The 144,179-nt window shown below is 42.1% G+C and overlaps 5 protein-coding genes across 17 annotated transcripts in view; 3 read left to right on the top strand and 2 right to left on the bottom strand.

The window, feature by feature from the left end:
* inpp4b (inositol polyphosphate-4-phosphatase type II B) overlaps nucleotides 1–13,189 on the top strand; it is a 181,704-nt gene extending 168,515 nt beyond the window's left edge. For all 9 annotated transcript variants that reach the window (XM_076294963.1, XM_076294962.1, XM_076294964.1 and 6 more), the window contains 4 exons: nucleotides 1,382–1,479; nucleotides 5,297–5,409; nucleotides 6,714–6,868; nucleotides 12,710–13,189. In XM_076294963.1, the coding sequence (XP_076151078.1) occupies nucleotides 1,382–1,479; nucleotides 5,297–5,409; nucleotides 6,714–6,868; nucleotides 12,710–12,842 (499 nt within the window). In that variant the 3' untranslated portion in view covers nucleotides 12,843–13,189. The remainder of the gene's footprint in view (nucleotides 1–1,381; nucleotides 1,480–5,296; nucleotides 5,410–6,713; nucleotides 6,869–12,709) is intronic.
* A 13,331-nt stretch (nucleotides 13,190–26,520) lies between these two features.
* Nucleotides 26,521–79,892, bottom strand: il15 (interleukin 15). 5 transcript variants are annotated; one of them, XR_012988677.1, is made up of 6 exons: nucleotides 79,414–79,892; nucleotides 52,241–52,306; nucleotides 37,191–37,278; nucleotides 36,510–36,560; nucleotides 29,321–29,458; nucleotides 26,521–29,015 (listed from the first exon to the last, which is right to left on the bottom strand). XR_012988677.1 is itself a non-coding variant. In XM_076294958.1 (6 exons), exons 1-6 carry the CDS (start codon nucleotides 79,528–79,530, stop codon nucleotides 28,893–28,895), a joined length of 609 nt encoding a protein of 202 aa, XP_076151073.1. In that variant the 5' UTR covers nucleotides 79,531–79,892; the 3' UTR covers nucleotides 26,521–28,892. The 5 variants fall into 5 exon arrangements, 3 of the variants coding, with proteins under 3 accessions (XP_076151073.1, XP_076151075.1, XP_076151074.1); XR_012988678.1 differs by having other exon boundaries at nucleotides 52,215–52,302; XM_076294958.1 differs by having other exon boundaries at nucleotides 52,215–52,306.
* Nucleotides 79,893–90,896: 11,004 nt separating this feature from the next.
* znf330 (zinc finger protein 330) lies at nucleotides 90,897–98,781 on the bottom strand. The gene is made up of 10 exons (XM_076294956.1): nucleotides 98,673–98,781; nucleotides 98,153–98,324; nucleotides 97,183–97,202; nucleotides 96,959–97,029; nucleotides 95,404–95,480; nucleotides 94,874–95,000; nucleotides 93,789–93,893; nucleotides 92,529–92,575; nucleotides 92,291–92,408; nucleotides 90,897–91,349 (listed from the first exon to the last, which is right to left on the bottom strand). Exons 2-10 carry the CDS (start codon nucleotides 98,270–98,272, stop codon nucleotides 91,096–91,098), a joined length of 939 nt encoding a protein of 312 aa, XP_076151071.1. The 5' UTR covers nucleotides 98,273–98,324; nucleotides 98,673–98,781; the 3' UTR covers nucleotides 90,897–91,095.
* A 7,728-nt stretch (nucleotides 98,782–106,509) lies between these two features.
* Nucleotides 106,510–132,917, top strand: rnf150a (ring finger protein 150a). Its single transcript, XM_076294955.1, has 7 exons — nucleotides 106,510–107,312; nucleotides 118,758–119,008; nucleotides 121,962–122,033; nucleotides 122,663–122,745; nucleotides 122,877–122,973; nucleotides 123,305–123,515; nucleotides 128,324–132,917. The coding sequence occupies exons 1-7, from the start codon at nucleotides 106,859–106,861 to the stop codon at nucleotides 128,440–128,442; spliced, it is 1,287 nt and encodes a 428-aa protein (XP_076151070.1). The 5' UTR covers nucleotides 106,510–106,858; the 3' UTR covers nucleotides 128,443–132,917.
* A 6,370-nt stretch (nucleotides 132,918–139,287) lies between these two features.
* The window catches only part of tbc1d9 (TBC1 domain family, member 9 (with GRAM domain)), a 37,470-nt gene continuing 32,578 nt past the window's right edge, over nucleotides 139,288–144,179 (top strand). The window contains exon 1 of the mRNA XM_076294954.1: nucleotides 139,288–140,093. Coding sequence (XP_076151069.1) covers nucleotides 139,973–140,093 — 121 coding nt within the window. The 5' untranslated portion in view covers nucleotides 139,288–139,972. The remainder of the gene's footprint in view (nucleotides 140,094–144,179) is intronic.

Below are 144,179 nucleotides of genomic sequence, written 5' to 3'. Positions count from 1 at the left end.
GACTAAACATGCTGACTCCATTGCTTAGAATCTGATAGGGCCATTACCGGTACATGGAAGTGGGCCTTCGTGGCTGGGTATGATGTGTGCATGATGTCATATCAGTGGAAACTTAGTGAGAACTCAAGTATCGTAATTTCCCAACTATTAGCCGCGGCTTATACATTGATTTTGCAAAAATTCTTCAGCTATGAGGTTAATACACTGGGCAGGTAATATGGTATTAACATGGTTTTGTTTCTTTTAATTTGCATGAAACACTGTCCTGCAGCTTATACACAATGCGGCTTATACACAGGAAATTACTGTAGCTGATGATGTGTAGCGCCTAATGGCCAGTGATTTTCCACTAGCTGACTTTTTTTATCGGTGGTGTTGGCAGATCTGGCCACATTGTCCAGGACTCAAACAGACTATGAAGCACGACTGGACTGAACCTTCAGGTGGCAGGGCAGGTGTGCTTTTTTGAACCAGTAGTCAGTGGTGTCCCTAACCATCTGAGCTGGGTTCTTGTGTACGTGGATTACTTGTTTAGCTGGATTTCACTATGGCTGATTTTAAACTCTTCTTGCACTCTTCATTCTTTGAATCTGATATTGGAAAAGCTGTCAGTGCAAATGAAGAACAGATGTGCAAACCCTCACAGGGCCAGACTTGTTGACGTAGACAGGATTAAATCATTAAATCAAGTTGTAACCCATCATGGGGTGACAGAGGTCAAGTAGGAAGTCTTAACCACCCTTGCCAGTGTCTCATATGTGTTATGTAAGGGATAATGTATAGAACGCTGGTCATTACTGGGAAAATAAGTCCCGACAGGGCGAACCGGACCCCGACGCGCAGCGGAGGGGTCTTGTTCCGCCATGAAGGGACTTATTGTCACAGTAATGACCGGTGTTCTATACATTATCCCGCTTATTATACGGCTACTTGCCAAAACGAAATAATAAACTCCCCACGATATGACTTTAGCCTACTGTACATAACCTAGCCTATTTGTTACCGTTCATCGTGGCATTTGCTGAGAAACAAATAGTTCGCAACAACACACGCTGCTGAACTTGAATCAAACATTCTTTAGAACACAGCTGATCAACCGTCTGCTTTCACATTTGAATGAAGTTCCAGTCCGTGCGTAGTGATATGAAAGACGTATCGTAAGCACGAAACCCGTTGCCATTGACAGCGGTAATTATATGTTTGCAGCGGTAATTACATGATATATCTTACCGCTAGAACTTTGGGAAATCCCAAAAAGTCAATGGAGCGTTCTACTAGCATTGTGAAGAGCCGTATAATAAGTGCTATGTATGAAGAAAAGGCTTCAACCCTACTGTCAGATCTGTATTAATTTGTCTTCCATGATGCCATTCTTGCACAGGTTTGGTGACATATCTTTACAAGAAAGGATAAACCAGAGAAATTTTGAAATTTTAGATGGTTACTTCAAGACACTGAGTGACAAAGTGCCATCAGAATGTGAGTCCATCAGTTACAACTTTTCTGTTTCAAACATGCATGCATGTTCAATCCCTCTGTCTGTGTAGCTTTGTCTTGGCAACTCAACATTTTTCTGGAAGCAAACAGTTCACTCTGGAATATAATTTGATATATTTTACACTTTAATTGATTTAGAATACAATGTGATACAATACTGATATGCACTGCTCCAACTACACGGCCCTATAAAGCAAGTAAAAGTTGCGGCCTGTATTTTTGTCTTTGTAACATAAGATATATCCATACACATATACAGCAGGGGGAAATAAGCATTGAACGTGTCAAATATTTTTAGTATTAACTCATGTAATCCACACTTACAAACAAACAATCCAAACATTAAACTCCATAAGTAGAGTTATGTGTAATAAAGTGGAATGGAAAGTGTTGAACACACGAAAAAAGCAGTACACCAAGGAGAGGCAATAATACATATTAATGGGCTATAAAACGTTTTTTGTTACCAATATGTCACACAAGAAACATTTCATGATGGGTAAAAGCAAAGAGCTCTCCCAAGACCTTCACAACCTTATTGTTGCAAAACATATCAATGGAACTGGCTACAGATGCATTTCTTAACTTCAGAATCTTCCAATAATCAGCATTGGGGCCATTATCTGCAAGTGAAAAGAACATCACTGCATCATCAACCGGCCATGCACAAGATTTTTTCACAAGATTTCTGACCAGGAAGTCAGAGGGATAGGAAGAGGTACAATTGTTACAGAGTAAATCGTAGGAAATGCACTTCAACGCCATGCCCTCTATTCAACGTCCGTTGGAGTGAGGAGTCTTGGCTGGACTTGCATTGGACCGTGAACTGTGTGCACTGTCTCTGTCTCTGCCTTCCTGAAGTCTGACTGCCCCTTCAGTGTCTGGTCAGAGAAATCGCTCGGGACTTGAAAACACTGGTGGTGTCTTGCCTTTATGGGATCTAACTGGTTAGGCCTTTGGGCTTGTAATCGAAGGGTTGCCGGTTCGATCCCCAACCCAGTAGGAAAAATGTGGGTGGGGGAAGTGGTTGAGCACTGCTCTCCCATGTCCACATCCACGTGAAAATTGTGATTAGAGGGAGCTCTACAGTTGCCAAAAATACCTAAACTTGCATAGTGTAGGCCTACCTTTAAGAAACTTCAAATTTCAGGCACGTTCAATTTATTTTTATAGCCCATTAATATGTACTAACCCAGTTTATATTACTTTGCACAGACTGGAGGGATAATTACTCTCTAACTACTTGCCTTTACTTGCCTTGGTGTACTGCTTTTACTTTTGTTCAATAAATTTTTCCTGTGTCATTCCACTTTATTACACATAACTCTACTTATGGACTTTAATGTTTGGTTTGTTCTATAAGGGTGAATTACCTGAATTAATACTAATGTCTGGTGAAAATTTCATGCAAATAGCCTCACTGGATGTATACTTACTGAAGAAAATGTTGAGGTGTTCAATACTTATTTCTCTCATCTCCCTCTCTCCCTTGTCTACAGCTCTGCCAAGATTATACTCCCTGCATACAGATTCATTTTTACGACCTAGGTCACATAACACACATGAGGATTTCATAGCAACATAGGGCCCTATTTTGGCGATCTAGACGCATGGTCACTGGCGAATAGCTTAAATACATTTAGGGGTTTGTCCAGTCCACATTCGGGGTGGTTTTGTTATCAAACGTCGGGCAGCTCAACTTCAAACAGCGCATTGGTATTTTGATAGTCAGCGGTGCATTTGAAGGAATCTGCTTACATGCGAGACCGTGTGGAACAGGTATTCCACTAAACCATGCTTTACTAAAACCTAGCAGAGTATAGCCTACACACATCTGCACTCGTTTATTATTTGAACTGATGGTGTTGAAAAAACACTTACCCAAATAATGTTTGAATGACTGAATAAAAAACCTAAGGACATTTATCCTGCAGAGGAGTTGCTGCTTACATCTCGTGACAGTATGTCTTCAGCTGTGCTTCATATGCGCTTTCGCTATAGACCAGTATTTTCTTTGTCAGCAGCGTAATGCTTTTTAGATGGTGTAAGATAGCGATTTTTAGATAATGCGCAAGACCACACCTTAGGTCATTAATTGCCTCACCCCTGGGCGCATTGTTTAATAAAAGAGAAGTGCATGGCAAAAAATTTGAGTGTAAGATATGAATAAACTTAGCGTACGCTATGGTCTGCGTTTCTGATCGTCAAAATAGGCCCCAGAGAATCACTGCATGTTTATTTAGGCCACATTCAAATGCCTTACAGGACTGAACTGACCAGATAGAGAGACCTTGACCTGTGACATTGGCGGAGCTAGGGGGTGGCTTCGGGGGCTCAAGCCCCGAATCTTTTTTTTTGTATGTTTTCAATTTCCAACGATTCTAATGTCTAATTTAACTTCCCCTTGGTTTCTCTATAAATGTTACAACATGTAGGCTAGGCTACTGAGCAAATAGGATATCCCTTATTTTCAAATCCCAATATTGACAGATAATCTGATTTCCCACACAATGACTTTAGACAATGCCACAGCCGAGATGTAGCGGTTTACGTCATAAACCTGGCAGGAAAGTCCAGAGCGGCGCAGTCAGTTTAAACAGCAAGCGGTAAGAAAAAACTATTGTCAAGACATTAGGCAATTAGGCTACTCTACCCCGGAATACAAAAATAAACTTCAAAGACAGAAAGTTTGTTGTACTGTATTCATAGAGTCTCAATGACCGAATCAGTAGATTTACCTGTTGTCAGTTGAGTTCGTTCAATTAATTTATTGTAGGCTAGTAGCCTAGGCTGAAACGGAGATGTAACGTGGCTACCGGCGGGATTTTGAATTTGCATGTTTCATGCATTTTAGGGCAAACAATACCATGAGATTGATGTGTTCTCCATTTGAGGATAGTAAACAATTGCGGACGTGCACAGACCGCTCAGACACAGAGCGTAGGCCTAGGTTAGGCTACTTTCACTTTCTAGAGTGCACATTAATTACTCAAAAGATGCTTCATAGTACCAAAACAACGATCAAACATTATCAAATGTATCATGATGTGTTGTCACAAAGACTTACTCCAATTAGAAAATCGAAACCAAAATCATGTAAGTGTAAGTGTTCTCTCATTGACGCCTGTAGGCCTATAAGGAAAATGCGATTTCAGTTTGTAAAATGTATCCCCCCCCCCCTCCCCAACTGAATTAATCCCCCTATGTGAAGCACTGAAGGGAAGAATTCCCCCCATTTTGAAAAATTAGCTTTAAGCCCTGAATTAAACTTAGCTTCATGTGTTCCATTGAACATTTTAACAAGTGGGTTCACAATGTGTGGGGCTGTGCTAAACCTGACCATAAGGCTACTTTTGCCAGAGTTCAAAATAAAAAAAATATTGAGACAAGGTAGCATCCCATTAGGGTTATCTCAGCATAGTATACTAGCCTATAATATACAAACCATAACTCATAAAAAACGCTTAATTAACTAAGTGCCTGCTGATCAGATAGGCTCTGCCTATAGACCCCTCTTGAAAGACCCAAAGTGCCAGTCAGATATACCTTGAGTCTCACATTTTTAAAGTCTCCATGTGTCCATTAGTTTACACAGAATTCACTAGAAGTCATTATTTAAGGGGTTATTGCCCCCAGACTCCCCTAGCCTTCCTGTGTGTGGCACTGGGCTAAGCCCCCAATGTTTCAAATGTCTGGCTCCACCCCTGACCTGTGACTGTAACTGCACTTATCAAGCAAAGAAACAAATGATGCACTGGAATGTGGCGGACAGGTGATGATGGATATATTTGTGCCACAGGTCTGCCCTGCTTTCAGACACAGATGGATGTGAAGGAATTACTTGAAACCCTTGGCCAGAACGTTGTTACGAAGAAGAGGAAGAATGTGGAAATTCTCTGGCTTGCTGGAACGGTAAGATTTATATTTGTGTGTGTGTGTGTGTGTGTGTGTGTGTGTGTGTACTGGGACTATAGTTGTCCTGGCTGGGACCTGACGGAGCAGTAGTCGCTCTCAACGACAGTATAATCACCGATCCACTGGTTTCCACCCTGGTAATCCTCAATACAGACAATACATATCACCAGCTTCAGATTAAACATTCAAGAGCCTCAATTCTTCACCTTAGACAGACCCAAAACGGACAGGACTGGACGGGCCTCAGGCTGCAAGGAAAACTTGCATTACTCCAATTTGCCGACCATTCTGACAAACCCTTCAATCTCAGATGACATCCTAATATTCATGATTAAAGCAAGACTACAATGTCTCCCAACTAGGTACAATCTGGCAACATGGTACTCATCAAAGCACAAACCCTACTGTATATTACACCCAACTCAGCAAGAAAATGAAACCGTTGCTCACATACTAAACGGATGCTACAACTACAAAGAACTGTATGTGACCAGACACGACCGTCTGGTCGATCTGGTTGCAAAGGATTTGCAAAAGATAAACTATGGACATGACAGCAAAATATACAAGCACAGCACTGTAAAACTTAACTGGTTCCATCATAACACTTCTGACAGTGACTATTTTAAAAATATTCCAAACACTCCTGACATTGCAATTGTAAATGAGGCTATGAAATCTGTATTTATCTTTTATCTTTTTTTAATCTTTTATCTATTTTTTATCTTTTTATCTTTTTATTTTGAGGTAGGCTGCTGTTTTGATTGTATATGGACACTTGCTTCTATTCCAAACTATTGAAATATCAACCATTGGTACAGTAGATGTCATCACCAACTTGGATACAGTTGTAAACTAGTAACCCTGGTATTTTGAAGTTTAGGCCATGTCCATACAAATGTGGTTAGGGGGATGCAGTTAGGGGGGCTGCAAAAAAGGAGGCAAAAATACTTGCAAAATTCTGCTCTGTTTCAGCACTCATGTGCTGAGTATTATAAATGGAATGACCTGTAAAAGTATTGTGTGTCTCTCTGTGTGTGTGTGTGTGTGTGTGTGTGGGGGGGGGGGGGGGGGGGGGGGGGTTCTTCTGCTGTATTTGCTTAACACACACACACACACACACACACACACACGGCATTGCTAGAGGTGAACTCATCTGAACTCCGTGTGTGCAGTGTGAACTCATCTGAAAATGTTAAATGCATTAACCAGCAAACAAACTCTCTTCCTCTTTTTTCCTCTCTTCCCTTTTCCTCGCGCATTCGTCCTTACACATCGGTTTGTTGACCTTATCACCCCAGATCTGCCGACGCCTGAACGGCATTCGCTTCACCAGCTGCAAAAGTGCCAAAGACCGGACATCCATGTCTGTTACGCTGGAGCAGTGTGCCCTGCTAAGGGACGAACACCAGCTCAATAAGGACTACTTCATCCGGGCCCTGGACTGCATGCGAAGGTAAGCACTCCCACCCAGCATCAGCTCAGTGTCCCCCATCCATACCAGCACCACCCTGTCCACCTCCCCCCTGGCTGCACTGCCTCCTACATCTTGTCCAGCTCGTGGTTCCTGCTCATCCACCTCGTCTCCATATCGTCCTCACGTCATGCCTGGCTTTGTGTCTTCAACTCCCAACAGTCAAGTATGCCGTCTACAGCACACACACACGCACACACACACACACACACACACACACACACACACACACACACACACACACAATAGGGATGTCCATTTCGCTACCCGATACTCCTTAATCGACCATTCACCGTTAACCCATAAGAAAATGTATTTTTATACTCAGGCCTATTATCAGCAAGTAGCCAAGGCAGGCACACTTTCTAATATAAAAGCATGTTAGAGTGCTGGAACAAAAAGCAGTTCCACTATTGGGTAACAACCAACGGAAATGGAAAGTTGTGCCATTTTCATAGCCTATCTAAAAATATTAAGGCTATAGTATATTCCAACCCTGAGTATAGCAGACAACTTCAATGATTTCTATTTAGAAATAGCAAGTCAGCTGTAGTCATGTGCACAGTCTATTGACTGTAAGACGCGCTGCAGAAAGCAGCCGCTCATATGGCACTAATGTCCCCGGTCTGCATAGATGACGCCTAGTGGCCAGCCTCGGGAAACGTGTCTGATTAGCTCTCCACCAGTTGAGAGGATTTATATGCAATAGGGGGAATTGTCTCTCATAGGCGTCCACATTCTGTGCGTTGACCACGCTTGTTCTTTTAGCTGTTTAACTGATTATTTAACTGATTAATTATTATTAATCGCTTAAAACTCTTTTTATCGGTTATCGGTCAAACGGTGAATTGTGAACACCCCTAACACACAGAGAGAGAAAACGTAGTAAAGCCTATTGTGACGGCTGCACAATGGTGAAAGCTCTTGCTTACTCTCAATACGCCTTTCTTGTCATGCGATCTGAATGGGGGAGGTACAGCGGGGAAAATAAGTATTGAACACGTCAACATTTTTTTCAGTTAGTATACTTCCAGTGAGGCTATTTGCATGAAATTTTCACCAGACATTAGTATTAACTTAGGTAATCCACACATATAGAAAATCCAAACATGAATGTCCATAAGTAGAGTTATGATCAAAAAAGTGGAATGGCAAAGTATTGAACACGCTAAGAAAAAGCAGTGCACAAAGGAAAGGAATGGCCAGGAACGAGCTGGAATCTATACACAGTTAGATAGTAATTATCCCTCATATCTGTGCAAATTAATATAAGATGTATCAGTACATATTATGAGCTATAAAAAGGTTTTTCATTACCAAGGTGTCACACAATAAACATTTCATAATGGGTAAAAGCAAAGAGCTCTTCCAAGACCTTTGCAACATTACTGTTGCAAAACATATCAGTGGAACTGGTTACAGATGCATCTCAAAACTTACTGTAAGAATCATCCAGTAAGCAGTATTGGAGCCATTATCTGCAAGTGGAAGGAACATCACTGCATCATCAATCGGCCATGCACAGGATCTCCTCACAAGATTTCTGACCAGAAAGTCAGAAGGATAGTCAGAAGTGTAGCCTAAGAGCCAAGGACCACTTGGAGAAAGCTCCAGAAAGACTTGGAGGCAGCAGGTAATGCACTCCACCGCCATGGCCTCTATGCACACTCACCCCGCATGACTCTATTACTGAAGAAAAACATGTCGAAACTCGTTGAAAGTTTGCTACACAACATTTGGACAAGCCTATTAAATACTGAGAGAATGTATTGTGGTCAGGCGAAAGAAAATGTTAACTTTTTGGATGTCATACTACACACCATATTTGGAGGAGAAATGACACTGTGCATCACCCTAAAAATACCATACTAACAGTGAGGTTTGGAGGTGGAGGCATCAAGGTGTGGGGCTGTTTTTTATCTCATAGTACTGGCAGACTTCACACAGTTTCACAGAGCGATTTTTCCTAGGAGAATCTTGCCATCCACCAGGACGATGAGTATGAGACGTGGCTAGACCTTCCAACAGGACAATGATCCAAAGCATTCAGCAAAGGAAACTCTCAATTGGTTTCAGAGAAAGGAAATCAAGGCCCTGACTTTAATCCAATTGATCAATTTTGGAAGTTACCTAAAGATCAGGATTTACAAGTGGGACCCCTGGAATCTTCAATATCAAAAGACTATCTGTTTAAAAGAATGGGCCAAAATCACACCTGAATACTGCAACTGATTAGTTTAGTCATACAGGAAATGCGTTGAAGCTCTCATTACAAATAATGGCTTTTTCACAAAGTATTTAAGACATTTCAGTAGGCGTGTTCAATACTTTTTATTTACCTGTGGCATTCCACTTTTTTACTCATAACTCTACTTATGGACATTAATGTTTGGATTTTTTAACATGTGTGGATTATCTAAGTATACTAGTAATACTAATGTCTGGAGAAAATTTCATGTGAATAGCCACACTGGAAGTATACTTACTGAAAAAAATGTTGACGTGTTCAATACTTATTTTCCCCGCTGTATGTCTCAACCTATTATCAGAGAATGTCTAATAAGGGGAGAACTGCCACTCTCGGAAAACTTCCAGTTTCTGAACTGGTTGCAGTTCCTTCTGTGGTTCCACATGAGGACGCTCGTCCACGAGTGCAGAATGCATGGAGGTCTATGGAGCTGTACCCCTCAAAATCCACTTTTCTCGGGATATTTTTTTTTTTCAAGTAATTTGAATATTGTATTCGAAATGGGAGGCAAAGAAAATACACTTGGTTGAGTAATATATTTTGTAAAGTCACTTAATTGTTCTAAAAAGCCTTTCAAACGTGTTAATGACGTCATTCATTAGCACAATGCTAGCGTTTTAACACTGACCCAACCTGTAAGAAATCAAAAGGACATAAGTACTCGTTCATTCAATTTTTGACCTATAACCCTGAGACTTGTCAACGACAATCAGGTGAAAGAGACAAATTTAGCCGTTTAGCTCCATTGACTCCCATTCATTCTGCACTCATGGCGATCGCCCCCAGTGGAACTCTGGTGGAACTGCAACCAAAATTCGGTACAATGGGACTTAATACGGAGTGGCCAGGCTCTCCGTAGACGGGCTCTGCTATTATGTTCTTTAATAGCCGTTGTAAAATGCTAAAGTGATATTAAGTGACATCCATTGTCAACCTTTCAACCAGTTAAGTTTTATGGACAGCATGTCCCTGGTCCTGGTCCACACGTGAGGAGGCCTCTGGTCATCCACACACCCACACCGCCTCTGCTTTTGGCTCTCTGCCAGCCAAGCCTCCAGACCCAATGGCACGTCATCCATGGGAGTGGGAGGCAGCTGATCTTTCCCTGAGTTAAGAAAGAAAGAAAGAGAGATTAAGAGAACAGTCCACAATGACAGCGTTTTTTCTCGTCCCAGTTCTGTAGCATCATTTAGGTTGTCGCTCATATAAGGTCATATGAGTGAACACGGTCCACTAACTTCCTGAGCCAGGCCCACTTAAGTGCCTTTCATCAATCAAAGTTTCAGCAATATAGGGCCGCTCACTCAAACACTTTATAAAGTATTTTGGGTGCGAGTTAAAAATGTCAGTCTTGAAGTGGAGGAAACGGCACGCTCTTGTGTATTATACTTTTAAATGGATTTATTGCACCATGCCCTTGACTACAAACTCAGTGTCACTGAAGACGGCTTGACGCCGAAACGAGTTTGTAGTTAAGGGCATGGTGCAATAAATCCATTTAAAAGTATAATACACAAAAGCGTGCCGTTTCATCAATCAAAGACATCTAACACTGACATTCTTTTTAGGCAGCTAGCTCAGTCCTGTACCTGGAACTGTACTATTTGTGCACCATCCATACACCACCCATATGTTAGACTTCCATAAAGTGATATAAAAGGTTTGTTGGAAATTTGTGCTTCAAAGTGCTCACCGAGTTCACTTATTCCCAACGTTTGAACTTTCTAATAATTTAAGCCAGTGATCCTCTTGTGAAATTGTTAGATGCCTATCCTCAAGGGTGTGGCTGTGAACACTGAACTGTAATGGACACAAATAAATATATCTCTTAGACTAGTCAATTTAAGCATTGTGAAGATGTTGCAATGAACCCATTTTGCCCGAGGCAAAATAAACTGCATTGTACACTCATTACTCACTCATTGTCTGTTGATTGAGCATGTGTTTGACACGCCTGTGCCCAGAGCCAGCTCTCTGCTGATCGAAGCAAAAGCAAAGTTTTGCGACAGCATGTTGGTGCAGCCATGATTGGAGCAAAGTCTTGCGACAGCATGTTGGTGCAGCCATGGTTGGTTGCTGCCATGATTGCAGTATTCTCCTGCACAACCCAGAGGTGCCCTCATGTTTGCTTTCCACTTTTGCCCCTGTCTGCCACACACGCTCATACTGTCTGTGATTGGTCATTCTTCAAATTTGTTTCTGCCACACGTATGTCATTCCAGCCAGCTTCCTGTTTGAGGGCAATTCCATGGAAAATTACGTTTTTTGTAACATCCATAACGCCAATAAAATGTGATGGTATGGTATGATGTGAATGATTACATGAAATTTGAGCATTTGCTATTTTTGGTTGAAGAATGTACATACAGAAAAAATGCACAAACAATGAATGTTATCATTCACATCATACAAATGCCAAGGCATTTCACTGGCGTTATGGATGTGACAAAAAGTTCATTTTCCGTGGAATTGCCCACAGACTGTCTGTCTGTGTGTGTGTGATTGTGTACTTGTGTGTGTGTGTGTGTGTGTGTGTGTGTGTGTGTGTGTGTGTGTGTGTGTGTGTGAGCTTGACTGAAAATGCACTGTAGTACTAACACTGTGTGTGTGTGTGTGTGTGTGTGTGTGTCCGTTGATGTGAATGTATGAATGGTTGCGTAATGTGTGGGTGTCTTTGTATGCGTTCTTGTGTGCACGCGTGCGTGTGTGTATGTATGTGTTTCTTCTTGGCTCGCTTAGCAGTCGGCTGACGCAGGGAGAAGCAGCTCAGTGGGATGACCCAGAGGCCGGCTCAGTAGCCAATCACAAGCCGGCCTCTCGCCACTTCTACCCAATCGCCCTCCTGCTCGTCAGCTCTCACCTGCTGGTGGTGTGGCTGATTTTAAGTCTTGTTTTTCTGCTTGCAAAATATCAATAAACTGCTGATAATGCCATCACGACTGACTCCTTTTGTCTTTTCTCGCCGGACCAGCGGCAGATCTGCCGCTCTCCTTTGGCAACTCTCATAGCAGTGAGTGTCCACTAGGGTTTGGTGCAGGACACTTCAGCAGAGACTCTGAGCTCCATTCTCCCGCTGTCACCAAACCTCTTTCCACGCAGTGCTTAATGTAGTTGTCATAGTTTCCAGCCACAGGGCAAAGTCTCCCCTTTTTGATAGATGTGAACAGCAAACATATATCACCAATTCACTGTGGTCAACCAGATTAAGGAGATTCTTTATCAGTGATTAATGCTGTGCACATCAAAGCGTACATATAACTATGTGGTGCTGTTGCAACACACTCACACATACACACACACACACACACACACACACACACACACACACACACACACACACACACACACACACACACACACGCACCAGTCAAGGGACCTCTTATACAAGTGACAAAGTTGAGCTGCAGTTACAGTTATGGTTAGGGATTGGGCATCCATTCATGTTAACATACTGCCACTGGGTCAGGAAACTGGCATGGAGCTTTTATGTTTTACATCAGACATGACAAAAACATTTTATTATTTTTTCTCATTCTTGTTCTCTTCCCCAACCCCCATCCCCACCCCCACACTAGAGAGGGATGCCGTATTGAAAATGTCCAAAAGAATATTAAGTGCCGCAAGTATGCTTTCAACATCCTGCAGCTGATGGCTTTCCCCAAGTGCTATCGGCCTCCTGAGGGGACTTATGGGAAGGTGGACTCTTGAGCTCTGGGGCCAGGGGGCCATCCCTGTGCCACTGATCCCAGCCTGTTAAGAGCCATGTCGATGGGTGTGGTGGATGTGAATGTTCTTATTACTTATTGCACCTGATCAGCATCACCAACCGCTACTTCTGTTTCACTTTGCTTTAAATCATTTCTGTATATATAATTTCTTGTTTTTCCTAAAGAGATAACTGTTTTTTAAGTTGTTTATGTTGTCAGTGTTGGTCTGTTTTATTGTGTTTTTGTACAGTCTGGGTTTATATTTCATACATGTGTGTTTTCTCTTGACAGTGTTCTCAAACCAATACATTTTTTATTTTACAGTAAAGTCACATGTCATCAAAAAGATCATGTCTTGGTTTTCACTTTATTGCATCAGACATCACAAACCATTTCTTTTTCTAGTTGCACGTTGGTAACTCCATGTTTCATCACATTTTATGTCACTGTCATTTTTAGAGCTTATGTTGTATTTCTTTACTGTATTATCAACACCAGATGGATTGTCAAAAACGTAATTATCAAAAGTCAGAACGTTGGTACATTGAATTTAACTACCTTGTTAGAAATACAGCAAGCAGTGTAACCATATAGATTTTCAGGTTCCAACTAGCTAAATGACCTAAAAAGGCAGCAACATTTAGTTTTATGTTCAAATGCTGGATACTTCAAATATTGACACAACATTAGTAAAGTATTGCATTAGTAGACAAATACCAGGGTTGGGTAGTAACGGATTACATGTAATCTGGATTACGTAATCAGATTACAAAAAATAAAAAAATTGTGTAATCAGATTACAGTTACATTGTTGGGGATTACCTGATTACATTTTATCATGCAAACAATGAAACAATGAAACTTTTTTATGACAGCCTAGCTATCTTTTAATTTGACAAGCAGTTCATTCGGATGTTCACATTTTTTAGACTTTTTTAAGATATAGTTAAGAACAAAATTATTCATACCCCTGGCAAATATTGATTTTCTACTTACCAATATGTTTTTTCTTACTTAAAATGACACTTGCACATGCCAAAATGTTGCAAGACAATGTGGTAAAAACATGGAATAAAAAAAGTGTTATCATCTATTTTAACATTTTTATGAAAAATTGCATTTTCAAAATTATTCATACCCTTTTTAAACAATCACTGGAAACATCTTTATTTACCACCACAGCTCTCAAAATGGTTTATATAATACCCACCAAGCCTCTTCATGTCTCCACAATGATTGTAGACTGCACCTTTTTAGCAGCAATCTTGAGTTTGAGGCAGGAACGATAATTTGCCATCACTTTGGCCTTGTGCTCACTTTTTTGACGGATTGAGGTCCGCTCTAAAATGTTGATATTGTTCTCTGTTAACCATTTCTTGCCTTGTTTGGCTGTATGTTTTGGATCATTGTGTGGTTTAATGTTCAAATGCTGCCTTTTGGGGCAGCCATGGCCTACTGGTTAGGGCTTCGGCCTTTGGGCTTGCTGGTTCGACTTCACTAATTCACGGATTGGGATAAATGCAGAGACTAAATGTCCCTCACGGGATCAAAAGATATACTAACTTACTAACTTACATACTATTGGGGCAGGTCTCTCGGCACACTGCCTGATCTTTTCCTCCTAATCTTAATGTAGCCTCTTGTTTTAGTGTTACCGTTTACTTTGAGAAAGTTACCAGGTCCCCCTGGTTGAAAAACATCCCAAAATAATACATTTCTCAACCACACAATTGAAATGGACATGGTGTCATATGGGTTTAATGCTTCCCTTTTTTATGCCAAACTCAGGCCATGTCCCTGGGTCACAAAAATCCAGTAAAAGCTAAATTCTTTGTCCAGGTGTGCCCTTATAAAGGTTAAGCTGAGTTATGCATGTCTGGAGAAGAGTGGAGAAAAATAGAATGAGAATTCTTTCATCAATTCTGTGGTGGTGTCTTTTACTTAATGGGCATATTTATTGAAGTAATCCTAAAGTAATCAGATTACGTTACATGTTTTTGGTAATCCAACTGATTACGTTACTGATTACAAAAATTGCCATGTAATTTGTAGTCAGTAATGGATTACATTTCAAAGTAATCTGACCCAACCCTGACAAATACTGATTGATGTGGGTAAAAAATAGATTGTTATTATAATCCTCATTTCAGTTTATAATATCCTAGTATCAGTCTTTTTTGCAGTTTGTTCCCGAATCTAGGGACTTATCAATCAATAGGCAAAATTGTAGCCTACAAACATTTAATGGTCCATCCCTACAAAATTTGGGCAGGCTAGGAATAACACCTTTTGCTAATGATTTTTTTCGTGTGTGTGTGTGTGTGTGTATTATGTGAATCATTTTTTTTACTATTATTATTATTTGTTATAGGCCTAGTCTAATTATTTAAAATAAGCGTGCTGGGTTACGGGTACGCTGGTGAGTCACGCCGCTCCGTCCAGTACCTGGATGTTCATTTTTTCCTGCTTTTACTGTTTATTAGGCATTTTTTTTTATTTGTTCGACTGTCTGTGCTAGGTTCAGGTATTCTGAGTCACGCTGCTCCATTCAGCACTTAATTGTTTTGTTTGATTCTGTTTGTAAACGGCGTTGCTGTAAAAGATCATTGCTCAGTCAGTTTCCCCTGAATAAACAATGGTTGATTTTAATATAGCCTACTAATGTCCAAACATGACTCTTTTCAGAGCCTTTTCAGAGTTTCCAAGGGCAAAGAAAATACTATACACAAAATTACACAAACTTTGAGCAAAATCTGAAACATTCCAGCAGCCATTTTCCTTGATTCTGTTTGAATTGACCACAATGACTGAAAGCTGGGAAGTTGGAGGGGAATCACATGCTACAGTTTGTAGGGTGCGACTCACATTATTATGACCGCCGCGCAGCGAAGCGGCGGTCATATAGGTTTAATCAGATTATTTTTATTTTTATTTTTTTTTCGCATGCCCAAATTTCCGTCAATGATTCCCGGGACACTGAGGGTAGGGCAGACACAGTTTTCTGTGAATATCTCGAGAACCGTAGGGTTTAGGAGGGCCATTTTTTTTGTATGTTGATCTCAGGGGGCCATGTCAACCCATTCCATAACCACTCATTTCATGTATAGCGCCACCTAGTTAAACACAAAAAAGTAAAAATGAGGTGTTGTAATCGCAGGTATCTGTGACCTAACATAGTCAAAACTGCACAAAATTGGAAGTGTAGGATCATTATGACACCCTCTGTATGCACGCCAAGTTTCGTGGAATTCCGTTCATGGGGGGCCACACAATAAATTAATTTGTTACTATACACCAACTGGCCTGTAGGTGGCCGGAGACAGTTTTCTGTGAATATCTCGAGAACCGTAAGGCCTAGGAGGTCTACCTTTTTTATGTATGTTGGTCTTAAGGGGGCATGTCAACCCATCCCATTACCACTTATTTCATGTATAGCGCCACCTAGTTAAAAATTAAAAAGCAAAAAATTAGGTGTTTTCATCTCAATATCTCTGGCTGACAAGGTCAAAACTGCACGAAATTAAAAGTGTAGGATCATTATGACACCCTCCGAATGCATGCCAAGTTTTGTGTAATTTCGTTCATGGGGGGCCTTACAATAAAATAATGTATGTGTACATTTAGTGACGTACACCAACAAGGATTCCCGGGACACTGAAAGACCGTCGTTTTGATCTGTAGCCCCCCCCCCTCTGGACTGGACCCCCCGAAAGGAGGGTAGGGCAGACACAGTTCTCTGTGAATATCTTGATAACCGTAGGGACTAGGATGACCATTTTTTTCCCTACGTTTGCCTCCAGCAGTGGTGGAGGAAGTACTGAATCTCAGTACTTAAGTAAAAGTACAAATACACTGAGAAATATTTACTTTAGTAAAAGTAAAAGTACCACAATGACAACACTACTTAAGTAAAAGTAAAAAGTACCTGCTTTTAAATGTACTTTAAGTATTAAAAGTAAAAGTATTTGCATAATGATTTATTCTCTTAATATCTATATTCTAAAAGAAAAAATAGTATGGGCTGTGGCATTTTAATTAAGCTAGTTTTAGGTTAGGCTATATTCGACTAGATAGTTTTAAGCTAATGCAATTGTGCTTACCATCTGTGGCCCAGTTTACATTCTGACCTACAATTCTAGAGACTGTAATTCTGGTTATCTACTAGGGTGATCTGCTGAGTATATCATTCAGCAAAACACGAGAGTCTGAAGTTTAATGGGGTAGACCAGGGAAACGTAATGCCAATTCTGCTGATTGATCAGAAAAGTTGCTGAGAAAGGTGTCTTTATGATTAGGTTCAGTTTCACTTGCGCAGACGCACATAGACATTGAATGAGCGCTCACATTTCTACCCCCAATTGTAGGCTATGCCTCTTTATTTGATCACACACAATTAAGAAATATTTCCTAATCTGGAAAATGCTAAGTTTTTTTCGGCCAGCGGTTCTATAATAGTCTACCATTCATTTGTGCCGCAAATGATCAGACGTGTGACAGAAGCATGGGCATAGCGTGTAACTTCGCTGATTCGCGGATAGCAATCTCATCGGAGAGGAGGCCCTAACGCTGCAGATAACAGACAGAGAAAGGCACAGAACACAGTTGCATGTCTAGTGTAGCCATGGGTCCGGTGAATATAGCCTACCGAATGCAGATGGCTACAAGCTCAGGCTTTGCCTGGTCTAGACTAGAAGCTTAGAAGCTGGGCACGTAGCGCTCCAGAATAGCAACCCCGCCCCCTGGTAAAACAAACGTGTTTGTCAGAGAGAAAAAAAATCTGATCATAAAATGTATCGTAAAAAGGAACGATGGTGTTGTAGAAATGTAGCGGAGTAAAGGTACAGATAATTGCTGTAAAATGTTAACGAAGTACAAATACTTCGTTACTGTACTTAAGTAAATATTCCACGTATTTGTACTTTACTTAAGTAGAATTTATAGTGCATACTTTTGACTGTACTTCGTTACATTCCACCACTGGCCTCCAGGGGTCATGTTAACCCATTTCATGTGCACCCATGTGCACAAACAGATACACACACACACACATACATTCACAGTAATCATACGTATGACACATACTCACACAGTAGACATATGTACGCTTGCATGCACAGGCACATACGCAGGCACACACACAAGCACGCACACACACACACACATACATAACATAAACATGTACATGCACACAATTCAAGAATTTCTCAGAATTATGAACAGGCAAGATGGAGGTGGGGTTGTATAAAATGAATTTTACATGTGAAATCTATGAACTAATCATGTTTTGGTACTTGTTGTCTAGCAGATATCAGTGAGAATTGAGTGTGGATAATGCAATTTAGTGATACAGTTAGAATCATATAGGCCTTTCAGCGTGATTTATTTTTGTGGAAAAAATGTGCTGTACTGGGCGGCGGTCATATTTTGTACCGCTCTGCGGTACATCTAGTTTTTCTATTATCTTGCAGTAGTCACTCTAGTAGTCATCTAGCTTTTAATAGCCTCCAGTTCCTACATCTTGTATTTACAGCATACAGTATATCTGACTCCACCATTTAACTAGCAGTTACTTACTACTACTTTATCTTCATTATATTTCTCCAGGGAAATACACAGCGGAAATATGATCCATCGAGACAGCTCTTTTTTTTTTTAGGAGACAAATACTCCATTTTATATTTTAACTTGACATCCAGTTGTTACACATCAATCACAAAGTCCAGTATAACACATAGCTTTTTGCCTTTATTCAGATAGCTGAGTGAAGAATGGCAGGAAGTGAGAGGGAAAGAGAGAGAGATGGGGCGGGGTTGGGAAATGGCAGTGGTCAGATTCAAACCTCCCAGTGGGCACTTGAAGGCTGAATGTGATGCAGACGCTGCAACCACTTGAGCCACAGTACAAATTCCTGTAAACAAAAATTGGAGATTTGTTTGGAAGCACTTTGTATGGATTAGAAAACTTCTGGAAATGTTTAAAGAGTGTAAACTGTGTGGAACTGAATTATGAAGTTAGACCATCGAACAGCACATTTATCATTTTCAGTGTTCCATTTTTTTTGTTGGTCCTATCAACCCCAAATCCCATAAAATTGGGATTCTTTATCATCATTCATTAATGCTGTGCACATCAAAGCGTACATATAACTATGCGGTGCTGTTGTCACACACTCACTCACACACAAACACACACCTGTCAACTGACCTCTACAAGTGATAAAGTTGAGCTGCAGTTCCAGTTATGGTTAGGGATTGGGCATCCATTCTCCTGCTGTCACCAAACTTTTCTTTCCAAGCAGTGCTTAATCCAGTTAAGTTCCCAGCCACAGGGTAAAGTCTCCTCTTTGATAGATGGGAACAGCAAGCATATGTCACCAATTCCCGCTGTGGTCTACCAGATTAAGGAGATTCTTTATCAGTGATTAATCTTATTCTTTATAAATGATTAATCTTATGCTGTTACACAGCAATCACAAAGTCCACACATACACACATAATAGATTTGTGCCTTTATTCAGATAGCTGAGTGAAGAATGGCAGGAAGTGAGAGGGAAAGAGAGAGAGATGGGGCGGGGTTGGGAGATGGCAGTGGTCATGTGTTCTCTCTTCTTGGTCTTAGTTAAAAGTCTAGCCGCAGAGTTCTGTATGAGTGCCAATTTCTTTAGATGTTTTTAGGTAAGACCAGTGAAAAGTGCATTGCAGTAGTCTAACCTGCTAGTGATAAAGGCATGAATTAGTTTTTCTGCATCTTGTTGAGTTAAAAAGGGCCGCACTTTGGCAATGTTTCTCAGGTGGAAATAGGCTGTCTGAGTAACTTTACTGATATGGGGCTTAAAACTCTGCATCTAAGATGACACCGAGGATTGTTACTTTTGGTTTGACCTGGTGCGCCAAGTTCCCCGGATTACTAAGAACAATGTTTCGCTTTAGTTTTGGTCCAACTAAAAGTACCTCTGTTTTGTTATCATTTAGTTTCAAAAAATGTTTGCTCATCCACTGATTAATGGAGGTTAGGCATGCAGTGAGGGAGCAAGGGCCATCTGGGTTAGTTGGCTCCACAGAAATATACAATTGGGTATCATCTGCGTAGCTATGGAAGTTTACATCATGCTGATTTATGACATTTCCCAACGGAAGCATATATAGGGAAAATAGCAGGGCACCAAGGCAGCTCCCCTGGGCCACACCAAAAGGCAAGTCATGTTTTTCAGACACATGATCTCCTAGACTGATATAAAAATCTCTGCCAGTAATGTAGGTTTGAAACCAGTTTAGAGCATTATCAGAGAGACCCACCCACTTCGCAAGGCGGTGAATTAGGATGCTATGATCAATGGTGTCAAATGCCGCACTCAAATCCAGAAGAATAAGGATTGAGACTTTGTTTGAGTCAGTAGCCAGTCTAAGATGGTCAAGATTCGACTTTTTAAGTAAAGGTTTCATAACAGCGGTTTTAAAAGCAGTTGGAAATATACCTGTTTCTAATGAGGTATTTATTACCTTGAGAATAAAGGGAGCTAAGCTATCATATACATTTTTGAGGAATCTAGTAGGGATTGGATCCAAAACACATGTTGAGGAGCCGGTTTGAGTTATACTGTAATTTTACCAAGCTCAGATTGAGTAATAGTGCTAAAGAACCTTAATTTTGGGGGGCTGTTTTTGGGTGTACTATCAAACATATTACTTGTGTTACCAATAGCCTCCCTTATAGAAATGACTTTGTTTTTGAAGAAGTCTGCAAATTCTTCGCATCTTAGAGAGGATGCCTGACTGAGTGTATCAAAAGGTGTTTGATGCAATAGCCTATCAATGGTGGAGAACAACACCCTAGTTTCCACTGTTTTCAGCAATTACCTTAGAGAAGTGGTTCCTTCTCTCATTCCTAATAGCTCTATTATAATTTGCTATTATTTCTTTTAGAATGGCACGGTGAACCTGTAACCTAGTTTTTCTCCATGTTCTCAGCTTTTCTACATGATCTTTTTAGATCATGGATATTTTTGTTCATCCAAGGCGTCAGTTTGCTACAGGGCCTTTGTAGGTAAAGAGGGAGTAGAGGAGAGGGCTCAGCACACATCCCTGTGGTACGCCGGTGTTCAGGGTGATGGTTGAGGAAAACAATCTAAATTGGTCCAGTATTGAGTTAAGACACTTGAACAAGCCATTGTAAAGGCTAATAGCTATACAATAGAATCCTATGAGGCAGGCGTGCACATAGGGTGGCCATCCGGATTTTGTCCGGACAGTCCGGTTTTTGAGCCCTCTGTCCGGACAGAGAGTGTGTCTCCTTTTTGGACATTTGTACGGATTTTTGCCATGAGTGGCCATCTGTCCGCATTTCAAGAGCACATAGGCAACGCCTCATTCCAAGGCCTCCGTACTCACCGCTGTTACATGTCATCATTTCCACCACCGTAGCATGAGACATCACAAAATTCCACCGATTTCCTTTTCGCGAAGTAGTCGATGCGACTCACCTCGTGATTGAATGAATGAATGCCGTTGGTGCACTAGGCTAAGTTGCATATGCCGAAATGAAATACATCTTTCAACTGTGTGGTATTCTGAACACCACTTTGCTACCAAAAGGAGGACATATGGATACCATGCATCTTGTAAACTGTGAAACAGACATTGATGTCAGCACCAGGGGTAGGCCTACGAGTGCCTTAGAAAGGCACCCTCACAGATAAGCACAACAGAAAGCCAGATCTGCCAGGAAATCCTCTGTGGCATTGTTTTTTTCTCCAGCAGCAACCACAGCTGAAGAGTTAATTAAGTGACTAAAAAGTAATTGGGTCATAAAGGTGGGTTTGTTGAGTAATGTGGAAAAAAAAACACACACAAAGCTAATGTTACTATATGTTATTATAATAAATAGTTGCCGTGTATGGGAATGTTAGAAATTGTTGACTATGTAAAAAACACACAAATAAAACAAAAAATGTTACTATAATAAATTATGTTATAATAAAAAGGTCCCTACTATAGAAATGGTTTCTTTTCTAATATTATTTCCCACTAATGTTACCCCGATTCTGTGTGTCCTCACTTTTGGACCTGTCCTAACTTTTGGGCACATGTGACCTCATTTTCAGTGTCATGGCGATGGTCACCCTATGTGCACATTAAAGTAAATGCCTTGATTTGGCCAGAGGCTGTGGTCAAAATTACTCCAAGACAACTGCTGTGAGACAGCAGCTTTATTTACGACGCCCTGAGCATGTTACCCACATGAAATGTCAAAGTAACAAGCCCACACATCTGTGGGTGAAGCCAACTCTTATACCCTTAACACACACACACCAAATTGTCACCCACCAGCGATCACCTAACCATCTGTTTTTTTAACAGAGATAAGAAATGTTTACCACCCCTCATTCTGAGGGTCACCCCTAGTTCGGTGACCTGGGGCCCGTTGCACAAAACTAGGATAAGGGATTAAGCCGGGATATCTTGGTTATCCCCGCTCAATTTATCCGTGATCCAGTTGCACAAATGCGGGATAGGGAGCAGCAGGATATGTTATGGTATAAGTTACCATGGCGATTTATTCTGTGGAGCTAGCCTGCTCCAGACCAGGCTAAATTCCAGGATCTATTTAATCTCATCCCTTATCTCAGTCAGCAGTCACCACAAACGGAAACCAATAATTTTCCCACTGCCCACTACACATTGTTATCACATATACCTAGACCCACTGTCACTATTTAAACGTTTGTGATCATTAAATAACTTTTACATACTCGCCATTCCCGACCTGTCATGCGACAATGTGACGTCACGGGAGTGCCTAACCATTTTGCGCGAGTTGCAATATTCTCCTAAACAGAGGTGTTGCTGTTGTGAAAAGGCTATCGCTACCTACTTCACACCGTAGAAGAAGCAATGAAGCCGCTCTTGTTGCCATGGTGAATCAGTAAATCTGTGATCGGTGGCGGGGTCTATTTGAGGGAGGCGTGAGTGCGCACTTATCCGGGATAGGTTTCACCTGGCTTGATGGATCCGTGTCTGCTCATCCTGGCTTGCTCGTTGTGCAACCAATTAAGCCTGTACGCTCGTGTTGTGGATTAATTGAGCGCAGCTCAGTAACTTATACCGGATGTCTTAATTCTGCTTTTGTGCAATAGGCCCCTGGGGAATTAAGACATCCGGGATAAGTTACTAAGCCAAAGATGGTTGATTACGAAGATACTTCATGAGAGGCCATTTCCTGTCCCTGGAAATTTATGCAAATAGGGTAGCAGTACACGCCCCCGCACATTTATGCAGTGATCGATTGAGGTCTATGGCAGAATCCAAGAATTTCCCAGAATTTGTCAAAGCCTTATTTTTCTGAGCAATGGATGCACATTTCGGACACGGTATCATTATCTCCAAACCCTCCTCCCTATTTCAGTAGAATGTCGTGATAGTATGCCCCTCCAGTCGGGAGAAAATCAACATTAATGAAGGTGTACACCAAGTTTATTTTGTACTCCGGCTTGTCTGGCGTGGAACCGAGGCGTTCAAACGTAAGTCATACGTCAGTGACACGCCCCTGTGCAGGCGGAACTGAACCAGAGCCCGTCTCTGACTGAACTCCACTTTGCCCTGACATGAACTAGGACGACCCATCTTGCTACGCATTCATTATCTTTGACTAAGCTGCGCTCAATGAATCCAAAACAAGAGCGTACAGGCTTAATTGGTTGCACAACGAGCAAGCCAGGATGAGCAGACACGGATTCATCAAGCCAGGTGAAACCTATCCCGGATAAGTGCGCGCTCACGGCTCCCTCAAATAGACCCCGCCACCGATCACAGATTCACTGATTCACCATGGCAACTAGAGCGGCTTCATTGCTTCTTCTACGGTGTGAAGTAGGTAGATAGCCTTCTTACAACAGCAACAAACAGCAACACCTCTGTTAAGGAGAATATTGCAACTAGTTCCGCGACCACCACGCGTGAAATGGTTAGGCATTCCCGTGACGTCACGTTGTCGCATGACAGGTCGGGAATGGCGAGTATGTAAAAGTTAATTATTGATCACAAACGTTTAAATAATGACAGTGGGTCTAGGTATATGTGATAACAATGTTTAGTGGGCAGTGGAATAACTATTGGTTTCCGTTTGTGGTGACTGCTGACTGAGATAAGGAATGAGATTAAATAGATCCTGGAACTTAGCCTGGTCTGGAGCAGGCTAGCTCCACAGAATAAATCGCCATGGTGATTTATACCATAACATATCCTGCTGCCCCCTATCCCGCTTTTGTGCAACTGGATCACGGATAAATTGAGCCAGGATAACCAAGATATCTCGGCTTAATCCCTTATCCTAGTTTTGTGCAATAGGCCCATAGGGGTTATCTTAGCTTTCCCAAGTCAAAACATTCCAACATAGGGGTTTCAGATGACACAAGGGTCAGAGTAAGAGGATGGTAATTAGATTTCACTACATGTATGTAAGGTATAGGAGAGACATATAAAAATTATCCCACAAGGCCTAATGTGTTGTGTCTGATGATATGTAAAGGATTCATATAGGATTCATATCTGTGTTGGTGTTTAAAATTGTAATTTCTGGTTTGTTTAAGTTTTCTGTAGAAACTGACTCTAGAAATAGTGATTTGCTCTGGTTTCTAAACAAATAAGGGAGCTCAGCTCAGTTTGAGCCTCTAGAGCAGGGGTCTCCAACCTTTTTGGGAATGAGGGCTACCTGAAGACCCGAAATCATATGGAGGGCTACTCATTTAAAACAAACATACCCTCACCCCTTTTTTGCGAGGGTAGTCCTCCTAAATAATAGGCCTACTGTATGTGATTTTTACTTTTAAATTATCAATTTAATGCAGGCCTATACATCTTATATATTAAGCAACTGTATTTTCAAATTTAATATCAATAACCTATGCAACACTACCAAAATTTTTGTTCAGTTTGTTCATTTCATACTTTGCATGGGGAATCTAATCTATTTTTTTTTTTTTACAAAAAAAACTATCTTTTTGTGCAATTAATAATTTGGGTTAGAATTTGTACCCAATTTATACCCACCCACCATTATGAATTCAGGGGTTGTTTAAGTTCTGATTTCAGTGGACAATTCGGTTTTAACATTTCAATAGTAATCGCCCACACCACCCTAACATATGAAAACTCATTTTAAAGTTATTGCACACCTGAAATGATCCATGATCTGACAAAAAGGGTAATGCACAGTCCTGCTCAGTCATACATGCTATAACATTTTCAGCGCTATTATTCGGCAGTTGCCTAGGAGGAGAAAAGGCCTGTGAGCTAAAGCCATTGTTTTTCAGTCCTTGAACAATCATGCAAGAACCGTATTTGACGAACATGGAATGGCCACAGAACTTTTGAAGATATGCTTCCATTGGCTACACCAGACAAGCAAGTTTTTTCCCCCTTTACTGTCTATGCGTGCGAGCATCGTGTACGCGCTCCGCTTCCGTTGTTGTTTAAAGATTGAATGGGAAACGGATTTGGAGCCAAAGGCTAAAATTTAACGCAGCTACAAAGGTATCACCAATATCAATTTAATGTTACAGATGTATGGCTACATACATTCTTAAAATGGTTCTGGTCTAGACTTAAATATCTATTGAAAACTTCACAATGGAGCGTGTTTTTAGAGCGTGATCTGCAGGCGACCTGTTGGCTATTTTTAGAAAGTGCGCTGGGGGCGCCTCATAGCCGTCCCGCGGGCTACCTGGTGCCCGCGGGCACCGTGTTGGAGACCACTGCTCTAGAGCTACCTTACCTCTAGCATGGGCTCCCCACCTGTGCTGTCCTATTTGATTTGGTAGTGCAATGGTTAGTATTATAATGGTTCTCTATGCCCTATAAACAGTGCACAGGCAGGCCATGCAATGAAATAATTAATTAAAGGTCGTGTTACTAAACTAGAAGATTTTTGTCACATACAGCAAACATTTCACGATCTGCTAACTGTCTGTCCCCTAAATATGCTGTAAATATATATATATATATATATATATATATATATATATATTCTATTGAGCTCCACCACCTAATACTTTGCAAATTGAGCACTGGGTGAAGGGTAATTTAGTACTTTCATATCCCAAACTTCAGTTAACAGTTAATTATGGCTGTATCCATATATTTTAATCACAAGGCTGTTAGAACAGTTTGACCTGAGCAACAACTTGGTAGGCTGGATCCTTAACTTTTTAACAAGTAGGACACAAAGAGTGAGAATGAATGGCAGTCTCTTTGAAAAAGTCTGCTGATCAACCATTGATCGCCAAACCACCATTTGTTCTGTTTGAGGAAATTAAGCCAGTCTTGAATTTCCCCTGGAGGATCAATAAAGTATCTATCTATCTATCTATCTATCTTTCAGTTTCACAAATCCATCATGGACCTGTTTTACTATGCTTTTATTGAATCAGTTTTATCATTTGCACTTGCAGCCTGGTTTGGGAACCTCTTTGAAAAACAAGAGCTCTCTAAATCAAATAGTTAAGTGGTCTAGTAGGCTGATTTGGAGATTTGGAGACCTTGTATACAAGACAGCTAAAGCGCATAACCAGTTTAATTTTAAATGACAGTTCCTATCCATTGCACACTGAGTTTCAGCCTCTCCCCTCTGGTTGCAGGTTTATACTCTTTTCCTGTGTCATTCCACTTTATTACACATAACACCAATGAACTTTAATGTTTGATTTGTTTAATATGCGTGGATTACCTGAGGTAATACTAACATCTGGTGACAATTTCATACGAATAGCTGCACTGGAAGTACTTCCCCCGCTGTAGAAAGTATTCAACCAATCAACAACAGCATATCATAGACATTTATTTTAGCATACCTTATAGTTGTACAAAAACAGCACAGACAGGTTTCAATCTTACACTTGTCGTCTAAGACATTTTTACTTCACAGTAATTCATTCATTCCCTTTTTTGTTACCCTCTCTCCACCTATCATATCACATGACCATTCTGCACTGGATAGAAGATGATACACATATTCGATTTGTTCCTTCCTGCTGTTACTCAGCATTTAAAATCAGGTAACATCTTTGGTCAGATCATCACTGACTTGACGAGCTAGGAGTCCATGAAATGATCCTGATCAGAGCAGAAAGACACAAGTGAAGTTCCTGGTGAGTGAAGCCAGATGTTTTTATAGTTTTATAGAGAGGGGGTGACCAATGGTGGTATTGAACCTTTTCAGATTACAGTGATGGTCAAAAGTGTTGGCACCCAACCTTTAAGGACACCAATTTTCTTTGTGAATGAATAATGTATCTTAAATAAATAAATGCTCTTCCTTAAAATACAGGGATCATAAGTATAGGCACCCCTATGTTAAATTCCCATAGAGGCAGGCAGATTTTTATTTTTAAAGGCCAGTTATTTCATGGATCCAGGATACTATGCATCCTGATAAAGGTCCCTTGGCCTTTGGAATTAAAATAACCCCACATCACACCCTTCACCATACCTACTGTAGATGGTGTTATTTCAGTTAGCCTATTAGCTCAATGCAAATCAAACCAGCTAATAGGCTACAGTAACTGAAAGACATTAATCAATTTCCAAAAGATTTTATATTCCTCTTTTTAGTCAACTTTAGTATGGGTGCCAACACTTTTGACCATCACTGTATAGACAATTCACATTCTACATTCAGACACAGAAACAAGCAAAGTGAGATGCCTGTTTTGATAGAGAAAGTTATCTGATGTAATATCTATTATATGTAAGAAATAGAAATCTATTATATCTAGGAAATATTATATCTATTTTCTTCATCTTTGAAGATAAATTGACTATATCCTTGGCTCTCTGACACAGAGAAATAAAAGTGGTAGCGTAACAAGACAGAGAGAACTGACCAAGCTAACTGTTTATCCGTCAAAAACAAGACTGTGGATAAAATGGCAGCTATGGACCTCCGGGAGTTGCGGAATACAGATGAGCAGTTGGAGGTCCAGGGAGAGGTTCTGGAGCGTCTGCTATGCTTTCTGTGTCAGAAGCTTGTGGCTGAAAGACATTTCTGCGCAGCACATTCTGAGTCGCTGAGGACATCTGCAGTCATGCCTGCAGTGCGGGCCGAATGTTGGACTATGTCGCCAAGGTGCCCCAGGACCTGGCTGCCCAGGTGCTGTCTATCTGCTGTGGACGGACGCAGGACTTTGTGGCAGAGAGGATCACCCGCGAGCTGGAGGCTGTGCAAAGGGAGAGGGGAGCGGTGGGGTTAGGGCAGCTACGCCCAAAACTCAGCCCTGCTGCTCCTCACTGACCTGCAGCAGGCGACAGGAATCAGGAAATCTCTGGTCAACGCTGGCACCATCCTGTTGCCTCTCCACCACCTCACTTCTGATGAGTCAGATCGCAGCGCTAATGAGATTTCTTTCCAGGGGCAGTGGCCTGAGTAATTCCAGAGCAGAGTTGTTTCCAGGGGGAACGGAACTTAACAATGTCAGTGGCATTGGTGCCATCAAACAGGTGGAACATGGATCTCCTATGCCCAGTAATGAGCCCCCCTTAAGCCTGCACTCCTGGCAAACCCACTAAGTCTACCTTGCATGCCCTGTAACACGGTTGTCTTTACAGTCAAAGTATCATTATAAAGGAAAAGGCAATATTGTAAGAGAAAATAGTATCATGCACTATCATATATATTCCTGACATTCAAAATGTGTCGTAAAAAAAACATAGTGCATAGTATATTCTATAAGATTCTTAAATATAGAAAAGATTCATACATAATAGCTTACAACTTACACTACTCAGAAAAGGTTAGGGATATCTGGCTTTCGGGTGAAATTTAATGATTCAGTACAGAAAGTACTGAAACACTGAACTGTTAGACATGCGCATACAAAAGTTTAGAGGTCACATTAAGTTCACCTGTAAAGGCTTTTTGTGGGTATGTATTACAATTTTACAACTTTGTGGATTGCATATTAGCTTACATTGTTTTGTTCACAATATAGTCCATTTTATCAATGTGCTTGAAGTCAAACAGCAAAAAGCAGCAGATCCTCAGGAAGAATGGACTTTAAACATTAACAGGTGCAGTAAATGTCTTCGTCATTGCCCAGCGTACTAAAGTAATCTAAAGTGTCATTCAGACTTGAGGAGAACATAGAAATATTGGCAACAGGTTGAGCTTCACATGGTGAGCAGATCTATGAAAACAAACGGAAATCAGGAGATGTAACATGTGTCTAACATAAAGCAGATTATGTTTCTAACATTTAAGCAGCAATTGATGTGAGGTGTGTATAGCATAAATAATTATGTGCTCAAACATTTAAGCAGCGACTGATGTGAGGTGTATATAGCATAAATATTTATGTGCTCAAACATGGGAAGCAGTGGGAGCACACATGACCTGAATTCACATCAACATGTCATTTTATTACAAGTTTTTTTCTGACAGAAAGAGGAAATTTGATTAAGGAATGATTTACATTGCATTTTATTGACTTACATTGGACTTCTTTTCAAGGCATTCCTCTATGGCTTCAAGGTTGTCTTTTAATATAGGGTCCTGAACGATTTCGTTTTCTTCCCAGTAGACGTTTAGCTCCAGCAGGTAGCACTTCATGAAGAAGCACTCACAGCCTTTCTGGATCACAGTAATTCATTATAAGTCATTCATAATCTAAGTGCAAGCACATCTACAGTAGACATTACTAACAACATACAGCTATTCTACATTGGTTTACTACATGGGGTTTTGTGTAAAAGGCTACAAACGACAGAAATATGCCATGGAATTATTTGCATAAAGCTACATTTTTCAAACAAACCAAATAAATATAAGCCAAACATCCAAAGAGGTTGACAAAGTCCAAAGATGTGAAACAGGATATGAATACTGTATACAGTATCTATTGAGTTGATGAAAAAGTGTACACATCAATGATAGATTATTGCAATAGTGCAGGTGGTTTCATTATTTTCAGCTTGATTTAAATAAATGCTAGTGTCTGAAGTCTGAAAGTACTGTATGTCTGTGGTAAAATGGTCAAATTAACAATTAATTTAAAAGATTCTTTATCAGTGGAACTGGAGTGGAGCCTTTCCACAGCGGCCAGATCTGTCAATGTTACATGCAAGTACTCAAACCCAACAACATTGCCTAAGTATTCTGACACAGCAGGGTGCACCACAACCACCATACCATCATCCTTAACGAGACTTATAAACTTGGTCTTTGTGAGTACTTCACTGGAGTTGTCAAATGGGCACTTTCCTTCATTTGTTTTATATTGAATTATGTCAACACCTCCCAAGGTCTCAACAGTGGTGCCTGGCATCCCAGAGCCACCCCTTTCTACACTCATGATGGTTTAAGACACATCTCAAAAGAGAACTGGGGTCCGTTGCACAAAAGCAGAATTAAGACATCCGGGATAAGTTACTGAGCTGCGCTCAATGAATCCAAAATAAGAGCGTACAGGCTTAATTGGTTGCACAAAGACCAAGCCAGGATGAGCAGACATGGATTCATCAAGCCAGGTGAAACCTATCCTGGATAAGTGCACGCTCACGGCTCCCTCAAATAGACCCCGCCACCGATCACAGATTCACTGATTCACCATGGCAACTAGCGGCTTCATTGCTTCTTCTGCGGTGTGAAGTAGGTAGCGATAGCCTTTTCACAACAGCAACAAACAGCAACACCTCTGTTTAGGAGAATATTGCAACAAGTTCCGCGACCACCACGTGCGAAATGGTTAGGCACTCCCGTGATGTCACATTGTCGCATGACAGGTCGGGAATGGCTAGTATGTAAAAGTTAATTAATGATCACAAACGTTTAAATAATGACAATGGGTCTAGGTATATGTGATAACAATGTGTAGTGGGCAGTGGAATAATTATTGGTTTCTGTTTGTGGTGACTGCTGACTGAGATAAGGGATGAGATTAAATAGATCCTGGAACTTAGCCTGGTCTGGAGCAGGCTAGCTCCACAGAATAAATCGCCATGGTAACTTATACCATAACATATCCTGCTGCCCCCTATCCCGCTTTTGTGCAACTGGATCACGGATAAATTGAGCCAGGATAACCAAGATATCCCGACTTAATCCCTTATCCTAGTTTTGTGCAATAGACCGGTTTCAGGTCCCTAACAACCGTAGTCAAGAACGAACTCGGAGGACAAGCACTAGTCGTTTACACTGACAGCGCATAGAAAACATGCTGGCTGAACTTGATATAAGATGAAGAATAAAAACATATTGCCGAAATATTTCGGTGTAGCCGAGTCTGGATTGTTTTCATCTAGATGTGTAGGGGATTTACCTATGAAAAAGCAACGGATTTTACGGAAGGTAGACTAAACATGTGGCCAGTCACTGTAAAGTTAGGTTAGGCTTAAAGGGGTGGTTCAGGATTTTGGACATAAGACCTCATTTCCAAGTAAGCAAGTGTGATATTTATCAGTGGAGACCGTTTTCAACACGTTTCATCCAGTCCTTCTAATTGCAGAGTTCGCAGGTGCTAGGCTAGCGCAAGTCAACGGTATGTGCTAGCCTGCCACTAAAAACAGTCTTACCCACTCCACAGTACACCCGAGGCAAAAAAATTATAACGCCAGACTATCGATGTAAATGTCTGTATTGATACTGTTATTTCTAACGTTATTCTATCCTTGCATTTCAACGATCGCATTACATTTTGAGGGACTAGTTTCTTACCACAACGGAATTATACTTGCTCCGGTTAGTAGTACTGCGCCGAAAAGTAAACAGTAAAGCGCACTCCAATGGGGATACTTAGTAGTAGCCTTGGTAATATCAGTCCGCTGCTGAGATGCAAAATGACTACTACCAACTTCAGGGACCAAAGTATAACTATTGCAACGCGATGCGAGGGTAGTTGTATTTCTTACACTATTCTATCAACACAGACATTTACATCGATTGTCTAGAATTTGCCTCGGGTGTACTTTGGAGTGGGTAAGACTGTCTTTAGTGGCAGGCTAGCACATACCGTTGACTTGCGCTAGCCTAGCACCTGCGAACTCTGCAATTACAAGGACTGGATGAAACGTGTTGAAAACGGTCTCCACTGATAAATATCACACTTGCTTACTTGGAAATGAGGTCTTATGTCCAAAATCCTGAACCACCCCTTTAAGCTAATGTTAACGTTAGGGCTTCGACTGCAGAAACAATTAGTTTAGATTTAGTGAGAACATTACCTACTCAAAGGGTACATAATGACAGGGATGGACAATCATTTCCCCGAGGTCAGAGGATAATTACTTCGATAAAGTAGCCTATGCTGGCCACACATTGAACGATTGACTGAAATAACGTTACAATGCACAAAATGCATTGTGCTGGATGTTAACTGACAGGACAGGAGCCTATGACGGATTAGCTATAAGCTAGGCTACCTTATAGTAGGCTTATGCAATAACGTTACTTGCAAGCCCATGTCTTCTTTTCTAAAACAAACAACTCAAATGGGGTGTAATGTAGCCTCCGTTCTCATGGATCATAAGTCTCTCATTAAAATGATATGCTGAGGATTATGATAAAAAAACACGTTGTTAACGTCACTACCCTATGTTATTTAGCCTACACGACTTGAGTTTTTCCTCTTGAGCATGAAGATAACATTTGTGGCATAACTTCGTAGCTTCATAATGCATGCTTCGTATCCAAATGTCATAGCACCTAGGCCTGCCTACTTTATTGGCATTTTAATTGTTTTTAGCTTTGAATGGACACATCACAAAAAATGAAATGTCTCCTGTACCACACAGGGGAATTTCCGTCTGCTTTTCTCTGCCAAAAGTTAACAATTTTCAACCTCCTTGCGTCTTTCTCTCAATGTATTGCTATACGGCTCTGGGTTTGCTTGTCCTCCGAGTTCGTCCTTAACGACAGTTGTTAGTGACCTGAAACCGGTCTATAGGCCCCTGGTCTGAGAATGCATTGTTTACTTCATGCCCACACAACACCCACAACAAGCATTACTGAGAGACTTCCCCACAACAACCATGGCTAAATGCCAGCCAGCTGTTTAGGGCCATTTGCCAGTGGCTTTAAGTATGGCATCTTCATGTAATACCTTTGGGTCTTTCCATGTGAAATTAGCCAATTTTGGAAAACCTTCCTGCTCGACCGCTCTGTGGGCCTGATGTCCTGAGTGCGAAGAGAGTTGACAGTTGATAAGCAGCACCTTGACTACTTGGCCTGCCAGAACTGATGCTGACGCTCAATTCTCTGATACTGTGTGCATCTACATATCAAAGGAAGGTCTGCAAAGTTATACCTCCAAACGTTGAGTATTTCTATGATAATTTTACTTTTACTAGTAGGCCTAAATCAATCCCAATCTCAGATAGACAAATTACGATTGAGGATTACTGCATGGGTAATCACAAAGACTTGTCTGGAGGGCACCATCCCAGGTGTTGCCGTCATGCTAGCATGCTGCTCTGTGTACCAAGCAGACAGCACTGGTGACTCCAGTAAGAAGAAAGGTTCAGGAGTGTGTATCTACTGTAATACGCATTATGCAGTTGCGTTCTGGAGCATAATGGCTGCCGTGCATTTACAGTGAGGTTCTCCCTTCACTGTAAAGCGCTTTGGGTGCCTTGAAAAGCACTATATACATGCAATATGTTGTTATGTTGTGTTGTAATAATGACTGGTGAACTATGGACATTAATATGACATATTGCTCCAGGGGACAGGAAGGAGTTTTTACTCCAGGAATGAGCCTGCACTCATTCTCATCTTCAGGTGAGATCCACTCTGAGGAAGATTGACATCACCAAAGCAGCAAATGATGGTGCTGATTTGATTTTTAATTTGATTTATTTTTGGACTGACAGACAACTTAATCCAAAGCATAACATGTTTAAGCTGCAGTTGGCAAGATTTTTTTGATTATATTCACTGAAACGTCCAAAAAACCATGTTAGATTGATGTTTGTTGACTTCTCATCCGCCTTCAATACTATTCAGCCACACCTACTAATCCAGAGACTAAGGGATAACTTTGGTCTGGAAGGTAGTATTGCTGGCTGGATTTTGGATTTTCTTACATTTAGGACACAAAGAGTCAGAGTAAATGGCCAATTTTCTGATCTATCTGTAACATCTACTGGCTCACCTCAAGGGTGTGTTCTCTCCCTTGCTGTATATATTGTACACAAATGACCATAGCAATTTTGAAAACCGTCATATATTGAAGTGTGCGGATGACACAGTTATAGTGAGCCTGTTAAATAGCTCTGAAACATTGCATGGTCCTGTGGTTGATTATTTTTTTAAAATGGTGTCAGGAATCTTTTTTATCCTTAAACGTTTAAAGACAAAGGACATGTGCATTAGCCTAGAAATCTAGACGCGCCCCTAGTTGGCTTGTGAGCTCCAGAAATCTAAACTTAATCAGGCCAATGAAATAGTGTATAGAGTCATTAGCTGGGCTTAACATAATGATTGATGGCAGCGATTGCAACGGTTTGGCTTGAATTCCCTGCTACTTGAAAACAAATAAGATGGATGTTGCTGCTGGCGAACAGTGTGACACGAGTTAAGCTTTTATTAAGTTGGCAAACGTTTAAACTAGCCAACTAGCTCAGCTAGTAGTGGCTATCCCGCCCCTCGGACTGAGCACTGCGAACGGTAAGTGCCCAGACTCTACATTTTAATGTGGGTCTGGCTCATCAGAAGTGTTCAGCCTTCTACTGATATCATAATGATTGATGGTCAGACAGTCGAATCTGTAGAGTCTTATAAGTACTTAGGCACTTTTCTTGACAACAAGCTGACATTTGAGATAAACACTGACTCGATCTATAAGAAAAGCCAGCAGCGTCTTTTTTGTCTTCGAAACTCACTAAATTTCAGGTTGACTCTACCCTGATGACTATGTTTTATCATTCCTTTATTGAGTCTGTTATTACATTCTCCTTTATTTGTTGGTTTCAATCCTTGAAGGTAAAAGAGAGGAATCTACTGAACAAGTTTGTTAGTGTTAGTAGCAAAATTATTGGGTTTGGACAAGAAACTTTACAGGATCTCTACAACAAACATCTGCTTAAGAAAGCAAACTCCATCTTGTGACTGTCTCTGACTGTTCTCATCCTCTACATCAACAGTTTCAGTTTCAAACATGCAGGCACACACACACACATACACACACACACACATATAAATGCACACAGACACACACACAAGTACACACACACACAGACACAGGGGGAATGCACACACTCACACACGCACGCATGCAAATACATACATAAACAAACACACGCATAAACACACACACACACATAAAGACACACGCACACACATGCACACAATAGACATGCAAGCATACGTACACGCGCACTCACATACACACACACACACGCACAGACTTACACGCACACATACACACACACACACATAAAAACACACGCACACACACATGCAAACACACACACACACATAAAAACACACACATGCGGGCAAGCAGGAACACGCACACACACACACATAAACACACACACACACTATTAACCCCACACACCCACTCACAAGCGAACAAACACACACACACACACACAAGCGCACAGACACACAAAACACACACACACTTGCAGGCAAGCAGACACACGCACACACACACACAACCATCACACAGACTCACAAGCGAAAACGCACAGAGAAGCAAATGCACACATGCACACACTCTTTTACATACACGAAAGTTGCAAGAATAGGGGATGGAGTAGGAGATGGAGACAAATTGACATGTGTGATTTATGTTTGCGGAGAGAATGTGCAGGACTGGGCGGCAGTCATATTTTGTACCGCTCATATTTTGTACCAGTTGCTGAAAAACTAGCCATGAAGTTAAACACATTTTTAGCATGTTCTATTTGGAAGAGTAGGCTAATGTAATACATGATATTTTAGAGGAGGCTGAGCTTCCCCTGTAGTCTTAGAACAAAGATAAAGAACAAATTCAGAAATGCTGTGCCTCCATATCATCACTGAGAAACATCCTATAATATATCCCCGGATCAGATAGACAGAAAGAAAACAGACAAACAGACCACAGACAACAAACAAAAACCATACACATCTTGCCTCAATGTGCTTTTGTACATTTGACTGGCAGTCTTTGCTATAGAGAAGTAAATTGCAAAGTAAGGTCTCCATGACACTATCGCAACACTTCCACAACCAGTTCCACATACTTTCTCTTTCTCTTTTTAAATGCTTCCTCAAATTCATCTTGAAAGTGAATCATTAAGTCAATCAAGTCAACAATGTACTCACACTGCACCAGTAGTACTCACACAACACCAGTAGTCACAAGACACTGTGTAAATTGAGGTGCCCTTCCAACATCAGCCACCAATCTCAAATCCATTACTAGGACTTCTTAGCTATATTTCTATCAATTGAGAGGCCATAAACATTAAAAATGTGTAAGAAAAATAGGCCTATGAGACAAAATTTATCTTTTGAAAACTGATGTCAAGATAAAACTACATTTTCATGCAAAATGTTAAGTTCTTACACTTACTTCCCGGAGAAGAAGGAATATGCTTGTATAACAGTACTGGGGCGTGTTTCCCAAAACCATAGTTGCTACGTTTTTGGGAAAACGCACCCCTGTATAGTAATAATGGAAAAAAGCACTACTTACTTCTTTTATAATAACATTTATATCTGGGGTGTACAGCATGACATCCGATGCCTGGGAGAAAAGACATGACATGTTAATAACGCACATTCAATTATATAATTCATCATAATATCTACGTATGTACTCCTAAATAGGCAAAAGCAGTAATTATATGTTCATTACACAAGAAAGTGCATAGGTTTTGCACTGTATGCCATGTCTCCCTATCAGTTTCTTCAGTGCAATTTCACCCTCACTTATTTGATGCACACCACCATGAGAAGTCACAAAGTAGTGACGTAGGTCAAATTAACCCTTTTTTCCTGTTTAGAGTACATAGACACAACACATCACAAGCATGATAATTCAATATTTTGTCCCAGCCATGTCTCATTTGGAAAAGGACAAAAAGGCTCTGCTCTTATCACCATATATCACAATTGGCTAATAAGTTATTTTTTGGCAGATATTTTTATCCTATCTTTATTTAAACACCAGACCATGTTGAATTTATATATCAGCTTAAATATTGATAATCTATATCTTTCATTATGGTACTGGTCCTGAAAATCACCATATTTGTCGACCCCTCGACAGAATAGTCACAATAAGTGGTGAAAATGATGGCTTACTGTAATGTTATTTTTCTTAGGGACCATTGAGACAGAATAATTATAGTAAGATATGGAGACGATTGCTTACTGTTATAATGTCATTCTTCTTAGGGACAATTTTACGAATTTCATTTATCTGGGAAGCATCACCGCTTGTCAGCAAGGCACTCAGATAGCTGGAAAGGTCAACATCAGATCTTACTTTACATATCAAATACAATTATTTTTACGAAAACAAATATGTCATGATATTGCATCATGCATAATGATGCATCATAAATCCCATTCAGGGTTTCATGACTAAATGTACAAAAATGAACAAAAATATAAATGCAACACTTCATGTCTGCATGGGTCTGAATGATCTAGTTCACTGTTAGGTCCGCTCCACTGTGCTTCAGACGCTGGTTGTAATGCACCCACTGCACATACTACAGTCCTTTTGTATACTTTTTCTTTACCACAGATATGACACAGCATACTACCCGGTACCTAATACCCTGGTTAAACTAGATGTACTGCAAAGCGGTACAAAATATGACCGCTGATCAGTTTTTTTTTTTAGATTAGATTCAACTTTATTGTCATTGTGCAGAGTACAAGTACAAAGACAACGAAATGTAGTTTGCGTCTAACCAGAAGTGCAAAAAAAGCAGAAAAGTGCAATGTGATATACAAAGTATAGAGAGTGGTGCATAGACAGGTCAAGAATTATAGTGCAGTGTAGACAGTAGTATACAGTTGATTTACAGAAGGTGGTTTAGAGCAGTGTTTTTCAACCACTGTGCCGGGGCACACTAGTGTGCCGTGAGAGATCATCAGGTGTGCCTCAGAAAATTACCCAAATGTCCACTGGTCCAGAAAAGCAACTGTTGCATCAAAGAATTTATAACCACATGCTCTCATTGATTGCATGATTGCACTATTTGTGGTATGCAGGCATTGTACAACGGGGGCCGCATCAATTAAATTAGATATAGTCACCTACAAATGAAACAGAGGGTGCTTGTTTTATTGAGCAGGTCTTGCATAGAAGCCATAATAAGGCCATATCTGTGTATTATTTGAAATTTTAGGCTATGATATGTTTATTTTTTCTTCACACAGGATGTTAGTGTGCCGTGGGACATTTTAAGTGTCAAAAGTGTGCCGTGGCTAGGGATGTAACGATTACCGGTATAATGGTAAACCGCGATAAAAATGTTGGCGATAATAATTATCGTTTTCATTTCAAATATCATGATTATCACTCTTGATTACCGCGGTGTGGAAACCGTGTGTTTAATCCTTCCCAGCTTCATCCAAGCCTGCTTTTGACATACAGTAGGCCTGGTACAATGGAACAAAACTGGTACCCTACTGATTCTGTTGTCTAATTGATGGTTTTAGCTACGATTCGGATTATAGGCTATACCTGATTTAACTTTTTCACTGCAAAACGTGCACTGTATCATGTAGCCACTCTGCGTCTTTTTATGTTCGCGTCAACATTAAATCCATTCCACTCACGTTATGAGGAGAATACAGTAGCCTAAAGTTTTATTTTGAACGCTTACTTTGGTCTCACTCATTGCATCCAAATAACAGCAATAGCAAACTCCAAGTTATGGTAGGGTAAGTAAAGCTATAAGCACATAGCCAATTAAACATGAAGAAAAAAGTGAACGGGACACTTTTTGAAACTATTTCAGCTTGTGTAGGCCTATCAGTGCTTTCTGAACATATTGAACACACTTTTAGAAATACTGTGATAATACCGAAAACCGTGATAATTTCGGTCACTATAACCGTGAGGTTAAATTTTCATACCGTTACATCCCTAGCCGTGGCACAAAAAAGGTTGAACAACACTGGTTTAGAGTAATATAAATTTAATATAAATATGTGCAGTGTATTAGCAGTTACCTTAAGAGCAGGATAAATATGGCTATGCAATATGAACAATGTATGAACAATGTGTACGATATGTGCAATGTAGTAGCAGTAACATTACAATAGTAGTAAGAATAATATAGATGTAAGTATGTAATTGCAATGTAATTGCAATGAAGTTCACCAGAATCTGAGGAGACAGGTGGACCTTCTTTAGTCTACCCAGAAAGAAGAGACGCTGGTGAGCCTTCTAGATCAGGGTAGAGGTGTTGTCCAAGAGAGGTCCTCAGAGATGTGGACACCCAGAAGCTGGTGACACGCTCCACTTCAGTCCTGTTGATAAGAATGGGTGTGTTTGTGCTAGCTTTAGACGTCCACAATGAGCTCTTTGGTCTTCTTGGTGTTGAGAGCCAGGTTGTTGTCAGTGCACCACAATGTTAGGTGCTGGACCTCCTCCCTGTAGGCCGTCTCATCGTTGTTGCTGATGAGACCAATCACCGTAGTGTCGTCTGCAAACTTGACTATGGTGTTTGAACCATGCACAGGTGTGCAGTCGTAGGTAAAGAGGGAGTAAAGGAGAGGGCTCAGCACACATCCCTGTGGTACGCCAGTGTTCAGGGTGATGGTTGAGGCGGTGTGATTATCTAACCTAACAGACTGAGGTCTGTTGGTTAGGAAGTCCAGAATCAGAGGGAGGTATTGATGCCCAGTTCATTTAGTTTGGAGATCAGTTTGGAGGGGATGATGGTGTTGAATGCTGAACTAAAGTCAATGAACAGCATTCTCACATAGGTGTTGCTATTGTCAAGGTGGGACAGGGCAGAGTGAAGTGCCGTAGAGATGGCATCCTCTGTGCTTCTGTTCTGACAATAGGCAAATTGGAAGGGGTCCAGTGAGGTTGGTAAGCAGGTATTGAGATGGGCCAGGACCAGCCTCTCAAAGCACTTCATAATGATGGGAGTCAGTGCAACTGGACAGAAGGCATTAAGGCTTGTTGCAGATGGAGTGTTTTGGCACGATGGAGGTGGTTTTAAAGCACGCGGGGACAGCTGCCTGGGCTAGTGACAGATTAAATGTGTCAGTCTAAACCACTGAGTACGCTTTCGGGGATACCATCAGGACCAGCAGCCTTACATGCATTAGTCCTGCTCAGTGCCGCACATACATCGGTGGTGGAGAGTGTGAGGGGCTGGTGATCTGCATAGACCATAGCCTTGATGGTCACCCCCTTGTTGTCCTTATCAGTGGCCATAGAAGTAGTTCAGCTCAATTCTGTGCAGTTTTGATCCTGTCAGCCAAACCTGCGATTACAACGCCTTTTCATTTTTAACTAGGTGGTGCTACACCTCAAATGAGTGGATATGGGATTCTTTAAGCCACGCGCTCGACACACTATTCCCCTCTGTGCACAGGCCACTCAAGCAGTTTGGGTTGTGTGTGTAATGTGTGTGCTTGTGCAGTCGGTAGCATTATGAACCACGCCGAAATTGTAACTGCTAAGTTTGTTATTATATCACTGTCAGTTGAGGTGACCAAATTACTCTGAGAACTTATGGCAAGATGGCTAATCTAACATTAGAACCCGTCTGGTTTTTGAAATCAGTACGTTACAGCTTGTCAGTGCACAAGGTTAACTAAAGTTGCAAACTTTGAAAACACGTGGGAAACTAAACATTCCGACCACCGTGATTTACGTATATATTAGCTATCCAGCTATCAACCAGTGGTTTCAACCAGCGCTGCTGTGGCAGCTGAAGCAGAGAGCCAAGAAAAGATAACTAGTGAAAACATGTAGGGAAGGAGAAAGAAAAAAGCTGCTAATATGCTGCGACAGAGAGCCAACTAGTGCAGATACAAGCAGTGATGAAGGCAAGCCTACAAACATGACAAAAGGGCATTTTTATCAAATAATCAGCGAACATGTTACTGAATTTAATCCAACATGCCTGAATATGCCACACACCACAGTATGTAATTGCAATGTAATGCAGCTAAGTAGAAGTCAGGCCTATGAGAAGCGTACATATTTTGAGTATGTATTATTCATATTTCCCTAGGAATATTATCTATTGTGTGTATTTTTGAGGTGATAATTCATTAGTAGGCTACCAATTACATATTGTATTGTGTAACTGCTGTTTGTAATGACTGCAATGAAATGCACAAGGTTTTTCGTTAATCGATCATCGTGATTACAATTTTGACCAAAATAATCATTATTATTACTTTGGGAGCAGCTACATCAAACTAGCTCACAGAGGCCAGGAAAAATAGTGCCCTCCTTTACCTACTGCCACAGGGCCAGAGAATCAGAGTGCAAACTATAAGGCAGAAGTGGCCTTGAAGCAGAGGGGTGGAGATGGGGGCATAGAGAAGGCATAGAGAAGGAAGGAGGGAAAGAGGAGAGCAGAGGAAACAAGAGAGGGAGTAGGGAAAGAAAGAGAAAGAGAGAGAGAGAGAGCAACACAGAAAGATCCACCTTTTTCATATATTTCACACACGGCCAGCGATGCGACAGTCAAATGCAACGGTGGAATTCTGTTAATTGCTGTACTACACACACTACTGGCGACGCGATCACCATCAATTTAGTGGAGATACACCGACCAGACAGCTGTTTTCAATTAGGCCTATGACGTATCAAAATCACCCTGAAAAATAAAAGGGGCCGATTAGAGCAATGCGATGGCCATCGTTCCACTTGCCGTATGCGTTGCCACATTCACTTCAAAAGATTCTATTTAATTTTGCCAACAGCCTGCCATAAATCACAGTCGCACCGCCGGCTGTGTGTGTAGGTCTTGACTGTACAGTATATAGACACAGTAGCTCAGCCTCCTGGACAACCAGTAGTCATTGATGAATTTAAAACGCTGCAGTGCAGAGGGCAGATTTTCCAACTTCCAACATTGTAATCTGCCTAACTCAAATTTACTGCACACTACTTTAGGCCTACCCTACATGATCTCTTTGCACTGACTCAGACTACGGATTGGATAAAAGCATCTGACATAAAAGCTATAAAAGAAGCCTTTAGAATCCTTTGCATTTATATTTTTGTTTGATTATTCATACCATTCAGTGCAGTGATTATTATTAATACAGTGATAGTAACAGTATGTCCACAAATGGTATAACATTTGAACCCTCTTCATAAGGCTGTCATGTCCATCTCATGGTGTATGCCATACACAAGTATTCATAGCAGATTACCCTACTTCTAATGATGTCATTACTTATCATTATTAATTGTAATTCACTGATTCTTGAGATAAGGTACATATACACAATATTTTTTTAAATCATTCAATTAAATTAAATCAATTAAAAATTGCTATGTGTATAGATAGGTCTTGGCTACAAAACATAAAAGGGAACAGGTTTTATATTAAAAGACTTTTTATGAAAATGGACATTTATTCACTTCATAATTTAATTTGTATTTTATGTTCATTTGATCAATTCATAAAGACTGCAACTTCACTTTTTAAATGACAATATCCTGGCCAGACTACTTTTGTCAGTGATATAAGTATTTGAAATGATTTCTTAATGTCTAGTGACATATCAGGGCCATTTTATGATTAATTGAAATACATTTCTTACATATGGTCCCTTTAAGTGTTTAATAGTGTTGTTTTCTAGAAGAGTTATGTAGTAAAATTCATTAAACAATTCATTTAACAATTTTGTTATGATTTTACACTATTTTGAAAAAAAAAAAACATTTTGAAACACATCCACTTTGTATATTCATTTTTAATATTAAGCATATATAATCAGTGTTCTTATGCAAAAAAAAAAAACATCATTGTGTGTAGTTCAAAGTATGTTTTATTATATTTATAAATTCCAGAGAAAGTAACAGATATTTGTAAAAAAAAGACAAAAAACGTCATCTTAAGGTGTTGACAAACAAATGACTGTGTTGACTACAACTGACGGTGTTGACAAACCTTGAAGGGCAGCCGTGGCCCACTGGTTAGCACTCTGGACTTGTAACCGGAGAGTTGCCGGTTCGAGCCCCGACCAGTGGGCCGCGGCTGAAGTGCCCTTGAGCAAGACACCTAACCCCTCACTGCTCCCTGAGCGCCGCCGTTGTAGCAGGCAGCTCACTGCGCCGGGATTAGTGTGTGCTTCACCTCACTGTGTGTTCACTGTGTGCTGTTTGTGTTTCATTAATTCACTGATTGGGTTAAATGCAGAGACCAAATTTCCCTCACGGGATCAAAAAAGTATACTATACATACAAACAGCTGATTGTGTGCTCCTTTTAAAATGTATATCTTTTGATTTCATTTCATTAAACAGAAAATGACCTTGAACAGACATTAATTAGATATTTGCAAATGTGGCTAATTCAATATAATCTTTGGTTTTGATCAAGAAACCGATGTCCTTGTGTGCCATTTACCAGTGGATTTCACATGTTATTTAGCTTATTTCTGTGTTATTATTACCATACAGCTCACAATGAAGTTGGATTTACATTATTTTATCAGTGCATTTTGTTATTAATTTCAATGAGTGCAATTAACATTTTTAAGGGAAAAAATATGTTTTTTAGGAAAAATGTGATTTCACAGGACTTTCCACGACTGCGCGTTGTTGCCATATGGCAACCACTTACCAACAACCCCCCTTTAAAACAAATCTTTTTTTTTTTACTCTTCCCATATTTAAGCCACTTTAAGTAATAAAAGTACAATAAAACATTTTTGATGTACATGTATAGGTAATAATTCATGCAGTAGAGGGTTAAGATGAAGGACCTACACCTAGGTAGGTTGAAGTATTTTCTGGGTATGGACTTCAGCCAGTCTGACGGCTGTCTAAAGGAGTCACAGAAGAGGTATGTTGAAAAAATACTGGAACGCTTCGACATGCAGGAGTTTAGAATTAGAGAAACACCATGTGACCAAAAGTTAGACTGCTCTGAAGATGCGCCTAATGGCCCTCGCCACTCCCAACTGGTAGCGCAACAATGTGACGTCAAAAGTGTGTCATTTCCTCTGTTGCACGAGAAATTTCAGCCTTGCGCAGGCAGGTCGTGCACAGGGGATTTTTTTTCAGATGCGCGCGACAAGCAGGATTAGCTTGATCAGGGAGCATGCGTGCCTTTACAGGCATCAACCACATTCAGGCATTTCATAGGCCACATCTTAAATAAACATGATATTTGAATAGTCAGTTTGAGAAGAGAGGGAAATTAACCTGGCTAAGTTACCAGCGAGAGTTTGTGAATTTTTAATAGTTTGCTGGATAAGTTAATGAAGCTACCAGAGAGAGTTGTAACACAGGGAATTAAGATGAAAGAACTAGGACCCAGGGACATGCCAATAATCCAGCAAAAGGTAACGAAGATATTTATTTTCAACCAAAGGATACTCTTTCCACTTTAGGAAATTACACAAACTCATCTCTCAGCGCCAGCCAGCTAGCTAAAGTTTCCCTCGGGATGAATGAAGTATCTATCTATCTACTGTAGCTGCACACACCTTGGAAACTAGATGGTAATGATGGTAGTTGTGAATAGCAGCAACCAAAGTCTGAAGTATCATCACTAGGGTTGGGTATCGTTTGGGTTTTATCCGATACCGGTGCTAAATCGATACTTTTAAAACGGTGCCGGTGTCGAAACGGTGCCTGAACCGGTACTTTGTTTTTAAAATGTTTTAAATTAAAATGGTCTAAAGCATGAATTGCTTTTTTTTTATTGATGAGACAAATTTGAACATGAAATTGAACTGTTATATTCAATTTACTATCAATCTCATTGCTCCTACGAATAATACATGTAAATGTTAAAACAGCTTGCCATGCATGCACACACGATGGTGAGCTCTGCTTTCAAGTTTACCCAGTGTAGGCGGTTTGCCATAATGTATGTTAAAACCGCTTGCCATAAAACTGCAATTTGCAAGCAAGCTAATCTAACAGGGACTCTATTTTCCAGTTAATTCAGTGTGTTCCCAAATGCTTCAAGAAATGTCATGTCTTAACCCATAACACGCAGTAGTTTTGAAAATGTTAGGCTACATGTCGGTGTTGAAGTGTTTAGATTCCCAGCGCTAGCCTAGTAGCAACTATGGCTATGCACTAACACCAGTCAGCTGAGTTTAATTAGCGATAACTTACGGAGATGGTTTCGTAGCCTCTTTGACAGCTTAGTGACATCAGGTATGTAACCTACATATTTTTTTTTTTTGCCAGCTAACTTTTAACATGATCTTCATATTCATTGTGATGCTATATGGGCCTCATGCACATGAAAGATTAATATCATGCCATTATGTGGTTTAACACACAGTGAAATAAAGTTTTCACCTTACAACTTTGCTGATAACATTTCAAATAAATGTCAGTTAGTGCATTAGCAAGGATATTGTGTAATATAGGCTAGCCTACTGTTGATGTTGTTTCATAGCCTTTTGCTTGTGTGTAGTTAGGCCCACTGCTAGATTTTCACAGGAGCTCGCGATATCGCTTTAAAGTAAGCTATTTGGGCTCACCAAGCTGTGAAACACTGTCCACTCGCCTAGTGGTGCACCCCTCTGGTTTATACATCCAGTGTTTATCATATGTTAGCTAACTGTATCTGGATGTGTTGCTATCAGAGCAAGACGTTAGAGATGGCGCATGACATGCAGTCAGGGCTGCCAACTTTTCAAAAAACCTTGGAGTGAGATTTGGTGGGGCCAACCCAAATTTTGCTGCGGAAATTTTTGTTTGGCTCATTCAGCATTATACCATACAGTAAAAAAAACATACATCAGTGGTTCTCAGGTGTAGGGACCAGGCATGGACGGATTATGAACTTTCGGGCCCCTGGGCCCACATGTATTTTTTAATTTGTTTGACGTGATTTCCTGTATTCTGGTGCATTTTGGGGATAGCCAATACTAAATTCAATCAGATTCATAGCCTACATCCTGATGTGTTGATATTGAGGCAATGATTCCATGCAAAGGCTTGGGCTTCAGGGCCCCCTGACACCTTGGGCCCCTGGGTCTGGGCCCGGAAGACCCGTGCAGTAATCCATCCCTGGGACCAGGGTCCCAGAGTTAAATTAACATTGGTATCTAAGGGATCTAGCCTACTAGTAGGACCATGGGCGTCGGAGGCATTCTGAAAGTGGGTGGGATATTTTTTTTTGGACTAGATGCAATTTCCTGAATTCTGGTACATTTTAACAGGTGATTTAGATACAAAATAACAAAATAAAGCCAGCCGACAAAATTAATAAAAAGTAAATCATGCATAATTTAAAAATAACTCAATATATAGGCTACTTGGCTACGCAATAAGGTTTCCATTATAGCACCGCGGACCTTCAATGAACGCATGAAAGGTTTGTTTGAAATCCCAACACTCTTTCAACTACATACGTAATAGTGATCATCAAATACCTCCGCAGATTTAAGTGCCCATCAGTCCCAACATTTAACAATATAATCAAACAGTCCAAAAGTTAATTAAATATCAAACTAAACCGAAAATGTCATGCTTTTGAAGGCCTACCAGTATGCCACTCCAAGAAACGCATGTCTCAAAATAAAACTCGCATAAGAAATAAAGGGCTGTCTCGAATACAATCCTGCCCCTAAAGGCCTGTACTTTGTTTTAAGACTCCGGCCATAATTTGAGGATTTACACTTACAGTATCTAAGTAGACAAACTGGCTTCAGATATAGTGAATAGATAGAGTGAATACGAGATTGTGCAGTCGCTTTGGTTAGTGACGTGATGCTGTTAATGGGGAGTTTTACATAGCCTAGCGTAAACCTATAGGTTATTATTTATTTGGCATACCTATAAGGCTTTTTACCTTATCAAAAGTGAGGGGGATGACTGATCTCTTCAACACTGCGGGGGATTTGGCGCTTGTCACATGAGCGATTTACGCGCAAATGGGAGAATCCAATGAAACTGACAATGAAGCACTAAACAGATGCTGAAAACAGCACTGGTATTTTGCACGGCAAACGTGGGGGGGGGGGGGGTCCAAACTAACAATTTTAAAAAATGGGTGGGTGTTTTGTAAGAATTTAAGAAATGTTTGTATATTTTAACTTTTAAATGCATCAATCAGGTGCACTTTCAAAATAAATTCAGAGGTCAGACTTGCTTATTTTTATGGAAATATTTGTGCTGTAGCCTAAGCTATTTTGCACTTCAGAATTATAACCATGCACACACAGGTGGAATAGTTATGGTGATATTGCAATAAGTTCACAATCACAAAAACATATGCTACATTTCACAGTTCAGAAATGTTCAAAAATGTGTGTACATTTCAGCACTCCATGAAATTATGCAGAAGTGGTCACCTGTGTTATTCAGCTAGTTTATTTAAGATAATATATTGGTCATTGTAATGGCCATAGCCTATAGCCTACATGCTATTCCTTTTTCAGGATGTACCCATATCTGCATGATGTGAATGTTTGCATATGGCTTATGTCAGGCTTTATATCAATATTTGTGTCTCATTATTTGATTTTCTTCATATTTTTGCATTAATGTCACTAGGAAGCATGCCAATATAAATATATTCATTTATCTGGGATTAGCTGGAACCTGACAATATAAGAACCATGATAATCTATGGCTGAGCAATTTACAAAAATGTATGTAGGCCTACTGACAAATTTACATTAGAATACATTATAATTTCGCCCCAATGAGGCTATGTAGAAATGTGTTGCAATTTCAAACCCGGATTACTCAGGAACCACTTATTGCACAGAGGCATGCTTTATATCCTCTTATTCGGTACGGTTTGCTGTTTATTGTGATATTGGGTTTGCCACGTGTTGTGTGAAGGGTTAGTGAAATATTAAACTGAGAGTAATGGGTGTGCAAAATGCAAATATGATTAGCCTAAATTGCACGTCGGTTCAATGTTAATTTTCTCGCGAACCATTTATCACAGCAACTTGGCGCTAATATCATTGGAGCGCTTAGATTCCGCACGTTCACCTGATGTGTGATATCATATGTATAGGTTTAGTTTAGTTGAACCTCATCTGCCAGGTATTTGACCTACCAGGTTGACACTTCAGCGTGAAAAATACTCAATAAATACTCAAAGCATACCTGAAGCCGGGGAAATGCGGGGGGGATGCGCCTGGGATGGCTTCTGAAGTAGCATCGCAAATGAGAGAAAATTTAGAAAATTCCACAGACAGGGAGTGCTCTTGAACCCTCTCACCGTCTCTGAAAGCATAACCGTGGCTCAACAGGTAAATCTATAGATAGGCTAAACTAATTTTTCAGGCATCTGACCGACCGGGTTGACACTTCAGCGTGAGAAATCGGGAGTGTGGCGTGTGAGTGTGTGAAACTAATCAAATGCGTGTGTCTCACGGCCAATGCGTGAGAGTTGGCAGCTATGCATGCAGTGATGCCTCGTATAAAAAAAAAATAAAAAAAAACGCTATTTAAGCACCGAAATGAGGCACCGAAATCCATGTTGTTATTCGATGCAGTTACTACCGTTTGTGTCGGCACCGGTGCCATATTAGAACCGTGTTTCGGTGCCCAACCCTAATCATCACAGAGGGTAGTTTTTACCAAAGATTGTTAAGGCGGAGCAAGATACTTCGTAGTAGTTCATGTCTATGGGCGCGAAATGGGGATCGAATCCTGTCTGCATAAAGAGGCGTGTCGATGACGTATTGATGAGCGTACGTTGCAAACCGCCAACAGCAGCGGCATAAATAACCGGCGCACACCTGATATAAAGTCGATTTTCTCCAGACTGGAATGCTCAAAAATGTTAAAAATGTACCTGAAATGTTCACAAGGGTTTGAGGATCATGAAAACGTGCCCGAAATTCACATTCCTAACTCTATAGAACTAAGACCTTAGCATATGTGGTAAAATTCTGAGCTATGCCCATAGACTTCAATGGAGCAGTCGCTGCCTCTGCTCTGCATAAAGGGGGATTTTGACCCCCCCCCCTCGTGCGATCCGGGTTCCCGGAAGTGGCTCCTGATGAAGTATCTTGCTCCGCCTTAACAATCTTTGGTTTTTACTGCCAATGCTTCTTCTACAGTGTAAAGTAGGTAACGATAGCCTTTTCACAACAGCGACACCTCTGTTCAGGAGAATATTGCAACTAGTGTCGCGACCACCACACGCAAGTATAAATGTACCGAGTACGGAGAGCAACATGTTGTGCACAGTTCTGCAATAAACAATACCATGAGGTTGATGGCTGAAGATACAAACGTCTGAACGTCTGTTCATCTCTTAGAATTATTATTCCGCTGTGCAGGTAGGCAGAAAGAATAAACCTACATGCTAACATACGTATTTCCTTGTCTTAGATTTCTCTATTGGGTGTTGTACAAAATATTGACAGCGCAATAACTTTAAAAAGCAACCAGAAAACAATGTTTCTGGCATTTGTGGAGAAGAAGGATGGGTCGGGCAGTTTCGTTGCTCTGATTGGTTAGGTCTATCCAATTGAGTGCAGAGGCATTTTCCCCACTGTATCGGTTGAAACATGCCCCATAAACATGTACCAATGGAGCGGTATCAGACTCATATTCTGACTAGAATTGAGTATGATGACATCAGGCTAGAATGTTTGCAAAATCCCGATGTTATGCAAGAAAAGTGTTTTCCAAGACTCAAAAGTAGGGCTGGGACAGTATGGATGGATAAAGTTTAATTGGCCATCACAGCTTTAGACAGCCGCAGCAACTTCAAAGACCACTGGACCAAATGCTTCTGACATGAAATAAATAAAAAGCAGTTTATCAACAAGGCTATCAAGATTTTAGAACTGTTACATTCATGACGCTTATCCTAATGTTACAACAGTAGGCTACCGCACGTTTTAATGGGTGCGTCAGGTTGTAGGCTTAACAAAGCTATCCTAGACCAACATGTCGCTGTTAAGTTAATGTATAGATGTATAGTTAATGTATATCCTAGACCAACATGTCGCTGTTAAGTATTGCGTTAATGGGTTACCTTCCCAGCCCTACTCAAAAGTGCCAAGGAGAAGAAGTACGAACCGTTACTAACCGTGACGTTCAAACAAAACAGAAAGCTAGCTCGCTACTTCCTCCCCGTCCCTCCCGTGCAATTGAAACTCTCTTAATCGCGCATCTCATCTGTGATTTTCTGGAACAGTTTGTTATGTTTTTATGGGCCAGGGGCCTATTGCACAAAACTAGGATAAGGGATTAAGCTGGGATATCTTGGTTATCCTGGCTCAATTTATCCGTGATCCAGTTGCACAAAAGAGGGATAGGGGGCAGTAGGATATGTAACTATATAAGTTACCATGGAGATTTATTCTGTGGAGCTAGCCTGCTCCAGACTAGGCTAAGTTCCAGGATCTATTTAATATCATCCCTTATCTCAGTCGGCAATCACCACAAAAGGCTATATATAAAATGACAATATTAGGGCCACAGAGAAAAAAAATCCAAATTCCTCTGCCACTGCAGGACATATATTTAACTTAAATTTAAAGCATGCATATTAACTAATTTAACACATATTCGTCCCTCACCAGCCGACCGCTGTCGTCATCAGGGAAGATTGCTTTGCTTTATCACTGTGGCAGTGTTGCCTTTCTTTTTAATTATGTCTTTTACATACTCGCCATTCCCGATCTGTCGTGCGACAATGTGACGTCACGGGAGCGCCGTAACCATTTATACTCGTGCATGGTGGTCGCGACATTAGTTGCAATATTTTCCTAGAGGCGTTGCTGTTTGTTGCTGTTGTGAAAAGGCTATCGCTACCTACTTTACACCGTAGAAGAAGCAATGAAGCCGCTCTAGTTGCCATGGTGAATCAGTGAATCTGTGAGCGGTGGCGAGGTCTATTTGAAGGAGCCGTGAGCGCACATTTATCCAGGATAGGTTTCACCTGGCTTGATGAATCCGCGTCTGCTCATCCTGGCTTGGTCTTACCTAGCGTTCATGGGCTTCTGAAAAACCTTGTTCCCAGTGAAAACATCATTCCGCATCATTCACGTCACGTAATGTGTGAGTCAGAGGTCGAAAACTGGGGCTAGATTTTGCTAACAGAGTTGCCCAGTTAGGGACTTTTGTCTTCACGTTGTAGTTCGTTTGTAGTCCATGTGTGTCCTTTCATGTCCAACAGTTTTAATGTACACTTGGGAATTTGCCGTTTTTGTCACTTGAAAGCTGCATATCTTTCTTTCACAAGCGTCTTATATATTTTAAGCAAATACAGTTGTTTATTTAGGATTAGTGAGTGTATGTTTTAACCTTTGTTGTGGCATCCGTGTTTGTCACACATTCCGACGGCAAAGCACATGAACACTTGCTGTGGGAAAAACAAAGTAGCCACGGGGGCGGTGTCATTCCGAAGTGCCATGAATGCACCATTTGTGCCAAGCCTGGACGCCTTTGTTTTGGATTCACTGAGCTCAGCTCAGTCACTTCACCTGAGCGGATGGTGAGGTGATGTTTGCTGTAAGTGACATAAAATGTTTTAGCCTAAAAAACACATGGCATTGCTTAGAGCACCTTTAACGGTGTTAAAACTGCAAGGGTTCCTCCCTCACTAACGTCTTAAGTAAGAGGTGCAAAGGGGGTACCCAGGGTTATTGCTGACCATAAATTATGCCTGATTTATTCAGGTTTACATAAAAATTTGACAAAGGTGACATGAAGTGAGGACACAACTTTGATTAGCAGTTTATGCATAATAATGTTGTAAAGTTCAATATTTTAATTTGATAGTTATATTGATGCATTTGTTGCACTATTAAACACTTGTCTTTGCAGTTTCCCATTGTGACATCTTGCTGAGGACAGGCTTTTAAATTGCATGTTTTTCAAGGTAAAGCTTCCGTATTTTAAGAACTTCCAATGAAAATACATATATGAAATTGACGTCATAAGTATACAGGTCCTTTACACTAAACCTTAAAAGGTATTTTTCAATAGTTAATTTCACAATTTTTTAGCACAAAACTACTCAAAGACAGGGGACATGTTTTGTCCCTTATATCAAGAAACAGTGAATTGTTATGCTTACTCATAAATGCCTAATGCTTGCATTATCAACATGAGTAGCATATAGTAGCCTACATGAAAAATCACATTAATAATAGTGTCATGATAAATGTGTAGCCTACAGAGCATAACACCAAGGTCAAGCTCATGACGGAGAGTTCACGGTATTACAGCATTATTCTGAAATTAATAAAATGTTACAAAGGCAGTCTTACTGTCGTTATACCTCAAAATTAAGAAAGAGTTCCAAACCTCACTTCTGAAGGGATGGGCCAGATACACAGCTCCCCTCAGGAGGCACACACATCTCAAGCCTTTCTGGAAAACATTCACCGGAATCATATCCTGTAAGTGCGGTCACATTCTCTTTGCAGCAGTGCAATTTCTCTCAACACATTTGAAGTTCAGCGCGACTAGCGAAGAAAGCAGTGATTGGCGTATTAGTACAGCGGTTAAGCTGTTTTGCGGCACTTTTTGAAGGAAACATGAAACTTAGTTAGAACATACTTAGGTTATACCATAAGGTTTCTTTTCAGATTGGGAGGGAAGTCAAATTTGACCTCTGAGGCCCGGGAGAGGTCAAATCCAAGATGGCCGCCAACAATATTCAAAAGTGCCTCACGTTGGAACCAAACACAGTAGAAAAACACTTAATGTGTCATTTCCCACTAACCTTTGGGTGCCCATTCTGTATCTGATTGAAACCACCAGAGTTCAAGAAAATGCATTTATGAAAAGGTCAAGGTAAACAAAACATCAAAATATTCATTTTTTATGTACCCTATGTACCCAAATTAATTTCTGTTTTGTTGTCCCTGTATTATTCAGTTATTAGTTGTTATTTCATGAGATGTGTGGCTAATTTCATTTCTTCACAGCACAGAATTATCCACAGGTGACCCCCTTAGACCATTTTCACAGAGCACCTGCCATACCACTGCTGGTTAAAAAAAACCCTGCTTTAGAGAGTTGTTGCTACAGGCCTGCAGGAATTAATGCTATGGTACGCACCATATCTTACTTATTTTCTTCAGTAGCAAGTGACTGCTATGCTAAACCCCCACTAGCTAGCAAGCTAAACATCAAGAAACCAAGCTAAACACATACAGGGCTCACAATAAAACGGTCGAGCAAACACATTGTTCAAGAGACTATCAAACCACATTACAAAAACGAAGTTCACCCAAGGGTAGGCTACTTACAATTTCAACAGCAACAAAGCCAAGTCGGAGTCTGTTTTGCAGTCTTCTTAGAAACTACAATCTGACTACATTTTCGAGGCCTTCCGCCGAGTCACATCTGGATTTTTTCGGTTCGGGACCAGAAAGTTGCATATTCGGTTTTTCCGCAGAGAAGCACTAGGGGGAGACGAAGCACCCACCAAACGACCCAAAAAGTGCTGTAGAACCATCAGAATGACTCTCAACCTGCATAATTAAGGTCATTTTTGCTAAAATTGTTGCATAGGGCTTCTTTAAAGACTATCAATTGGGAGATTGTTAGGGCAGGTTTTGTGGTGGACTGATGCTCAATGTTTGTACCATCAAGTACCATGTTGATAAAGGCCAAGAGAGATGGTGGCACAGCCCTCTGCTGGCAGTTTTCTTTGAATGACCCGTCAAAAGAGAAAGATGAATTAAGGATCTCTTTGCACACTACTTGTGCTGCTCGCATTAAGTGCATGGCATCACTGTCAGTTTGACAGGCTATCATGAGAGCTGGTCCAATGTCCTTCTCAAAACTCAGCAGTGTGTCTCTTCCGTGTAAATGTGCCCTCAGATGTGGAAGCTCAGAAAGCAGTCGTTCTTTCAGTCTGGTGGTGTGAATCCGTTCACCTACAGTAAGACCAAGTTGCTCCTCAAATTTCTGTCAGTGTTGTAGGTGCATGCATTATGGAAACCTGAATAACCTGCAGCAGGCTCATTGCAAAAGGAGCAAGTAGGTTCTGTGGACGGTGAATGGCTGTGGGCAGATCGCGTGTGTATAGACACAAAGAGACACAAGGCTAAGTGGCACAAGAGATGTCAGCTAAAACTCAACAAAAAAGCATTTGATAAGCTAAGTCGGGGGAAAGTAACTACAGCACAACAACAAAATACCTCGACTGTACACATGAGATCTGCCCCCAGCCATTCACCATCCACAGAACCTACTTGCTTCCTTTGCAATGAGCCTGCTGCAGGTTCTTCAGGTTTCCATAATGCATCAAGCTACAACATTGACAGTGAGGAAGTGTGCCTTTCCATTGAGGCCAAGTACCATCACCACTGTCTGTCTTCATTGTACAACAGAGCCAGGCAGGCTGCATCTAAACGAAATGATGGAGATGATTCTTGTCTACATGGCATAGCCTTTGCACAGTTAGTGGCATATGTAACCAGGGCTAGGCCCCAGTACACAAGATCTACACACTTATGCTAAGTAGAAGTACACTAAACACTGTGGACTGATGTACTGTGGTGTTGTATGCGAACAGGAGTTGCGGGAGCAGTTGTGGCCACTGTCTCTTTTGAGGGGAGGGCAGTGTTCTCAAAAGGTCATGAAGGGTGCGGTTAAACCGCTCGCACTGTCCATTACCCTCAGGATGGTAAGGGGTAGTTCGACTCTTCCGGACTCCGTAAAGTGCGCATAGCTGGTGCAACAGTTCCTCTTCAAAACACCTGCCTTGGTCTGAATGGATCCGTTGTGGCACTCCATACGTATAAAACCACTTTTCCGTTAAGACCCTCACAACAGACTTGGCTTTTTGATCCTTGATGGGGTAAGCTTGTGTGAACTTGGAAAATACATCAGTTACCACCAATACGTTTTCGTGGCCGCTGCTGGCACGGTCCAATATGGTGAAGTCAATGGCGACGATCTCAAGGGGTCTGGCGGCCAGTAGACTTCCCCGGAATGTCCTAACCTTGGGCTGGGAAGCCTTTGCGACCACACACCGTTCACATTCTTCACACCACTTCTTGATGTAATGGCACATCCTTGGCCAATAAAACCGCTGACGAATCAGACTTGTGGTACGATCTACTCCCTGGTGGCCATGATTATTATGCAAGTTGGTATACACCTCTCCCCGTAGGGTCGCTGGTAGGAGGAGTTGGAATACTGTGGACCTGGCTGGGGGTAGTTGCACCTCTATATACAGCAGCCCATGCTTTTCCCTGATTCGGGGCCACTGTTTAACAAGCTCTTTCACCACGTCTGGTGACATCCTTAATTCGGTAGTGGTTGGTGTGAGGCCCCTCTTCCAAAAGTACATAAAGGCAGAGATACAAGGGTCAGCAGCTTGTAGCACTTGCAGGTAGGGCTGTCAATCGATTAAAAAAAATAATCTAATTAATTACATACTCTGTGATTAATTAATCTAAATTAATCGCATATATATTTTTTGCTGTGAAAGTATTTTACATATTTAAATTCAAATGAATCATTGAATAATCAGCATTAGTGACATTAAAGTTCAAAAACTCTTTTATTATTATTACTTTAGAGTTGATGAACTCCGGTGATATGCAAATTCCTTGCTGCAGACATTGCAGAGGACTTTATTTTCAACACTTTATTTTTTATGAACACCATCAGGCCGTTTTTTAAAGAGTAAATGTTCCAATCAATGATCCAGGCAGCACGTTTTCTTCTCTCTCCTTCATTTTACAGTCTAATTTTTACTGACTAGAATGGCTCGGGGTCAAAGGTCATACGGAATCAATTAATCTGCACTAATTGTTTTAATCAGTTATTTTTTCTCAAATTAATTAATCGAAATTAATCAGTTATTTTGACAGCCCTACTTGCAGGTCATCCTTGCTTCGGGACACTGTAGCCCCAACCTCGCATACTTCGGCTACCCGGGGGCCTAGCCCGGGAGCCACTTTGCTTAGTATACCATGTGGGACTTGAATGCCTGGACTAATGGCCCTACCCGGGAGGGGCTCGACTCCCCGGGGGCCCAGCCCGGAGGTCATCTCTGTTGGTGCAGAAGGTGGAGGTTCTGCACTGCCTGTCGCTGTCGTGTCCTGTGCAAGGATTTCAGCCACCCGGGGGCCCAGCCCGGTGGTCATCTCTGTTGGTGCAGAAGGTGGAGGTTCTGCATTGCCTGGCGCTGTCGTGTCCCATGCAAGGAATTCAGCTACCCGAGGGCCCAGCCCGGGGGTCGTCTTTATCAGTGCAGAAGGTGGAGGTTCTGCACTGCTTGATGCTGTTGTTTCCTGTGCAAGGAATTTAGCCACCCCGGGGCCCAGCCGGGGGGCCTCTCCTGTTAAGGAACTTTAGGGGGGAGCAAGAACACTGGATACGCTAGCCTTCACCTCTAGGGGGTTGACCATCTGGGGGTCCAGCCCAGAGGCCTCCCTTGATGTTGAACTGGGTCGAAGTGTAGGGGCACCTGGCTGGGTCGTCATAAGGTCTGGGATGGGGGCCACTGGCAGTCTGGAGAGTGCGTCCGCATTGCGGTTAGCTGTGCCAGGTCTGTACTTTATCTCATAATCAAACAGAGCCAGTTGTGACACCCACCGCTGTTCAACAGCTGCCAACTTTGCTGACTGCAGGTAGCTGAGGGGGTTATTATCCTTATACACTGTAAACCGGCTGCCAAGGAGGTATTCCCGGAATTTTTCTGTTACTGCCCATTTCAAACCTAAGAGCTCCAGTTTCATGGCACTGTAATTCGACATATTTCGTTCGCTTGGGCGTAAGCCTTGGCTAGCGTATGCGATTGGGTGCCTCCCCCCCTCCTGTTCTTGGGATAACACCGCCCCCAGTCCAGAATGACTGGCATCAATTTCCACCACGAACGGGCGGGAAAAGTCTGCATACCCTAACACTGGGGCATGAACCAGTCGATCTTTTAATGTCAGGAATGCTTCCTGACAGGCCAGGCTCCAATGCTGTTCAATGGACCACCGCACCCGGGGCCCAGGCTTCTTTCGGGTACCCTCCAGTGCCCCCACCAGCTTGTGCAATGGAGCGGCAAAGTTTGCAAAACCTGCCACAAACCGTCTGTAATAGGACGCGAACCCCAGTAAAGAGCGGAGCTCCTTGACAGTAGAGAGCCTTTTCCACTCTGCAACTGCTCGGATCTTTTCCGGGTCGGTGGCTACCCCCGAGGCTGATATTATGTGTCCCAAGTAACTGACCTCAGTCTGAAAAAACCTGCATTTCTTCAGCTTCAACTTTAGGTTGTGCTGTTGGAGATGGGTGAGGACCATTTCCAAGCGCTGAAGATGTTGCTGGACAGTTGTTTAAAAGATCACTATATCGTCCAGGTATAGTAATAGTGCGTGAAAGCTCTGATCTCCAAAGATACGTTCCATCAAACGCTGGAACGTACCTGGAGCGTTGCACAATCCAAATGGCATCCTGTTAAATTCAAACAGGCCAAAGGGTGTGCAGAACGCTGTCTTTTCACGGTCTTCCTCCCGAACCAGGACCTGATCTAACCACTTGCGAGGTCCAAGGTGCTCAACCATTTAGCTCCGCTTAACGCATCCAGGGTAAGGGGAAAGCATCTTTCCGCGTCTAAGTTGGCGGTAATCTACACAAAGACGGATAGAGCCATCTTTCTTTTGTACCACCACTATCGGTGACGCATAGGGGCTGCAACTGGGACTCATGACCTTCTGATCCAGCAACTCTTGTATGTGTTGTTTAACTGTGTCATACTGGGACGGCGGAAGGCGGCGATACCGTTGCCGCACTGGAGCCTGATCAAGTAAGGGAATAGTGTGTTGGACTAAGGTGGCACATCCCAAATCCCCATCACCCTGACTGAACGCACCGCTGTATTTGTTCAACAGTACATGAACTTCCTGCTGTTCTTGGGCCGATAGAGTGGGCCATAGAAGCTGGGAGAAGTTGGGAGCAGCATCACTCCCTATATGGATAGACTGAATGAGGACTGCTTGCTCCTGACAATCTCCCTGAGCTTCAAAGTGGCTGGTGGTGAGGCCACATACAATTCACCCAGCACAAGTTTGGGCCAAATCCACTGATCTTGACTACCTATTTTAACAACTGGCACCTGAACACTGCCGTGTGTGACGGAGAGATAAGCAGTTGGTATAAGCAAGTTACCAGGAAGGTGACCATCAGTAAATGACACTGGCTCCAAGAGGGCGGAGGAAAGGGTGGGCCCTAACCCCTGATGACAAGATGCTGGAACCAACTTCATAGATCCTGCGGGCACCCGTATCGCGGGGCCTTGCTGTACTCGAACAGACCCTATCCGGTCACTCTCAAACGCCCGTTCCATGTGCTGACACTCAGACAGAGCTTACCGCCATGCTTTTCCCGCCTGCCGAACATCGGGGGGAGCGAAAAAGTGCACTGCCATGGTCTATGAATAGTTCCTGGTAGCAGTTATGGATGATGTTCATCCCTAGAAGGCCAGGAACAGTCTCCTTGTGAGGCTGAGTGTTGGGGTCAGCTGGGGTTTTAACAACTAGAATTCCCATCTTCGGAAAAGTCCGGCCAAGAAGATGCACATCTGTGAGGGACCGAGGCGACCACCCCACGTTTAGGGAGGTGCGCCACTGGATTACGTGGTGTCGAGGGAATGCAGGAGACCGCAGTTCCATAAAAAAATATAAATTATTTAGTCCATAGACAAACAGGCAGATCCAGGAAGCACAATTTAGAGTCCAAACATGAAATCCGGGGATCTTCAGTAGACAAAAAAACATGTACCGTGCCATTAAACTAGGCACCAGGGGCCGTATTACAGAAACTTCCTATCTTAAGTCCTAAGTTAAGATAGGAGAAGTGTAAGATAGGATTTTTCTCAATTTGGTATTACAGAAACATATCCTATCTTAATTTAGGAATCCTATCTTATCTCAGGTTAAGATATCCTAAGTAGGCGATCTACCATCGACGTTCAGCTTTTATGTCTGTTACTTAGCAACAGATGAAAATTGTTGTTGGATCACCTCACTTCACAACTGACAGCTAGCAGCTATCATAATAATAATTCAATGTGCAGTTCATTACCCACTGGAAACTTGATGTAACGCGCTAATCCACCAATGGCTTTGCCACCTCTGTTAAAGGAGAATTCCGGTGTGATATTGACCTAAAGTGTGTTGAAACATGATACCGAGTGTGAATGTATGCTCATCTCGGCTTGTCCCCTGCACTCAGAAATCGGGCGCTAGTTATCGGCCTAGCCATGCCAATAAATCACTGTTTTACACCATTTACGAGTCTCAAAGTAGCTCCATACTTCATTGTTAGACTTCCGAGGGCCTTGACATTTAAAAACGAGACATTGTGAACTTTGGAAAAAAACTGATAAAAAAAGCACTGATAGTTTATTTACAAGACGATTTATACAGACAGTATTTGCGCTACATGTAACAAAAGAGCTGCCATCTTGCTTATTTGTAACAGTAATTTGACAGTTAGGAGAGCTGATGGGTCATCCTAAAGTTAGCACAGTTTATTTAGGATTTTGGTAACTTAGGATATTTCTGTAATACACATTTCCTATCTGGAGTTAAGATAAGAAACTGACTTTAGGATCAGCCGTTCTGTAATGACTTTTTTCCTAAATCCGATCCTAACCCTTGTTACCGTATATCAAACAGATAAGATAGGATTTTCGAGTTAGGAAGTTTCTGTAATACGCCCCCAGGAACCTAACCTTTCTAGGCTCCCTGTCCAAGCAAGGCGACCTTGCAACTTTGGACCCACTCTACCCTTGCCTCACAACAAGCAAGGGTTGACTTTACATGAAAACAAACAAACATTTAACTTCCCTGGCCCTGGATCTCTGGCACTCCCATGTGTCCTCCTGTTTCTCCTGCATCTCCAGTCTATTGTGTCTAGGGTTGCAAAATTCCAGGAATTTTCAAAGTTGGAAACTTTCCATGGGAATTAAAGGAATACGCCACCCCTAGGTGAAATTGGGTCTCTCCCCGCAGTCCCTAGAGTTGGATGAGTGAGCCAAAGCGTTTTATAGCCGACCCAGCCATTGTCCTAATCTAGAAACGGCCCGGTTAGCTTTAGCTTAGCGTAGTCGCTGTAATCCGGCGCTGCCAGCTAGCATGTCGTTGCAAAAGTGAATCAAATAACTCAAGATTTTTTATAATTATTTCTCGTAACCTGTACATTCACATCGAGTACAAATATCAATGCAAATTAACACGAAGGGATTTACTAGACCAATTTAGATTTGGAGCTATTTTCGGGCATAGCACCGGCAAAGCACCGCTGCCAGGCGCAAAGACATCACGCAGCATCTGTAAACCCTCAACTTCCGGCAATACACCAGCGTGACTACCAAGTTCTCTGCTACTAGTCTGGCAGACACTGACAGGTGGGCTTTCTCTAAGAGTTCTAATGGCGATGAATATGGAAGATTACACGATAGACGAAGATGATGACTTCGACTACCAAGATCCAAGACCCTACCTTTTCGAACCTGAGTTCACTGAAGAGGAGTTGCGAGCTTTGGATCTGGGAAGAGAGGACGTTGCGACTGGTCAAGGCGAGTCGGATGATGTGGAGTGTGCCAACCCATGCCGACTGACAGGTAACGGTAAAAGGTAAAGTCGTCATATTGTCAATAGGGTGAAACGGCAGCCTAATGAAGTTATACAATAAAACTGGAAGCGACAATGTGAGTCGGACTAACGTTTCAGTTATAACGTTAGCAACGTATAACCTAAGGAAGGATAGAAATTATACTTACAGGCATGGATGATGAACACTGTTCTGCCTCTGTACTGAAAATGGATGGGACGGCCGTATCTTTCAGATGTAACAGCATTTTTCTCGTAGCATAGGCCTACTGCATTTTCTCTTTGTAGTCCTCCGGTTTGAAATGCTCCTCGCAAACACGATACTGATTGATTTTATCCACTGGAGTTGTTGCAGGAATGCCGAGGGCAGCAAGCCAAAGATTTCTTCGTTCCACTGGGTTTGGAATTCTGTGAAACATTATGTTCGTGTATGTCCTCTGCTTGTTACCGCAGCCCTTCACACAGCAAGTAGCCATTTTTCCCCAGTAGTCCTTCGGTGAAACTAACTTCAAAATACTAACACTGGTGTATTGCGTGAAGTTGAGGGTTTTCAGATGCTGCGTGATGTCTTTGCGCCTGGCAGCGGTGCTTTGCCGGTGCTATGCCTGAAAATAGTTCCAAATCTAAATTGGTCTAGCAAATCCCTTCGTGTTAATTTGCATTGATATTTGTACTCGATGTGAATGTACAGGTTACGAGAAATAATTATAAAAAATCTTGAGTTATTTGATTCACTTTTGCAACGACATGCTAGCTGGCAGCGCCGGATTACAGCGACTACGCTAAGCTAAAGCTAACCGGGCCGTTTCTAGATTAGGACAATGGCTGGGTCGGCTATAAAACGCTTTGGCTCACTCATCCAACTCTAGGGACTGCGGGGAGAGACCCAATTTCACCTAGGGGTGGCGTATTCCTTTAATGGGAATATATGGGAATTAACAGGAATAAATGGGAATTAATGGGAATAAACTGGGAATTTGTAATATGGCAAGTTAGTCTATAACAGGGAACTTAAATGTAATGGACAAAACCCCATCTTGCAGCATAATATTAGTTAACACAACCTGATTTAATGCAATTTCAGTCAAATTTCTACCCTGCACATATGTCAATCACATGCACACAGCAATCGGCATAGGCTGCTAGACATAAAGGAAACCTATGGTGCATTCATATGCATGGGGAAATTTTTTTCCAACCAATTGGATTTTGTTGTTGAGGGGTGTGGTGTATCTTGGGCAGTATAGTGTTGCTAGTTTAGCACGCTAGTAAACCATAGGCAGAGGATGGGATTTCCGCTAGCATGCTAGCTAGCTTTGTATGCTAAGCTAAGCAAAAATCCAAACATACTCATATTGCTTATTACAAAACAAAATGTTAATGTTTGTATATGAAACAGTTTGTATGAATTACCCAAAATGACATGTTAATTCCCGTAAATTCCCATTAATTCCCATAATTTCCTTTAATTCCATGAAAGTTTCCAATTTGGAATATTTCCAAAATTCCCCAGCTTAACTTCCCATGGTAAGTTTCCAGAAAGTTTCCGGAAATTTACCTTTTCAAACCTTTACATAGGATTTTCCACCCCTTTGCAACCCTAATTGTGTCTCTCTCCCGTGTGAAATAAGCCTGCCTTTAAATAGGCTAGGCAATTACCCAATTATAATGGTCTGGACTAAACCATTATAGGGAATGCGGGGGTGGTGCTGGTCTGTACCATTAACCCAATCACAGTTAAAATCTCCCAGTATAAAGACATACATACACCTACATACACCAGACATAAACAGCAATAAAACAAACTGAGTGCAGGTGAGTGTGTTTGGCTGCAGTCCATGCAGGTGTGGCACAAGGCAGTTTTCACACATCTAATTCCAGGTATCCTAGGTAAGGTATCTCCAGACCAATTCGCTGCCTTCAGCTTAAGCCAAGAGCACGGCTGTAGTTCAAGTTGGAGATGTGGCTGTAGCCTAGGGGTGGGCGATAAGGACAAAAAATTATATCTCGATATTTTTTGTGATTTTGACGATAACGATAATTAGTCGATAGGCCTATCCTTTAAAAAAAATGTTTTTGTTAAAGTCTGAGTTACTTTACAGCTCATTATTTATGAATAGCATCATTACAATAATAACCAATAACCTAACCTGTGATTTTTTAACCAAATCAACCAATGCATTGTCACTCTATGACACATTTCCAATTCTGCCCCCACTTGTGTGTGTGGCAATGACATGGTCTAGCCAGCTACATTAGAGAAGATGAATAGGCCTAACAGTTTCCCAAGAGAAAGTCTGAAGCTGAAGTTCCTTTCAAACCTTTACATAGGATTCACTGTAAAACTAAGAGCAGACCAACAGAGTAGGGGTGTAAATCGGAGTCTTCATGACGATTCGATACAATATCGATTTCTTAAGCCAATGATTTGATTATTTTCGATACTTCTGAATTCCCCACGATACGATTCGATACGATTCAATACTCAATATTTTTACATGATATCTATGAAGTTTCAAATAAATCAACAAAAGTTTGGAATGTAGGAGCAGGTATCTAAAGCCTTCGTTCTCTGTGACACAATTAAATACAGCCTCATGTCTTTGCATATAAAAAAAAATTCAATGGCCTTGCAAAGTGCTCGACAACTTTTGAGTGAAAAACGTTGTCAGTGATGTGGCAGGCTTGGAAGCCTGTGCTCTCGCCTTTAATACCATAGCGCCTTTTCAGGTGTGCGGATAGATTTGACGTAGCCGCAGTATCTTCTCTCACACTGACAGTCTTTCTCTTTGCAAACGGCAACATCTCTTACCACTGCTTCATCTGTTTTTCTGAAGCCAAAATACTTCCACACCCATGACTTGACGCCGACTGGAGTGTGTAAAATTTCACTTTCATTGCCAGAACGCTCTAACGGTACCATCGCTCTTGAAAGTCAGACTCAACAAAACAATGTGTGAAACGTAAGTAACGAATGCGTCTGAAGTGGTGTGAAGTATAAGTGAAGTAGACAATAATGAGGTTAGCGCCACCCGCAGCTTAGGACTAGGTAGTGCGCTTACATCGGAGCCATAGACAGAAAAAGAAAGGTCGGAGCTAATGCTGAAAATAGATAGGCATTCCTATCTATTGCCACAAACAGGTGGCAAAATAAACACATTAATCGATACTCTTGCAGACGAATCGATGCATTGAATCGTCGGCTGCATAATCGATGCATCGATACGAATCAATTAATATTTACACCCCTACAACAGAGTAGCCTACATCTCAGTTATTTCCTTCTATGTTTTGTTTTAGAGCAATCACGTAGGCTAGCATTCCAAGTTACAGAATAGAAACTAATGCGTTAGCTTATGGCTAATGTATATGAGAAATCGTTACATGAGAATAGTTATTTGTTTACAACTGACTATTAAAATAGTCAAAGGCTAATGTTTTCTCTCCATATAATACCGTGTAGGAAAAACGTGACTGTCTCATCAATGCTACTTGAACAGAAGTAGCCGCATAAAATCCCAAGTAGGCTACTCTCGCTGCACAAAATAAACATTAGGCTGCGTGGGACAACGTTGTGACCCACTAGTGATCACGTGACACTTGCTCTGCTGCACATCTCCCGCATAGCCTACCTCCTGGGAATGTATGAGTCTTCAGTGCGTGATTTCGAGTGTTTTTTCCCCATAAGTAATTTAAATACTCGATAATGTAAATTTGCACATCGTTAAAACAACAATCACGATATTATCACAGACGATATATATCGCCCTCCCCTACTGTAGCCGCTGTTCAAAAAACTTCTGAGTGATCATGGTTACCATCGAGCCAGTATCCAGCAAGCAAGCCACACCCACACCCACAACCTCTACCACGGGACATTTACCAATAATTGGTGACATATCAACAGGACAAAGACCCGAAGATACCCCAACCGACGTTTGGGCCCTAATGTCGGAGGGTACTAGTTTTCCGGCGGCTGAGCATGGGAGCTGGATACTACCTGTCCCTTGGAACTAGTATTGGGCCCCGCATGACAAAAACGTGCAATGTGACCCGGCTGATTGCAGCGTGAGCATATTGGTGTGCCATCAGCTTGGAAGCGAAACCGCATGCCACGTGACTGGGGCCTAAAACTGGAAGATGCGGCAAGCTGGGGGCAATCAAGGCATTTCAAAATGGTGTCAAGCTGGTGTTGTTGCTTACGAAGGGACTCTTTCAACTCACTCAACTCACTAGTGGGCTTTGCAGAGACAGAATTAAGGTCAGCGTCATATACAGGGGCAGCATGCATGTTGCAAGAACTGGCACAAGGTCTGTGACTTACATATTCGCCTTCCTCTACCCAGCGGAGGGCCTCACTGCGAATGTCATAGAAAGCAATGGTAGGCTGGAGCTGGAGCAAAGCAAGCTGGGTCCCGCAACTTAACTGCTTCTAATAGGTGCATGAGAGCATGGGAATATTCTCTTAAGGACTCGCTATCGAGTTGCCGTCGCTTTCTGAAGACTAATATAAGATTGTGTACAACCATACATACTGGTCAGTATTGCAAATATCTTGTCTGGGCTACTACACTCAGAAACAGGACGGAACTGCTTTCTGAGCTTCCACATCTGAGGGCACATTCACGCGGAAGAGACACACTCCTGAGTTTTGAGGACATTGGACCAGCTCTCATGATAGCCTTTGATAGGCTTTGCCACCATCTCTCTTGGCCTTCATCAACATGGTACTTGATGGTACAAACATTGAGCATCAGTCCACCACAAAACCTGCCCTAACAATCTCCCAATTGATAGTCTTAAAGGACAGGTTCGGTATTTTACACTTAAAGCCCTGTTTTCAGATAGTTTATGATTAAATAGAACGTTTAAGATTGAAATTTGGACACATGCTGCTGTCCTGAGAATTTTCGGTTTCTGTGGTAGCGCCCCCCCTCCTCCAGAACGATGCATAGGTGCACTGGAACAATCCTTCCTAAAATGCATTAAACTTTCGTTTACAAAGACGTGAAACTCACCGAGTGGTCAGGGGTGTTCGCTGATATGTTCACACAAAAACCGCTGCAAAAGACGCTTTCCAACAGGTTATTACCATGTTGTAAAACTGTGGAGCTATTTTTCCAAACGCCTCACACCCGTACATTCTTCCGAATAATAGACACTCCAGCCCAGTTGGTGGCGATAATGCACCTTACACCGTCTTGCCAATTACAAGCAAACCACTGGCATTTCATTGAATACACAGAAGAAGCAGAAGATCGCTGTCTTGAAGTATTTTGCAACAGACAGCTAAAAATGAGGCGATTTATGCAGTTCCGAATAGCGGGAAAATTTGTGGCAAAAAAAGTTGTCACAGACTTCCTTTCAACGATCCAGAAAGGCTAAAGTTGTGGCTGGAATTTCTGGGGTTGGATGTGAGCACACCTGTTGAGAATCTGCAGAAAGCTGATCACCGTGTCTGCATTTTACTGAACTTCGCTGGAGGTCAAAAGAAATCGCCCAAAAAGCTCTTTTGCCTGAGAAATACAGCGGTTCCCACATTACCTCCTGGGACGACAGAGTTGGAAGAACTTGGGGTAAGAACTTATTTGTTATGTCCATAACCTGTCATGTTCACACTAACCCTAGCCTACATGAATAATTTGGCTACATGATTTTGTACGTTTACTATTTTTTTGGCTGTGGAACTTTCATGATGAAAACGTAATGATTCACGTAGGCTATCATTCACATCGTGCAAGTTCCAAGACATTTTAGCATTAGCCATGGTTGGACGTGACAATAATTTGGATAGCGTAGTAGCCTACGATACCGCGACTGCATAAGACTACAGAAAGAAAACAAACAACCCCATATCCGTTTCCGGCAGCGGAGTAATACCGTACCTCACAGCACATCCAATACAAGTCAATGGAGTTGGACAAAAACTACGATAAAACCTGTTGGAAAGAATCTTTTGCAACGATTTTTGTGTGAGCATATCAGTGAACACCCCTGACCACTCGGTGAGTTTCACGTCTTTGTAAACGAAAGTTTAATGCGTTTTAGGAAGGATTGTTCCAGTGCACCTATGCATCGTTCTGGAGGAGGGGGGGCGCTACCACAGAAACCGAAAATTCTCAGGACAGCAGCATGTGTCCAAATTTCAATCTTAAACGTTCTATTTAATCATAAACTATCTGAAAACAGGGCTTGAAGTGTAAAATACCGAACCTGTCCTTTAACAGTAAGAAGTAATTAATTAAGTAGTAATTAAAGACACGGCCTTATATTAACATGCTAGCTATAAATGTGTTCAAGCCCGGTTGACCTGCTATTTAAAGGGACACCAGGCAAGCCTGCTGCTTTTTCTCTACGAAACTCCCCCTCGCTCGGTCTGAAGCTCTTTTCCTTTTCTTTGCGTCTTCTGTCAAGGGGTTTCGCTGCTTCTTCGCCGGCTCTGCCATACACACGTTTGCAACAATCTCTAGCGTTTCGTTAGCCTGCCTGCTTCGGTCGGCGGGTAGGATACACTGAACTTGCAAGCGGGATATTCTTCCTACAGGCAATAGGGGCGGGCGAGAGAGTCTTTACTCGCCCTGTAACGAGTCATTTAACCATATACCGACTTACGAAGATGAGTAATTAACACGAAAACATTGCCTGGTGTCCCTTTAACTAGGCTACTCTGTTAACATTACCTATTTCAGCCATAACAAATTTCATATTACCAAGCTGACATATCTACAATATACTCTGTTCAATCATTAAACTAGCTTCAGCTCACATAAATGTTCCAGACTATCTTCTAATTTAGCATGAATAATTATTTTGATCAATGTCCATGATTTTTAACTCAAAAGCTAACTACCAAGGAAAACTCCTTCCTGGCTGTGGTTAAATTAATTTGCAACATGAATAATATTATGTAATTATGTAATAATATTGTTTGTTCATAGTCAATCTGTTTACCTGTTAGAATATGTCGGTTGAAGTGCTCTCTACATTGTGCGTACTGTGGCCTGTAGCAACAACTCTCTAAAGCAGGGTTTTTTTAACCAGCGGTGGTATGGCAGGTGTTCTGTGAAAATGGTCTAGGGGGGTCACCTGTGGATAATTCTGTGCTGTGAAGAAATGAAATTAGCCACACATTTCATGAAATAACAACTAATAACTGAATAATACAGCAACAACAAAGAAATGAATTGGGATACATAAAAAAATTATATTTTGATGTTTTGTTTACCTTGACCTTTACATAAATGCATTTTCTTGAACTCTGGTGGTTTCAAAGTTATCAGATACAGAATGGGCACCCAAAAGTTAGTGGGAAATGACACCTTAAGTGTTTTTCTACTGTGTTTGCTTCCAACGTGAGGCACTTTTGAATATTATTGGCGGCCATCTTGGATTTGACCTCTCCCGGGCCTCAGAGGTCAAATTTGACTTCCCTCCCAATCTGAAAATAAACCTCATGGTATAACCTAAATATGGTAGAAGTTTCATGTTTCTTTCAAAAAGTGCACAATTTTCATGGTTACCCGCTGTACTATATGCAGTTTTAGGAAGTTAATGCTTAGGCTACGCAGTATGGCGCGGGAATCGTGCCTAAAACCTTACGACCGTCCATCCAACCGATCGACCAACCGAACGTCATACCACCCGCCTTACATGTATCAGAATAATTGCCTTTTTATAAGCAGCCTACATATACCTACATGAACCTACACGTATTCAACATGTGCCCAGAATTGGTGCAACATGTACTTATTATGTTAGAACATGATAGATACATGTAGCCTAGGGTAGTGTTGAAACATGAATACATGTAGGAAAACTGTACAATGTTGAAACTTCATTAAATTAACATTCATTAGTCTATTTGTGTCGTTATTAGTGACAAGCTATTGCTATTGTTCTTTAAACTATTATGCGTAATAACCATCTGCAAAACAGGACTACCAATTATCTGCGAGATATGAGAAATGCCATAGGCTGGCCTTACCACATTTTCTCTTTCTTACATCAATACGTTATGGAAGCATATGAGCCCACTTCAAATCATCTCCAAATATGTGATTATGTATCCTAGCCTATAGGCTAAGTTTAACAACGTTTTATGGACAATATCCCTCGGACCAGGGCTCTCAAGTTTTGAAGTTTGCAAGGAGTGAGACTTTGGGCTGTATTTTCGGTCACCAGCGCATGGCGTAAAGTTCGTTATTCACCGGCGCGAAGTTGAATTCGTTATTTTGCACCTTTATTTTTTAAGCATTGCGCCCAGGGGTGTGGCAATTAACAACCTAGGGAGGGACCTGGCGCATTGTCTAAAAATCGCTATCATACACCACCTAAACCTGGTCAGAAGTCAATGGCGAGTTGTTCATATGCTATTTTAAGAGCGCATGTCAACAGTCATATTGGCAGGTGCACGCACCATCCTTCTATCATTCATGAACGCACGTCCATGCAAAGCATTACAAATTGCACGATTACAATGGTAAAAATAATTAGAATAAAGATATTACGAAATACTGTACATCTCATGATGAGTAGTTATTCACCATCATTTGCAAATTGGTAATGACGGTTAAAAGTGATTAGGGGAGAGGCGAGAGACAAGTATGGAGCACAGCTGAAGACGCACTGTCACGAGATATAAGCAACTCCTCTGCAGGATAAATGTTGTTTTATTTAGTCATTTGAGCAACATTAGGGTAAGTGTTGCTTTTTCCAGCCTATGTTTTCTATGGTAACCCATTGTCAGTCAATAGTGAAAGTAACTGCATATAACTGTCTTGTCGTTGACTGACTCCTTGGTGAAGTTAGTTTCACTTTGCCAATGAGTTCAAATAATAGACGAGTGCAAATGCGTGAAGGCTATGCTAGGTTTTAGTAAAGCATGGTTTAAGAATGACTATTCCATACGGTCTTGCAAGCAGCCTCCTTCAAATGCGCCGTTGAATGCCAAAATACCGATGCATTTATTTGACATATCGCGCGTTGCGCCGTTAAAGGGAATGACAGATGTCATTCTCATTGGTTTAAAATGATGTTACGCCCCAAACACACCCATATGACTGATTAAAAGACCTAGGAACACCTTGTTACGCCATGCGCTCCACTTTTGAGAACGAAACCCCTCCCAATGTGAACTGGACATCCTACTAAATTTGAATAGACTTTTGACGAGTGACGATGCACTTTAGAATGTCATGATAGGGCCCTCTGTTTCTCAGGGGGAGGGGGCGTGGTATTGGCACAGTGCCACGCCCCCTCCCCCTGATCGAAGTACATGAAAGTCCTACGTCTGCTTGAACTACTCGTGGCGCCACGCCCCCTCCCCCTCGATCAACAGAGACCCACCCTCCCCATGTCCCATAGACCCAGCTTCATGAAAGAGCACAAATTCCATTATTTCAAACACACTGTTTTATTTATTCTAGAACCCTATAGTAAATAATAATAAATAATAATAACATAAATTATAATAATAATTTCACCCAAATGGGCCCTTTGAACAGCAGTGGCTCATTCCGCTCTATAAACAAACAGAAAACAACCAAATGAGAAAAAGCACATTTAGCCCCAAAATGGTCTCTTGAACAGTGGTGGTTCTGTCCGTGTGTGTGTGTGTGTTTATGAGTGATGTGTGTTGTAAGTGTTTGTGGCAGATTTTGATGCCTTGATGACTGATACTGGGGGCTCCCATTTAAAGCACTGTGGTTCAATGTCAGCCATTTTCACAGTCATGAGGCCATCCTTAAAAATATTCTTGTTTGCAGTAACAGCCAAAAAAATGAAAAAAAAATGGGTCGGTAGGTAGGTCAATATTTTTTTTTCAAGATTCAAAGTAAAAAAAAAGTACAATTTTGGTCATGGTGATTACGTAGGTATGAATTTAAACAAATGTGCATATTGTGACGTAACTGACTGGGTCCTCAACCCGTGCCTTCAGGCGCATCACTGCAAACCTCAATCTGATGCACGTTATGTAGACCAGCCTTTCTCAAACTTCTTTGACCTGAGGCCCAGTCATGGCAGACTTTGGGGTCATAGGGCTCATCTACACGTACCCAACCCCACTCCCTCCAAATCAAATTGTCATTATCATTATCACAATCATTATTATGCCTATATTGTTATACATGCACTTTCACTTAAATGTTTTGTGACATGCACATCAGAGGACTGCTTTACTAATGTAAGATATAATTAGTTTCATTGCTTTTGCATGGTTGCATGATGCTTGCATAAGAAAAGAAATACTTCTCAAAACAGCAAGAATTATATGGGTGCTATTGTTTTGGGATGTTTCCATCATGCAAGCATCATACATTGGTAGGAAATGGAGAAAAAAAATACATGTTTTTTAATGAAGTTTAATTTGAATGCCTGAATGTAAGGATTCAGGAAACACAATACCAGCTTTTTTGGCGAGCAGATAGGCGTAAATCACTGATCTGTTGATCTTTAACAGATAGAAAGTAGGCTAGCTTTTGGCCACGTTATATTCAAATTTGACTATACAATTCAATGCAATTCATTATGTTTTCTATGTTATTAGATCAAATTAATGTTCAAAAAACTAACAAGTTCAAGACAATCTTTCTGGGATCAAGTGTTGACGTGACCTGAGCTAGCAGGATAGTTACCAAGGAGCTCTTTCCAGATGTAAAAGTTTGCCATGGTTGCGTAGTGGCCTATTTGCGTAAGCGCAAAGTGGTTCTCTCTCTCTCTCTCTCTCTCTCTCTCTCTCTCCGTGTGTGTGTGTGTGTGTCTGCGTCTGCATGAGGCCATGTTCAATTCAACTCGGTAGTTGATCCGTCAGGTCAATAGCACCGCCTTCACGCCACTTCATGATTATTAGGGGTTTGCACGGCGTGTCATCAGATTTGGACGTTGCCATATTGGAGATACTCGCCTCATTAGAAAGCATTAGGCACTGAAGTAAATCCCTACCATCGTCAAGGAAAATGGTTAATTATTGCCGTGTTTTAGGTTGTACCAATAGGTCAGACTGAGAAAAACATCTGGTGTAGGTATCAACTTCCAAAAGTTATTAGAAAACCAGGGAGAAAGGAGAATAATGCCAGAAGTTATCAGAGGAAGGGGGGCGCTTGTGGTTGAACTTGGTACTTCGTCTCCCTCACCCAACTCATATGGATCTGCGCTGCCAATTAACTGTAATTTCTCGAAACATCGCACATTTTCTTGTGGTCCAAGTCCTACCCTATATGCCTTTTTGCATCTTAGCCGCATTTTGATGAGCATTTTTGTTGTTTAGACATGGCTACAATCACGTAAGATATCCAAAGTGCATAATACTCCATTGTACTTCATTCACAGAGTATCGCCAATATGGCCGCGCGTGCTGGGTTACCATGGTTACCGGCCAGAACGTGACGTCCGTGCAAACCCCTAATATTAACGTCATCAGACAGGCTGTAAAAGTGTATGCGGGAATTTCTCGCATTATGATGGCTAGAGTTGCGGGACTTGAACAAATTATGCGCAATACCCGCAGTGAAATTTAAGCCCTGCAGTGTATTATACAGTCTCTGCTCTGTTTCTATGGAAGTTCCAAAAATCAACGTTGTTCTATTAAGTGTCGTTAAACAATTAAATAGCATTCAACAGGTTGAAGCGGAGCTTTGATACCAACGTTATCGATTAGTTTCAGTTTCTCTCGCGCAGACGCCTGCATTGAATGAGGGCACATCAAAACAAAACTATTTCCTGATTGGTTGAGAAATCCTATTTTCTGATTGGCCGATAGGTTAGTAGGCTATAGGTTAGTAACTGAACAGCAGCTCTCTGAACTGAATGAGCGCACAGACAGCAACATTGTGTGACACGTTTGTAAAATATAGGCTATAGCCCTTAGAAATTTCTGTGCGGGCAAAGTTAATAATTTTCAGAAGTCAGAGTCAGAAATGCCATGTGTGGGGTGTGAAGTCATTGAAATGCGTGTGTCTCACGCTCAATGCGTGAGACTTAGGTCTGCCTCGGACTGCAATTTGAATAGATTTTGTTGTGCTGTACTGTAAAAGTAGGCCTACGGCAATTTCTTAGAGTGGCTTGAGATTAACATAGCCTACATGCTACTGTAATGTTGACACTAATAAAGATACGTTTATTAAGTAGCCTAACAAATGAAAAGTGTTTTCAGCTGAAATGGCATGAAGGCTATATGTGGACCGCCTGGACCTTTGAGCAAAACATCAAGTGAATTTTATATGTATCGTGTATTTTATATCGTGTGTGTGTGAAAGCGGTTAACGTTAACTGCAGTGCTTCGTAACATTAGCAGCTACCTGACTCATCCTATGCTGTCATCACTGCTCAGTCGGGCTGATGCATGGACTGGTGCATGGTCTGCTCTTGGACCACCATATTCAGTTTATTAATTTGCCGTGAATTATTACACAAAATGTTTATTAAATGCACGAAGAAGTATTCCTAGGTTAATGATTGATATGAATCATACAGTATGAAGGCTACAGTAGCCTAGCTAATGTTAACTAGCACTGCTAGCAGCATTAACGTTACCAACCTCCCTGCTTAACTCACCACAACTTTGTAGGTCTTGTCCCTCATGTTGGCCCCCCACAAAACCCTGACTGACTGACTAACTGACTCTCGGACACACAACAGTCAATAATGTGACCCGATTTAAAGTGGCTTTCACCCCTTTGGACACTCACTAAAACATAATATATTTCATACCTGTGGTTTGCAGCATGTAGGCTAATGTTAGCTGCATTATGTAATGACATACAATGTCGGAAATGCTAAAGGTTAGCCTGTCGGCTACCTGAAAAGTTTGAGTGTTTAAACTAACATTTACAGTGGTCTATTTGATAGTGTATTGGCCCTGACTAAGTTCGTGTGATGTATAAACCCCAATCCTTGTTGATACAAGTACCAATATTCGTCAAGAAAGTTTTTAATCACATTAAGATTTTCGTCATAGGCAGTAAAAGACTCCGCCATCTTTGTCAATATTTTTCGCAGATAAAGTTTCAAACTATGACCATAACGGCCTTTCCACCAATCAGAGGCATCACTGTGGGATTGTGGGATTGTTCAGGATTGTGGGTAATGAAGTACTTATCCAAGAGATCGAATAAAAGGCATTTATCTCAAAACAAGGTTAGTGCCCCATGTAGTCCATGAGCCACAGGGGGTCGTCACTACCACTTGGGGGGGGCAAATTCTCACTATATTTTTCTGAAAGCTACATATCTCTGGAGTATAAAATGGTATGATAGCAAGTTGGATCTTGTAGCTTTGTGGCTGTACAGGCCTTCAAAGTTGACCTCTGAAATTGAAATTCCGCCTATTGGCTTTTTTTGTTAAAACACTCATAAGAGCCCAGAAAATAATCCAAATCTTATTACTGATGCATATGTGGTGTTTGATGTTGGCATACATATTTTGACTCATTATGTGATTTTGCTCTTCATTTTGGTTGATAAAATTCAAGATTTATGTGCAAAAAAAAGCTAATTTGAGTTTTCAGAGCAACATGTTATACACTTTACTTTGAATAGACCTTATTGATCATTACTATTCTACCTTCCTTACTTTCAATTGCGAGTTGAAATTAATGTTAAATGATGACATACATAGGTCTGCAGTACAAATGTTTTTTAAATTGTAGCTGAAACGAGTACAAAGGATCTTTAATCTATTCATTGAATTCATCGTCAGAACAGGAGCACAGAGGATGCCATCTCTATGGCACTTCACTCTGCCCTGTCCCACCTCCGTAACATCAGCTGATAAACACGCGTCACACTACTCCACCGTGTGACCTTTTGATGAAGACGGAAGTATACGTCGAAACATGTCTAGGTAAAGAAAAAACATCTAATGTGATAAAAGAAAAACCAAACTTATGGATTCTGGACTTCCTAACCAACAGACCTCAGTCTCACCTGAGACCTCACCTCCTCAACCATCGAACACCAGTGTACCACAGGGATGTGTGCTGAGCCCTCTCCTCTACTCCCTCTTCACCTACGACTGCACACCTGTACATGGCTCCATTGTCAAGTTTGCAGATGACACTACGGTGATTGGGCTCATCAGCAATAACGATGAGACGGCCTACAGGGAGGAGGTCCAGCACCTAACATCGTGGTGCACTGATAACAACCTGGCTCTCAACACCAAGAAGACCAAAGAGCTCATTGTGGACTTCAGGAAGTCTAAAGCTAGCACACACACACCCATTTTCATCAACAGGACTGAGGTGGAGCATGTCACCAGCTTTAAGTTTCTGGGTGTCCACATCTCTGAGGACCTCTCTTGGACCCTCAACACCTCCACCCTGATCAAAAAGGCTCACCAGCGTCTCTTCTTTCTGAGGTCCATCTGTCTCCTCAGATCCTGGTGAACGTCTACCGCTGCAACATCGAGAGCATCCTCACCAACTGTGTCACAGTTTGGTATGGCAACTGCTCTGCCCACGACCGGAAAGCACTGCAGAGGGTGGTGAAAACTGCCCAACACATCACCGGTTCCTCACTCCCCTCCATCGAGGCCATCCAGGGCAAGCGATGCTTGTGTAAGGCGCATCATCAAAGACACACCCCAACCACAGACTGTTCACCCCACTCCCCTCCGGGAGGCGTTACAGGTCTCTCCGCATCTGAACCAGCAGGTTCAGAGGAAGCTTCTTTCCTGCGGCTGTCACCCTACTGAACTCTAGCTCTGCATCCCGGTGACATCCAACAAACTAAAGCCCCCATCACCCCCTGCCCCGCCCTCGCCTGATGCCTCCTTGCCTGTGCCTGTTGAGGTGTCCACGACCATGGCAACCTTGACAGGGACAACAAGGAGGTGGACATCCCCTAGCCCCCCCCCCCCCCCATAACTGCACTACCCTATCCCACCCATCTATCCCATCAATCTATTTATTTACAAATGTACATACTGTAATTACACTTATACTGTACATAGCCATATTCTACTGCTTTTCATCCTGCACATACACTTATTATTAATACTATTGTAATGTTACTGTTTCTGCACTACAATGGTACTGTTACCACACTGCACATAGTTGTACATACTGTACCTATCTGTCTATATGGTTCATACTAAATATCCATATTTATTCAGTTTTTCTGTCATATATTCTGTTAATACACTGCATATATCTATATTGTTCTTACTACTACTATAATGGTACCGCCACTACATTGCACATACCTGTACATGTTGTTCATACATTGTTCATATTACAGTACATAGCCATATTTATTCTGCTCTTATAAGGTAACTGCTAATACACTGCACATATGCTACTCTAAACCACCTTCTGCAAAACAACTGTATACTACTGTCTACTGAAGGGAATATTTCTGTATGATAATTTCTTGCCCCAGACGAGGTGGAGGCTTAGCCCCATTTACATGGAGAGCGTATTCTATCCATTTTCCATTTGATCTATTCAATGCAGATGTAGGTGTGAAAAGCTTCCCTGGCTGGGTACCTTTTGCTGTCTGTACCATCTGTTCCCCAATCTCCTTTGTTCCGTTTTTAGTAGACAAAGACCCTGGGTTAAACCTTAGCTGAATCATATGTTTGTGTTATTAACTGTAAATGTATTCATTTGGTTTGGTATCATTTTTATAGTCTCAGTACAAGGAGTACAATGAATTAAGTGTAAGAATGTTTAAAACATCCTGTATAACATTTCTACCTGAGGAGCCTGTCTTGTATATTAATAAGTAAGTGGGTGTGTGTAGGTGTGTGTGTAGGTGTGTCTGGGTGTGGCTGACAGAAACGGCGGGAAGAGATAGCCAATCAGAGGACGTTGTACCACGTGAACCACACCCTTGCAAATTGAGCATAAAAGGCCAGCCTCTTCCGGTAGTCTTTAGAAGAGAAATACTGAGAACATCTGGTGAAAACCCATGATGGGGTGACACAAACATGTACCTCTCTCCCATGAGGGCCACTGGCCCTCATTGAAAAGAATAAAGCCTGGATCCTGATCTGCATCGTCCTGATTAAGTCTCAAGAGAAATATGGTAGTAAAAAATATACTATCACTACACTGCACTATATTTCTTGTCCTGTCTATGCACCACCTGCCTATACTGTGTATATCACATTGTACTTTTCTGCTTTTTTGCACTTCTGGTTAGACACAAACTGCATTTCGTTGTCTCTGTACTTGTTGACAATAAAGTTAAATCTAATCTAATTTAATCTAAAAAATGATCTGCCTCTGCTTTGCCTCTTTATGGATCATGCTATGAATAGCAGCAGCAATGTCTGCATAAGTTGAGACATTGTTATTGACCTTCTGGACCAGAGACATTCCATCAATGATTGTTGCTGTATTATATTCATCTGGAAGATTATCTGATAGTGATGCAAGTTTCTGCAAATGCTTTGCAAGTGCTGCTTTAGAGGTTTTCCTTGGGGTCCCCTCAGGTGTCGCCAATGACCATGGTTAAGGTCCAAAGGGTGACAAAAGACTTCTCTCATGTCCAGTCTTTAACATGATGGTCTTGCCATGTGCCTGTGTTTTCTTTTTTGACTCATGCTCGTAAATGTATTTAATTTTTGCTTTGTCAATGTATCATGGAATTTGTGCTTAGGTGTATCTGACTCCAGCCTCTATGTCATGATCTTTGCCTGTAGTATGAGCCTGAATCAGATCATCCCTAACCTAGTGTTGCTTTGCCTGCTGTAGATATGCAAATGAACTCATGTTCCTCTGAAAATGGATTGATCCAATTTCAGTTTCTGTCTCATCAGATCTAACTGTGTACAATTTTTAAAACTGTTGTAAATGTATGTACTTGTAGATCAAGTCTTGGAAAATAGTTATTATTTATTTTCAATGGAAATGATTTTAACATCAGATGAAAGAATTTTAAGTATGATAATAATAATAATTGTACATAATGATAACAATGTGTAAAGTATGAATATTTTCACCAACCAGTTCATCTACATCTCATTCCCACATTCTTACTAGTCAAAAGTACAACTGAAATGTATAATGTAGATCATTTTAGCACCTGTGATGCAATTACCATAATTTCCCAACTATTAGCTGCAGCTTATACAATGATTATACAATGATATATACAAAATTTCTTCAGCTATGAGGTTAATACACTGGGGCAGTTAATATGGTATATGGTTTTGTTTCTTTTAACTTACATAAAACACTGTCCTGTGGCTTATACACAATACGGCTAATACACAGGAAATTACTGTATGTATTTCATGTGCCCTGGACATTATAAAATTATAATATTTATGTTAAGCTGGGTACATGTGGTGATGTGAACAATTTTCATATGGTATTCCTTGAATGTAAAGGTAATATGTGATTGGTAATCATGATGTTTTGATCTCTTGGAATATCTTGTATGGGTAGTTTCAATAAAATACTAATTTACTGAATTTTGGGGTGTTTCCGAATAGTACATTTACAAATAGTAAATAGCATAGCAATGCAGACCTATGTAATCATTTGTATTTCAAGTCTCTGCTGGGAGGTAGGAAGGTAGAAATACATTGATTAATGAGGGAGTTGGCATTTCAATTAGTGCTGCAACACGTTGTGTCTCTGAAAACGTAGATTTGCACATTATTACACATAAATCTTGAATTTTATCAACCAAAATGAAGGGCAAAATCACATAATGATTCAAAATATGTATGCCAACATCAAACACCACATATGCATCAGTAATAATAAGGTTTGGATTATTTTCTGGGCTCTTATGAGTGGTTTAACAAAAAAAAGCCAATAGGCGGAATTTCCTTTTTTCAAATCAGAGGTCAACTTTGAAGGCCTGTACAGCCACAAAGCTACAAGATCCAACTTGCTATCATACCATTTTATACTCCAGAGATATGTAGCTTTCAGAAAAATATAGTGAGAATTTGCCCCCCCAAGTGGTAGTGACACGCCCCTTTTTGGGCCGGTGGCTCATGGACTAATGAACTCTTGGTGTCTATAGGAGCATATACAATCGCTTAGTACAGCCGTAGCTGGTTTTAAGTCTACCACGTGCAGTTAAGTTTTTATGGTTTATACCGCAATTGTCAATGGAGAAATTGCATTGAATTTTTACATCCGGCATCGGCTGTGGGCGGGACTGTGCAGCTCTATTGGTCATGTTAAGCATTACTTGCAATGTGAAACTAAAATCTAAGACAGTAGAAAATGATGTTTAAAGACAAGTCTTTAAACATAATTTTCTAAGTCTTTAAACATAATTTTCTACTGTCTTAGATTTTAGACAAACAGACAAAATGCACCAAAAACAAAACCTCCGGAGAGGTAGCTACACATTTGTTGTTGCATGATAAAGCAATGAACGTGCTGGTAGGCGTTTGACATGACGTTTGATGGATCCACCGGTTGGTAGGAAGGGTGGTTTTTGGCATCATTCCCGCGCAGCACAGATGGGCGGTACAAAACTATTTTGACATGTGACCGAAGTGTCTATGAATAGCCTAACTATAGCTTACTCCCGTGAACGATATGCAGCGTCCCACTATGCTGATCTCGCAAAATCAAAAATCAAATATATTTACCATCCTGTCAATTAAGCCGTCACAGCTTCGGTGTGTGCAGCTGCATGCCCAATAGGCTACACATTCCACACATACACGTGTGGTGTAGCCTATATCTTCAACGTTCAAGCGGCTAATATTGCAATGAAGGTCAGACGTTGTCGTTTAACGTCGTATTGTCGTTTTAACTTGACCGTGCTGATTTCTGTATCACTGAACTAACTACCTAGCCTACTACGCAGTAATTGTATAGCTTACTGGTAGTGCATTAAATTACGCACAATAATGTGCCACGACGCCTCCTCCTTGATCAGCAGCATTATAATTCAAGACCTACAGATCACAATCGTTATCTTGTTGACTACCTACCTTCCTCCGAAGTATTCCTGGTAAAAAGCAGGTTATTCCGATGATAAAAGACGTCGCCTGTAAAATCATCTGTACAATGCTGCAGAATGCGCGCGAGGCAGCAATGTCAAAACACATGTTGGAAACATATCCAAAAAGTAATCCAGTGGGTCAAGAACTATAATGCCCACTTTGTAATTTTGAGAAATTAGTGGAATTGTCCATTTCGACTCCTAATATTTACGGAACCTGCGCCCCGCAACCCGTGAACGTAAACTGCGCTTTAAAAACTACTTTCACTTTCAGTGCCGGTCCACATTTTCCATGCATTTTGTCCAGCAAGGGTGTGGGTTTAGAAAAAGCGGTAGGCTATCAGAGGTCCTTGGTGCGGTCAATTGCATTGCACTTCTTTGAACAATAAAGTTACGAGGGAAAAATGAAATACTGTTGTACAACAGCAACCGACTTGGTACACTTGGCAGCCACCACGGACCGGTAGAGATGGCCAGATTAACACAATGACTGCACATATCTGTAGCCTAAACATAGACGCACCCATACAGGGGCGGAGTGGGGCACTAAAATCCACCGGGAAAATTCTGACGGCACCGCCCCCCCCCCCCTCCCATCACTACAGCTCAATTTCTCAAGCTTTTCTTTCTCTTCAGAGATTTAGGAAAACTTCTAACCATGTGTTTGGGTCTGTGGGACTCGTTTTAAATGTTTGCTTAAAGAAAAAAATATGCTATTTATTATTTATTATTCTCCCCCCCCCCCACACACACATACATGGTTAGGCTTTTGTCCAAAGCGACAGCCTACAAATACACAACAACATAATACTTAGATTTAACAGGGAACAAATTAAGATGTTTGTCAGACTATAATAAGGAGAATACTGCAGCAATAATAATGTATATTCAATCAATAATATAAAAACGATAACATGGTAAGTCTACAATAAGGAGAATCAATAATAAACATGTTCAGGGGCGTAGCAAGCGTGGGGGATGTGGGTGTTATAACGTACAGTACACACTTTTCCTGGAACACGATTCTATCCCCCACACTTTTTGTCAGATTAAAACGAAAGTAAAATATGGAAATAAACGCTCACGTAAAGAGTTGGAACCGTATGTCTAATAAGGGTGGGCTCTGATAACGCACACACAGAGACACAAAAAGGTCTGTTGATTTGATTGAACGGTCATCCAGCCAATCACATCAAGTTAGCGTCAGTGAATAACCTGAGCCGCTCTGATCAAATTCAAAGTGTGCGTCTTTCAAGGCTGCTTGAGTCTGCATTATAAAGTCTGCAGTGATCAGATTTGAGGTAGAATTGAAATGATAATTGTTACCACATTATTAGTAAACCAAAATTCACTGTCTGTCTGACAGTTTTTGTCACAATGTAGAAATGCACGAGTCAAAGTGAAAGCGGGGGTGCGCGCACCAAGGCCCTTGGCTACTGTTCTCATTCTCTGTCTATGATCTGCAGCTTTTCTCAAACTATGGGCCTCCTCAACAATTAGCTTACTGGTCCACGTAGCCGCGAAATTAAGTTATGCCTGGTGCTTCACGTCTGATAATTTGCAGCAAGATTGAATGGTATGGAACAGCGGACTGAAAGAAAGATAGGCTAAAAGTTTCCCCAATCAGAAATAGCCTTCTTATTAATTTGGTGTCATCAACTATATAGACATAGCCCAGCCAGGCCAGCACATATACGTCTCCAAGACGCTTGGAAAATATCTGAACAGCTTACATCGTTCCAATGTCTTAAATACCATCGCGTTTCATTTAGAACATCTTATTTTGATTTTACAAACAGCGGCGTCAAGACACATTTAAATTCTACATCTGAGAACTAGGACTTCCAGCATGTAGAACTCAAAGAACGCTTATCAGCGCTCATGCAATGTGTGCGTCCCTGCAGCAAGTGAAAGGTAACGCGTGGGCTAGTTTAAACAACAACGTGCATGGCTACCTGTAACTATTATTGAAAACAGCATAGAAACGGCTAATCATAATCTTTAAACTGACATTAATTAAGATGGCTATATGCAACACAATTTATTTATATTCCCTTTGCATATGTTTGGGTAGACTTAAAACGTTTTTGAATTTGAGCTTACAGTTCTGTCATTATTCTGTGTCCTTTACATTTCTACATAGGTATTATATTAATAGTCCAGTGATACCTGGAAATTAGGCTGTTGTCTGTTGTCTGCTAACCATATGCACAAAACATAATTTCTGAAATGATTTCTTCATTTATAACATGAGATATGTCTCCATGTAGGGTAGTGTCAAATAGTGAAGTGATAGCAGGTAGATAATGTAGGCCTACATGTCACATGAGCCACACAAATGAGGGGCGCTGCTTGTTCTGTCCCTCCCAAACTGCATTAAAATGATGTATTTATTTAGCAATCAGAATTTCAAAAAAGTTTCGGGGGAGAAACTCCCGGATACCTGCCAATATAGTCCGCACTCCTCTCAGAAAATACTTACAACGTCCCTGTAGGGAGTTATTTATAATTTGGCCGGATTGTTTCACTTCCCTATCCCACGACCCCCACACTTTTAAAAAGCTTGATACGCCTCTGATAAACAGCAATGTCAAATTAATCTTAACACATAAGAAGCGCTTAAGACACATAACTATTACATATGAGAGGTTCAGGTCTACTGGACCCGAGTGTAATAATTGTAGGTGATATGTAGCCTACCTTAACTGTGTCCTTCTCTTAACTGGGCCTGGTGTGTGTGTGTGTGTGTGTGTGTGTGCGTGTGTGTGTGTGTGCGTGTGCGCGCGCGCGCGTGTGTGCCCCGTGTGTGTCTGTGTCTCTGTGTCTGTGAGTGTGTGTGATATGTTGTATTTCTGCACCTGCTATTCCCACACAAAGTTACACAATTTTTACATTTCAAGCATTTTCACCTGTTTTGATTAAGTTCTAAGAAATAAGCAGTATATTAATATTTTTTTGATTGCTTTTATTTCAGGCAAAGTGGTCATCCGATCTGCTCTGGACCGAAGTCTACCAATCTAGAGGACTATCCACAATTGAAAGTATGAATGGGGTATATTCATTTCAAAGAAATCCAGCACTGTCCCACTCAACCTGACAGTGTTCGAAAAATTGGGACAGGGCATGTCAGATTGAGTGTGACAGGACCATGTACACACATTTTTATGCTGTTGGTTAAAATGCTGTGTCTGAATATGAAATTTCAGGTTACATTACACATTAGATGAGAGAGAATAAAAAAGTCGTCAGAGAACACAAAAGATGGTAGGCCTACGCATATAGAGGACGCCACCCTTATAGAGAACACAAAATACCCGCACAGAGAACACAAAAGATGGTAGGCCTACGCATATAGAGGACGCCACCCTTATAGAGAACACAAAATACCCGCACAGAGAACACAAAAGACGGCACCCGTACAGAGCAGAGAGGGACCGAGGGACCGAAGGAGAAGTGAATTAGTTACAGGAGAAGGAAAGAACAGCTACGTGGGAAAAAAACTCAAGCATGCGGAGTGGAAAGAGAGGGGTCATCCAGGAGGCAGAGGTGTGCAAACTTTCAAAAAAAAAAGAAGGCCAGGAAAGCAGCAGGGCCAGATCAGCTTTTCCCTGCTGTTATTAGACAATGTGCTGATCAACTGGCACCTGTCTTCACTGACATTTTCAACACCTCTCTGCAGTTTCACAGTGTTTTAAAGCCTCTACAAGCATACCGGTCTCGAAGACAACACAAACAACTGGGCTTAACAACTTCAGGCCCATTGCCCTCACTTCAGTGGCTATGAAGGTGTTTGAACGTGTGGTACTCTCCCATCTGCTCCCATCCACCGATGATGGATCTCTACCAGTTTGCTTACCAGTCTAACAGATCTGTGGAAGATGCCATCAACCTAGGAGTTCACTCTAGACTGCAACACCTGGAGTCAAGCAACACCTATGCACGCATGATGTTCATGGACCTCTGCCTTTAACCCCATTGATCCACTCATCCTCTTCTCTAGGTTACAAGCCATGAACATCAACTCTGTGTCACTGGATACTGGACTTCCTGAGGAATAGAATTCAATCAGTCAAGGTTAACATTACACCATCATGCCATGACTTGAGATCTCACCATCACTCTGTCAAAGTATTGAAGTATGCAGATGATACCACCATCATCGGCCTCATTGGTGACAATGATGAGTCCCAGTACCCAAGGCGGTGAAATGGGCCCAGTACCACAAAGAGGTGAAAACAAGCTCCATCTTAACGCCTCAAAAACCAAATGGTTGTGGACATGAGAAGGTGGCCTAATACCAAAGCCCCATCTATTATATTTGAACAGCCTGTAACCTTGACTGACTCCTTTAAATTTCTCGGCTCACATATCAGCCATAATTTGAAATGGGACATTAACACCACCCACCTTATCAAAAAGGCAAATCAGAGATTTTATTTAAAAAAGACAACTGAAAAAGTTTCATGTCAAGAACCCTTTTGGTGCTCTTCTACAAAGCCATCATTGAAAGCATAATTTTCAATCACTGTCTGGTATGGGAGCTCTGACAGTTGCACCAAGAGGTAATTAGAGAGAGTTGTCACCAAAGCCCACAACATCACTGGTTGTAACATTACATCAGTCCATTCCCTGTATTGTGGCGGTAGTGGGGTAGCCAGGGACGGATTAAACAAATATGGGCCCCTGTGCACAATATAAAAAAAGGCCCCCCCTCCCCCTGACCGCGACATGCGCGTGCAAGTGACGTGCGCGTGCAGCCAGCGCTTCTCTCTTTGCTGTCGCTGTGCAGGCTGGTGCACAATTTCACACAATGAAAATGTAGTACATTATGTCATATATTATAACTCAGGCCCACACAGAAATGAATTCCAGCAGCTGTTTTTATTATTAGGCTGTAATCTCTCTTTGCTGTCCAAACAGTCTACAGCAACATTTTTCACTTAACGGACCGGACAGCAGTTGTCATATTTCTGACGGACCGGTAGCAGGGACGTTGATAGTATTTTGTGAGAGGTGGTGCTGATCATATTACGGGGGGTTCGGGGTGTCTCCCCCGGGAAAATTTAGAAATTCTGGCTGTTTAATATACCCTTTTTAACGCAGTTTGTAATGGGCATACAAACTTTAACAGAGCAAGCAGGGCCCGTTTTCTGTCTGACTCAGGTGACGTGAACATTGGCTATCTGCATGATAAGGTTTTCACTTCACTGCAGCTTGACACTACCTTGCATGGAGACATATTTCACGTTAACAGTGGAGACGTTAGCAAAACTATAGCGTTTGGTAAATGGAGATGCAGATCATCTCCCTAATTAATTTCTTTGCGCAACAGCCCACATGCGCTCACTCCAGCGAGACGAGTGAAATAAGTGTAGGCCTATCTGTCATCGGCATCGCCATAGGCTATTTGCTACGATATAAGCTACTGTTAGGCCCACAACAAGTCGCGATTTATTAGGCTATCCAATCGCTATGCTGTTTTCATGAACATTGCAGGAATCCACTTCATTCACCTACCCACGAGTGGGTCAGTTTCACTTTCGCAAACACGCATAGCCTACACATTGAATGAGCACTCATAGCCTACCACTTCCACCTAATGTTATGCCTCTATATTTTATGAATTAAAGGAGGATTCCGGTGTGATTTTGACCTAAAGTGTTTTGAAACATGATACCGAGTGTGAACGTATGTCTCATAGCCCATCTCGGCTTGTCCCCTGCACTCCGAAATCTGGCGCTAGTTAGCCGATGCTACCAACAAGGCGGTCAATGGTGGTGCCTCGGCATCGGCATAGCCATGCAAATAAATCACTGCACAATCTCATATTCACTCTGTTGGATATCTGAAGCCAGTTTGTCTACTAACAACCATCATAAAATAATTCAGGCTACCTGCTTAGCATAAATCCTCAAATTATTGCTGGGGTCTTTTGCAAAGCACAGCATCTTTATTTGAGGCAAGCTGGTAGGCTATTCGAGGCAGGCTTTTTAAATTTCTAACCTGCATTTAGACATGCGTTTCGTTTGGAGCGGCATACCGGTAGGCTATCAAAAGCATACAATTTTCGGTTTGGTTTGGGATTTAATTTACTTTTGGACTGTTTGATTATTTTGCTGAATGTTGAGACTGATGGGCACTGAAATCTGGGAGATATTTGGTTCACTGTTATGTTTCATGCAGTTGAAAAAGTGTCGGGATTGTGACATTGAAGTGAAACAAGTGGCGCTGTTTATTGCGAGACAAGGCAGCCATTCATTGAATAGGGGTTGTGCTGTAGCCTAATAGAAACCTTTTTGCGTAGCCAAGTAGCCTAAATTGAGTTATTGTTTAATTATGCATGATTTAGTACTTACTTTTTATTAAATTTGTAGGCTGAAATGCCTTGAGTCGCGCAACAATTGTGTTTAAATGTAGTAGCCTAGGCTTCAATTACCTTGAAAGGGACGGCAAGAGAGTAAGCTTGAGAACGTGTGTTGGAGACAGGAAAACGACTTTTCTTTGCCATCTGTAGGCTATTAATCCAACCAACAATATAATAAAATATTAAGAAGAGGTGTTATTTCATTGACTTAAATTGAAACAATGTCTTCTAGTGCTGATGGACTGATGGCAATTGTTGGTATAGGCAATTGTTACCCCGTCTTGTATGGGAACCTGCCATTATTTGTCCGGCTATAAATAGAATCAATCCCGGCAATAATTTGAGGATTTATGGTAGGCCTAGTCTCCTGCTCAACATGACATTAGCTGTTATGTTTATTGATAACAAACTCAACTAGCCAACTGATCAACTCGTTTTCACTACTAGCCTAACTATAAAATACAAGTCTATACCCAACATTTTTGTTCTAAGACATTTATTTCAAACATAATTTCAAGACACAAATTGGAGAGCAGAGCAGGCTACCACACCCCAGTGATGGGCCTATAGCGTTCTTACGCATTCAGTGTGGGATATAAACAAGCTGAGAATTTAGCGGTGTCACTGCCTGTCACAGACGTGGGGAGCTTTTTGAAGCTTGGGATAATGTGGTAGTTACTACAGTAACAGTATTTATTGTTTAATTTTATAAATGCTTTGTTTAAATGCTGTTGGAACAAATAGTTGTTGATTATAAAGTAAACTTTCTGTGTGTTCTGGACTGGTAACTTGTTTACTTGGGGATGAACATGTTCCATGGGAATGTGTTTAAATGTCCACTGAAATGTATGCAAATGCCCTATACATAAGCAAAGCATTTGTAGTTAGAGCTGAAAATTGCAATCTCAAAAGTTCTTTGTATCCTGCAATGTAGTATGTTTTTGTTGGTTTGCCACACATTGATCTGATTTCATGATTTTGTAGAGGGTAACAGCAAATATGGGCTACAAACAGAGGAGGAGATAGGCCTATGTCAGGATCAGGCATGGACATTGGTAACCATTATTCAGAGAAGAAGAGAGAAGTGTAAGTGATGAAGGACAACAGCAAGTGATGAGAAGAGAGAAGTGTAAGTGATGAAAAGCAAAAATAGCAAATGATGAGAAGGACAGCAGTAAGTGATGAAAGAAGAGAGTAAGTGATAAGAACAGACAGAGAAACAGACTGAGACAGAACTTCAACCTCAAACATTTTACTGTCTTTTTGGTAGATCTCTGGCATAGATCAAACAACAAAAGAGCAGTCAGGTGATGGAGAGAAAGGAGATCAACAGAAGGAGGTGCAGAACATTTGCTTAATGATACATTACATGCAACCTCACACTTAAACGTGTATGTGCCTAGTAATTCAATAATAATGTTTTCTACTATAATAACACCTTTTATGTACTGTATATATATAAAAAAAATCCTCAGCTAATCTTTACAGTTATATCCGGTCCAGCCGAGCTAAGCCCAGGTTGTCCTTAAAGTCTAGAAATGCCCCTGAATTTAAGTATAGGCCTAACTAGGCTATTTGATCATGTAGTCTATGTTTGGATCATAGGCATGATGATTCATTCATGGCCTCATGAAATATCAACATCCCATGTTGCTTTTAAAGTATTCTACCATTGGCCCAAATTAAATAATTCTCAAATAAATAAATAAAACTAGAATTGCACATAGCAAGAAGCTGGTCTGAGGGCAGATCTGGCGTTGTGCTCATCTCACAGTTTTGACCATTTTTATCAAAAAATATTTTGAAAACAATCAATGGTATTATCTTAATATTCTGGCAAGTTTATGGTCGAAAGTGGGCCAGAGGTGGCGATCCGATATCTGGAAATCTGATGTCACTATGGGTTTGTGTTCACAATTTGGTCCCCCTCACTTTCAAAATATCTCCTGCGCCCCTGTGTTTCTGTATGATTTCACACTTTTGAATGGACTCTTCTGTGTTTAGCCTAGCTTATGATGTTCCGTATAATTGATACTTCTAATGCAGTGTGAATGCACTCTTTCTGTTTGACACTAATCTAGTTCTTAAAGTTCTTATTATTTGATACTTCTGTTTCAATAACTAATGGTCCGATGGCAAATCATGTGTTGTATGACGTTAGAAACGTTCTTAATGTCCTTGATTCTTAAATAACCCATTGTATTGACCAAGTCATGTGTATGTGCAGAGAGGGTGTAATGATACAATGATATTATGATACTGTGCGAGGTATAAATGTGTGTGTGAGAAAACAACGGTTGGTCTCTTGGGTGCACAGACTTTGTCTCTGTATCCTGATAGCCTGATGCTTATGAGACCTCTCTGCGCAGAGATTAATAAACTACTAACAAGAAAGACAAACCTTATTTCAGACTCTCAGTATTTATACATCTTTAAGCTAAAAATTCTTCCACATAAATGGCGACGAGGATGGGATTCCTTGGCTGACAACGTCCGGAATTCAAGGCAAAGGTGACTGATCATCCTGGACAAATTCCCCAGCCTCATTGTCTCCAAGTTGAGACCTAGCCTGAGGACCGGACCGTCTCCACAGGAATCCCAAGTAAGAAGGAAGAGGGCAAGGATCTACAAGGTCACCTCAACCTGTTTAAACGGTGAGAAAAGAGTCTGATATAATGTTTAAAACTAGGTGTACCGCAGATCGGTACAAAATATGACCGCCGCCCAGTCCAGCACATTTTGTCCACAAAAATAAATCACGCTGAAAGGCCTATAGGATTCTAACTGTCTCACTAAATTGCATTATCCACACTCAATTCTAACTGGTATCTGCTAGACAAGTACCAAAACATGATTAGTTCATAGATTTCACATGTAAAATTCATTTTATACAACCCCACCTCCATCTTGCCTGTTCATAATTCTGAGAAATTCTTGAATTGTGTGCATGTGTGCATGTACATGTTTATGTTGTGTGTGTGTGTGTGTGTGCTTGTGTGTGTGCCTGCGTATGTGCCTGTGCATGCATGCGTACATATGTCTACTGTGTGAGTATGTGTCATATGTATGATTACTGTGAATGTATGTGTGTGCGTGTGTATCTGTTTGTGCACATGTGTGCACATGAAATGGGTTAACATGACCCCTGGAGGCAAACATACGGAAAAAAATGGTCATCCTAGGCCCTACAGTTCTCAAGATATTCACAGACAACTGTGTCTGCCCTACCCTCCTTTCGGGGGTCCAGTCCAGCGGGGGGGCTACAGATCAAAACGAAAAACGACGGTTCCATGCTATCCATGTGGGGTTACATGCCCACCAAGTTTCGTGTACCCCGGTCTTACAGTGTCCTGGGAATCCTTGATGGAAATTTGGACATGCGAAAAAGAAAAAAAAAAAAAAAAGAAAAGAAAAAAAAATCTGACTAAACCTATATGACCGCCGCTTCGCTGCGCGGCGGTCATAATAACGGACAGTAGCTCTTCAACTTGGCCCGTTAAAATGTGTATGAACAGTCTAGCAACGCATTTCATGAAGGCCCTTTTGGACATGTCAGTTATTTGCACCACTGGGTAAAATGGCATTTTGTTTTAGACTACTGGTATTTAATTTGTGCATTGACAATAAAGCTGAATATCATATGAACTAGATGACTAAACTTATGCATATGTAGAAGAAACATTCACAAAAATCCATGACATGACCTCTCTTCTTGATAGCTGTTGAAAACTGCATGGAACTGACAGGGATTGTTTTGTTTAATAATAAATAAATAAATACATTATGCTGCTACCTTCTGCTTTTCCCAAATACAATGTAGCCTACAGGTGTACCTTTCATCAATCCAGTTGCAATGGATGGACTGTGATGAACTGCCCTACTTGTGATTGTTTAGATATTTTAAAGGTTTTATAACAATGCTACAAATGTTTTGGCAAGTGCTACAAATTTGTGCGGCCCACAAACACACATTCCAATCAAGCATACACAAAAGTTTCAAGAGTTCAAGTAGAAGACGGAGACAAATTTATTAATATGATTTATTTTCGTGGAATGGATGTACAGGACTGAGCAGCGGTCATATTTTGTACCGCTATGCGGTACATCTAGTTTAAATACAATGCGTGAACATACAGGCATCATCTTTTTTTAAATGTTTGCTAGTAGCGCATAATTACATACAATTCCAGCATATAAAGATCTTTTCTCAGTCTGTCTACTCATTTATTGTCACTTATAAATCGCTACTTGTTGAAACCAAAAGTTGACAGACTTGGGAGGGAACTTTTCACCTTGGACCAATGATTGCACAATTTCGACTGAAAACGTTTCCGAATAGGATGCTCTTGTGTTTGTTTGCATATCGGCCCTTTCTCTTGTCTTGTTGTTCTCACCTACTTTGGTTGCAATTAGACAAATGAGACATCCTCGATGACGTCGAGCTTCGGACAATTTCCGGTGCACGAGCTCGACGACCTAGGCTGCATGAAAATAGATGTTTGAGATCCAGCCACTGTCTCGCTGCCTTCGTGACCACACCTATGTGGTGTGACCAGCTCAGATCCTCACAGCTGACTATCTCCAGTGCTAAACTCTCAATGTGTATAGTGGTGTGCACTTCTCCCTGCAGCTGTAGTCTGAGATCAGCTCCTTAGTCTTCCTGACGTTGAAAAGTAAGCTCATCATTACTGGTCAGTCATGGATGCATCTTATTTTGCAGTCATAGAATGAGCCACCTAGATCCAGAGCAGCCTCATAAACAGTACTCACAAGTAGCTAGATAAATAACTAAAAAAATTCTCATCTGGCGAGTAGTCTCAACAAAACAGATATAAGTATGTATAAGTATAAGTTATTGTGTCGCTTTACTTTATTGTGGCATTCTACTTTCAATGTCTTTTCCTTGATTTTGCTACTTGCTTGTATAACTCATTTGCAAGTTGCCAAAACAAAAAACCCTCCAAAATGACAATGGAAATGCTTTTTGTACATTTATATTTGCCTCTGTACAAACCTTGATTTCACCTCCTGACCCTCAATAGTAAGAACAAAATCAGCATACACAAAACATAAAATATCAAGTGACAATAAGATGAATAAAATCAAAGTCAACTACATCCATTCTTAGTTTATTTCCTTCCAACGGTGCATTGGGTAATTATAAACAGTGACACTGTCAGAACTACCTGTATACAAAGGGTAAGACCCATGGGTGTAAATAACCCAAAATACACACACAAACACATACTCTGGGCCTCACCCTTGAGAGAAACCTGATGGAAAAGAGAGCTAGCACTTCCCCTGCACTCAGGTGGCGCCTAAAGAAAGGTTGGACACTGCCTCAGTCACCACATTTTCACCCACATCCTCTTCATCCTCTTCCTCGTCATCATCTTCCTCCTCTTCATCATCGTCATAGTCTTCGTCCTCTCTGTAGTAATCATCTTCCTCATCATCATCCTGGTTCCCTCCTCCATAACCTGATGCATAACCAGACGTCGCAAAATTGTAGTAGCTTTCCTCGTCTCCACCGCCCTGCCGACCAAACTTCAGCGTACGCGCTGCACAGAAAAGGGAGTGAAAGAGGAATGAACAGAGAGAGAAATTAATGGCAGATGACACAAGGGGGGCAAAAAAGGCCGGGAGGGAAGCTTACAACAGTAAATATACAAAGTAAATATACAAACTGAACATCTGTAAAGCGTAATTGTAAACAGAGACCTAATTTCCCTCAAGTATGACATTTAAAGGTATGTCAACTTCAGGAATGCTGATCATTTTCTACACAGCCATCATCCAGTCTGTCCTCTACACTTCAATCACCGCTTGGTTTGGTACGGCCACCAAACAGGACAAGACCAGACTGCAACGGACAATCAGGTGCTGACCTGTACCGGTTCAGGGTAAGGAAACGGGCAGCAAACATCTCTGAAGACCCCTCACATCCTGGACACAAACTGTTTAAACTCCTTCCCTCCGGTAGGCGTTACAGGGCAGACATTGCACAATTCCTTAGGTTTCTCTCTTTCTAATTGTACATTTAGGGGCAGCCTTGACCTGGTGGCCGGGAAGTGGCAGGGAATTCACGCAGAACCGTCACAACTCTGCCATCATTATGTTAAGCCCGTCCACCGATTCTATACACGATGTGATTGTCCTGACTAGGGTTTGGTTTTTCCAGCTCGCAAGCCAACGGAAAGTTGCTAGCCTACCCTGGCTGCAAATTACATTGGCTGCCACTAGGGTGCGTCTAGATTTCTAGGCTAATCTTGGGGTGCATTATGTTGTTGAACAGCTAAGAGACTATCCTTTTGAACGCTCTCTGGTTACCACCATGATTGAAAGTGTTCTGATAAGCTGACTGGATTTCTCTTAGGTCACTCCACGCTTTGCGCACACAGGATAGGAAGTGTCTGTAATCTGCTAAGGGTCATCCCTCAGATCCACACCTCCGATTCTTCCTCTGGAAGTTCATTGCATCTTACTGATGAGGAAGACTTACTTGACATGCTGAGATCCTTGGTCTCCTGTGTTTCATGTCCACACTTTGGGCAGGGAGGCGCCTTGCCTTTCTCTTGCTTGAAAACTTTGCTACGTGCGTGGTCATCACAGTAACATGCCTGCAACAAAGGATGAGCTCTTCAGTGTCAGCTCAGTGTTGTTCAGTGTGCAACAGGAAATGAACACACTACCACCAGTCACCTTTTACAACCAGGGATTGAGTTTGTCACAGGACTCACCTTGCATCGCAAACAAGAGTGCTGCCCAAGACGGTTACAGGAAATGCCTAAAAAAAAAAAAACATGGTTAGTTTTTACACTCAATGATCTGGTACAATAGTCATTATGTGTCAACCTGCATCACTTTTTTGGCATGTTTGCCATCTTCTGTAAAGCTAGATTTATGCTTCTGTGTTGACTCCACACAGTGGCCTCAGAGTAGCAAACTCCATAGACATATAAATGGTATTTGTTTGGCCATTTCTTATATCTGCAACAGTTAGAGAAAAAGACACAGTAAACTCCAATAAACAAATTATTAGAACTGGGGCACGATGCAAATGGAAATGTTTTTTGTACATTTAGATTTGCCTCTGTACAAACCTTGATTTCACCTTCTGACCCTCAATAGTAAGAACAAAATCAGCATACACAAAACATAAAATATCAAGTCACAATAAGATGAATAAAATCAAAGTCAACTACATCCATTCTTAGTTTATTTCCTTCCAACGGTGCATTGGGTAATTATAAACAGTGACACTGTCAGAACTACCTGTATACAAAGGGTAAGACCCATGGGTGTAATTAACCCAAAATACACACACAAACATACTCTGGGGCACACCAGTGGGGTGTACTACGAATCTCGATTAGTGGGTTAGCGAGGTATGTTGCGCTCAAAGCCAGGCTATGCTGTGACACGAAAGTGGATCTGTTTTAGTGTCGCTATATCACCATGGTATCTTATGCTGTCAACCAAACCTGGTCGGGAGGAGGTTATGTGCTAAGTTATAGCTCAAATCGTGTAATCTACCGCACACTGACCAATCAATTGTCTTAAAAACGAAGTTCTCACGTGTAGGATTCTGTCATATATCTTACAGGTGGAGCTCCGCCTCTACTAACATTTTGGATCTCGAATGCGCTTTAATAGTGCTGTGCGTGCAAATATCCCACTATGAACGTGCATACCATACAACAACTGATGAGAATTTATTTATTTGATGTTAAAGGTTAGACACAAAAACAAGTGTAGATTAAGCTATCGCTCATGAATGCGGAAGTAATTGTAAAGATTGCAGTCTTTTTGGGGATGCACGATGCAGAGGGATCTGTGGGGCTATGCTGTTGATTCTATGCAGAACCATAAATCTAACTTCTAACATACACACACACACACAATAAAATGCTGTTTAGCCTAATGAAATGCACCACCACAACACGGCGGATAACTGTACAAGGTGAGAGGACGGGATCCCGGAGATGCTGCAGACTCACATTTATAGGTCTCGGCCTCCAGGACCTGGCAGCTGGCCTGGTGTTCAAACTGGTCATCTTCGCACAGGAAGTTATCACAGAAGGAGCAGCGGAAGATGCGTCCCCCTGTGATGAAAGAACATTAGGTGGAAGTCAAGTAAGCCTTCAGGGCAGGATGGAACCGACCTCAGAATCACCCTGCAACTAAACAATAACATCATGCTGCTATTCCACTGCAATGAGAAAGACTTAACCCAACTCGACCCCTTTCCCTTCCCAGCCCAACAATGTTTCACTACAAGTACTCCATGGTAAATTTACAACTAGGCTCATTTACATGCAACCAATATTCTGATACTGATGACATTAAGAGGGGAGATTTTGCTCTCAATGTGAGTGCTGCAGCGCAAGTATGGGTGAACAGGCTTGGGTTCTGCATTAAAAGCACTGTGTGCAAGTATGGGTGAACAGGCTTGGGTTCTGCATTAAAAGCACTGTGTGCAAGTATGGGTGAACAGGCTTGGGTTCTGCATTAAAAGCACTGTGTGCAAGTATGGGTGAACAGGCTTGGGTTCTGCATTAAAAGCACTGTGTGCAAGTATGGGTGAACAGGCTTGGGTTCTGCATTAAAAGCACTGTGTGCAAGTATGGGTGAACAGTCTTGGGTTTTGCATTAAAAGCACTGTGTGCAAGTATGGGTGAACAGTCTTGGGTTCTGCATTAAAAGCACTGTGTGCAAGTATGGGTGAACAGGCTTGGGTTCTGCATTAAAAGCACTGAGTGCAGTGAGCTTTACAGCTCTGCCAACATTATGTTCTTCTTTTTGGAAGATTCTTTACAGGTACCACACTAGCTACCCAAGGGTAATGAGATAGTCAAGAACAAAAATGGCAGCGTTTCGGCCGCATAGCCTTCATCAGTTCATTTGTTCTGGACTTGGCTGAATAAAATGGTGAAATAGAGATGAGTCCAGTTTTATGAAGACTGTGTGTGCTACCTCATTGCCCCTGGGTAGTTAGTGTGGAATCTACGCATTTTTGGTTTAGTACCAGACTAGGAAAGCGTATCCTTTCAAACAAATCGATTCTCTGCAGGTAATTGCTTACCATGCTCCCATACGCTGCGGTCACACTCAATGCAGTCAGCATCAGAGAGAGGGCACGTGCAGGCATGAGTGCTCAGACACTTCCTCCCGTGGCACACCCAGGCCTCACAAAAATCACACACTGCCCCCTAGTGTCAGAAAACATCAAATCAAACACAGACACGCACAGATAAAAAGGCTTCACCAACTATGGCCCAACATTTAAAAACAAAACTTATAATTTCAACAATCTCATAAATTCCATCATGATGCCACAATACACACAAGCATCCTGACCTGTCAATCTCTCAAAAATCATGCAGAGTTCTTTTGTCTCAACAACTAGTAAGAATAACTCTTGGGCCTGTGTGAAATCATGACTTAACATTTCTGTAGTTGTTGAGGGCTAATTCATGATGATATACCAATCCAGTTCCTCTACCACACAAGAGCTGGAGGCCCTCTGAAGTCACAAAAGACTTAAACTGGCAGCTTCCATGGACAGAGTAATACTTAATTCATAGAATACGACCACAAAATAGCAGTTCTTACCACCATGCCCATCCCCGTGCTGTGGATGCCAGGGTGTTTGATGACACAGTCCGAGGACTTCATGCATTTTGTTTTGCCTTTGTACAGAGTGTTCAAAGGGAAAAGCACAATTCAGAAGGGTAATGTCTGTCAACAGGATTTATCTTTTGAAGTGTCTAATTAGCAAGGTCACATACACTCCTATTGTCAAAAAAACAGAACCATTTCCTCCCTTATGCAATGTCAGAACATCAGTCCAACCTTCAACATCTTGCTTGCGTATTATAGCAGTTGTCTAAAAAGAGCATCATCAACATGCTCAACAGCTAAATCAGTGGTTCCCAAAGTGTGGTGTGGCCTCCAGGGAAGACGCATGTTGAAGGTGAAAAAACAACCAACTGTCATTACTGGTCAATTTAAGTATGACAGTGCTCTTACAGTATAGTAGCCTGAATTAACCTACTTGGTGAGGAGTTTATAGCCTACCTACCAATAACCTATATGTTAGAAAATAGCTAACCTAATATCAATATAACAGACATACACCTAACACAAACCAATCCAAAGGGACCTGCCATGAAAGGTTTGGGAACCAATTCATATTAGTAGATAGCTGTTTACTAGGAGTGTAATGGTACACAAAAATCACAATTTGATACATACCTCAGTGTTTGTCAGGTTCGGGTAATTTTCGTTAAGAGTAAGCCAGTAAGTACTGCTAGCCTAACATTCACTAACAATATCGCTGATGCTCAACTCAAGCAGGAATAGTATTTTGAAAAGGTGTTTTGCCGTTAATTAACTGAACTGACATATGGTCCGTCACTTAATATGTTTGTGTAGAACTCGAATTTGAAACATGGTCTGCACGCAAAAAAAGTTTAAGACTGCATTTGGTACATTCAGTAGAAATCTGTATTGAACTCAACATCCTAAACGGTTTCATGCAAATGTGTGTACCTTTACCCCCTAGTGTATATCTTCCTGTTGAGAGGAAATATTAGGAAGTAGGGGTAGCAGTATTCTCTTCTGGAAGGGTCACTCGGCCTTTGATCACTCCCACTCCAGCAGAGTAAACTTATCTCACTTTTGAAGTTACACTTGCAGCTGTGGAGGGCAATTATCTAGTGAAAAAGGACGGTCTTAATATTTTTCTTTTAAAATCACCTACTGCAGCACAGACGGCTCTTCCTTTTCATACGTGACCTGAGGAAGGCCGACAGGCCGAAACGTTGTCACATTAAAGACTTATGTGTAACTCGGAAGTGGGCGGCACTTCTCTCCTTTTGCAAAGGCTCTTCCTTTTCAGCCATCTGCTGGACAAGCTGATAAAGTAGGTGGGCTCTACATGGGATACAGCTCTAGAGCCCCCGGAGTTGGTTTCTCAATAGAAGGATGTTGTACAAACTGGATGTAATGGACACCACTTCACACCACCTACAATAGTGCTACACATTGGATAACATCTGGATATCATTTATGGATAACAGAAAATAGAACGCATACACTTTTGCACTACAAAACAGAGTTTGTTCCAAAAGAATCTGTCCAAGCAGAATTCTAGCAGAACACTCACCACACTGAGCACACATGGGCAGCTTCTGGACCGAGGCACAAAAGTAGCAGAAAGCTCTATTTTTCTGTTTCCTGAGAAGACATCACAATAGAGACAGGAAAGACACCAAACAAGAGGAAACGTTTGTAAAAGGCTTCATCTGGACATTAATGGAGAATGTATGTGAAGATGTCAGTGGAAAGAGATGCTGATCATGCACAAACTACATATGAGGGTAAACTCACCTTTGGCATTTGTCACAATCCTGCAAAGTTACAAGGCACATAATGAGAGTAGGTAGGTAGGTAGATAGATAGATAGATACTTTATTGATCCCCGAGGGGAAATTCAAGGTCTCAGTAACATACAGACATCACACACACACACCATGCAGAAAAGGTAGCAGAAAAAGTATATATAAAAAACACAACTAAGCAATAAGGACAGTAGAAGATAAAGAATATACTAAAATACAAATTGTACTAAATAACACTAAATCTAATCAAGTCTAAAACAGTATCTACATAGTGTGCTTAGGGGTGATTAAGCATGAGGCGCTTGCAATGAAGCAAAATCGTAAAGCTACATAACAGAGTTGTAAGCTTGAAGGAAAGGGCTGTTAGGTCTTTAGAATCAGAGGAGAATCAGAGGGATTCCTTCTGTTGCTGGCACATCAACTTCGATTTGAGAGACGTTTAGATCAAAACTATGCTCCAATAAGAGAGTAGATAACTGGGGGGACTTGTCCTGTCTATGGTCTTTACTCACACACAACCTTTAGATAAAATACATGAACCTCAAAAAAGTGGACTTTTGTTAACACTTGCTAACACTAAATGGTGTCTCAAATAAAGGGCCTATTGAAAAGTACTTTTCACTTAGTTCATGTTAATTTCACTACTTTCATTCAAAATTGTGGACAATAGAGCGGCTAATCATATTCATTTATGAGTGTCACTAGACCCCTTTAACTGGAGCATGTGCCCCAGTAAATAATTTTAGGTTTTAACTAGCTCCTGTTGCCTAATTTGGCAGCAAATTATTATTATCATCACTAGATTGGACTGTTCCCTGGTAGATGGTTCTAGTGACACCCACATGATGTGGCGAAAGATGTTATTCACCTCCACCCATTGGTTCATTGGTTTGATCTTCTGTATCCAGCTATATATGTTCACAAAAAATAGCAGCAAGAGAAGGCAACTGTGTAACTACCATGGTTGTATTGCACGGATGCTTCGCTACATCAACGTGATCTCTGTTGGCCCGACTCTGTTTCTCTCGTTCCTTGCGACTCTCAGCCTTCTTACGGGCACCGGTCTTCTTTTTCGGCATCTTTCCTTGGTAAAAGAGGCTTGACAAGCGACGTTAGCTCAGTAGATGTGACCTGACGCAGAAAATGTGTTGGAACATTTACATTACAGTTGTTGACTTTAACCAGTTCAGACTTAAGTTGTAAAAGAAAACATCGTATCTTAAAAGTCAAAAGTTGTTATGTTTTTTGCTGGCTTGAACTGCATATTGAACTTAATATTAATGTTACATACTCTGAATCAAGTCACTGCTAAAAACTCCTTGTTGACACGTAGCCTATGTGAGCACGATGCATGACAGACAGGATAAACAGTAGCAGTCTATTTAATGGCCATAAAAGTACTAGGCCTACTATAGACTCCACTGATTACAGTGTTCTTGGTATTGACTTAATTACTATCTCTGGCGGAAAGGCACATACCTGTAAATATCGAAAGCTTCTCACCCTCGGACCATCCAGCCAAACTGCTAACTGGAAGTTAGCAACTTGCATACATCCTGGATCTCATTCCGGGTAGAAACACGAGCACTTTGCATCTGTTCCGCTGTTCTCCCCCTCCATTCATTCAGACTGTAAAAAATATTCAGACTAGATAGATAGATAGATAGATAGATAGATACTTTATTGATCCCCAGGGGAAATTCAAGACTAGAAACAGCTAATGGCGGCCTTACATTGTACGATTTTGGTCTGTTTTCACAGTCGGCGATTACATTTCCAAAGTCGGAAAGAAATCATGGGAGTTGTAGGCTACTGGAATCGCGGTCGCGGTTTGCGGCGCGCTCCCGTCAACTAGATCGTTAAGTCACATTCTCTGGTTAAGTGTAAGGTGCCAATCTTAGCGGTTTTAAGTCAGTCGGAGTCAGTCCTTTTCTAGTTTTGCCGTTACGACAATATCAAACATGTTTGATATTATCGCAAGTCTTTCTAGTCGTGGCTCATGCAAATAGTGACGTGAACTATAAAAACCAATAGTGACCTCTCTCCAACAACAAACAAGTGGCAAAGTAGCCTAGGCGACAGCTGTAGCCTATTTGTTATTCTTATAATATTTGTCATTTCTTATTCATATTTAGTCGGCTCTTCCACGTGACAGAACAACTCTATATCGGTTAGGGATGTCACGCATGAAACAATGCTGCAGAAACACGAAAATACGACTTTGAGTTTAGTAGCCTATGCTTTCAGTTCCTGTTTATCTATTGCACGATGGGTAATAATTTAAAGGAATCTAGTTGCAGTCTTGTAAATAGTGACCCTGCAAGATCCCTAGTCTGTGACTTAAAACTCTAGGCCTACTACTTGTCTTTAGATGTGAGAGGGTCTAAGACTCTGTGACTTAAAACTCTAGGCCTACTACTTGTCTTTAGATGCGAGAGGGTCTAAGACTGTAGTCTTTCAAAAATCTTTTCCAAATCTTTGCAAATCTTTCCAAAGTCTGTAAGTGTAAGGAGGGCTTTAGGTGATTGAGTGCCAAATCAAACGAGACTGAGGTAACTTGCAAATATGGTTCAGATTGTCTTTAATTTAGCCTAGGCAGGGATGGGCACAAATACATAAAAATGCATTTCCAAATAAAATACCAAATATCCACCCTAAAAATTTATCAAAATAAGCTATAAAATACAGCAGCCAAAAAAAAATATCAAAATAAAATACTGTATTTTTGTATTTTCAAAATACTACAAAATACTTCTTTCTAAAAACCTTTTTCGTCTATCCCTTCAATTGTACACTACCTGGAAAAACATCTGAAAGCAAGAGACTCCTTCTATAATCGGTCAACAGATTAGATATGACCCCTCATGTTAGACATCCCAATATAAACCTCTGCCAGGGTTGGCGCCAGAGAGCAACGGGTGGGGGGGACCATGAGCAATGACAGGGGGGGGGATTTTTTTCAAAATTGCCATATAATAAAGAGCATCCTTCAGGCCTTTTGGATAACTGAAACAATATGATCATGGGGGAAAATAGTGCAAGAACATAGCGGTCATAGCACACATCGTTTAATAGCACACAGCGTTTAATAGAATGGTTGCATAGTCAAGTCAAGTCAAGTCAAGTTTATTTATATAGCGCATTTCATACACAGAGGTCATTCAATGTGCTTTACATAAACAAAACCAAACAATAACAACAAATAAAAGCATAGAAGGGCAATATAGTCAAAGAATAGGTCAAAAGGTAAAGATCATAATAAAAAGAAAACATAAAACACAAGGTAAAATCATTTAAAAATAAAGAATAATTAGTAAGCAAAAACAAAGGTAAAAGTAGTAAAAAAAAGTAATAAAAGACAAGGTAGAATAATTATCAAGGCAGATTCCGAATTTGTAACTCGGCACAGTTAGCAGAAAGCATCTGAGAACAGTGACTCTGCTATCAGAAAATTCTTTCTCTACACTGCCTCTTAGTAGGGCCGTAGTCACCATAGACATTGAGGGGGACGTGTCCCCCCCAATATTCAAATATGACCAAAATGTCCCCCCCAATATACGGACATAGAAAAAGAAAGTAAGAATAAAGCGCTATACTAGGCCTGCAGGCAACCAACACGCATCAGAAATGTAATCAAACGTAACTAACGCACAAATTAGTGACCTATGGTTCCAGAGTAGCCTACACCCCTGAGTGGTTTGTCCTGGTGATTTTTCGTTAGTGGCGTGCACTATTAAAAGCTTCCATTTACTGCACCCTACTGCGGTGAGGTAGGGCTGTCAACAATATCGCAAAAGCTACCGGTACAATTTTCACAAAACTTATTGGAAAGGTTTAGCTTATAGTTAATGTGAATCGCGGACAATAACCAAAGAAAGGAATTTGCACCTCCATTCACCAATTAAAGGCTGTAGTAGGCCTAGTGTTTCTACATGTTGGCACAAAACGTAATTTCTGTCAGAAGCCAGTCTATAATGCATACAGGGGTAACATGAAGTGAGTCAGACAGAAGAGGGGCCTGTCTTAGTAGCCTATTCCTGAATCCTGTTCCTTTCAAACTATGTTAAAATGTGTGATTAGCCGCCAGCATAATAAAATCTAAATTAAAAGACAAAATCTTATTAGGCCAAACGAGTCTAAGCCTTAGTTTAATCTTCAGGTGTAAGTAATAAGTCAAAGAACCACATTCTGTGTAATATAGAGGTTATCATACTCTAGTTTGTAATTTCTTTTAAAGTATACATTTTGAAAACAAATGGAGTCACTGGTCCAGGGATGGATTACTGAATGGGCTTACTGGGCCCAAGAGCTCAGGGGGCCCTGAAGCCCAAGCCTCTGTGTGAAGTTGCTTCTTCTCCACCCTTCTCTTTTCACAAAACTCACCAGAAGTCATCTGGTGGGTCATTTTTTTAAAAATAAAAAAATCTTCCTTGGGAGAATGCCTCAGGACCCCTCTATCTGAAGGGGGGGGGGGGCATCTGTGCCCAGGGGTTCATAATCCATCCATGCCCTGCCTATGTCCGTCAAAAGTTTGGAATACCCTAATTGACTGACCTAACTGACGACTTGTTTGTGATTTTTAATAATATTTTTGCATGGTAGGAAATGTATTGAAATTCTGTTTGGGGGTCCCTCAGACCCCACCACAGATTTGGTCCCCCCCAATGTTGAGATGACTACGGCCTTGCCTCTTAGACGTTCTACCTTGGACCGAAGAGCACCCAAATTAAACTCAAAAGGAATTGAGCACGCCATTCATCTTGAATCTGAACAGCATCTGAGAACAGTTTGGTCTTAAGTCTAGATTTAAAACTGGCTACAGTTGGGGACTTTTTGATGTCATCTGAAAGTTGGTTCCAGAGCTGAGCCGCAGCAGCTAAAAGCTGCTTCACCATGTTTAGTTCTAGGTTTTGCTAACAGGTTTCTCACCTGGGACCTGAGAGGATGAGAAGGTGTGTACTGCCGAAGCATGTCTGATAGGTATTTAGGTCCTGCTCCATTTACTGATTTATAAACAAGCAATAGTGCTTTAAAGTCAATTCTGTGACTTACTGGAAGCCAGTGCAAGGATTGGAGTAATGTGGTCAGTTTTTCTTAGAATCCTAGCTGCTGCATTTTGTATCACCTGAAGCTGTTTAATAGTCTTTTTAGGAAGGCCTGTGAACAGTCCATTGCAGTAATCAACTCTGCTGGAGATAAATGCATGAATGAGTTTTTCTAAGTCATGTTTTGACATCAGCCCTCTGAGTTTCGCAATATTTTTGAGGTGGTAAAAAGCTGATTTAGTTATCGCTTATAGGCTACAATACAAGTAAATAGGCTATAACAGACTCACCACTAGGCAGGCTACAGCTGAGTGCAAAATCTAATCATCACTGTGTCTTTACATTCATTTTGAAATGTTCTTGTAAGATCCTGCTCAAAAGCAAATTGCACACAGGGCCTTCTGATAATATTGCAACATTGAACGTATATGTGATCGTGAAATCAGTCCAGCAAGGAAAATAAACGCTCTTCTGGAGCAGAGGGGCTTGACCATGTGAGGGTGCCACAGACAGACAGAGACAAGAGATGTTGTGCTTTATAGATAGATGTAATCACAGTGTTTCACAGAAAGTATTTTACAGTATTTTGAAAATACAAAAATACACAACACTGAAGTATTTTGATACAAAATATGAAGGCATTTTCATCATCTCAATAAAATACAAATTACAAAATAGTATTTTGTATTTGAAATAGGTATTTTAAATACATGTATTAGAAATACTTCCCATCCTTGAGTATAGTATGTTGTGTGTGTGTGTGTGTGTGTGTGTGTGTGTGTGTCTGTGTGTGTGTGGAGAAAAAGAAAAGCCTTATCACTTGGTGGAAAACAACTCTTCTGGAGTCTGGTGGTCCGAGCTTTCGATATCGCTTGCCAGAGGGTAGCAGCTGAAACAGCCTAGGATGGCTGGGGTCCATATAGATTCTTTTGGCCTTTCTTATGCATCTCCTGTTGTATAGCCTAATAGTCCTGATGGAGGGCAGATCACATCCACAGATGCCTTGCTGTAGGCCTATGCACTTTGTAGTGCTTAGTGCTGTTTGATTGCAGCTTCCAAACCATGCATTTATGCCTCCAGTCAGGATGCTCTCTAGTGCCTCTGTAAAAGCCCTTCAGGATCTTGGATCGCATACCAAATTTCTTAGTCGTCTGAGATGGAAAAGACGCTGTTGGGCTTTTTTTACAATCTGGTCAGTGTGACCAACCCATAGGTCTTCTGTGATAACACCAAGGAACTTGAAGTTATAGGCCCTACCTTTATACCAAAAAATAATAAAGTTTGGGTACACAGATGATGTATCTGATAACTCAAAGAAGAAATGAATAGCAGTCTGCAAGGTCCAATAGTGCGCAATTTAGCGACATAACCACCACGATTTTCATCCATTAGAAGATAGTCATGATAGAAACCTCAAGTTTCTGGTTTGTGAAAACGTGAAATTTGAGATATTAAGAGTTGGCTGTGAATCGATTATGCTTTTTAGCTAACATGATATCAGATTGAAATATGTGAAATGACTGAAATATTTTCTAAGTGATTTGCAAAAACATTGGCAATTTAAGACAATGTAATTGTAAGCCGCTCTCTTTATTTCCCTAAAAAACGTCCCTGTCCCTAGGCTAGTAGGCCTAACAGTCAGTGGGCTAAGTTAATAAACTGCCAGCAATCAGCAAAGAAAAGTGTTAGCTTATTTCACATGTTAGGCTTGCTTATGTATAATATTATAGGGTCCCAAAACCTCTTCCCCTTTTTTGCAGCGGTTGCGCCGTCGAGCTTGCCAAAGTTGGGCAGTAGCCTAGTCTCTGACTGATTGATTAGTTAATTTTTTCAACGTTATTTGGGCTGATAGGCGGGGTCCCTGCTGATGATGTGTAACTTGAATACATTTTCATGATTTGATGTAGGCTAGCCTAATGTTTGAGGCATAATTTATAGGTATACCCTGGGTTTCCCCATTACGTGCGCAATTTTATTCTCGCTGCTAGGCAGTCTGGATTCCATGGACCCGATTTTCACCTCAACGAAGGAACCAATCACAGAACGGAGGGGGGACAGCAAGACAATGACGATACAGCTACGTACAGACACATTTGATAGACATTCGTAGCGGCCAATAAACGGCTCTGGGCATTCGTAAACCACGTCTGATAGATACGAGAAAATGAATGTGTAGTTCCCAGACCCCATCTCAATGAGATGAGGTCTGGTGTTAGCCAGGCTAAATAGGTATTGAAATACATTTATTTGTATTCATATACATTTCATCTTATTTAGATGTATGTAACTTGAATGCAATGCCTTTTGAGTAGGCTGAGTAGCAAAAAACTTTTTTTTTTTGCCTACAAATAAAACTCCAGCAGTCAACTAGCCTAGATGTAGCAGTAAATGAAAACGTGGGCAAGTCATCATGAATTTGTATGCCTTGTGACTTGCTTGACCCGAGCCTATGCCTCGACTTGACAAAAAATTACTTGGACTTGCTCTAGACTTCAGACTTGAGACTTTTGACTTGCACATGTCCACTGTTATGTACTGTGGTAATTCCTCTTAATTTTTGATGGTGTTTTAGTAGCCTACATTTTACCTGTTTAAGTAGGCTATTCATGTCGGCCACGTTGTGGGCTGTTATTCCATGTCATTTTTTTTTAGGTTATTTTTTTTAGCTCAGTGTAAATATATTTAAGCTAAGCAATATGATACGAAACAGACTTTTTCCATCCATGTATTTTGCTTTGATTTTTTTTTTTTTTTGTAATGGTAATTCAAGTACAATAAACATGGGTCAAAACAATCCATGAGGAATCCATCTATGTACAGGATCAGGCGTAATTTAAAAGGAGGAAGCAAAGACAAAAAATAATAATAATAATAATCAAAACAGAAAAAAAAACATATAACTAGGGCTTAGTCATTAAATCATATTCTGTAACACTGTTCAAAAGTTGTACTGCTTTCTTAGACTTCATAGCTTTAAAGGCTTTTGTATAATTAAGGAACTCATTGTAAAACCCACTAAAAGTGGGCTTAACCTTTGAGTATTTACATTTATGTATAAAACATGTACAGAGAATAACAATCACATTGACTAAGAGATCATCTTTATCATTCACAGTAAAGAGTCCATATATAATGTCCTTTAAGTCAAAGTTATCTAACATAAAACATTTAGGACTGAGCCAGTTATGAAGGTCAAGCCACAAGGTTTTAACATAAACACATTCGACAAAGAGATGCTCAGCGGTTCTTCCAGCCAATTACAAAATGCACAATTATCAGTTTCAATCCCAAATCGCCTTTTGATTAATTCGTAGGAGGGGTATATTCCATTCAAAGTTTTGAAATGTAGCTCTTTGGCCTTAGGCATTATGGGATATCTCATGTATTTAGTTCGCAAAAGCTGTATACGATTCTTTGGAAATACTTTTAAAATGGAATTTCTATATTTTAATAAGGGGTAGCCTAAGACAGGTTGATAAATAGGTTTCTAAGACATTTGTTGGAGAATCTAAAACTCTTAAACTTTCTATTTAATAAACTATCTGAAAACAGGGCTTTAAGTGTAAAATACTGAACTTGTCCTTTAAAGGCACAACCTTCAACAACGAGCTGTGGTAGGGAAGGACAAATATTGGGATCTGAAATTATTCCTCTTATTAGGCCTAAAATGGAGTCAGGTATGTCATCAAATACAGAATGATATGTATCAATGTGGCAGGTTATCTCATACTTCAAACAAAAGCTTGGATATGTTAAAAGACATCCATTAGAATCAATTAAATGCAGGACTGACCAGATGCCCTTCTCTAGCCAGTCTTTGATAAACAAGGATGACTTCTTTACAGTAATGTATCTGTTGTTCCAGATAGGTGTGTTGTGAGGGGTAAAATTATGATTGTACAGACTCTTCCAGTATAGAGCAACCTGCTGATGGAAGAGGGATAATTTGATGAGCAGATTCTGAATACAGAAGTCACATTTAAGGAAAAAATATACCACCTATTTTTTTTTTATATTTCATGGGGGATATGGTACCAGAAGCTGGTACTGTTGTTTAAGAATGATTTCAACCACTTGATTTTTAATGTTCCGTTTATGGAGTCAATATCAATGGCCTCTAACCCTCCAGTATTTTGCTTTGATATTATGTAGGCCCGCTGTGGTCTTTCATCACTCCGAGCCAGCAGATGGCAGTAGCCGTTCTTCAATCCGTTATGGTTTAAGCTGCTGTGAGGTTGCCACTACAGGCAAAACTACCCTAGAAAACAGTCTGCGTGGGGCTGCACTACCATAGGAATCACGGATAGAAGTATTTGGCAACTTCTTTGGAGTCTTCACAACATTGCAGGCCACAGACAGCTGCATCGATGGTGGAGCGCTTCAGCGATCAACTGTAATAACATCGTCTCTTATGATGACCAGATATTGTGGATCGTCCGTAAATTAAAGCAGTAACTAGTGTCACTTGAGTTTAGTCACTGCTCCATCTTATTGCGGAAGATACAGTCGGATATAGACGTGTGTTTCTGGGGATAAAGCCGCCAGATAGCAAGAAGCAGCTCCTAGCTGTTAGCGAGCTAGCTCCGTGGAGGGGGAACATTCTCTAACCTCCGTATCAACATGGCAATGTCCCTGATACAAGCCTGTCGCAGTCTTGCTCTTTCAACATGGCTGCTCTCTTTTTGTTTTGTGCATTTGCTGTGTCTAGACTTCACTGTGGCGGAGAAAGAGGAATGGTATACTGCCTTTGTGAACATCACCTATCTGGATCCCGTGACTTTTGAGATCAAAACAGAGAAAACAGAGTGCGGGCGCTATGGCGAACACTCACTCAAGAAAGAAGTCAAAGGGGTGGTGGTCATGCCCTCCGTCCTGCAAGATAGACAGGCTTGCGACCCCAACACCAAATTCCCTATTCCAAACCACAACAGTGCGTGGATTGCACTCATAGCCCGTGGCAACTGCACGTACAAAGACAAGATTAGACATGCGGCAAGCCACAATGCATCCGCTGTAGTAATATTTAACGTGGGTTCGAGTAATGCCAACGAAACCATAACAATGCCTCATCAAGGTAAGTGTCGGACATTTCTCCTCTGCTTCTTTAAATGATAATGTGACAATTGCCCTCACAAACAGCATCAACGTCCACAGAAGCCTAAAACAGTGGCTGTGCTATCTCTTTGTTAGCAAGATCAGGTGATTGGTAAACATGGGCTGAGGTACAAGTTCAGGAAATCATTAACCATTCAGCCATCTGTGATTTGTGTACCGCTGATCTGTAAAGCGCTGGCATTGTATGTATTTACTCTAGGGTCGTTATGTCGCTAGTGAGCGTTGGTCAACAGTGACGACACATTTTGTTTCACTCGACATCATAACGGTAGACGTGATACGTTTTGCATATTATGTAGGCTTAACGCTGACCCGGAGTGCAGTGGCCAAATATTGTAAACAACATTGTGAACTGAAGCAGGAACCTTGATCTTGAATGTCTACGTTTCTGCACCAGTGTTTATCATAATTTCATCCATCTTCCTACTCCCCTCGGCTGTTCAGAAACTAGTCTAATGTAATGGAAAAAAAGGAGTTTCTCCTCCAGTCAACATTAAACTGACACTGTCCTGCTACATTTCACTCCTGTTGAATTCCTTATTTGGACCGCGAAAACTGGAATCTCTTAAAGCTGTGGCCATTCTTCCATTAGTGTTTTGTGGTGTTTGGGATAGATCCAGGTCAGGCCTTGTGCACACCTCAAGACTTGACATGCGAGAAAAAGAAAGACATTTGAAGAGGCAGGTGTTGCTCTTGTATTGAAATATTAATCAAACTAGTAACCCAAACACATTTAAGCTAATTCAGAGGGAAAAAGATGATAACCTGACCTGTCCATAGTCAGAAATGGTGTTTATAATAAATGTAAGTGCAATTGAATCAGATAATGTGCAAGAATTCCTCAGATGTAGGGGTAAATGCCATGGATAGCTTCTAAATCCCCCTTTTATTTTACTGTTGTGTAACAACATAGTGATGAACATCAGTGTTTACTTCTCAAAAGCAGTTAGTGATGCATGTTGTTTTTACAACAAAACAAGATACATTGTAGTCTCAGGACATCCAGCACCTTTTCGGTTTAGGCTACTGAATGGGAATGTTGTGGATTTTATTGCATCTCTTCATCACCACCCAATAAATGCGCACTCTCAAAGTTAATCTTATTCCAGATCAAAGACAGAGTTGCCATGTATATGTGTGTGTGTGTGTGTGAGAGTGAGTGAGTGAGTGAGTGAAAGAGAGAGAGAGAACTAGTTGGCCTGTAAGCCAGTCTGTGCCGGCACTACCCTCCTCAGAGAACTCATACTGGAAAGTGTCTGTGTTTTAATGCTCTGATTGCCATCAAAAATGAACACAGGGAGGGAGGAGTGATGTTGATAGAGATGTAGTGCCTTGTTGGGTGTTGGTGGTGATGGCGCATGGCGGAGATATCACCATAGCAACCCAGCTTCCCTGAGTCTGCCGGCCCGATGCCAACTCATTAGTGTGGCGGGTGTGGATGTCTGGGACACAGTCGGTGGTGTGTAGCTGTCTCGGCCACTCCCCCACAGCGCCGCCGTGACTAATGCGTGTTTAGTGGCATGCAGGATCACTGAAGACCCAAGAATGATCTCCCAGTTCTGATGTGATCCGAGGTGGGCCTCAGCCTCTACAGAATCCGAACACACTGCAGGGAGAGTAGCCTTATACGCTATTTCCTTCTCCTTGAGTGATCAGTTATTTTTCTAATTTTTCTATTCATTTCAGGGTTCTGTAGAACCATCAGCCCCAACCCTCCCCAAGACATAACACTGGAATTGATTTATGAAGTTAAAGTTGCACTGAGCTGCTTGTAGGACAACAAACATTGCCATTCCATGGCAATTCCATGAAACTAAATGTAATAACACCCCTCTTACACCGCTGTTATGGACATTTAGAACAGTTTCTGATTGTGTGGCAGACATTAGGCTAATACATTTTGTAAATCAGGATGCCTTAGTACAGGACAGGTTTTGTCTCTAACAATTCATCAATGCACCAAGGACGCATCCCATCCAGGGCCACAGGTGCTTAGCTTCAGTAGCCTAATTCAGCAGAGACAGGAATCCATTGGTCTGGCTGGCTGGCTAAATAACTGCTCAGGATAACAGTGACCAATTTAACTGTAAATTATGGTAGCCATATATTGTTATGATGCCAAGGTAAGGTAATAACTTCTATTGACTTTGTGTAACTCATTGCCTCTCTTTAATCTGACACATATCTAGAGAGTAAAGACCCAACCAGCTGTATTTATTTTTTGGCAACAACAAATAACCATTGTGCAAGAGTTACTAGGTTACATGATAAATATGCATGAGACATGCACCTGTTTGTGACATTTGGGGATGAAGGCTTTTAGACAGATACATAGGACGCTACAGCTTTAGATTGGACTGAATAGCCAGCAGATTATCTACAAGTAACTTCACCACAAGATTTGAACATTGACAGAACACAACAACCATTTACTTGATATTAGTTAGCGTTGGCACAATGGGCTGGTTTATGCTGAGGGTGGCAGCTGGGGGTCTTGGTGTGGTATTAAGATGCCAGGCTGCGTAGGAGGGACCTCTCCCAGTCTGGCTTCATCGCCTGAAAGAAGAGAAAGGATGCTTCATTACCTTCAATTAGCAATTAATCCTGACCGAGTTGTGATAATGCATGCCTACTCACCACTCTCAAGTGAGGAACTGCTGGTATTCCTATTCTCTTTCTTGCTTGTCTGTCATAAGCCTATGCTTTTCATATCCCTGACCTTCGCTTTGTCTCTCTCATGGTAGTCAGTCTGTTTTGCTCTTGTCCTGTTTCATGTCCCATGCTTCTGCCTTTCTCTGAACCTCCCTTTTTAATCCTCATGTATCCTCTAACAGGAAAAATCCCCACACCCACTCTTCTTTGCCTGTGTCCATATTTAAAAGCAACCTTTAGAGAGTGTGTCTCAGTAAGTTTGGCCAGGGTCTGGAGATTGGACCCTGACTAGTGATCCAGTGCTCCTCCACCCCTCTGCATTCCCTCACTCCACTCCTGCTGTTGGGCCTGCCTGCTGCAGCCTGCTATGGCTGAATACGAGAATGCTGTATGGCAGTGGAAACAACTGCACAATGTGTGTGCGTGTGCGTGCGTGCGTGTCAGGGGGCTGGTTATGAGGAGGTGAAGACATGCAGGCCTGACGCTTACTTCACTCCTTTTGTCAGACCGCAAGTGTGTCATGTGAGACTGACATACACATGCGCAGACCTCTGTCCACTCATACACACAAGCACTGTTTCCCCTCACATACAGCCACTTTCCTGCTGCACTCATAAGGAAACATTCAATCTGTCACTTATCATGCACCCCAATGCTAAGCAAACACTCACACTCACACTCACACTCACACTCACATACACACACACACACACACACACACACACACACACACACACACACACACACACACACACACACACACACACACACACACACACACACACACACACACACACACACACACACACACACACACACACACACACACACACCCCGTCTGTGACCCCCACCGTCCCCATCCAGGCTAGCCCATGAGAGTGCCTGACCAGTGGTTACAGCAGATGAAGAAGCTGGCTGCTATTTCTGGGGGGCCCTGGCTCTCTGCCAGTCACGACTCAGACTCAGCCACCTAATTGAAGCTGACAGACTGTGTGTGTGTGTGTGTGTGTGTGTGTGTGTGTGTGTGTGTGTGTGTGTGTTCAGAGATGGGGTGATAGGAGTGGAAGATTAGTGTCTAGGTGGTGATGGATCGGAGGGAGTGCAGAGGGGAGATGTGAGTGTGACGTGGCAGTCATCATACTTGCTGCAGATGCATTGCTGTGTGTGTGTGTGTGTGTGAAGTGTGTTGTTCCCCCTCATGCCAAGCAGACCTTACCCAGGATACACCTGTGACAAAAAGGAAAAACACAGGAGCCCTTGTGTTGGTGCTGCACAGGGCCCTTTGTATGCCCCACTCCCACAGCTATCCCATCAGACCTTGCTTCTATGATCTGGTAACCAAAGATTCTAGAGCGGAGCTCTGTTCTAGAATCTTTGCTGGTAACTATGTAGGAGCTTTATACCCGTGCTGAGAGACAGCCCTGGATCTGCAGTCAGCTACTGGTCTCTCAGTCCCTCTCCCTGAATACCATAGCTTATCCATGACCTGATCTACAATCAGATACTTGAGTCCAAGACGTGCTTTGTTGTGTCTTTGCAGGGCCAAATGGACAAGGCTGGTGAGATTTAGTGGTCCCATTAACAATAGGGTGGTTGGAGTCAGGTTGAAAGCAAATGCTGCTCATGTCTGGCGTATTCCAGGGTGAGTCAGAGGCCTGAATTTGTGGACACTACAAGAGCGTCCTCAGGGAAAATTGAGCTGACCTCTCGCCCTCTGAGCAAGAGGATCAGGAGTGGAACAAAACAAGGCCAGGGGAACTGCAGCTGTCTGCAGCAGACCTCCTGGGGGAATTAGTGGCGTTTTGTCTGCAGGCTTTTCCCCCAAACACCCACCAACTCAAACTTAATGTTAAATAATACATTATAAAGATCTACAGGCAGACTGGCACACACTCAAACAGCCTCACTAAAACACATACACACACACACACACACACACTCTATGTGTTTGAATGTGGCAGCGTGCAGCCCCGCACGCACACCCTCCATTGATGAGGCAGTGAGCATTTTTATTTTGTATTTAGTGCTAATCACAGAGGCTCTACATAATCCAGTACCCTGTGGCAGACCTCCCCCTCAGCTAAAGAGAGAAATCCCCAGCTCAGCACTAAACACAGCCACCAGAGGATCACTGGCACACACACACACACACACCTCACCAACAGCACGTGTGTGCACACCCCCACATCTCTCCACCAGCATGCACACACAGAAACTCACCCATTGTATAAAACACAACCCCTTTGTGTGTGTGACAACCCTGCCACATGTAGGTTTGGGGCTAAGGCTCAAGTCATCATGGTGGGAGGGGGGGGGGGGTTGTTGTTGACCCAGTTTGCACAAGCTATATTCTACTTTGGAGGAGCTACTTTCGTACTTTGAGCCCTGTTTTGCATCATTGTGAAGCAGCAGATTTTGGTGGAGTGCTGTGCAAATTCCTGCCGATGTGAATGTCGGGATACATTCTCTTGAGCTTAGTCATGGAAAACAGGGAGTATGGGGGCCAGCGCTGCCTCGGTTTTTATGGCTTCTGTGAGACCATCACGCCAGTCATATGAGAGAGACTGAGGGGGCGGTGAGCAGTGTATACATGCCTCCACACATTCCCTTGTGACCTTTACACTCTGAGAAACATCCACGGCCCTCCCTTGTCTTATACACCCCGTGTGTGTGTGTGTGTGTGTGTGTGTGTGTGTGTGTGTGTGTGTGTTTGTATCACCCTGTACTGCTTTGACGTTTTTACACACATGCAGAGTTGCAGACACACACACACACAATGCAGACCCCCAAACTAGTCCTAGTTTCATGGATTGAGTCTGTCTCATTGTTTAAACCTTGGATGTGGGATCTCCATAATGATTCCAAATCCAGGCAGACGCTTCACACAATAGAGCATTCTCTACAGACAGACACACGCGCACACACACCCTCATTCCTGTTTAGAATAGCTATTGTGTCTGCATTGGTGAGAGAGCTCATGATGAGAGGTCATGTTTATTTAGCGCATAGCCTAGTCCTCCCATTCCCCAGCTTTCTCTCTCTCTCCATGTTCCTCTCCTTACCATCCCTCATAAACTTCCTGTCTGTATACCATCCCTGTAACCTATCTACATGTAGGTGTGTGTGTACTGTGTGTGTGTGTGTACTGTGCGTGTCTGTGTGTTCACTGTGTGTGTACTGTGTGTGTACTGTGCGTGTGTGTGTGTGTGCGTGCGTGTGTGTGTGTGTGTGTGTTTGTCTCTCCTCTCTGAGAGAGACCTGACCATCGCTCTAGAGGCCATTGCTATCCACGCTCCCGTTGCATTATGTAACAGCCAGGCCTTGGAGCTGGATGCCAGATTACTCTGCGTGTGTGAGCGTGTGTGTGTGGTGGGGAATGTGTGTGTCTTGTCCATTGTTAGAGTGAGTCTCTGGGTGGCTCTGAGGAAAGCTGGACTTTCAACTCCCTTCCAAAAGAGACCCATTCTGTTGTGTTTTTCATCCAGGTTAGATGCCCACAGAGGCATCCTAGAGCCCAAGCACACTGCAGTTTTTGCACAGACGTTTTCTATATGAATATGCAGGTGAAGAACTGTTGCAGGGAGAGTTTATGGAAAGACGACATGAATCACTCCGCTCACTTGCCGTGTGTGTATACGTGTGTGTGTGTGTGTACGTGTACAAAGTGTGTGTGAAAGTGTGGTGTGGTGGCCTCCTTCTCTTCTAGTGCGGATGCTGTCCATGCGAACTCTGCGCATTACATAAGCAGATTTTCAAATACGGCATGAGGCATGATCAGGCCATAGCAACAGTCTCACACACACACACACACACACACACACACACACACGAGAGAGAGACTGCAGTTCATGGTTCATAGTGAGTTAAATATAGTTTTCAGGCCAGCAGCTGACAATGAAGAACCCAGCTGGTGGTGCCCACCTGGAAGCAGCTGGGTACACACACACACACACACATACACACACACACACACACAATATCTCAATCTCTTTCAATCTCTCCTCTATCTTAACTGATATCTTCATCTGTTTTATTGAAGAATAAACCTAAATCTCCATATATTCAATGCCATATGCACACATAAATAGTCGTTATCTATACATCTCTCTCTTTCACACACACACACACACACGAGAGATAGACCTGTGTGCAGTGCACTAGTTTCTGCTGGTTCCTACCAAGCCCCTCACAGAGACCAGAGATTAAACACAACATTTCAAAAAGGAAAGATTGAAGGAATTGAAATGGGCCCTTTCAAATGTCTGAAAAGCCTGTTGATTTCCTCTCTCACTTTCTCCTCTTGCCTTTCAGCAGCAACAGCAGAGGCTGTATCCCTCTCTCAGCCCCCTCTCCCTCCTCCCATCATGTGCCCTGCTTGGCCTCGTCTCCACTGTTTTTAGAAATACACAGCCTCTGTATCTCTGAGCATGTTTAGTGGTAGAATGTAGTTTAAAACCACCAAAAGCCATGCCCTCTGCAAAAAGGGCTGACGTGTGCCTCCACTTAAGCTTGTGAGGACTATACAGGTCACTCAGGCTGGGTGGGATTTGCAGGAGGTCACTAAATGTTTGTGTGTGTGTGCGTGTGTGTGCGTGGGGGCGTGTGCACGTGCACATGTTGTGTGTGTGCGTATGTGAGTGAGTCGTTTGATAAAGGGTGAGTGAGTTCACCTCCCCTCAGGTTAAAGAGGCACACATTACCACAGCAGCCACCACAGCCGGGGCTCACTCACTCTCTCTCTCTCTCACACACACACACACACACACACACACACACACACACACACACACACACACACACACACACAGCAGCCGCTGGTGTGGTGTGTCCGCCCACTGCTCACTCCTGCATCAATTCAATTCAATTAAAAAAACGTTATTTATCCCCGAGGGGCAATTTTCTCTATGCAGGCATAGTGACATATAAGACATAACACAACATATAAGACATAACACAACATATAAGACCGGACAAAAGAAAGAACAGAAAGAATCAGCACCTCTCCCAGGACACACACACATACTGACTGCAGGAGCCCCAACTCCTCCTGCCTCCCTCAGTGGGATAGAGAGTTCGGAACCGCATCAAAGCATGCAGAGCATAGCTACTGCAGCGTGTGAAAATGATGCCTAGTCAGGGTTCCCGCGGATCCTTAAAAAGTCTTAAAAAGTCTTAAATACAACTTTCGGTTTTTAAGGCCTAAAAAAGTCTTAAATTGTATGGGATGTCTTGAATTTTTGAAAGGGAGGTATTAAATTTGCGTATGGGACCGCCAGCAAGTGCAAGAGCGAGTGAAATGTCTCTATCCGGTTTTTCGTGTATTTAAAACGCAATTGTATAAGTGACTATAAGGCAACGGGAGGAAGTGTAGTGGTTACAGAGTGAAGATGTTTTCACTGATGTGGTTAAAGGTGTGAAAACGGTAATAATATGTACAAATATGCCTGACGTTTTCGTGGTGTAGCCGTGGCCTGAGAGATATGCAGGTAGCCTACGTGAGGTAGAATGAGCGGGAGAAAGAGTTGGTAAGCCAGTTAGCGATAGGGCCATACGTTGGAATTTAGGCAGGACATAGCCTATGGATTTTAAAACAGCTTGTTTGCCAGCCTTTCCTAGTAGGCCTACTAAGCAAAAGTTGTGAAATATAGCTGCATTTTTTTTTACTGTCGGCGACTGGCTACATAAAAAAAAAAAAAAAAAAAACGTGCGTTCATAATACGTGCGTGCTTCAGATGAAACCAGCAGGATCTGAGGAGGACCTGTCTCTTAATTCATTTAAAACAAGTCAATGGTTTTACAATGTTTCAGTCAAGCTTTGGTTGGTTTAGATATAGGTATGCATAGGTATGCAAAATGTAAAGTCGTGGATTAACTTTAATTTGCTGTGCTGCATATGGGACAATAGATGCACATAGTACATGATATAAAGTAGGCCTATTAAAATATTTAAATAGCTTAGTCTAACTTTGAAAAAAATATTGAAGGGAATCCAGTCCAGTGCACATGTCTTTGGCAAGTAGCCTAGGCTACTACAGACACAGGTGAAGAACAGTCAGCCTCAGCCAGTAAGCACAACCAGATATGTACAGCCAGCTTCAAAAGCAAGCAGCCCAGACCCTAAAATTGGGCATTTATAGCTTTGAAGGTAATTCACACACAATTATTTTTCTTTCGCCAAAATATATGTGGTAACTTCTGTAGACATCCAAAATGGGGTGGGGGTTAAAATTAGTAGGAAAAAAAAAAACTATTGCATAAAACAGTTTTAAGTTGTTGTATGTATCTTTTTGCCGTGGTATAGTCTTAATTTTTCCATTTAGATGTCTTGAAAAGGTCTTAAAAGTCTTTAAATTTGCACTTGGAAAATGTGCAGATACCCTGCTAGTTTAGCGTTAGCATTAGTTAGGCCTATCTGTTTTTGTCACATCACAGTGACTTAGGTTTCTGTCCATGCGCTCCACTGTCATTACCGTCACCGTCCTCACCCTGCTGTGCTCTGATGTGGCGGCATTCCAGACTCCAGAACCTCCACCCCTGCCAAGCTCCCAGCCCTTGTGGCGTCTCCCCGTCTGATCGATCTGTTCTTCCTGGCAGACAGGCCATTTGGAGCTCACCAGGTCGACATCACTCACACTCTCTTTCTCTCTCTCTCTGTCTGTCTCTCTCTCTCTCTGTCTGTTTCTCTCTCTGTCTCTCTCTCTCTCTCTGTCTCCCTCTGTCTCCTGTGGCTGAATGGGAAGTATTGGTCTTTTATCTCGGGGGACTCCACCATGTCTGGTGTCCCTCTGGAGAGCTGCCAGTTGTCCCCGGAGCTCACAGCAGCCCCTCACTGTGTAAACGAGAAGGGAGTCCAAGAGGGCAGGGCAGGAGAGGGAGGAGAAGAAGAAGAAGGGTCCAGACAGATGGAGGCTGCTGTTGCTCAGAGAGCAGAACCATAGCATAAAAAGAAAAGGGGGCAGTGGCGTTGTGAACACTGGACTTTATGGGAAAGCCTCAGGTTTTTGCCTTCTTTGACCCAGTTTTCAGTGATCGAAGCTGGGTTGTGTTAACTCAACATACATGCATTCGAGTCCGGTCCAGGTTTTAAAAAAGAGATGGCAGAAAAACACCGAGATGTAAGTAAGAGTCGGGGAAGGCCAGAGAACACAGGGGTCACCTGACGAGCCCTTTGAGCGGGAAGCGCCTGGAGCAGGTTAGTGGAGCAACCATGGAGTTCAGAGCGGTCAGAACAGCAACACCTGCAGAGGGGGCCAATGCTGGCGCTAATGGAGGGCTGGCCGCTCTGGACAGCATTCCTCATGGGGTCTCCCCCTTTAATTAGGTCCAGTCTTGACATTAGATGTTGTCGTCCTTGTGTTTTGAGACTTCAAAGTTGGAGACCTTAAAATGCAAAAAAAAAAAACCTGTTGAATGGCATATTTTGTTCCCTCTCTTTAGAGGCAGTGTACAAGGTGTCAGGAGACGTAGCCTACTATTTTGCTGGGAAATTTTTGTTTTGGCCTCGCTGAAATGCCTGCTAGCCTGACTTATAATTTGTTCAGAAAAGCAAAGCTGTGATTTTTTCTAACCTGTTAATTGATTTGGAGACTTGAAGTAATTGAAGTAATGTCTGGAGCTCTGTAGTGGCTGAATGCCTGCAGGCAGAGCGAGCGAGTGAGAGGGAGAAGGAATGTTGGCGTTGAGTGCTTGCATGCAGACAGATGACAAACAAATATATTTTGCTACATGTGTTTGTGTTTGAGACAGGGTGTGAATGGCTTGGTGTGCAAGTCTTTACGGGTGAGTATATGCGTGTTGGACGTCATGTTTGTGCGTGAGTGTCTGATGCGTGTGCTGAAGCTGCCTGTTCATTAACCGATCGGCAGAATCGAACATTCCCTGTCTGCATGACCTGATTGACAACAAAGAGTAATGCCAGAATCCCATCAGTGGAGTGAGTGTGTGTGTGTGTGTACGTACCTGTGCTGACTGTTCAGTGGTATGTATTAGGCCTGTCTGGCTTGCCAGCCTTATCTTGCTGACCACAGCAATTAGTTTTAGTAGTGTGGAAATACAGAGGTAGCTGAGTACTCTATTTTGGCTGTTTTATTGGAATGTATAGGCAGGCATTTGTTGGTATTGTTCCCTAAAGAGGCACTTCAAAAATGTTTCAAATAGTCTGTAAATGGAAGAGCAGAAGTCTTCTTTACAAATGAAATGTCTACATATCAGTGTCTTGGCTACCCTTAATGATTTGTTGGTGCAACATTTTTTAAAATGGACTGAAAATGGTGTTATTCCTTTGAAAAAGCAACAGACTATTTTTCCGCCTTTGGACTGACTGGTGTTATTCCTTTAAAAAAGAAACAGACTATTTTTTCCGCCTTTAATATGGATTGAGCTATTCCTATGGCAAGACCACTGAGATTCTCCATCATTTTCATTCTAGTTAGTAGGGCTGTCAATGCAGTCAATCAATTCAATGTCCATAATCTAGTAGCCCTACTAAATAGTAATGGAGCCTTGTCTTAGATCTGAAGCCCTTGCAGCAGTTGTTTGGCTCTAGTATATAACTATTGATATTGATGTCCCTCAATTATTTGGCTCTAGTATATAACTATCGATATTGATGTCCCTCAGTTATTTGGCTCTTGTATATCACTATCGATATTGATGTCCCTCTGTCCCTATGTTTAGTTAGATTTAGTTAGAATGTTTGGTGTTAAAATATTTACAGTAATATACATCCATGTGTCTCCGTTTATCCCCATAGGCACTGGTGAAATTGTGGCCATCATGATTCCGGAACCCAAGGGCCGCGAGATCATTTCGCTGCTGGAGCGGAACATCACAGTCAACATGCACATCACCATAGGAACGCGGAACCTCCAGAAGTACGTGAGCCGCACCTCGGTGGTGTTCGTCTCCATCTCTTTCATCGTGCTCATGATCATCTCCCTCGCCTGGCTGGTCTTCTACTACATCCAGAGGTTCCGCTACGCCAACGCCCGCGACCGCAATCAGGTAATCTCACGCCACCCACCCCAGACCTGTGTGTAGTCACCCTCCCTGACTCAGTTGTAGTAACAGATGCTTCCTCCATCAACCATCACACCTGTACCCAAGAAACCACGCCCCTCAGAGCCCAACCACTTCCGTCCAGTCACACTCAACCCAATAGTCATGAAATGCATGGAGAAAATCATACTGCTCCTCATCCTACCTACTGTCGGCACACAACTGGACCCATACCAATTTGCATACCGGTCGAAAAGGGGACGCAGTGGCATGCCTTCTCCACTCCCTCCTTCACCACCTCCAGACTCCCCATAACTTCGCCTCAGTTCTGTTTGTTGACTTCAGCTCCGCATTCAATACAATCCAGCGCCATCAACTCATCCAGAAACTACAGCACCTGAATGTCATCCCTCTCCTCATCCACTGGATAAACAACTTTCTTAGCAACAGGCCGCAGACAGTGAAAATAACAATAATTTGGGGGGCAGCCGTGGCCTACTGGTGGGGGGCAGCCGTGGCCTACTGGTTAGCGCTTCGGACTTGTAACTGGAGGGTTGCCGGTTTGAACCCCGACCAGTAGGCATGGCTGAAGTGCCCTTGAGCAAGGTACCTAACCCCTCACTGCTCGCCGAGAGCCGCTGTTGTTGCAGGCAGCTCACTGCGCCGGGATTAGTGTGTGCTTCACCTCACTGTGTGTTCACTGTGTGCCGAGTGTGTTTCACTAATTCACGGATTGGGATAAATGCAGAGACCAAATTTCCCCTTACAGGATCAAAAGAGTATATATACTTATCAGTGTTTCCCACATAATTGAATTCTATTTGTGGTGGTAGGTTTGCAGAATTAACCTGAATGCAACAGTTTTTAACAAATTAGTGCAGTGTGGTTATAATTCTAACCAGACTTAAGCACACTTTAGTACAACCAGGAAAATCATTGTGTGGTGGTCAATGTTGATATTGTGGTGGGCCGCCACAAATAAGTCAATGTATGGGAAACACTGCTTATGCTTATACTTATACTTAAAATAGGGACAACAACATCATCAACCATCATCATCAACACTGGAACCCCCCAAGCCAAGGTTGCGTCCCTTCGTGTACACACTTTACACACAAATGACCTCCAGAGTTCACTACCCAACACCACTTACTACAAATATGCAGATGACAGCCATATGGACAACCGGCACATCCGGGAACTTTGTATGTGTTGGACGTACACGCCCCCTTTTAGGGGAAATATTGCCATTTCGATTGAATGGAAGCCTATGGAGCTGCATCAAAGTGAGGAGCGATAAGGGCTTGTACTTACTAAATCTTTCAACAAACGTGAATAAAAGGCACAAAATAAGGTTGGTGTGAGAGTCATCTGTGTGTTCATGGGATTAAGGTGACCATTACATTCCTATTTTTTGCTTTTTCCAGTTTACTAACAGGAGTACATGAACGAGTAGTCACAGTCAAGCTGCCCGTTGCTGACTGTACTAAGTTCGGCAAGCTTAACTTTATATTTCATAACGTCAACTAAACATAAGTCAACCCTTAATTCTGTCACTTGAAATACAAACGTATTTCCTACAACTAGGTGAGATAATTGGCTATGTTATACTGAAGTTCCACAGTTAGCTAGCTAATGTTTTACATTGATATTGATATTGTTAGCTACGGGCTAAATTGGTCCTCATCATTTGGGGTATTAGAAACGAATTAGGTTGGTAATGTACGTTCGACATGAGTCAGTTACATATACATATTTCTTCATAACCGTTGTGTTAGTAAAAGGATTGAATGTCCTGTGAATTGATAACTAGAAGTAATGTGTGACTAGCTGTCTTTCCCATTGGAATCAATGATATAATGCTAACGTGTCTTCCCCTAAAAAGGGGCGTGAACCTGTTCAAACGCATTCTATGACGTTGCGCAGGTTGTAAGAATAGTAGGATTACTTACAGACAACAGTTCCATCACAACTTAACACCAGTCCATCACAGATTTTGCTCTGTGGTGCTCTGATAACGACCTCCAACTCAACATGACAAAATAACTGGTCATTCATGCATCAAAATCACCCCCTGGACTCACTCACATCACCATCCATGGCCAACCAGTTGAACAGGTCAGCATTTTCAAATATCTTGGTCTCACCATTGACAATAAGCTTAACTTCAGTGAACATGTCACCATCACACAGAAACGTGCACAACAGAGACTGTATGCCATACGCAAGCTAAGATATGTTGCCCCCTATCTCCTTCTGCTACTCTACAAACGCATCATCCAACCCCTTCTACTCTCCCCCTGTTTCTTCACCATACTAAATGTCACCAGCAAGAACAAACTCATTAAAATCTCACACTTAGCATCCAAGATAATACAGCTTCCCACCACCAGCCTCACTGATGCAAATGACACAGCCACCACACGCCTTGCCCGCACCAAGCAGCCCTGACCATCCCCTGAATCGGTTCTTCACCGTACTCCCATCTGGCCGCAGATACAGAGCCCTGGACTGTCCACTTGCTTGCATTCTGTTGAGGAGGAAACTAGGGGGGGGGGGGGGGGGTTATGGTGTGTGTTATGTTATATGTTATGTCTCATATGTTATATGTGATATGCTAAATGTATGAGGTTGTGTATATCCTGCATGGAATGTAATAATGTGTGTGAAAAAGAATATCCTTATAGGACAATAAAGACTCTATACTTTACTATTCCTTTGCCATTCTAATGTTCCTGAATGGGATTCATCCCAGCCTCTGTGCTCAGAGGGGAAAAGGTCGACTCTTGCAGAGCGTGAACACGGCAGCAGCGCTCTGAGCAGGGGGGGGGGGGGGCTTGGCTTCTCGTTCATTGGCCAGATGTGCGGCGTTTCTGGCCCAGTTGATGAGTGGCGCTCCATGGTGGTTTATGAGGCTCTTGTTGCTTGTGATTCTCACTGAAGGCTGCTTCCTCCACAGAGGCGCCTGGGAGATGCTGCCAAGAAAGCCATTAGCAAGCTGCAAGTGAGGACCATCAGGAAGGGAGACAAGGTACAGACCCGCCTGACACACACATCTCCACACTGCACAGATGTTTCTTAACCTTTCTCTTTTGTCGTTCTTGAGGTTCAGACAGAGGTTTGTTTTGAGAACCGATCCTCTAGTATGTGTAAATAGTAGTCATACACTAGATGTATGCCAAAGTGCATATTAAAAGCCAGAGTGGTATCTGAAGCACTCCCAAACCATTTATACCTTGTGATTTTCCATACAAATACAAATACATATATCTCAGCTCCCCTTGTTGTTTGTTTGTTCTGTTAAAATAAGTAAATTGATCTGTGATTGACCTCAAGGCTGTTTAAACTGGGCCCTTGCAAAAAGACACTTCTCTCCCCCAGCTATATATTTAAGCCTACATATTTAATATATGTACAATATAGTGTCTGTATTATTAATTAAAGAGGAGGTTAAGCTGTCCCTGACCATAACAGGTTGATCTAGTGTCTCTGTGGTGGCTGAGCTGTGCTCTGCCTGAGGGGTCAATCTGGCCCATCAGACACGCTCACTGCATTTTTACTGCCCCTGTGTTCCTTAATGTTCCACTGATTTTCCAGGAAAGCCATTGCTAAAAGGGTACAGTGCCTCATTTGCCTTTTGTTGGTGGATTGTTCTTGCAGGAAACAGAGTCAGACTTTGATAACTGTGCAGTGTGCATTGAAGGCTACAAGCCCAATGATGTGGTCCGGATACTACCTTGCAGGTAGGGTTCTCTTCAGACAAAGAATGCTTGTCAATTCTTTATCTAGCTCTCAGTAAGCTAATCTGGACCTAAGGTAAAAGTGTTGCTCTATATGTGACTTTGAGTTGAGTTTGGCGTCTCTCCATCCTCAGACATGTCTTCCATAAGTACTGCGTGGACCCCTGGCTGCAGGACCATAGGACGTGTCCCATGTGCAAGATGAACATCCTCAAAGCATTAGGGATCCCGGTGAGCCTTGAGCAGGCCCTCAGCAGGCCACATGCTTATCCACTGTTCCTGGGAATTCTCTTACCACTACTCCCAGTCACCCTCTCCTCATCGCTCTCTCCAATGGTGCATCCTCCCACCCGCAGGCATCTACATTCTCCTTTTACTAAGGATCCACCCCCACCACACCCTACCTACACACAACCAGAATACCTCTATTTATGTCAAGCCCAATGTCATTCACAAAGGATGATTTTGCTGTCTTACAAATGATGATTTTACTGTTTTTTTTTTTTTTTTTTTTTTTTAAATAGAGTATCCTCTTTTAAAGATGTTCTCTACTCCTCTGTAGCCAAACGCTGACTGCTCAGACGACATTCCTCCGGACTACGAGGTGTCTGTGGGAGGGCCACCCACCAACCAGGTGACCGGAGCCAGCGAGGTGACTGTGAGCGAGAGCTCGGTGGTGCTGGACCCCGCTGTGCGCTCCATCGGCCTGCCACAGGTCTACCACGAGGTCGACCCCCTCGCCCTGATCGGAGAAAGCCGCCATATTGCCAGCAGTAAGTAATGCACACACACAGACACACACACACACACACACACACACACACACATTCATAGACTGAAAGACAAAGGTCTGTAAGTCATGACCATTTTGAGTTGACTCGAATGTCACCTCTTGATTATGCTGTTCCACTGAACTTCATTTCAAATACAGTGGAAATACTTGCAATTCCTATTTCACCCACTTCATATTCATAGTTGTGGCAGTGATGGTCCTTTGTTGGTTATCTTTTAGCCTGGCTTCCACTGGAGTACACTGGCCTTTAAATAGACAGCTAGATCTGTTTAAGTTACGCTAACCTCCCATGTCATTCAAATGGCCTATTGGTTTCTCAAACTGTTGATTTCCCAAACTCATTGCACTCTCATTTTTCTGCCTTAGTTCCCTTGACTTCTGATTGATGCAATGAAATGACGATGAAAGGGGGTAAAAAGCATAATTTCCTCATATACCTTTGCTCCCTGACCTGCTGTCTGTGAGGACTTTGCAGTTATCCTCCTACAGCTCTATATAGGTGGAGCTCAGACTGCAACATTTTAGTCCAGCGCTGCTGTTGCCTTCATCATGTAAACTGGGTCAGCAGTCACCTGCTCTGTGTTACGTTTCCCAAACCACATGAGTCCGGGCACCCTAGGGCCATTGGACTAAACAAAAAATATTTCCGTTGCCATCACCACTTTTTTAGGTCATGCAAGTGATTCTGAATCCAACTCTGAGTTGCTTCAGTTAACACCACCGAGTGCACTGCTACTGTTGCTATGTGATTGGCGATACTTTCCACAACTTTTTTAGAGCCCAGCCACTCTTCCTGCCCTTGCTAAGTAGAAAAGGTTCTAGAAGAACTAGCTTGGCTAATTTTCCAGAAATCCTTAATAGAGCTAGCTAATAGGGCTGTGAGATATGAGGCTGTGCCTAAATTGCAATGTAAATGTAAGCCTTTTTCACTAACCTCGATGGCAATTAAACTAATTCATTTTTATTAATTAAATGCAGATTTTTACTCCCAATTTATGAATGGTGGACCTATTTTTAGCACTGTACATATGCAAAACGGTATCATCATTATCACAACATAGCGATATAGCTGAAATTTATATAATGGGGAAGAAAGATAGACGATGCGATTATAGTACAGCCCTACTAGCTAATATAATTAGCTATCCTGACTAGTTGAGCACTTCCTCGAATATGCTAGACCTGTAAATCTGCCCACAGTCTTGGCTAAGATAGCCAACTAGTGACCTGTTCAAAGTATGATTTACCATGCTAGCCCATGCTTAGGGGTGTGTGAACGAACGTGTGTGTGTGTTCAACGTGCCTATGTGCAGTGCTCTGGGACTATTTGCTCTGGCAGCCCTACAGCCACTTCCTGCTGGTGGCTGTTGAAATTCCAGTCTGAACTGGAGCTGCCATGCAGGGCTGGGAGGGAGGCAAAGGGGTTGTGAAAAAAAAAGCTTTAAAAAAAAGACCTGTGCCAGGGAACAAGTAAATGCTGCCTTTGTGAGGGGCTCGCTCTCCGCTGCACGCAGTGAAAACACCCTGTGCTGCCTGAATCCACTAATGAGCTCAGCTTCAGGGCTGCAGGCACAGGGAGTGTGCCTGGGCACAATAATGCCCATTCTGTTTCCCCTGCAAAGCCAGTGGAAGGACCCCTGCATTCTCACTCTCTATTTCTCTTTCAGTTTCTCCTCTAGCCCCTTGCGGTTTCTCTCCATTCCTCAAGAGCTGTGGTCCTTTGCTGCTGGATACACAGGAACAACATTCCTGAAGGGGTGGGGGGGGGGTGGCAAGCCAACTGCTAAATCTTTGGCAAAGAGTTGAAGTGTTTGTGTGTGAGAGTTTGGCTAGTTGGGGGGGGGTGTTGATGATTTGTTATTTGTGTGAGAGGGCAGCTGGATATTGCTGACTGTATGTGTGTGCCTCTGCTGATAAATCCTGCTCTGGCTCTCTCAGGCCTCCCTTTTCCCTCGCGCCCCTCGTCCAGCTGTCTGTTTTCCCCAGTGGGGAGGAGCAGGAGAGTTGGCCAGTGGGTGCAGTCCGTGTCCTCGTGGCCACGTGTTGAGCCGTCCCGCTGGTCAAGAGAGGCCAAGAGTACTGTGGGCTGTTGGATAGCCTGCTTGGATTTGGATTTGGATTTAGTCTAACCTAAGATGGCCTCTGAGTGAGGCTGGCAGAGAAGGTGTGTGTGTGTGTGTGTGTGTGTGTGTGTGTGTGTGTGTGTGTGTGTGTGTGTGTGTGTGTGTGTGTGTGTGTGTGTGTGTGTGTGTGTGTGTGTGTGTGTGTGTGTGTGTGTGTGTGTGTGTGTGTGTGTGTGTGTGTGTGTGTGTGTGTGTGTGTGTGTGTGTGTGTGTGTGTGTGTGTGTGTGTGTGTGCGTGTGCGTGTGCGTGTGCGTGTGCGTGTGCGTGTGCGTGTGCGTGTGCGTGTGCGTGTGCGTGTGCGTGTGTGTGTCCAATGGTGTGAGTGTTTTCGTGTTTGAGAGAAAACTGTGTAATGTGTGTAAATAAGAAGGAGATGCTGAGGTGTGTGTGAGGGCAGAAAGGAAAGGGAGTGGGTGGAAAAGATGTAGAGAGGGAAAGTGAGGCCGAGTGGAAAGAGGGTGGAAAGGTAGAGATAATGCTGGCTAGCTAATGGAACCACTCAGGCAGCAGGAGAATAAGACGTGCTGGCATGGCTACTGCTGTATCTGACCCCGCCATCAAATTCAGACCTACAGCAGTTACACCACCTGAACTGTTACTGTGGACACACACGCACACGCACACGCACACGCACACACGCACACACACGCACGCACACACACGCACACACACACACACGCACACGCACAAACACACACACACAGGCCTGCTTCTTGGGCATTGAGTCATGATTGAGTTAAAGTGAATTGCCACCACTTTCTCCCCTCATCTTGTTCCATTACCTTATGAGCGTCTCAAGTGCCGCAGAAGATGTGGGTGGGTGGGTGGGGGCGAAGAGGAGAGAGAGCTGGAGTGAGGCAGCTGGGATCGTTTAGGACTTGGATGGATCCCCACTGGTTTGGTAATGCTCATCAGAACGGCATCTGAGACGACGACTTGTTCTCTCCCACTAAGCTGTGCGTTTATGTAACCTGAGGCAGAGGCTCCACTGCAACAAAAGTGTGGTGGGTTTGTATGACATACAGGTCAAAACATCTGCATAGATGAGCTCTCTAATGTCCACCATGAGCTAACTTGATATGTCGGTAAAATGTCTCTTTTGGATTTTGTCTGAGATAACTCTCAAGAACAGTATAGTATGATTTCTGCCTTTGTTTTCTATTGCAATGTGGCAATCAAACAAACTTCAGGGTCATGATCATTTATTTTACTAATTGTACCAGGCATTTCATAAAGTAAATGTCAATGCGTTGATTGACCCTTGCCAGGTGCTGATTGGAGAGCCATTTCGGAGAGGCAAGGAACTTGATTTCTAAAACGAGCCGCCAGTTTGGTTTAAATAAGCTCTGCCCGAGTCAGCCCCAACAAGTGGGCTAAAAATAGCACTTTGTGCTCAGCCATCATTATCTGCAAGAGGAAATCTCGACACTCCGCTGTTCAGAGCACTGTCCACGAGGAAAGTGTTCCCATGCTGTGCACGGGTTTCGTAAGGGCTCTCAGGAAGAGCAGTGTCTGGCCAAGTGGTCAAGAAAACATGTTGTGTAAAGAACTTTAGTGAGTTAGTGATGAGATGTTAGAGCAAACTAGACACGCTGATGGGGGATAATGTCACTGTTGTTCTCATCTCCCCCAACACCTACGTCGCCACAAAAACAAACACACACACACACACACACACACACACACAAACACTCTCAAGGGTTTGTTGCAGACCTCACCCACTTCATCTATTTTCGTTATCTGCCATATTTAACACTGCAGACCATTTCTGTGCACTTGCATCTCCTCTCTACTTCTTAAAATCCTCTAGTGAGCAGGATTTTTACACCGTTAATACGGTTCTTCGCTGCGGAAGCTTGAAAATCTCTTGCATTGATCAAGGAAGGGAAGGTTAGGACCGTATCTGCACTCTTTTCTTTTGTGCTGAGAAAAATGTGTGTTCTTCCACACAGCGTGGTTTCCCCAAACTTCAGCTTCCTTCAGCATGCGTCATTTTCACTGGTCTGTGGCAGCTGGGCACCATCTTCCACTGCAGTGCACATCTGGACCTTGTGTTATGCTATTCCTTTCATTTTTAATGTGTGTGCCGAAACCAGTTCACCTTAGCAGGTGCTCATTTTTAGCGATTTCACCTAAGGTGTGTGTTGATTCAGTTTCTAATGCATTGTGATGTTTTTTTTAATCTTTTTTTTCCCTGTTATTGTTAAGAAACCCAAACCAGCTCCACGCTGTTTAGAGTTAGACATGGTTTAAGTGTTTCAGCCATAACAGCCTTGAATGGTGTTTACTCTGACCTCCATTTATTTTATATTTAGGCCAGAGCTGTAGAGCAAGATACTGTCCGCTCTTGCCCCCATTGTGTGTCTAGCCTCAGCCTTGGCTATTAATGAAACTGTTCATACTGACCTCCATTTGATGTCTAGGTCTTAGACCTTCATGATTTCTCTTTTGTGGGTCTGCAGTATTTGAGTCCTCCTGGAACTACTGTCGGTCACACCTCAGTATGGTCAGGGAATTCTTCCATGACCTTTATTCTGTACCCTAAACAGACATGAACAGGAGCTGACACTTTCACTTTGAGCTTTAGTTTTAGATAAAACTGCTGTCCGTTGCCCATTTTGTTTCTGATCAGGCTGTGTCCTGTGTGTGTCTCTCCTGTTGCAGGTGAACACCAGAACCCGTTGAGTAGCGATTCGGACACCTCGCTCATCCTGGCTGTGGAGGTTGGCCTGTCCGATGTGGAGCTGTCGGCCGAGCAGGAGCACGAAGAGGTCAAGTCATGAACCATGACCCGCATCGCCCCCGGTGTTGCCACGGAGACACAGGACCAGGACGAGGGAAGAACCAAGACCAGGATCTGGAACCAGAGAGCCTTCTTAATTGAAAGGGGAAGAATATAGAGTAACATTGGAACAGAAAACCGTTTTGAACAGTGTCCATCATGTTTTGTCCCCGTGGCTTCATCGGCTACAGGAAAAAGTTTCCGAAAAATAGAGATACTGTGCTTGTCATCTTTATAACTCAATGGCCACAATCACACCTTGATTATCCTCCTCCCTTGCTTTCTACACTTCTGTCAATAGGCAGAGGAAGCATTTAGCCAATCACTGTCATGTTATTTGAACTTTTTTTTTCGTTGTGTTTCCCACGAAACATCCATCTCCCCTTACTCTGTGGAAATGTTGACTGTTTGATTTCCTTATTCGAGATCACTGCCAATGTATATTCCTGATTCAAACACAAGTCTTTCTATACATATATATATCTATAGATATCAGTACACACATGCAGCTAACAGCGTTTGCTTTAAAGTGTCAAAAAGCAGTCTGTGTGTGATCCAACCAGTGGCCGTAAAACACATTGAACCTTGACAAGAGAGGTCTTGCTATTCTTTCAACGCGCCTTGTTTCGTGGACTATGCACAGCCTCCCACTTTATCATGCATCCTTTGCCGCTTGTGTCCCAAAAGACGACGTCTCTCTGCCACCGGCTGTATTTTTGTTGTTGTTTATAAGCTTTGTTTCTTCTCAAGTACAGCTCCCTGACCTGTCTTGTAGTAAGCTTCCTCGCTCTCAGTGGGAAGACCTAAACTTGATGTGATTGCGAATTGAATCCTTCACAATTAATCCCAAGTGACAATCACTTTTCCACGGATCACATCAACAGAGGACCCCACATCCCCACCCCCCACTTCCACACCTCCACCTTCTGAGGAGATGGCCTCCCTGTGAGGGAGTGTGGTGAGGCTAAAGGGGAAACCGTCTGGCGTCCTCCCTCCGCTACGTGATGAAAATACCCGAACCCTTTAGCGCAGTCAGAGGTTGGTCTTCCTGTACCTCCCCTCTATTTGTGCCAAGTTAACTCTAAAGAACTACACATATAAATTAGGGTTAAGATTACATGGAATTCTCCTTGTTTCTTTGTTTATTTGTTTTTATTGTATCACAGTGACAGTCTGGATTGGTTTGATGTATTGGGGTCATTGAGTTCTGGAAGTCCAAAGAATGTGATTGGGGTGAAGTACTATTTCAAAAATGTCAACAAACTTAGTTGCATCCAAGTTCCCCTAGCCAATATTTCATTTAAAAAAAGACTTTAGGTCAGAACAGTCAAGGGGGAAACCCCCACAGTGCACAGACTGATTCTCCGATAATACCAGGCGCCTGGAATGACTAGTCTCCTTGTTGCTAAAACCTACAGAATGGTGAAAGTCTGCTGGATGACTTTTATTTTAATACGTATGGAAGAAAAGTTTATTTTTCTATGAAAAAATCAACAAAAAAGAAAATCAAGGAAAGTTTACAGTGTAGGAGAACTGGGCTTACGTAGATAGTGGCGTCATTGCTAAGCTACGTCAGAATCGGTTTGACATGGACCAGAACTTTAATTCATTAGTCTTTTGCATCACTTTTCTGCCATTGTACACCCCCCCCCCGCCCCCCAAAAAAAGAAAACACAACAAGGTCTTCTTTTTTTCTGCAAAAGAATATTTCAAGTGCTGCTTTAGTAGTATTTGTCAAATGCCTTTCACCTCAACATTTCATTCGCATCGAACTGAACGGTGATCTTTTTCTAGTAATGTCCACTCTCTGTGTGTAAAAGGACAAAAAAGAAGCACACATACCCAGAAGCCTCTTTTCTGCATCCTCTCCCTCTCTCTCTCTTTCTTCACGTCTCTCTGAAAGAGGGTGTTGGAATGTACAGGAGAATGTTGAATCTATGAACCAAAGCTGATGATGCGTTTGACTTCTACAACACTTTTTCCCTCCTCACAGTCTCTCTGCTCACCTTTTTCTGGCCGATCTGTAAAGATTTCTTGAAATCATGATGTGGATTATTGTGTGTGTGTGTGTGTGTGTGTGTGTGTGTGTGTGTGTGTGTGTGTGTGTGTGTGTGTGTGTGTGTGTGTGTGTGTGTGTGTGTGTGTGTGTGTGTGTGTGTGTGTGTTAAATATGTTCCCTTATTGGTTTTTCACTCAGAAGTGCTCAAAAGGATGGACTCACTCTCCATCTTTCCCCACGTTGCATGAGAGGTGACTTGGCGGTGCAGCGTATAGTGCAGGCATGTCATGCATGTTCAGTCAGCAGTGAGGGCAGTGATGGCATTACCCTGACTCTCCTTTTAAGAGCGAGGGGTCGGACTAAAGAATGACCCAATGGGGAAGAGGGTTCCGTGTGCAACGCCACAGGGCCAGGGGATGTGCCGGATGCCCTCACTCCAGCAGCATCCACAAACCAGCCAGGGGAGAGGATCACCAGCCAAAAGACTAAACGAGAGACACAAAGCAGGGTGATGTGCAGCATCTTTTGACAAAGAGGGACCATGACGCTAGGCCCTTCAGCATACCCCACAAAGGGCCCTCTGTGAGCAGCCAAGTTGAAATCAACATTGTGATAAAGATGTGTTTACCAACCCATACTTGTTTCTTTTAAATTGGTTTATTGTAAGGGCACACTCGGATGTTTTTTCTTCTCCAAAAAGTGTGTTTTCAATGAAGTCCAGGTGTGAGTGGCTATAGTCTCTGAATCCTGGATTTCAAGTTGGTTGCACAAGGCAGTGACCTTGCAGTGCCCCACACTGGTTAATGTGTCCCATTTGTACGTTTGTATGCAGTATTGATTCAGGTGTGCACAAGATATTTGACATGTCATTGGTTTTTAAGCTCAAGAGTTTGCTCAAATACTGTGACAGACTGGCTGACCAGACCGATCTTAATGGTATTTTAACAGTGGAAGCACACTTTTCGACATGGAAGTCATTCTTTCTTTTCTTTTTTGCTTTCAAACTTCTCTGAGTTGAGGTGTGCTTGCGTGTGTGCATTCATGTGTGTACGTGCTCTTGCTCGTCATGCAGATGTGTGTTGCATTGTGTTCCAGAGGTGATGCATGTGCTCTTGCAGTATTGCCTGTCTCCTGGGCCATCTGTTTACCGACACAGCACAGACCCCCCCCCCCCCCCCCCCCCCCCCTGTGCACACTCGCTGTTGACCTACAGCCATTGATTTTCCTTTTGATCCACCCCTCATGTTAGTTCAAGGCCCTCCTGGTGTTTACGAGAAGCAATGCAAAGTGCTTTTTCGTGCAGCGTTTTAAGTGATTGAGCCCTTTACTGTGCTTCATTATTTTCCTGGACTGAGTAGTTGCGATGAGGAATGCTGTTTGACTGAGGCCAGCTTGTTCTGGAGAATCATAGGAACGGGAAAGAGAGAGCAATAGAGATGGATGGATGGATGGATGGATGGAGGGGGTGGCTCATTGTGGGAACAAAATGCATTGACTTTCCCTCGAAGGCATGTCCACTCATTTCAAAATGCTATTTGAAAAGCATTAGCCAGATTTCCACTACTTTATTTGTATCTTTTGAGACTTTGCATCGAGTCTTCTAATGGCACTTACTCATGTCCTTTTTCTAAATCCCTTTCCTTCCAAATCAACCAAAAGAAAGACAAACACTAAGTGAAATGTGGGAAAACACTGAGTGACTCCCAGAAAGGAAACACTTCTGTAGAATGGGGTCTTGTATCATGAGGATAAACACATTTTATAAATGTTTCATAACACTATCATCTCATACTCATTCAGCACTTATACATTCTTGTGTAGTTTAATGCCTCCTCATCACAGTGGGGCCCGAGTGTTCTTAATGGCTTACACAGTGCTTGTGACATCTTCGTAGGCTTGTTACATTGCTATAAAATCTCCTGCCAGGAACGATGTTGACAGGCATTCTTTCTCTTAAGGCCCTCCACACAAAGTGCTACATACAGTATGTTAACTAGCTTGTTCCAGTCCTTTTGAACAGACTCCCTCATTCACAGCCAGGTGGGCACACCTACCCAGCACTTTACCTCTTTACAGGGAAAAAAAAATAAAATGTGAAAGTGAAGAGTGGAATCCCTTCTATACTGGGCAGACGACCCATGACCTCTGGGAGATGGCCTGTGGGTAATCCCTACAGCAGATGAACTGATTCGAGGGTCTTTCTGGCTTCCTCCTCGTCCTTCCCTTTGGAACTTTTTTTCTTTCTTTCTTTCTCTCTCTGTCTTTCTTTCTTTTGTCTTAAACGATCATGGGCTGGGATGGGTTGTTAAATGAGAAAAGTTGTATACATTATCCAGAGGTCTTACAGTATTGCTATTTTGTTATATAGAGGACAATGTAAATATGTTCAGTGTTGATATACTGTTCTAGTACAATGTTGCACGTGTATGAGTCCATGATTGTGAGGTACAATAAATTTTATTGCAAGTTTTTCCAAACCGCAGTCAGCCTGAATGATTTGTATTTCTATTGTCACTGTATTATTTCCACCACTGGCTGCATCTATTGTTCCTTTGAGAAAGGCAGCCAATCGAGTGCTCAGATTAGTCTGATATCCCCGACTCTGACAAATCTATCAAGTCCTCTGTGACAGTACTATTCATCTTGCCCTCAGATTGTACTATTCAGCCTGGCTATAGACTGTTTGTCAGTCAAATGCATGGCACAGCCTTGAGTTTCCAGTGTGTCACCAAAGAATGAGCTCATAACTCATAGAAGGAGTTAAAGCCGGCGCCCCCAAATAGACCTCCCCCCCCCCCCACGTCCTTGGGGGTCTATTTGGTTCTTCTGAGTTCTGTGCCTTTTCCCACAGTAACACAGCTCACAGAGCATCTGGCTGCCTTAAAATGGGTTTGTTTGCAGGGGCCACTGCCCTGGTTTCCGAGCAACCGCCAGGCCAACAGTGATGCATTTCCTGTTAGCCGCAGCTGAATGTGGTGTTCCTGCAGATCGTTTAAACTTCCAGGAGCAGTCGGGCCCAAACACGGCCTGAGAGCACGTCCTAGTGGCTGCATTTCATCAGCAATATAGCATGACTCAGCATTTACACATACACACAGACAGTGTTCTCTCGAATCAGAGTCAAAATCTCAGAATACCAGGAATTAATATGTAACTGTACAGGTTTTTTACAGAATATGAGACCGATAAAGAATAGCTAAGGTTGAGATTCAAAGTGAGCATAAAGCAGGGTCTCATATGAATGCCCTGGCTAGGTTCTTCAGCTTGGACACCAGCTGACCGTGGCACTGAGTCTGATTAGTTCCAGAGTCGACTGCTTTCAGGCTGCAGTGAGCAGAGGGACGATCATCTGTCATCAGGGATCGGAGGGCTCTTGTTTGGCTCAGAGAGGGTGAGTGCATTATGTGTGACTGACCATATCCTGAGCTTGGGTCACTGGCTCCAGAGACTTCTCCTCAACTGTCCACCCCCCCCTCCCCCCACACACACACACACCCCCAATCCCCTTTCTGGAAGGGAGGGGGGAGTTGTCTCCCCAGTCACTGCCAAAGCACGCTTGACCCACTTGTGTTGGGCTGCGCCAAAAACTGAGTTTGCTCTTTCCTCTCTGCACGCTTCACTGAGCCCCCCCCCCCCCCCTCACATGAACACACTTCTGTGCTTGTAAGGTTTGTCTGGACACCACCTGGGTAGCGCGCACACTGAGGTTCACACTGACAAGCACTGGTTCAAACACATAGGCCTAAGAGTTGGAGGAAGGTAACAATTACAACACCATGTTTGGTACCATACTGCATAGTGACTTTGCACTAAATTATAAGTCGATTGATTGATTTCTAAAATCTGTAACTCAAACAGCAAAATCTACACCAAGTCAGCAAAATTAAACACTTTTTACAAACCATCAGACACACAGTTCCCATTGTAATGCAATGACCATACCTTAAATGCAAACCATATGTCAAACCATAGGTGTATTTACTATTTGACTTTTTTTTTGATGGGTTTTGACTGCAGTGATTGATTTTTCAGGAGACAACTTAGAATAGAAAAACCGCACTCTCAAGTACATTCTCTTTACTTATTTATTAATGCCATGTCCACAGACGCATTTCGCCCTAAGCCATCGTCAGTGTGTGTCACAGAGTGTGTAACTCAGAGTAGGCAGTAAACCTCCTAATTGAAGAGCTGTATGGCTTCATTCTCCTAACAAAACAATGCCATAGGGCTCTTGTTATAGGAGGTTTACCACTTACTGTGAGTTAACCTACCCAGGTTTATTACTAAACAACATACTTGGAATACCCCCCTGAAAGCCCTGATGACTAAGCACGACTTCAGGAACTCTGCAAGGCCCTCTGGTGGCATGAAGAGGGACATCAGTACATCAGGCATAATATCGCACAGAAAGGTTACGAAAGAATATACCTGGAAAAATAGAAATGACAAGACCATGAAGTCATTTAAAAATGCAAATAAACTTTCTCTTGTCTCTTACTTTCTTGAACTAGTGTAGAATTTGATTGGTTTAGTATTAGTACTTTAAGAAAGAATACTTTAAATCACATTTGTAATTATGTACAGAGCCACAAGATGGAGCAAGATCACATCAAAAGTATTCCACAAAACAGAAACATTTTCTAGGTCAGGTTTACCTCCTTTGGAAGTCTTGAATAAACCTCAAATAAAACATTAAGATTGACATCCTATCTGGGACAGAAAGAAATTTCATCTAGACCTCTTCTGAGGAGCTCAAAATAACAACAATTTTATGGACAAAATTATAGCAGAGTGTGATCACCTCTCCTTGCTCTCACTCCATCTCTCTCTTTCTCTTATGCTATATCTCTCTCTCTCTCTCTCTCTCTCAGTTTTTGCAACTGTTTTTTTAGACAAATGACTCACTTCGCTTACAGTCAACAACTGAACTGATCAACAGGAAGTAAACCTAAGAGCAGCAGACAGCAGGCACATGCTGCCCTTGCTGTGGTGAGGTGATTCAGCCACAACAAAGGTTAAGAACCTTGCACAGTCAGCACTGATATGGAAAAGGCTGTATGCTCGTCCCACTCACTGTTTGTGTACATGTGTGTGGCTATACGCATATACGCATATGTGTGTCTGTGTGTGTGTGTGTGTGTGTGTGTGTGTGTGTGTGTGTGTGTGTGTGTGTGTGTGTGTGTGTGTGTGTGTGTGTGTGTGTGTGTGTGTGTGTGTGTGTGTGTGTGTGTGTGTGTGTGCTTGTGTGTGTGTGTGTGTGTGCTTGTGTGTGTGTGTGTGTGTGTGTGTGTGTGTGTGTGTGTGTGTGTGGTTTCCACCCCTGTGTGGTGTTCTTTGGGGACCACAGTGTTGGGGTGAACAGCTGCTAAATATAACCTCTGGAAAACATTAAGAGAGTGGGAGGCGAGAGACATGCAGGTAGAGGACGACAAAGTAAAGAATGAAAGGGCAAAAATTGAGACCAATTGAGTGACAAAGTGAAAGACAGAGAATGCTTTCCTGCTCTCTATTTAGTGCAGGCTGTTTTGGAGCATTATGCAGTGCAACAGTACTTGCCCCTACCAACTGCAATAGTAAAGGCAGACCTGAAGACCTATATGAAAAAGAGTCACTCTTGATTTACACAGAAGTGCAGTTGAATTTAAAATCTTGATAGATGTATTGATTGATTTAAGGCAATTCATTTGTTAAATGTGATATAGGCCTCAAACTATGTTCTAATTAATCTTGACATAGAGTTATGTGGAAAAAAAAACATTTTTACTTTCCCTTTGCACTGTGTTTGTGCCCTGGGAATTGTTTATTTCTTTATAGCATCATTAACCAGAAGCCAGAAGGAAAATGCAGAACTACTAAAAACACCTTGAGCCACACTGTTTCCCATGAAACAGGCTTCTGCGGTTGGGCGATGTCCTTATTCCTCTATGACTTTCCCAACAAAAGAAGAACTGTCTCAGTTGATGGTGAATCACCCCTTGGGGTATTTTTAAAGACATACAGTCCCCCCATTTAAGGTTACATCACATAAATTCCCCCATGAGTTAAAAATGGAATATATATATAAACAAAACAGTTTTGTTTCCCTGACAAATAAAGTGTATAACATGAGTGTAAACATAGCTTTTACAGACTGACCTGACTGACACAGTTGAATTATGTCCTCTCAACTCATATCTAAACTGTGTGTGTGATACTGCATCATAGTGGAATCATAATCAAGTGAAATGTCTTTCCCCCCACACAACTGGTATAAACACTGCTTAGGATTACATGGTGGTGAGTGTGGTCTCTCTTTGTTCATTAGACTCATACAGAGACTTTCATTAGGGTTGGAGATGTGGAGAGGTACTCCCCCATTAATTGTCAAAACAACCTCTGACCAATGGTGATTCATAGCGTGGAGCTCTTTAAAAAGCTTCCCCATGCGTCGGTGGGATTTTTTGGTTCTCGGTGATTTCTGTAGTGGACTTTACAAACGAGATTCATAGAAACAGTGACAGACACAGCCCTGAGCCTGTTTCTCACCCTCTCTTATTATTTTTCTGTTCTTTTATCTGATGACTTCCATTTTCGGTGTGCTCTTCAGTAAAGTGCTCTATAGACCCTTTCAACAATAAAAACAAAAACAATGCTTGAACGTTCTATTTGGGCCCCAATCTACTTCCTCTGCATTAAGATAACATATGGAATGTTAAAAAGGAAGTCTTGTGGGGCCAACTATGATGCTGATAATGGAACTCTCTTGAAAGGGTGTCTTCATTATGAGTATTATGGTAATGCTGATGGTGAAAACTGATACTTATTTCAGCTTTCTCATATGGTGACAGCTCCACCATTTCCCCCATTCCCCCCAACACCTATCACATGTACCTGTTGAGTCAGTGAACGTGAAAGTGAAAATAAAATATTGTGGGATTTCTTTTGACAGCAGGCAGTGGTTGAATTTGCGCCTCACTTTTTAAAAACAAAGTCAAAATAAATAAAAGTGGCTAAATGTTAAGTGGCTAAATTGTTAAATGTACTCATGCTTCTCTCACAGAATAGAGTGGCATTCCATGCAGAACGACAGGTGTGTCTGTGAGTGTTTTCATCCCTGGAAAATGTCACATTGCCTACCCCAGGTCTCCAATAGGTAGCTCAGGAGCTTGATGACAATTTACCAACTTGGAGAGTAGCTCTCCAAAATGTTCAAAGAAAATTTACATGCACATGACACCTGTTAAAAAATGTTGGAGACCCCTGGTCAACTCCATGCCTCCAGCATTCACATTACACTTCCCCATGCCCCTTCACTCTACATTTCTAAAACAATTCAGAACTTTTGTTTCTGGTTCATGAGAAGTTCTGCATTTCCAGAGACTGAGTGAGACGAGAAGTTCCTGGTTCCTGAATTCATACTGACATTCTTGGTCAAGACACAGGAGAGGGTTTTTGTTATGAAAATGTGAAACAACAGTGAAACAGACGCTTTACAGTAAATGACTGCTAAATTGGCCATGTTGGAAGCAGCCTATATTTCCACAAAAAACTCTCTAAAAGAGGGAAAGCTGAGGTGTGAAGATGTATTCCTTCGGCAGAAGGTCCTGCCTCAAAAATCAGTATGCTCAAACTGTCAAATCTACATTCTTTTACTGAAACATCTCTATGAAATGCCGTGCAGATGGTTGATAGCTGTTGTGTTGTGATGTGGGGGCATGCATGTGGTGTGATGTGTGATGTGATGTGCACAGTGTTGAATGATGTGAGGAGGATGGGAGATGCTTCCTGCGGCGACCCTGTGTGTGGTGCAGGTGTGACAGCAGGTGAGAAGCCATTTTTCACACATGAAACACAAGCACCCACCACTGTCAACTTAGCAGGAAACATATTCACACAGCATATACTGTACCTACCTATGTCTTTTCATCTGATAACACCTTGTCGCATGCACACGCACACACACACACACACACACACACACGCACGCACACGCACACGCGCGCGCACACACACACACACACACACATACATACATATACTGTACATACACACACACAAATACTTTCCTTTTGAACTTGCACTCACAGGTTTATCATCCTAACCAATGGAAACAAGTAACTCATGCCGCCTATCAGACTAAATGAAAATGGTATCATTGAAAAGTCAGTTGACATGGAGAATGTTTGGTGCATCAAACCAACATCACACCAATGTCACACGATCACAACATCTTTTAATTAATGAGGTTCGCACCCAAGACTTAACCCCCTTTGTGAACTGTTGCAGCCAATAACAAAAACATACATGCATAGATGTTTTGAAACCAGGTTGGCACTAAAAGCCCAGGCTTGGTGAACCCCCTGACCTTTCTCTTTGTACCATATGACCTACAGGTATGTGGTTTGTGCAGGGGAAAGAGGCCACAAGCCGTTGCTGCCTGCTTACCCAGGTCAGGGTGCTGAACTTGAAGAGTGGTGTGGTTTGCCACACAGAAAAACACCTGCTGCGTGAAAGTCCCTCAACCAATGCAGTAGGAGATTGAAATAGCAGGAGTTTTTTGTGCCTGATTGATTAGCATTTTCCTGTTTATTAAAATAACAGTATGAAACCATTGACAGACCATTTACAATTCACAACAGGATGCTCCCTCTTTATTTATCTATTGGGATATCTAAATGGTAGCTCTGTGTAGCCTAATTAAACTAAAGGAGCGACCTTTCTCCGATTGTAACAGTGATCTCGTGACATTCATTCAAAAAGATCTTTCACCTCCACAGAAGGTAGGCTAGCCCAAATCCACCTCCCACATCGGTGACGTAACGGCGTGGCCAGCCCATGACGCGCGTTGTTGATAGTGCGAGTCTGTGCGGCAGTGGCGCTAGTGGGTTATTCTCGCGAAGGACAATTTTATTGTTTATTCGACCTGGATCGCAGTATATGGCGACGAAGGCTTTTGAAACACCGGATGGTCCACATGTGCGTTTGTATTGGTGATTTGGCGCGTATCCTTTCAATCGATTCGCCAGGTGCCTCGCTACAGCGTAAAATTGCACCTGACAGCGACAATCTGAAGACGGCGTGAACAACAAAAGCTGGACTAGCACCAAACAGCTCCATCCAACCAAACAGTGATAAATCCGATGGTTTAACTGTCAGTTGTCAACATTGGGTATAGCAGAGTGGCATTTGCAAGTGTTATTTTGTCGGGTCGCCGTAATTTAGAACCGTTGTCGTTAAGGAGAGACTAATATCGTGTGTTTGGCAACATGAACGCGCATGTTTGCAGGACAAGGAACGCACATTCGTTTGTGCTGTAGCTTAAAAAGCAGTGCCATCTTTGAGTGTTACTATTGGATATTTAAGCTCAATTGTTTCCAGCGTTATAGCAAGCCTACGTTTTTACCCCCGGAATTAAATAAAATATAGGCTACTTGGAAAAAACGAGTTGCCTAGCCGACATTATCAGAGCAGCCTTGCCGCACAGCTGAAGTGCAATACTAGTCTGCGAATTAAGTCGAAGGTTTGATGTGCCCTGAACGAAATTAACGTGAAGATGTGGGTCAACCCCGAAGAGGTATTGTTGGCCAGCGCGTTATGGATGACCGAGAGGGCGAATCCATATTTCGTTCTTCAAAAAAGGAAGGGTCACGGCGACGGAGGTGGAGGACTTGCAGGTAAGCGCACCAGTATGCAAAGTGCACGGCCCTCGCAGCTGTGTGCGTCTCGCATGGGTTACTTAACGGCATTAGATGTGATGCAAGCTAGCAATAGCAAGGGTGCCACATTGGTTGATGTGCTGAGTCAGCTGTCTGACACGCAATTGTTTGATTTTGTCAGGTGCGTTTTACAATGTCAGGTGTCCACAGACGGTCACAGAATGCGGTGACCGGTTTTGAATCACTGCCAACTGTTACAATCGCGGTTAGTTCTGAATCAAATCAGTATGGTAACTTCATTGCACTATTAGCAGAACAATATTACATACAGTTATATTTGCTGAGAAGCTCACGCTTATTGAATGTTATGGGCTTCACATGTAGCTGAGTCCTAACGTTTGCAATATTGCTATGCTGCAACATATTTTACCACCATTTATAAATATGAATCAGTCCAGCAAAGCAGGTCACTAATATTTAACCAGTATAGCAAGTTGACTGCTGGATCTGTCATGGGATGCTGCACCTCACACGGTGATGTAAGGATACACAGTGAGCTGAGCCATCTGAGGGCTTCTGCTGAATCATCTCCATCTCATTTTGGTCCAGTAATTGTAGGCCACCAAGATCTTTAACAGCAGGCAGACTCCTGAGTGAGCTAAGTTGACACACACAGTGCGTGGTACCTGTTGCCTTGTCCATGAGAATGTGACTAGTAGGCTACCTTACTTTAAATGACAGAAAATGGTGCCATATTGCAACATGGCATATCAAGGAAGTCCAACCAACAAGAGAGAGAGAGTTGTTGTTGTGGAATATGTATCAGTCAGGGTCAGTGAGGACTTCCTGCTCACATATGGAAGTAGCTCAGTGGGTCTGTTAAAGATGTTAGATGACCTTCAGCCTTGTGGGATATCTCTAATGACATCAAAGAAAAAACATTGGAGTATCCAGTTGATGCTGACCAATATCAAGGCAGTCAACGGCTATCTATCTCATTTGCCTAATGTCATGTGATTTACCTACAGGCTAGAAAGGAGAGTTTCTGACCCATCTCTTTGCCCGTCTCTTTGTTGCGTTGCCAGAGATGCCGAATGGAGCACAAAGCACGCTATGGTAGGCAGGCGATGATGTCATTGTTATGTAAATGCAGAGCGGCGTGCCAGTTGGCACTAGCAGGAGCACCAAGAGCCAGGGCAAACAGGCACAGCCTTGCCCTCTTGCCCCAGAGGAGTGGTGGGATTGGTACCACCTGGGCCATCTCCCGAGAGACAGGGGGTTTATTTATAGGTTGAGGATGACCGATGTCTGCCAGATTTGTCCATTGATCAACTGCTGTGTTGAATAGAATCATAATGTTGGGGGCAAGTTCATGCCTTCACTATCTGTAGTCCCAATGGACTGTATGCAGTCAGACTTCACTCTTCAGTTGCATCATATGGTTCAAAACAGATAAGTGACCCAGCGCATACCTCTTCTCCCTGTGATTGGCTCTATTTGTCTCCCTTTGCAACCCACCTGTATCTGAAGACGTCCATCAACCACTGTCAAAAGTCACTGCCAAAGGGATCAGAACTTACTCACTCTCAGTCTCAGTCTGTTAAACAAGGAGACCAAAGCAAAGCCAAGACGACCCCCCATTTTATGCCTCGCCTCCTCTGCAGCCCTATCAGGTTTGTGTTACTTGAGATGGTATTGATTTTCAAGCCATGGCCGGATTAGCCAGGGAGTGTATTGTCTGGCAGCGAGCACAGCAGAACTTGGATGAAAGTGCAGGGATAACAAGATGGAATTGAAAAGAGGCTGGGGGGGGGGATGGGTAGGCAAGTAGGGAGTTAGTACAGTCACAACAATGAGAAACTGAAAAAACCCTCGCTTAGAAACAAGGGTCGTCCAAGGCTGTGCTCTCCGGTATTCAATACAGCCGGCTTTGAGGACTCACGCAGGTTCAAAACATCATGTGTTGTCAGCTGTATGTTCTCTTACCCCAGGAAACTAAGGCCTGTTGTCAGAAAGGCAGAGATCAAATGAGGTGGAGGGGGGGGTCATATGGTCTAATGGAGGGTTGTTTTCCCATAACAGGAGTGGTCCAGACCAGTGGGTTGGAAAGAGGAGCTTTCTCCCTATTGCTCGAGGTCATTCTTATATTTTTACTCTTTATTGGAGGATTAGAGCTCAAAGAGTCTTTTCTTGTTTTTATATTTAGCATTCGATTGCTGATATGGTGGATGAATGTTTTCTCTGTACAGCATGACTCATCTTGCCCAAAATCCCATCTTCCTTGAATTTCCCCTTGAGGATCAATAAAGTATATCTATCGATCTATCGATCTATCTATCTGTCTATCTGTCTATCTATCTATCTATCAACCTGCAAAAGCACGTCACTTGCTCAAAATGGATAGTCCATTCCTCAAAAGCAAGTATTTATGTCAATGAAACTGCCAGTGTCATCAAAATGAGAAGTCTTGACACCATTGTTTATGAACAAGATAGTCAAATGGCTTTGTCATGTTTTCATTACGACAGTGTTTTTCCATGCAAAAAAAGGTCAGAACTCAGTGACACTACCTGAAAATGTTCAAGACAGCACTATACAGTAATTTGAAAACTACAGTAAAATTACAAATTGCTGTAGTTAGGGGAGTAAGTGAGTACAAGACACTGAATATGTATGTTTCAGTTTTACTGTATATGCTCTTTGCAATTCTACAGCATTGTGACAGAATTTGATAACTAGTTCACCAATTTTGTATGTAATGACTCAAGCAATGAAATGAAGACTATTCTTTTTTTATTGGGAACGACTATTCAGTAACCATAAGTATAGTTAATTTTGACTGGCATGACAAAGCAACTGATACATGTTCAAAAGTATTTGCAATTTGTTCAGAGGAAGGAGAAATTGCTACTATGATGTGCACAAATTACTAAATGTTGTGGAGGTTGAACTAATAGTTATGAGAATTTTCATTCTGATCTGAGAAAAGCACCAAAGCGACTGAGAAAAACTGTAATCTCAATGTATCTGTAATCAGATAGTCAGCAACAGAAATTTGTGTAAGCTTGATATATATTGAGAAATGTAGGGTATTCACATATATGACAATTTAATCCCAATGAGGGGATCAGGTCAGATGGTAATCCCAAAAAAGGCCTAAGTCATATCATATGATCATGCAACTTGGCCTATTATAAAGGTGATGCATTGTCAGAAGAATATTTTTTAACCTAAAAGACTAGAGTAAATAATAATAGTAAATTACATAAAAGTACACTGTACACTGTGATGCCCCATCCTATTCATTTGTTTTTTTGATGTGGTATAAGGTTTACAGAATACTGTGCATCAGTCTGTGAGAAGCTCCATTATGAATTGCTATTAACTGGTGATGGCGATAAATCAAAATGCTGGTGTAAGGTTTTATGTTCAGCCATTGGAGCTAAAGCTTATGATATAAGAGTTAAGATATCACCACATATATGTATCAGTATCTCATCACTAGATCACAGTTAATACTGGCTATGAATAATGAATTTCTAAACGTATGTTCATGTCCTGTCTCCTTGGTCCTGTGTCCCATGCCTGGTAATGGCCAGTTGGAGCAGATTGATGTGGACGGTTTGAGACTGTAATCATGAACTACTTGGCCTCACTCTGTGATCAATGGTGTTCGTGAACTCCATGCGGTAACTCAGGGAAAGTGTCAACTGGGTACCACCCCTGAGCAGTCAGCTTGAAGCAGCTGTCCTGGCAGGCTGTTACAAGGTTGGTGTGCCAGACCATGGGCGCTAGTTAATCTACCAATCAGTATTTGAGCACTGCCCACAGAGTTTACTTCTTAATTTGGTTTTCAATGTGAAATGACAAGTGATCACTTGTCAAACTCAGATTGTAAAACCTTCACATGATGGGACTGTAAGCACAAACATGGTGGTAGATTCAGATTGAGATTCACCTCCCTTTGATATTTCCACTTTTACTGCTTTTATAAATGGAATCTTTGGCCTTTTGACAATAATTTACAGAAATCCCCTCTTTAATGTCAAAGTGAAAGCAGATTTCTACAAAGAAATGTTAATTAATCAAAAATATATAATGCAA

Source organism: Alosa pseudoharengus, unplaced genomic scaffold (assembly GCF_046254945.1).
Source record: "Alosa pseudoharengus isolate Yale_2024_CS ecotype anadromous, Long Island Sound unplaced genomic scaffold, YU_APseudo_1.1 YU_APseudo_1.1_scf_2, whole genome shotgun sequence".
NCBI lineage: Eukaryota > Metazoa > Chordata > Actinopteri > Clupeiformes > Clupeidae > Alosa > Alosa pseudoharengus.
This window is presented reverse-complemented; position numbering and strand designations above follow the sequence as displayed.

Coding starts and splice junctions, on each gene's coding strand:
- il15 (XM_076294958.1), bottom strand. CDS start 79,530: ATGTGTTTTGACATTGCTGCCTCGCGCGCATTCTGCAGCATTGTACAG. Junction 37,279..52,214: donor AACTCTTTCTTAATTTTGAG/GTATAACGACAG, acceptor TGACCTTTCCAG/CTATCTGAGTGCCTTGCTGA. Junction 36,561..37,190: donor AGAAGAATGACATTATAACA/GTAAGCAATCGT, acceptor CTTTTCTCCCAG/GCATCGGATGTCATGCTGTA.
- znf330 (XM_076294956.1), bottom strand. CDS start 98,272: ATGCCGAAAAAGAAGACCGGTGCCCGTAAGAAGGCTGAGAGTCGCAAG. Junction 95,001..95,403: donor GCACGGGGATGGGCATGGTG/GTAAGAACTGCT, acceptor TTCTGACACTAG/GGGGCAGTGTGTGATTTTTG. Junction 91,350..92,290: donor CAAGGATCTCAGCATGTCAA/GTAAGTCTTCCT, acceptor TTTTCTGTGCAG/CGCGTACGCTGAAGTTTGGT.
- rnf150a (XM_076294955.1), top strand. CDS start 106,859: ATGGCAATGTCCCTGATACAAGCCTGTCGCAGTCTTGCTCTTTCAACA. Junction 119,009..121,961: donor ACGCCCGCGACCGCAATCAG/GTAATCTCACGC, acceptor CTTCCTCCACAG/AGGCGCCTGGGAGATGCTGC. Junction 122,974..123,304: donor TCAAAGCATTAGGGATCCCG/GTGAGCCTTGAG, acceptor ACTCCTCTGTAG/CCAAACGCTGACTGCTCAGA.